This window comes from Gadus morhua, chromosome 23 (genome assembly GCF_902167405.1).
Source record: "Gadus morhua chromosome 23, gadMor3.0, whole genome shotgun sequence".
Taxonomy (NCBI): Eukaryota; Metazoa; Chordata; class Actinopteri; order Gadiformes; family Gadidae; genus Gadus; species Gadus morhua.
Window position 1 is genome coordinate 1,632,129 of NC_044070.1, and position 143,772 is coordinate 1,775,900.

General features: G+C 45.3%; 5 protein-coding genes and 1 pseudogene across 11 annotated transcripts; 3 read left to right on the top strand and 3 right to left on the bottom strand.

The window, feature by feature from the left end:
- Positions 1-8,240: 8,240 nt before the first annotated feature.
- sec22c (SEC22 homolog C, vesicle trafficking protein) lies at positions 8,241-16,973 on the bottom strand. 2 transcript variants are annotated; one of them, XM_030349170.1, is made up of 7 exons: positions 16,555-16,973; positions 16,209-16,466; positions 15,866-16,029; positions 15,582-15,764; positions 14,861-14,979; positions 13,226-13,291; positions 8,241-10,537 (listed from the first exon to the last, which is right to left on the bottom strand). In XM_030349170.1, exons 2-7 carry the CDS (start codon positions 16,388-16,390, stop codon positions 10,337-10,339), a joined length of 915 nt encoding a protein of 304 aa, XP_030205030.1. In that variant the 5' UTR covers positions 16,391-16,466; positions 16,555-16,973; the 3' UTR covers positions 8,241-10,336. The 2 variants fall into 2 exon arrangements, with proteins under 2 accessions (XP_030205030.1, XP_030205031.1); XM_030349171.1 differs by having other exon boundaries at positions 16,209-16,965.
- Positions 16,974-29,383: 12,410 nt separating this feature from the next.
- LOC115537625 (eukaryotic translation initiation factor 4 gamma 1-like) lies at positions 29,384-34,724 on the top strand (annotated as a pseudogene).
- Positions 34,725-37,539: 2,815 nt separating this feature from the next.
- On the top strand, positions 37,540-63,276 carry nktr (natural killer cell triggering receptor). 5 transcript variants are annotated; one of them, XM_030348962.1, is made up of 17 exons: positions 37,540-37,873; positions 45,656-45,734; positions 46,323-46,397; positions 52,206-52,313; positions 52,408-52,452; positions 53,415-53,502; positions 55,412-55,441; positions 55,839-55,984; positions 56,486-56,675; positions 58,067-58,243; positions 58,354-58,441; positions 58,680-58,828; positions 59,065-61,710; positions 61,963-62,043; positions 62,180-62,233; positions 62,612-62,710; positions 62,950-63,276. In XM_030348962.1, the coding sequence occupies exons 2-17, from the start codon at positions 45,677-45,679 to the stop codon at positions 63,017-63,019; spliced, it is 4,104 nt and encodes a 1,367-aa protein (XP_030204822.1). In that variant the 5' UTR covers positions 37,540-37,873; positions 45,656-45,676; the 3' UTR covers positions 63,020-63,276. The 5 variants fall into 5 exon arrangements, with proteins under 5 accessions (XP_030204822.1, XP_030204820.1, XP_030204823.1 ...); XM_030348960.1 differs by having other exon boundaries at positions 37,543-37,873; positions 61,960-62,043; positions 62,950-63,275; XM_030348963.1 differs by lacking the exons at positions 37,540-37,873; positions 45,656-45,734; positions 46,323-46,397 and adding an exon at positions 52,747-52,770 and having other exon boundaries at positions 52,245-52,313; positions 61,960-62,043; positions 62,950-63,275.
- A 1,868-nt stretch (positions 63,277-65,144) lies between these two features.
- zbtb47b (zinc finger and BTB domain containing 47b) lies at positions 65,145-87,277 on the top strand. 2 transcript variants are annotated; one of them, XR_003974791.1, is made up of 7 exons: positions 65,145-65,506; positions 80,746-82,131; positions 82,334-82,481; positions 82,889-83,004; positions 84,531-84,675; positions 84,926-85,009; positions 86,388-86,406. XR_003974791.1 is itself a non-coding variant. In XM_030349121.1 (6 exons), the coding sequence occupies exons 1-6, from the start codon at positions 65,504-65,506 to the stop codon at positions 86,759-86,761; spliced, it is 2,172 nt and encodes a 723-aa protein (XP_030204981.1). In that variant the 5' UTR covers positions 65,145-65,503; the 3' UTR covers positions 86,762-87,277. The 2 variants fall into 2 exon arrangements, 1 of the variants encoding a protein (XP_030204981.1); XM_030349121.1 differs by lacking the exon at positions 84,926-85,009 and having other exon boundaries at positions 86,388-87,277.
- Positions 87,278-91,396: 4,119 nt separating this feature from the next.
- klhl40b (kelch-like family member 40b) lies at positions 91,397-104,777 on the bottom strand. Its single transcript, XM_030349123.1, has 6 exons — positions 103,491-104,777; positions 103,016-103,176; positions 95,696-95,803; positions 95,001-95,186; positions 94,080-94,229; positions 91,397-92,621 (listed from the first exon to the last, which is right to left on the bottom strand). Exons 1-6 carry the CDS (start codon positions 104,619-104,621, stop codon positions 92,510-92,512), a joined length of 1,848 nt encoding a protein of 615 aa, XP_030204983.1. The 5' UTR covers positions 104,622-104,777; the 3' UTR covers positions 91,397-92,509.
- Positions 104,778-109,603: 4,826 nt separating this feature from the next.
- hhatlb (hedgehog acyltransferase like, b) lies at positions 109,604-116,263 on the bottom strand. Its single transcript, XM_030349124.1, has 12 exons — positions 116,034-116,263; positions 114,913-115,067; positions 114,271-114,338; positions 113,771-113,884; positions 112,949-113,143; positions 112,420-112,629; positions 112,021-112,192; positions 111,600-111,744; positions 111,392-111,427; positions 110,905-111,106; positions 110,406-110,547; positions 109,604-110,329 (listed from the first exon to the last, which is right to left on the bottom strand). The coding sequence occupies exons 2-12, from the start codon at positions 115,016-115,018 to the stop codon at positions 110,109-110,111; spliced, it is 1,611 nt and encodes a 536-aa protein (XP_030204984.1). The 5' UTR covers positions 115,019-115,067; positions 116,034-116,263; the 3' UTR covers positions 109,604-110,108.
- Positions 116,264-143,772: the final 27,509 nt, after the last annotated feature.

The following is a 143,772-nucleotide window of genomic DNA, read 5'->3' on the forward strand; positions in this document are numbered from 1 at the left end:
ACAGCTCATCTTGAGCATCTACTGTCTCCTGGTAGCCACTTTACTTCCCATCTTGTGCTGGGTAATTAGCTCTGATGGCCTGGACAACACAGGAAGCCGATACTGTCTAAGAAAGAAAGAGAAGAACATTAGCAATGCAAGATAAAAATTATGCCTTGAGTAGCCTATACAGACTTCAAGCTAACGTATCGTAGCCTATGCTCTGCCAATAAGATACACTACTTTCGGATAACTACATTGTCACGTTCCCCGGGACTCAAATTCAACTCTGAACCAAAGGCGGCATTATTTACAGTGTGCGATATCAGATGAATTGTCATTGCGTTGTGCAGCGGTTAATTAGCAAGCAACATGGACAGGTTTTGGAAAAGAAAAGCTCCACAGTCTGATACATCTGAATCTGAGCCCTCAACATCGTCATCATTAGTCAGTGAAGGAGGTAGACACCTCCAGCAAGATGAAGAAATTATGTATGTATTATGATGACAATTACCTCACGTTTGGATTAATCTTCACTGGAGAGCTGTCATGTCCTCTCGCCCTGTGCCTGTTATGTGGTATGAAATTGTCCAACCATGCTATGGTACCCAGAAAGTTGAAAAGACATCTGACAACAAATCACCCATCACATGCCAACCAATGTAAGGAATACTTTGTTTGTTTGAAAAGCGAACACAGCCGACAGGGTCAGGTGCAAAAAAAAGAAGTGCACTAAAGGCTAGCTACCTAATAATAGCTAAGGCTAAAAAGCCTCACACCATTGCCGAATCAATAATAGAGCCAGCCTGCACTGCTATTGTAAACAAAATGATAGGCCCACATTATCTCTGTGTGGTTAAATCGCAGTTGCGGGGTAATTAGCGATTTTGTCAGCTTACTCTTACATTAAACTGTAATCAGAAAATGTGGTTATATGCTATAGACCCTATAGTATCTGTGGTATAAAGGCTGGGACGAATTTCGAATTATAAATATGTACACTTTATGTTGAAGGTATAGACCGTTGCGATTCCCATTGAAACGAATGGCGTGGTGATTATTCTTCAAAATGAGACCTGATAAATTGTGAAAAATGAATCAAACTGCAATCAGACAACGCGGATATATGCTATAGACCCTAGAGCAGGGGTCTCAAACTCAATTTACCTGGGGGCCGCTGGAGGTAAAGTCTGGGTCAGGCTGGGCCGCATCAAGTATTCCATAGAAAAAAGGAGCACATCTGACCCAATCTAAGTTAATGATCGGGCTATAATTAGATCATGTTGGCTATGTAATCGCTGACAACAGGGTCGTTGGTGGAACGATTCATAGTCGTTGGTGGAAACCAGGACATTTTAGCGTCCTTTGGCTTTTGTCGGGACTCAGGACACGCAACTCAAAATTGGGACTGTCCCGGCAAATGCGAGACATCTGGTCACCCTACCACAAGTGATAAAAAAGCGTGGCAAGCGACTCAGCAGAAATGTGCGTTCGACAACAACGTGCGGGCCGCACTAACACTACATTTTGATGTCAAGTTGAGGGCCACAAAATATCATCCCGCGGGCCTCAATTGGCCCCCGGGCCGCGAGTTTGAGACCCCTGCCCTAGAGTATCTGTGGTATAAAGGCTGAGACGAATTTCGAATTATAAATATGTAGACTTTATGTTGAAAGTATAGACCGCCGCGATTCCCATTGAAACGAATGGCGCGGAGATTATTCTTCAAAACGAGAGCTGGTAAATTGTGAAAAATGAATTAAACTGTAATCAGACAATGCGGTTATATGCTATAGACCCTAGAGTATCTGTAGTATAAAGGCTGGGACGAATTTCGAATTATAAATATGTCCATCAATAACGTTAGCTCTCTAGCTCAACGGACCAGAATACCTCCCGTTGCCAAGTCGTAGCTACGGTCCGTCCTATTTATGTGAAAAACTTTATATTTGGATTTTAAAACGCATGAAAATATAAATGAATGATCTTAATTTATTTTCTTTGGCAAATGACCATGGTATAAGCGGGATAATGCCCTTCGAGGTGTCAAAAACATGTTTGATCGATCGTAATTAAAGGGGACTACTTTTTGAGGGAGATTAACTCAAACAGAGTATACATTTAATAAGCATGCAATATAAATAAGAAAAAGCATAATTATTAAAGTATTTTAATTGTTTTATGTTGGCAACCAAGAAGAAGAATAAATGGGATAATCAGTCTTATTAATAGGGTTTATGCAACCAACCGCACAACAAGACATGATTGTGGCTCTTGTCGCTCTCGTCTCTTTCTTCAAACGACATGCGCGTAGAGCAGGGAGTGACGTAGAGTGACGTAGACTGTTAATCCCTCTATAGTGGTGGATGTGCTGGAGCATAAATCTATAGACTTGTATCACCAGAAAGAATGCCTTGTCTTGAGAAATGTGCTGTTATTGAAGTGAAAATGTATTGCACTGAACTTCAACCCCTGTCCCCTTAGCTGAGAGCGAGGTGTCAGATGCCTCCTTCTGCTCAGAAGAGGGGTCGTTCTCACCATTCCAGCCTGTGAGGTCATCTCAATCAGTCGAGTCTGTGAACTCCACAGTGAGTACAGCTTCAACGGTGAGCCCAAAAGCATGGAAAAAGCGACAACTGACTGAGGACGTGACCATAACATGGCAATAGATGGGTTGGTTTTAAGTTGCTGGTAGGATGTTGATCTATTTTCATAATTTGTAGCGGGCTGGCATGGGATCTCTGTTGCAGATTGTTTCTAATGCTTGTTTCTAAACTTTTCAACATCTTGGTGTCAGATATGATTGAGAGACGGATGGGTTAGTATTTGTCATGTTCTCAACCTTTTACAAATGTTCATATTTCTCTAAACTAAATGAAAAATGTATTGTTATTTATATCTGCTGTGGTGTAGGAGGATTACTATGATCCTCGCAGTGGTCAAGGTTACCTTGCTTATAGATTGAAAACAGTTCAGCACAACAGTACCAGCAAATCTGACCCGAATGCCAGGCCTGCTAATGAAGGTGGCCCAAAGGTTCTGCGAGAGATCTCAGCATCTGAACAGCTATCGGGTGATGAATGCATGGAGGCAATGTCCATCATGAAACATTCGGTGGACCAGCCAGATGTCAAAGAGAAAATGCGTGTCCAACGTTCAAGCATAGACAGAAGATGCTACATGATCCTGACCAGTCCTCGCTTGTCTTAGATCACTTCCCACGATTTCTGGATACACAAGGCCTGGTAAGAAGTAGATGAACTTGACAACAATTGATAGATATATAGTATATATATATATAGTGGACATATAGTGTTGTGTTTTTAATATGCTTTTCTTTGTCTTAGATTGACCAAGACTTCACCAAGCTCTCTCTGGCAAGTTCATTGCAAAATAGCCAACTTTCTACAAGGCTAGGGTCATCACTGTCTGCAAAAGCCTTTGCCCTGGCACTCATCTGGATGACCTTCTGTTTGCGCAGGAAGAAGCAAGTGAATGTGGTAAATGTTTATGGATGTTTGCTATTAACAGTATTCATTATGTATATGCTTATGATCTGTGTGTGTGTGTGTGTGTGTGTGTGTGTGTGTGTGTGTGTGTGTGAGTGTGTGCGTGTGTGTGTGTGTGTGTCCACTAGGATGGGACAGTGACTTGGCTGCTATCCTACTCCTCGTTCATCTCTTGCCTCCAACCGCAAAAGGAAAAAGACACGGAAAAATCAGTACTTCTGAAGCTGCTGACCATGTGCTCAAATTCATGAAGGTATGTTGTTGACAGATGTTTTACTTCTCGTAACATTACATTGATTCTCACTGTTTGCTAGCTGTGTGATCTCCCTCAAAGAGCTAATAAAAGGAACACTGTTTAACAAGACATTGTAAGATTTTTTTTTGTCATTTTGATTATATACATCATTCATCACTTGTGTAAGAGCAAACTTAAATCACTTTTCCTAATATCTTAGCTTGGGACAAGCATGGCAACCTTCCTTCACGGTGTTGAATCCTCACAACCCTTCCTCCTCTGCGTTGGGGGAAAGAAGACCATTCCCTGCATGTCGCCGACTGCGGTAGGGGCCTTTGACAAACTGTTTAAGGTGCACTTTGTGTTTTCTCTGTCCTATGATGAGGCCTTATTCAACTTCTACAATTTCATCCAAACAACCATATACGGCATTGATGTGGCCACCACAAAAGAGAGTCCAAGGGTCAAGGAAAAAAGAGTGAGAATCAATAACGTGTAAACATGTTCAATTGTTACATTTGCAAGGTTGGCCACATAAATTGTTGTCATTTAAAATTCAGCCATGCTTTGTACCCAGGGAGGTCTTTCGTTTGAAAAGTGGGGAATATTGGCGTTCATCTGTTTTTTTAAACATATTGTGGGTTCAAGAAACATTAAAAGAAAATTCATGGACACGCTTCAGATCCTGTCGATTGTCCAAATAATGATGACAAGGTGAACAATGTTTGTGTTAATCAATTGCCAAATGATTCAACTGTCAGAAACCCATCCCCCCCCAAAAAAAAGCAAATGTTGGATATGTGTAGCTCAATTATCGCTCAAGTGCAAGCATCTGGAGTTGCTGAAAGTACTGTTCAGTCTTTGGTTTGTTCACTGGAGCAACTTGTGAATGATGTTCATATTCAAGCACAGGACAGTGTTCTTAAATGTCTTTCAACCGAGGTGACGGAGCAAGCCTTAGATAAAGCCAAAGAGTGTTTTGAGAACCTTGAAAATCCATTTTCACCCCTCAATACAGAAACAAAGAGGCAAAGACATTTTAAAATAAAATGGAAAATTGTTGAACCAATTGAGCATGTTCTTGGTGTGCGTTATGATTCTCGCAGAGATAAAACTACAGGCGTATATTGTCAAGTTCATGTATTGGCCAATTTTAGGAACTCTTGAGTCCATGTTTAGCATAAGGAACTTAGTTCCTGCTTTCAGCAAGTAAAGCCTCATGAAGATGGCATTTTCAAAGACATTAGCGATGGTTCATACTTTAGAAATCATACTTTCTTTCATACGCTCCAGATCCAACTTTATTACGATGATTTTGAAACTGATCCAAAAAAGGAATACATAAACTTCGCTGTGTTTATTTTATTTAAAGAAATTTGCCTCCCAAGCTCAATTTTGTTCTGATGAACATTCGTCTAGTTGCACTTTTTCATTCAGAGGACTTGAAGAAGTATGGTCTTGGTCCAATCCTACAGCCTCTTATTAATGATTTAAAAATTCTGGAGACGCAGGTGCCCTTTTCAGATACATCTTTGATGGGGTCTGTTATTCAGGTCACTGGTGATAATTTGGCGGTACATGGCCTTTTTGGTATGGTTGAATCGTTCAGTATTGTTGCAGATTCTGTTTAACTGACAAAACAAGTTTACAGTCTATATTCAGTGAGGATGACCCAGACCTAATCCATCGCAGAAAAAGAGCTCTATGCAGAACGTTGCGACACCGTGGCACAAACTCCCACACTAATTCACTCATTTGGGGTTAAAAGGGGCTGTCCTTTAAATGCACTTGTTTTTTCATTCCTCAGACAATTATTCAGTTGACATTATGCACGACCTACTTGAAGGTGTTGTACAGTATGAGCTTAAGCTCCTTTTCCAGTTCTTGGTTAGGGATTCAATTAGTTTAACACCATTTGGGTAAGGATCCAGAGCCTTAACTATGGATATAGTGAGCGAAAGAACAGACCTACTGCCCTCAAAGTTGATGAGGGTAGCAATGACCTTTGCCTCAAACGCTATTCAGTCATGGTGCCTCTTACGTAACACTCCTTGATTTTTGGAGATCTAGTTGATCCGGCCAATAGTCACTGGCATGTAATTATTCTTTTGATTCAAATTGTCAACATTGTGTTCTCCCCAATCATAACAGATGGTATGACCCGTTACTTAAAGCATTTCATTTATCACAAACATTTTAAGTTTGTGTTTACAGATAAGAGACTCCAAAGCATCATCTGATGATCCATTAACCCAGATGTATAGGAAAATAGGGCCTCTCCTACATATGTGGTGTATGCGTTTCGAAGGAAAGCACAACTTTTTTAAGATGTCTGTGAAGAATTTTAAGAACATCACCAAAACATTAGTAAAATAACATCAACAAAAATTAGCTTTTCATTGGGAGAATTTTTATTTCCAAAGATTACAGTTTGGTCCTGTTAAGGCGGTCTTAATTAGTAATCTAGAATACAGTGAGGTCTTGAGGTCTTGTGAAAAATGTAATGGGGCTAATGTCGCCACTTCTTCCTGGGTGAAAAAATATGGAACGGAATACCATATTGGAATGTTTGTCTATGTGGGTACTGAAAATGAAATGCCTGATTTCAGGAAAATTGTCAACATCTTTATCAAGGATGACGAAGCACTTTTTTTGACCTCTAATCAAATTCAGATTCAGACTTTATTGTCATAGTGCAAACTTGTACAATGAATTTGGGGTGGTGCTTACTACCCATAGTGCAAAATAAAGCAGTGCAAAAAGCAAAAATACAAACACAAACAACAGCAATAGGCAGAATAAATATAAATATGCATGCAGACATAACATATAAGTGTCTTTTTTTTTAAATAAATAAATATGATAGAGGATTTCACATGTCCATTGGGGGGGGGGGTCAGGCGTTAAGTAGACGAATTGCCCAGGGGTAGAAGGTATTCTGTATCTCCTACTCGAAGGGAGGAGTTGGAAGAAGCCATGGCCGGGGTGTGATGGGTCACTCATAATTCTTATTGGTTTAAGGTTATCACTTTGTGTTTTGAGGATCACCTGAATGCATACATAATTGGGGAAGGGGAGAAAGTGTTAACGATCATATGCGTGTCCAATCTAATTTATTATAAACCCCATGATCGGCAGTTTTCAACTGCAAATGATGACCAAACATATATTGTGCCCTATTGCTGTTATATTTGATCTGTGTGAGGAAATGCTGAAATGAGCTGTGATGAAATGCTAAAATATTGACTGTAAACTGTTTTGAATGAAAAATTGATCGATTCAATTGAGCTTCTTCGTATTGTCTTTTATTTAAGTCATGCCATAGTGTGGCATGAGATATATTTTTTTTTACTTCATAGTGTTAGCATAGACACCAGTAGGGTTAGTTAAACACCCAATAGTGTCATTATCAGATAGACTTTCCACACTACATATTGTTGCATTCACACTACACCGGTGTTGGTGTTGGGAAAATAGATTTAACTTTTAACATTATATTTTAACATTAACACCAGTGTAATGTTAATACAACACTTCCAAGTGTTGTGCCGTCTTAAATTACAACAAGAAATAATGTTAAGATAACTAAAAGTATTAAACATTTAACACTCTCCGAAATGTTACTTTTACACCAGGTAGTGTGGCTGCATATAGAATCTTTGCCGGTGTTAAATTTACACCAGTGTTTTTGCTGTGTACGTGAGCTTCCCCCCCCCCCCCCCCCCCCCCCCCCCCCTCATTCCTTATTGGTGAGCTCAAAAATTTGTGGACCAGTGGTTTGTAGTCCTCGGCCTGAAATGCTTCTAGCAGGCAGGCAAAGTTTTACTGAGATGACGTCAAACGCGTCATTTGACGTCATCTCAGGAGAAATTAGATCAGGAAAGCTGGGCCAAGTGAAGACTGGGTTAGACTGAGGGAAAAAAAAACTTTTTTTTATATTACAATAGCGATTTTATAATGATACAACGCCGGTTCGAAATCGGTGAAGTATCCCTTTAATTTAATCTATTTCAATGTCAAAGAAGCACACGTATCCATGTGTGTGAACTTGATAATGTGGTGTGAAATTGAATGGAATCACAAATGTCAATGGACTGGCAGCACCTAGACCTTTCCTTCTCCAAACCCCGATCCGTTGAAGAATTTCCCTAACTTGACATCTCTGGTAGTGTAAGGGCGCCCCCTAATTTCACAAATCAGAAATGCATTAGTGAATAGATAAGGTTAACGTTGATCAACCCAACAATTTGAGACTACATTATTTCTGTGGTTGGCAAACTCTGTGTAAAGGTTCAATCCAAAACTACTGTAGTTTGGGCTGTACTGACGTAGAAGCGAAACAATGAAAGGTCAATGTCAGTCAATGAAAAATGTAGGCCTACCGCAGAGAGAATTAAGTTAGTACCACAAGTCTTCATATCTTTACATTTTAGGCAAGGGTATAATTGTATGATTATTTTTAATTGGGGTGTGCTAAGATGATGCATTTTTACAGAATCCAATGATAAAACAGCAAATTAAAAAGCTCTATTTATTAATTAAATGTCAGTTTTACCAAAGCGTAAGACATACTTTATCCAGAAATTCCAATGAATAATCAAATGTACGAGTTATTTTTAAAATTGAACAGGAAAGAATGTCCTGCCGTATGGCTTTAAGACAGAAGGCATCAAAATAACAACACAAATCAAATCCTAGCACCTGATATGCGGACAATGTTTTAGACCCAGTACTGTGGCCAGGTATGTACCATCCCAAAAATAAACAAAATTAAACAGTGCAGTCTCCAGTGTTCCCGAACATACAATCTTATAATATTTACTGAACTTTCACTAGGTCATAAAAATCATGTTGGTAGTGAAAGCCACAGTCTACATATTTTGTCAATCTCCCCGCTTTTTGCATTTTTCTTCGAGAAAAAAATCTCTCAGCATCAAAGATGCACTGATCATTATACAAGATCACATATATGAAATTGTTACAAAAGACTTGCTTTTATATAGTTGAAAAACAAATAATTTAGACAAAACAGGGCATTATGTTCAATTCTTCTGATTAAACATCTTGTGTTTAAGAATGTAAGTATTAATATATACAATGACATTTCGATAGAAAAACTTCAAAACAATGACATGACTGAACTATAAGCTAGTAAGCTATGTCTGAAGGCCATCCATTCGTGGGATGGCCTTTTCTCATGATCATGTGTTATTCTTCATTTGTTATGAAAGAGCATTTGAAAAATAAAGTTATGACAGGAAGGACAGCAACAACATGGTGGCTGCTGTGAACACACAACAGCCTCTCTCCGTCATCTGCTTCTCTGCTACACATACACACGCCCTCTTCACACTGCACAGCGTTTAGGCACATTTCTACTAAAACTGAAAATAGACATTCAACCAATTGTTCCACATTCATCAGCAGCCATATTATTACAAATAAAAAACATTTCTGCCTGGTCATGCACCTCTGAGGAACACTATATTTAAAACAGAATGAACATGCCCTCATCATATTCCAATATCTACCCCACTTAAGATCAACTGCAGTAGCAAAACATAAAGCAAATATTCAATCAAAATACAACCAATAACAAAATCGGTAGTGCAGAATTTGGACATTCATTTTGACACTCATCAAAAACTCCACAGTACTTATATTAATAAAATAATAAACATTTGATAATATATATCACAGATGTATAACAGACTGGAAGCAGGCGTTGAATTATTAAACAATCCCCATTTTTGTTTTCAAACAAAGTATTCGAAACAGCCTAATCATTTGGAGTTCATTAAACTCTCAATGTTATGAATGGGCGATGTCAATAATATGGAAAATGATTTGTTGATCAGCAAGTATCCCCTTGTCTCTAATATATTTAAGACTTGAGTGTTTAGAGAGAGCAGCCCAGCTCCCAAATACCAGAGCCTATTGTTCTTCAGCAGGAACTAAAATACCCAAACATAGGGAGAATGCATTACGTCCATAACGAAATGTCAATACAATATTACCTACATTATATATATAGAAAATAATACCCAGAATAAACCCATGAGAATGTCTTCTACAGGTTGAACAATTGTAAGGATTAAGATAGCACAAAGGGTCTCCTTCGAGTCTAAAACTTTGGTTCAGAGTTGAATTTAGAAAAAGTCTATAGATGTAACACCAACCTCTGTATAAAAGTAAAGTCTAAATGTATCCTCAAAGCTGTGGTAATCAACAAGCAATCACAAATTTCCCTACTTCACATATAAAGCTCAGTAGTCATTAACCTGTCTTTACCTTTCTATTTTGAAATGAGATACAGCTAATGATATTGCTAAGAGAAAATAAATAAAAAATCCCTTAAGATGTCTTGCTCTTTAAATGTCTTGGTCTTAGCAAAGAAAATTATATTATAGTATTCAAAGTGCAACAGCTTCGTGTAAGTCCAAAAGAAGTACTGAATTCCACTCCTTTAAGCATTAATCCCTACATCATGACAATTAAAAGTGGTCTACGTAATTGATTTGGCCAGTTTTCCCTTCAGTAACTGACTTAACCTGACCGGGACGGAGAGAGACAGAGACAGAGACAGAGCCAGAGACAGAGAGAGAGACTTCCCTCACACCCCACAGTCGTTGCTCCGGTCCAGGAGCTTGCGGGACAGGATGAGGGCGGTGGAGAGACAGGCCACGACTGTGTGGAACAGCAGCTGCCAGCAGTTCCTCAGGCCAAACAGGGACGCATTGCACAGCACCAGTACGCCCAGCAGAGAGAGCGCCTTTAGCCTCTTGTATGACGAGTGGAAGAGATAGAGCTGGCACTGTGGGGGAGACGTCCACACATGGACTGGGGTTAGAAAGTACTTTTATTTATTGAGGGCAACAAAATGGAAAAGTATGTGTGTGTGTGTGTGTGTGTGTGTGTGTGTATGTGTATGTGTGTGTGTGTGTGTGTGCGCGTGTGATCTGTCCTACTCCAAGCTATCAAAGTACCCCGTCAGCTTGCCAATATACCCTGAATATTCTCTATTTTATCTGTCCAGGCTGCCATTAGCCACAGATGTAAGCTTCACCACCTCAAACACTTCTATTGTTCTATTGTTTTGCACCACTAATGTAATTCTGGTGGTTTGGTTGTTTCCATAGCCTTGTCCGCTGTTTCAGTGCGGTTAGGCACAACATATTGAAGATCTCCCGCTCCTTTAATTTTATCCTATTGTGTATTTTAATACCCAACCAATTTTCACATGTCAGGGATTCCCTAATGTCAAGGAGGTCTTTGATGGCTTTGTTTATTTCTCTGTGGTATCAATGCTTTTTGGCAATAAATCTTATACCGTTGGAAAGCCTGTTTAGTTCCCTTTCAAATGGTGCCCGATTTGTAAGGAACATGCATTTCTGGGATGAGCAGAAGTGCTGAGTATGTGGGTTGCGCCCATGAAAAATATGCCAAATCTATTCTGCCATTGCCAAACAGGTTATTTTGCTGTTGCTATTGACACTTGTTTTGAGCTTCTGCTACCCCTAGTTGCTGCCAATCAGGTGCCTGATTGGCACCTGATTGGCAGCACCTGTGAGCATGGGCCCTACACTGTAAGTACAGCTACAGTCAGTAAGTGTCTGCTCCAAGAATCGGCATGCCGCCTTTGACTGATCTGGATAGGGCCCTCCGTGTCACCTTTCATCCACTTCATTATTGTTACAATTGGAGTTGCATAAAAATAATTTTGTATATTCAGGAGGCCTAGCCCTCCATCTTTCTGTTGGGTTAGTAAATTGAGTTAAACTCTGTTTTCCTTTATTTCAGCAATCATTTGATTCCACGTATTAACCCTAACCCTTTCTGGTATTATAAGAGATAATGCTTAAAATAAGAAAATAAGTTGTGGGAGAATTTCTTTCAAACATGCAGTAGTTATTTTTAAAACTTTTTACTAATGAAAATACCCTGATATTTTATCATCTCTGTATCCCATTTAAACGTATAACATTGTTTGAATACCTGATACTCCGGCGTACCAGTACTTAAAGATTCATATTTATTTTCATTAATTTTATATCCTGATACTGTGCTGTATCCTTCAATCTCCTCCATTATGTCCTGAATTGAACTTTCAGGCGAAGTTAAATAAATAATGACATAATCTAAATATCATCATCATATAATAAATATTTGGTCTGTTAAGCCCTTTGAGACTGTAATGGTGATTAACGGCTATACCAATAAAATTGAATTGAATCTTCATATAGTCCTAATATATGCATTTGTTTTCCTATCTTCATCCCTCTAATATTTAAGTTTTGTCTTATACTTATTGTCATCACTTCAATATATATTGCAAATAGAAGGAGAGAGAGAAGGTCTCGTTTTCTAGTGCCTCTTTGGATTGTAAATTTCCTCGACAAGGTACCATTTGTTTTATCTATAGACAGAGGTTTAATAAATAGTGCTTTTAACCATTGGCAGAATGTCTCATCCATACCAAAGCTCTTAATTGTCTCAAACATAGAAGGCCAGTTAACTAGATCAAAAGCTTTTTCAGCATCTAAAGTCATCAGTATCAGCTCATCATTCTCTTTTTGTGCATGATCAATTATATTGAATGTTCGTTGTTCAATGTTATTATCAGCCAGGATTCTTCCTGGGATAAAACCACATTGGTCGGGAGTAATTATATCTGTAATTGTGTCTTTTAGTCTGATAGCTAATATTGATGATAGTATCTTATGATCTGTGTTAAGTAGTGATATAGGTGTATGTGAAGCACATTTTCTGGCATCATTATTAATTAATGTTACTTGATGATGACCATGTTTGAGCCCACTTTATTGTATCTAATGCATGCCTGTTTGCTCTAACCAGTAGTGGACTTAATTGGTCTTTAAAAACTTTTTAGAAGTTATTGTAAATCCGTCGTTACCTGGAGATTTCCCATTTTTCAAACCCTGCATTTGCTTATATACCGATGTATACAGTATACAGTTTTTCGTAGCAACTAGCAAATTATTCGACAATCTGGTCCAGTAATTATTCTAACTTGATCTGGTTTTAAGTTTGTAATATGTGCTTTGTTTCTTGAGTTTAAAAGCCAGTATTTTTAAGGACTTCTGCCTTCTGACTTCTTCAGAGATGCGTCACCGCAACCAGTTCAGAAACAGGAAGTTACCAGAGAGTGCCAGTTCTCTTCCTATTGGACATTCTCTGGAGAAACTAATCTTTGTTTTCTTCTGATTATATTACTCTGGTGTAGTGCAGCAAGGCACAGGCAGATATATGCATATGCAAGTGTGTGTGCGTACGTATGTGTGCATGAATTTACATATATGGGGATACATGTATGAATGATATATCATTATGCATGCATGTCTGTGCTGTGAATGTGAAGCCGTTGTTGAAGGTTAACAAAAAAAGATAGGAAAAGAAAAACACATACATGTTAGGTTAGAAAGTACTTCTGAAGGATAAAATGCGTTACTTAGAGCTGAACATCAATAAGAATGTGTCTTACCTGAAAAAGACATAGCACAAACGCCAGGAGAAACGCCACCACACTCCATAGTGCGTCATAGTCGTCCTTTTCAATAGGACAACATTATAGATGTAAACAACTATTCCGATTCAGATTCAGCTTTATTGGCCAGGGTTGCTTAACAAACAAGGAATTTGACATTGTTTAACCCTTAGCTCTCCAAGAACAACAATCAACACTTAACCTATTGTTAATATATAAAAAAGAAAACACAAAACAGAAAGAACAGTACAAAATATAAATATACTGTTAAGTATAACAATACAACATAATATACTAATTTGCAAATATACAATAACAATATAAGAGAGGGAAGAAATGGTGCAATATCAGTGCAGTCAATATATGTGCAGTCAATATAAGTAATTTAAGATTTCAATATAAATACAGTGCAAGGCAGTTCAGTGCAATGGCAATATATTAATAACAACAATATTGGAATTGAAAAATTTAAATATACATGCGGTAGATGCAGAACAGTGTTGATAGCCCTTGTTCAGTGAAAGGTTGGGGGCTATTTCTGAGCGTTCAACAGACTGACTGCTTGGGGAAATATGGGCTGTCATTTCAAAAGCAGAGAAGTAAACCGTATATCAGTGTTTCCCCCAGCACTGTATGGTTAAGGCGGCCGCCTAAACAACAATAGGGCCCTACCTTGACTACCAATGTATAAAAATATATATATCTTTTTTAAAAAATATATATACATTATTTATTTTTTCTAAATATTTTTTAATTATTATGAATTAACAATGTAGAAAACTCTCGTAGGGTAAGAAAACATACTTCCATCAGGTATTAAAAATAAAGGTAAATAATGCATCGTAATACTGTTCGCTACTAGCCTGGGTTTACCCATGCTGCCTTGCTCGCGATTTCATTTCGCACTGCTAGGCAGCCTGGATTCCATGGATCCGATTTTCTCCTGAGATAGTGAACCAATCATACAACGGAGAGGGACGGCAAGACGATGACGAAGTCTGCGACACACCCATCGCCTTCCTCCCCATCGAATCGCTCTACATACGTCAGCTGGTATAATTGATACGATTGGCTATGAGCTACGCACAGACTCATATGATAGACATTCGTAGCGCCCAATAAACGTCTCCGGGCAATCGTAAACCACGCCATAAATACGAGAAAATGTATGTGTGGTTCCCAGACCTCATCTCAATGTAGATTGAGATGAGGTCTGGCATTAGCCAGACTAGTTCACAACAATGGTCGTGAATGGAATTGAAAGGAGTCAAACCACCCCCCCCCCCCCCCCCCCCCCTTGACCACCTTGACTAAGACATTTTCTGGGGGAAACACTGTTTTTTAAAGGCTCAAGAATATACAATTACCTTGAAATACTGTTCTATTGTCGATGATAATGACTGAAAAACATGCTTAGCAAGACGTGTTTTTACTAGTCATTTAGCATACACTTTTATTCAAGGAGACCTACAGTGAATTTAAACCCTGACCTTCATGAGCAGGTCTTGGATAGATCCTGGATAGGTCCTACTCAAAGAGGCCTACAGGTAGGTATATTGTAGTCGATTCCAGGCTGGAATCGGTCACACAAAGGACCCTGAAGGGGAACAATGAGGTGATTCAACCCCCTACCTGGAAGGTGTTCTCCATGAGGTGGACGCCCCGGACGAGGTTCAGAGAGGCACACACGATGTTGAGGACCAGGGATAGGATGCCTGCTGGAGCCACTGGTTCAAGTCTCACAGTCTGACCTATGCAGCCACAACACAACTTAGATAACAGGACCAACTACTACTAGTATAGTACTACAAAAGTTTAAACCACCGCCTGCTGCCATGTCAAGCCCACATGGAATTAAAGCACAATGCATCGCTGAAGGAGCCCTCAGGGTAAGGGTCAGTCCCGGTCCCTTTAGGAGGGCCAACCCAGTTCCTTTAGGGGTCGAACCCGGTCACTTTAGGGGGTCAGACCCAGTCCCCTTAGGGGGTCGGACCCAATCCCCTTAGGGGGTCAAACCCTGTCAAAATAGGGGGTCAGACCCAGTCTCCTTAGGGGGTCAAACCCAGTCAACATAGGGGGTCACATCCAGTCAACATAGGGGGTCAGAGTCAGACCCAGTCCCCTTAGGGGGTCGGACCCAGTCCCCTTTGGGGGTCGGACCCAATCCACCTTGGGGGTCGGACCCAGTCCCCTTTGGGGGTCAGACCCAGTCCCTCTTGGCTGGGACCACCAACAGCCAAGGTGTCAGACTATACGTACCCTTTTCACCCTCTAATGTATAATACTGTAGGTAATAGGCTAAAATGGAATCAACAGCATATTTTGTGATGGGAGCTGTTGATGGTTAACCTACCAGACCCAGGGCCGTGCTCCAAATGCCCGTTGGCGAGCTCCTGGGCTAGCTCCAACTCCTCTATGGTTAGCGCTTTTGGAGGCCGTCGTTTTAGGTCATCCTGGACCTCAGCCAACGTGATCTCCAGCGCCGGGCCACCCCCGATCTGGTTGTATTGCTGCTTTAGCTTCTGAATACTGCCGTCTGTATCAGAAAAAGCAGAGTGGCTCTCAGCACACAGGTGCCATCTAGGATTGAATGATGGGTCACACCAAATGTGGGAGCCGCCGCCTCCTCGTACGCACCAAACTCCAAAAAGGGATATGGCCGGGCAGCTAGGCTGATCGCCTTGCCATCGAAACACGCCTTGAATGCCCAGCACAAGTCCTCCAGGAAACAGAAGGCCTTGACTACAGAGAGGCCGCGGTGGCACACGGCCATATAGGACACTCCCTCCGAAGAAACGAAGCTTAGACATTGGGAGGGAGACAGGTGTTTTAGTAAACAAACCATAATGTCATTATTCAACAAACCAGAGGGTCAACCCCCAGGGTCATCTGTCACCAGGGATATATGATACCCGAGATGAGCTTGAATCAAAATACAATGTCTGTATTGCTTCATATGTTTAGTTTGCTTAGTTCCTACTATATATTTAGGTCCTGGCCCTTGACCGTCCCTCTCTCGGGGAACCGGCTCAGTGCCTTGCTCATCTTCCTGAGCTGCTGCTTCCTCTCCTGGAGTTCTCGGTTGTGCGCGAAGTCCGTGGAGGCTGAGAGGGGGAGGCCGTCCCTCAGCCGGACCACGAAGGCGAACAGGATCATTGGCATGGTCCACTTGGCCAATGAATCACAAAACGTCTACATCTGGGGGAGTCAGGCTCGTCGTCCCTCACAGCAGTCATCTCTGTGCGATAAGAGGTGGTTTTCAGTCAGCTGTGAGGATGGTTGAAGAGGCAGCCGATCATGTCTGTATGATAAGAGGTGGTGTTCACCTGTTTGTGGACATCGCTTCGCACCCTTATCTCCGTATCCTTGGATTAATACGGTCAAATAGCTATTTTATCTTGAGAGCTAACAGCATGTTTTGAAAAACCTGTAACCGTATGAAGACTTAAACTAAATGTAGACGTGATTTACAATACCGAGCAAGTTGTATGTTCGAACATCACGCAGCTAACCAGCCTAACTGTGTTCTTCCTGATCAACCACAACACACGGGAGCCCAGGAGAGACAAAAGAGGCGGGCAAACTCGTTCTTGTAGTTCGCCTTCGTTTCGTTCCCGGGCGTTATCATTTCACGACAGAACGCCAGCACCGGGATGCTCCAGTATGGCGACACATTAGTGCCATAATTCACTAATGTGATAAAAGATGCATTCGGGCGTATTATATTATTCCACACGCGTAGATATTAACTGCGAGCGCGCAAATGATCTCTGCGCGCGCAAAACTATGGCAAGCCGAGTGTGCCACAATTCGACTTCAATTAAACGCGTTCTGAAACGCCAGCACGCGTGGCCAGAACGCGTTTTGGTTTTCCAGAACGCGTTCCGGCGTTTCAGCGCGCGCGCCCAGAACGCGTTCTGGCATTTCAGCGCGCGCGCCAAGAACGCGTTCCGGCATTTCTGCGCGCGCGCTCAGAACGCATATTAGCATATTAACAGCACGCGTGCTGTTAATATGCTAATGCGCTCCTCCCCTCAATTTTCTCAGCCAATAGATTTGAGCCGTTTTCACCCAATCATATGCTAGGGCAAACACACAGACAACATCAGTCGAGACCAGGGCCCCGTTTCCCGATAACGATGGATCTTCGCTCGTACGATCATTCTCCCGATGGATCTTGCGATCCATCGATCATTTCTTTGGAGCGTTTCCCGAAACTCCTCTTAACGTGAACGCGCATTCGCTGCACTCACGACGTCGTAGGATTGTAACTGTCTACTGACACGGTGCTGAAATGGGCTCCGTAGGAGGGGGAGACGCAGGAATGTCGCAGGAAAATTGTGTTAAAAAGGGTTAAAATATATCCCCATCAAGGACAACAGCAGAGTAGCCTACGGAAAAAATAGACTGCAATTATATGAATGCTAAAGACATTAAAACACAATTGATTATGCTTAAACCGACATATATCAGTCCTAATCCTGAATGCACTGTGCGTTTCACGGCATTTTCCCCCCTGAAATAATTCCATATGACAAAAAATTAAAAATAGCTTGTGTGACAACTACATTTATCTTAATGGGCTGATTTCTGAAACATGCTTTGCGCAGCAAAGAGAGCCAACTTAATCTGATTCCGCATAAGGGTTTCCTTGATTGATAATTTGATTGGCTATAAAAGCCCCTCCGGAAATAGGGTAAGGTATGTATTGATGAGGAATACAACGAAGCCCACCGTCTGGCCCGGTGCATCGTTGAGCGCACGATCGGGAGGTGGAAGTTGCGCTTTAGATGCCTTCACAAGTCAGGCGGAGGGCTCCAGTTTTCGCCGGCCAAGTCATGCGCCGTGATATGTGTGACGGCTATGTTGCACAACATTGCAGCTAAGGCTGGGGTGGCATTGCTTGAACCGGAGGACGCTGAGGACGATGACGACGAGGAAGATCGGTGTGAGGACGGCCTCCCTCATAACTACGCGGCTGGTTTTCATGCGCGTCGAAGAGTGATTGAGACTTTTTTTTAACCCCCTCCACCCTCCCACATGTCACTAAACATTCCCGTCAACGTGACCAATCCCCACCATATCCCAGCCTTTTGCCTGCTCCTTTGCTTGTTTTTTATAATTTATTTTATTTCTTTATTTTTTCTTTATTTTATTTTTTTTAATTTAATTTATTTTTTACATTATTTTATGCTACGTTTTATGAGTAGCCTATGTCAGTCTGCACAAATCCCCCCACTTTCTCTCACACATTTTGAGTGCCCTGCCTGCGCAAACATTTTCTGGACTGTCCCGTTTTATTTTGGCCATTTTAACATCTTTATTAATAAATTAATTAATAATCTTTATTAATTACCAAACTAAGAACATAAAGGCGCAATGCGTTTTAATAAAACGCATCCAATAGACGGAATGCCCGATGGTGTCGCCACTGAGGCTATAGCTGACGATGCTCTTAGCGTCCTACGAGTACCTACGAGCACCCCTGGAGTACTCGTTAGCTACGAGCGTTTTCAAGACGTTCGTTCCCCACGATGCTTTCGGGAAACGCGGTGAAAACTCTACGATGCCCTTTCGACGCACTTCACGATCCACTTAGGCTAACGACGCTTTCGGGAAACGGGGCCCAGGGCCCCGTTTCCCGAAAGCACTTCACGATCCACTTAGGCTAACGACGCTTTCGGGAAACGGGGCCCAGGGCCCCGTTTCCCGAAAGCGTCGTTAGCCTAAGTGGATCGTGAAGTGCGTCGAAAGGGCATCGTAGAGTTTTCACCGCGTTTCCCGAAAGCATCGTGGGGAACGAACGTCTTGAAAACGCTCGTAGCTAACGAGTACTCCATGGGTGCTCGTAGGTACTCGTAGGACTCTAAGAGAATCGTCAGCTATAGCCTCAGTGGCGACACCATCGGACATTCCGTCTATTGGATGCGTTTTATTAAAACGCATTGCGCCTTTATGTTCTTAGTTTGGTAATTAATAAAGATTATTAATTAATTTATTAATAAAGATGTTAAAATGGCCAAAATAAAACGGGACAGTCCAGAAAATGTTTGCGCAGGCAGGGCACTCAAAATGTGTGAGAGAAAGTGGGGGGATTTGTGCAGACTGACATAGGCTACTCATAAAACGTAGCATAAAATAATGTACAAAATAAAATAAAATTAAAAAAATTAATAAATAAATAAATTATAAAAAACAAGCAAAGGAGCAGGCAAAAGGCTGGGATATGGTGGGGATTGGTCACGTTGACGGGAATGTTTAGTGACATGTGGGAGGGTGGAGGGGGTTAAAAAAAAGTCTCAATCACTCTTCGACGCGCATGAAAACCAGCCGCGTAGTTATGAGGGAGGCCGTCCTCACACCGATCTTCCTCGTCGTCAGCGTCCTCCGGTTCAAGCAATGCCACCCCAGCCTTAGCTGCAATGTTGTGCAACATAGCCGTCACACATATCACGGCGCATGACTTGGCCGGCGAAAACTGGAGCCCTCCGCCTGACTTGTGAAGGCATCTAAAGCGCAACTTCCACCTCCCGATCGTGCGCTCAACGATGCACCGGGCCAGACGGTGGGCTTCGTTGTATTCCTCATCAATACATACCTTACCCTATTTCCGGAGGGGCTTTTATAGCCAATCAAATTATCAATCAAGGAAACCCTTATGCGGAATCAGATTAAGTCGGCTCTCTTTGCTGCGCAAAGCATGTTTCAGAAATCAGCCCATTAAGATAAATGTAGTTGTCACACAAGCTATTTTTAATTTTTTGTCATATGGAATTATTTCAGGGGGGAAAATGCCGTGAAACGCACAGTGCATTCAGGATTAGGACTGATATATGTCGGTTTAAGCCTAATCAATTGTGTTTTAATGTCTTTAGCATTCATATAATTGCAGTCTATTTTTTTCGTAGGCTACTCTGCTGTTGTCCTTGATGGGGATATATTTTAACCCTTTTTAACACAATTTTCCTGCGACATTCCTGCGTCTCCCCCTCCTACAGAGCCCATTTAAGCACCGTGTCAGTAGACAGTTACAATCCTACGACGTCGTGAGTGCAGCGAATGCGCGTTCACGTTAAGAGGAGTTTCGGGAAACGCTCCAAAGAAATTATCGATGGATCGCAAGATCCATCGGGAGAATGATCGTACGAGCGAAGATCCATCGTTATCGGGAAACGGGGCCCAGAGCTCTTCTTTCGCGAATCAGTTTCTCTCACTCCTAATCAGGAGATTGTCGGCAGGTGCTGGTTGGACCGGGACCGCAGTGTATAGAGCCTGCCCAGACAGGCTTCTCCCTCCTCCCGGCATTTGATTTCTGCTGTTTGTTTGTAACACATGGACTGATGTTCACTTAATAACAATATAGTAATAACATACTAACTAACTAATATAAATATATGATTAATATATTCCTCACCATGACCTGACGTGTAGACACTGTGAAAAAGAAATAGGAAAAAGGTGACCAAAACGTTTCACTAAATTAAAGGCTATGAGTGAGTTTGTAGGTGAGTTACAAATGTATCAAGAGTAGAGGCCAGTTTAATGTGAAAAGGGATGGTTAAATGGTAAATGTTGTGAATATTTTGGGGGCAATTTTGGCTGCAATATTTTACACCAACTATTTATGTAATGTGACAGGAGCAGGATGGAAGTCTTCCTAAAGGGCTTGGTCTGTTGGGTACCAATACCTACCAGTTGGTTACCAATAGTATCAGTTGTAGTAGTATCTATCTCCTCACCTCCCTATATTATATATATATATATATATATATATATAGTTTTTTCTATCTGTCTCATTCCAACTGATGAAGTGAATTATACCTCGTCTTATAGGCTACTACCACGTACAGGCTAAAACCTGCAACTGCATGTTAATACTTCAGACGGACTTATTTACTTCTCATGGAATTTTAACTCTAACTTCTGAACTCTTTTATTGTTTTTATTGTACTCAGAAGACGAATAAGCTGACTCATGTAATGCTGTAATAAATAAATGTAATAAACAATACGCTATAAATAAAAGTATTTTTTAATTATGTTATCATAGTTGCCACGGCACTTACCATACACAATGTTCGGTCAAGTAGCTTAGATAGTGTATAGTCAAAGTGTATGTACTTGTAGTGTTCACCACCTCCACATTAACCACCTAATTTGAAACATCTTAACATCTTTCGACTTTAAGAACGACACAACAGAAAAGATTCGCGAAAGAAGAGCTCTGGTCTCGACTGATGTTGTCTGTGTGTTTGCCCTAGCATATGATTAGGTGAAAACGGCTCAAATCTATTGGCTGAGAAAATTGAGGGGAGGAGCGCATTAGCATATTAACAGCACGCGTGCTGTTAATATGCTAATATGCGTTCTGAGCGCGCGCGCAGAAATGCCGGAACGCGTTCTTGGCGCGCGCGCTGAAATGCCAGAACGCGTTCTGGGCGCGCGCGCTGAAACGCCGGAACGCGTTCTGGGCGCGCGCGCTGAAACGCCGGAACGCGTTCTGGAAAACCAAAACGCGTTCTGAGCACGCGTGCTGGCGTTTCAGAACGCGTTTAATTGAAGTCGAATTGTGGCACACTCGGCTTGCCATACAAAACAGCCTCTCGCGCGCGCAAATTACCTCAGCGCGCGCAAAACCTCTCGCGAAAGATGTTTTTACGCTCGCGCTCGAATTTAATTTTGGCACTATGGGGGAGGGAACCAAGGCAGGGCGGGCTTTCCTATGATTGGCCGTTTCTGAAGCGCGATATTTGATTGACAGCCCTCCTCACATTCAATTCTGAATTGTACAGTAAATGGCTGAAACGATAGTTACTTATTGTAACTCTAGATTCTATGAGTATAGGCGCAGCCTTTTAAGGCTATCGCTATTGGGTTATCCCTAGGCGTGAGCCGTAGCACTGAAAAATGTGTAATCCCCGACCACCTCGGCGTGGGCCTCAATTACGTCCGCGTGCGGCGTGCCTCAACGACGTCCGCATTTCGCAGATATAGTCGGGCGCCGGCGGACGTTCTGCTCCCAATAAACAGCTTTTCTTCAGCTATTTAAAGGACAATGAGGCCGACACTTAAAAGGCTGCGCCTATACTCATAGAATCTGGAGTTACAATACGTAACTATCTTTTCAGCCATTTACTGTACAATTCAGTATGGCGTCACATTAGTGCCATAATTCACTAATGTGATAAAAGATGCATTCGGGCGTATTACATTATTCCACACGCGTAGATATTAACTGCGAGCGCGCAAATGATCTCTGCGCGCGCAAAACAGCCTCTCGCCCGCGCAAATTACCTCAGCGCGCGCAAAACCTCTCGCGAAAGATGTTTTTACGCTCTCGCTCAAATTTAATTTTGGAACTATGGGGGAGGGAACCAAGGCAGGGCGGGCTTTCCTATGATTGGCTGTTTCTGAAGCGCGATATTTGATTGACAGCCCTCCTCAGCTCTCCTCTCATTCAATTCTGAATTGTACAGTTAATGGCTGAAACGATAGTTACTTATTGTAACTCTAGATTCTATGAGTATAGCGGCAGCCTTTTAAGGCTATCGATATTGGGTTATCCCTAGGCGTGAGCCGTAGCACTGAAAATTTGTAATCCCCCCACCAACAGCGTGGGCCTCAATAACGTCCGCGTGCGGCGTGCCTCAACGACGTCCGCATTTCGCAGATATAGTCGGGCGCCGGCGGACGTTCTGCTCCCAATAAACAGCTTTTCTTCAGCTATTTAAAGGACAATGAGGCCGACACTTCAAAGGCTGCGCCTATACTCATAGAATCTGGAGTTACAATACGTTCAGCCATTTACTGTACAATTCAGAATTGAATGTGAGGAGGGCTGTCAATCAAATATCGCGCTTCAGAAACGGCCAATCACGTTTGGCCGTTTCACGTATCGCCCTGCCTTGGTTCCCTCCCCCATAGTGCCAAAATTAAATTCGAGCGAGAGCGTAAAAACATCTTTCGCGAGAGGTTTTGCGCGCGCTGAGGTAATTTGCGCGCGCGAGAGGCTGTTTTGCGCGCGCTGAGGTAATTTGCGCGCGCGAGAGGCTGTTTTGCGCGCGCAGAGATCATTTGCGCGCTCGCAGTTAATATCTACGCGTGTGGAATAATGTAATACGCCCGAATGCATCTTTTATCACATTAGTGAATTATGGCACTAATGTGACGCCATAATTCAGAATTGAATGAGAGGAGGGCTGAGGAGGGCTGTCAATCAAATATCGCGCTTCAGAAACAGCCAATCCTAGGAAAGCCCGCCCTGCCTTGGTTCCCTCCCCCATAGTGCCAAAATTAGATTTGAGCGAGAGCGTAAAACATCTTTCGCGAGAGGTTTTGCGCGCGCTGAGGTAATTTGCGCGTGCGAGAGGCTGTTTTGCGCGCGATGAGGTAATTTGCGCGCGCGAGAGGCTTTTTTGCGCGCGCAGAGATCATTTGCGCGCTCGCAGTTAATATCTACGCGTGTGGAATAATATAATACGCCCGAATGCATCTTTTATCACATAAGTGAATTATGGCACTAATGTGTCGCCATAGATAGCCTTTAAAGGCTGCGCCTATACTCATAGAATCTAGAGTTACAATAAGTAACTATCGTTTCAGACATTTACTGTACAATTCAGAATTGAATGTGAGGAGGGCTGTCAATCAAATATCGCGCTTCAGAAACGGCCAATCATAGGAAAGCCCGCCCTGCCTTGGTTCCCTCCCCCATAGTGCCAAAATTAAATTCGAGCGCGAGCGTAAAAACATCTTTCGCGAGAGGTTTTGCGCGCGCTGAGGTAATTTGCGCGCGCGAGAGGCTGTTTTGCGCACGCAGAGATCATTTGCGCGCTCGCGGTTAATATCTACGCGTGTGGAATAATATAATACGCCCGAATGCATCTTTTATCACATTAGTGAATTATGGCACTAATGTGTCGCCATACCCTTGCACTACAGATTACGAGCGTCAGTGTCGTACGCGATGGAGGGTGGGTGACATTCCTATATGGCGACACATTAGTGCCATAATTCACTTATGTGATAAAAGATGCATTCGGGCGTATTATATTATTCCACACGAGTAGATATTAACTGCGAGCGCGCAAATGATCTCTGCGCGCGCAAAAAAGCCTCTCGCGCGCGCAAATTACCTCATCGCGCGCAAAACAGCCTCTCGCACGCGCAAATTACCTCAGTGCGCGCAAAACCTCTCGCGAAAGATGTTTTACGCTCTCGCTCAAATTTAATTTTGGCACTATGGGGGAGGGAACCAAGGCAGGGCGGGCTTTCCTATGATTGGCTGTTTCTGAAGCGCGATATTTGATTGACAGCCCTCCTCAGCCCTCCCCTCATTCAATTCTGAATTGTACAGTAAATGGCGGAAAAGATAGTTACGTATTGTAACTCCAGATTCTATGAGTATAGGCGCAGCCTTTTAAGTGTCGGCCTCATTGTCCTTTAAATAGCTGAAGAAAAGCTGTTTATTGGGAGCAGAACGTCCGCCGGCGCCCGACTATATCTGCGAAATGCGGACGTCGTTGAGGCACGCCGCACGCGGACGTAATTGAGGCCCACGCTGTTGGTGGTCGGGGATTACACATTTTTCAGTGCTACGGCTCACGCCTAGGGATAACCCAATAGCGATAGCCTTTAAAGGCTGCGCCTATACTCATAGAATCTAGAGTTACAATAAGTAACTATCGTTTCAGCCATTTACTGTACAATTCAGAATTGAATGTGAGGAGGGCTGTCAATCAAATATCGCGCTTCAGAAACGGCCAATCATAGGAAAGCCCGCCCTGCCTTGGTTCCCTCCCCCATAGTGCCAAAATTAAATTCGAGCACGAGCGTAAAAACATCTTTCGCGGAGGTTTTGCGCGCGCTGAGGTAATTTGCGCGCGCGAGAGGCTGTTTTGCGCGCGCAGAGATCATTTGCGCGCTCGCAGTTAATATCTACGCGTGTGGAATAATATAATACGCCCGAATGCATCTTTTATCACATTAGTGAATTATGGCACTAATGTGTCGCCATAGCTATCGCTATTGGGTTATCCCTAGGCGTGAGCCGTAGCACTGAAAAATGTGTAATCCCCGACCACCAACAGTGTGGGCGTCAATTACGTCCGCGTGCGGCGTGCCTCAACGACGCCCGCATTTCGCAGATATAGTTGGGCGCCGGCGGACGTTCTGCTCCCAATAAACAGCTTTTCTTCAGCTATTTAAAGGACAATGAGGCCGACACTTAAAAGGCTGCGCCTATACTCATAGAATCTGGAGTTACAATACGTAACTATCTTTTCAGCCATTTACTGTACAATTCAGTATGGCGTCACATTAGTGCCATAATTCACTAATGTGATAAAAGATGCATTCGGGCGTATTACATTATTCCACACGCGTAGATATTAACTGCGAGCGCGCAAATGATCTCTGCGCGCGCAAAACAGCCTCTCGCCCGCGCAAATTACCTCAGCGCGCGCAAAACCTCTCGCGAAAGATGTTTTTACGCTCTCGCTCAAATTTAATTTTGGAACTATGGGGGAGGGAACCAAGGCAGGGCGGGCTTTCCTATGATTGGCTGTTTCTGAAGCGCGATATTTGATTGACAGCCCTCCTCAGCTCTCCTCTCATTCAATTCTGAATTGTACAGTTAATGGCTGAAACGATAGTTACTTATTGTAACTCTAGATTCTATGAGTATAGCGGCAGCCTTTTAAGGCTATCGATATTGGGTTATCCCTAGGCGTGAGCCGTAGCACTGAAAATTTGTAATCCCCCCACCAACAGCGTGGGCCTCAATAACGTCCGCGTGCGGCGTGCCTCAACGACGTCCGCATTTCGCAGATATAGTCGGGCGCCGGCGGACGTTCTGCTCCCAATAAACAGCTTTTCTTCAGCTATTTAAAGGACAATGAGGCCGACACTTCAAAGGCTGCGCCTATACTCATAGAATCTGGAGTTACAATACGTTCAGCCATTTACTGTACAATTCAGAATTGAATGTGAGGAGGGCTGTCAATCAAATATCGCGCTTCAGAAACGGCCAATCACGTTTGGCCGTTTCACGTATCGCCCTGCCTTGGTTCCCTCCCCCATAGTGCCAAAATTAAATTCGAGCGAGAGCGTAAAAACATCTTTCGCGAGAGGTTTTGCGCGCGCTGAGGTAATTTGCGCGCGCGAGAGGCTGTTTTGCGCGCGCTGAGGTAATTTGCGCGCGCGAGAGGCTGTTTTGCGCGCGCAGAGATCATTTGCGCGCTCGCAGTTAATATCTACGCGTGTGGAATAATGTAATACGCCCGAATGCATCTTTTATCACATTAGTGAATTATGGCACTAATGTGACGCCATAATTCAGAATTGAATGAGAGGAGGGCTGAGGAGGGCTGTCAATCAAATATCGCGCTTCAGAAACAGCCAATCATAGGAAAGCCCGCCCTGCCTTGGTTCCCTCCCCCATAGTGCCAAAATTAGATTTGAGCGAGAGCGTAAAACATCTTTCGCGAGAGGTTTTGCGCGCGCTGAGGTAATTTGCGCGTGCGAGAGGCTGTTTTGCGCGCGATGAGGTAATTTGCGCGCGCGAGAGGCTGTTTTGCGCGCGCAGAGATCATTTGCGCGCTCGCAGTTAATATCTACGCGTGTGGAATAATATAATACGCCCGAATGCATCTTTTATCACATAAGTGAATTATGGCACTAATGTGTCGCCATAGATAGCCTTTAAAGGCTGCGCCTATACTCATAGAATCTAGAGTTACAATAAGTAACTATCGTTTCAGACATTTACTGTACAATTCAGAATTGAATGTGAGGAGGGCTGTCAATCAAATATCGCGCTTCAGAAACGGCCAATCATAGGAAAGCCCGCCCTGCCTTGGTTCCCTCCCCCATAGTGCCAAAATTAAATTCGAGCGCGAGCGTAAAAACATCTTTCGCGAGAGGTTTTGCGCGCGCTGAGGTAATTTGCGCGCGCGAGAGGCTGTTTTGCGCACGCAGAGATCATTTGCGCGCTCGCGGTTAATATCTACGCGTGTGGAATAATATAATACGCCCGAATGCATCTTTTATCACATTAGTGAATTATGGCACTAATGTGTCGCCATACCCTTGCACTACAGATTACGAGCGTCAGTGTCGTACGCGATGGAGGGTGGGTGACATTCCTATATGGCGACACATTAGTGCCATAATTCACTTATGTGATAAAAGATGCATTCGGGCGTATTATATTATTCCACACGAGTAGATATTAACTGCGAGCGCGCAAATGATCTCTGCGCGCGCAAAAAAGCCTCTCGCGCGCGCAAATTACCTCATCGCGCGCAAAACAGCCTCTCGCACGCGCAAATTACCTCAGTGCGCGCAAAACCTCTCGCGAAAGATGTTTTACGCTCTCGCTCAAATTTAATTTTGGCACTATGGGGGAGGGAACCAAGGCAGGGCGGGCTTTCCTATGATTGGCTGTTTCTGAAGCGCGATATTTGATTGACAGCCCTCCTCAGCCCTCCCCTCATTCAATTCTGAATTGTACAGTAAATGGCGGAAAAGATAGTTACGTATTGTAACTCCAGATTCTATGAGTATAGGCGCAGCCTTTTAAGTGTCGGCCTCATTGTCCTTTAAATAGCTGAAGAAAAGCTGTTTATTGGGAGCAGAACGTCCGCCGGCGCCCGACTATATCTGCGAAATGCGGACGTCGTTGAGGCACGCCGCACGCGGACGTAATTGAGGCCCACGCTGTTGGTGGTCGGGGATTACACATTTTTCAGTGCTACGGCTCACGCCTAGGGATAACCCAATAGCGATAGCCTTTAAAGGCTGCGCCTATACTCATAGAATCTAGAGTTACAATAAGTAACTATCGTTTCAGCCATTTACTGTACAATTCAGAATTGAATGTGAGGAGGGCTGTCAATCAAATATCGCGCTTCAGAAACGGCCAATCATAGGAAAGCCCGCCCTGCCTTGGTTCCCTCCCCCATAGTGCCAAAATTAAATTCGAGCACGAGCGTAAAAACATCTTTCGCGGAGGTTTTGCGCGCGCTGAGGTAATTTGCGCGCGCGAGAGGCTGTTTTGCGCGCGCAGAGATCATTTGCGCGCTCGCAGTTAATATCTACGCGTGTGGAATAATATAATACGCCCGAATGCATCTTTTATCACATTAGTGAATTATGGCACTAATGTGTCGCCATAGCTATCGCTATTGGGTTATCCCTAGGCGTGAGCCGTAGCACTGAAAAATGTGTAATCCCCGACCACCAACAGTGTGGGCGTCAATTACGTCCGCGTGCGGCGTGCCTCAACGACGCCCGCATTTCGCAGATATAGTTGGGCGCCGGCGGACGTTCTGCTCCCAATAAACAGCTTTTCTTCAGCTATTTAAAGGACAATGAGGCCGACACTTAAAAGGCTGCGCCTATACTCATAGAATCTGGAGTTACAATACGTAACTATCTTTTCAGCCATTTACTGTACAATTCAGAATTGAATGAGAGGAGGGCTGAGGAGGGCTGTCAATCAAATATCGCGCTTCAGAAACGGCCAATCATAGGAAAGCCCGCCCTGCCTTGGTTCCCTCCCCCATAGTGCCAAAATTAAATTCGAGCGAGAGCGTAAAACATCTTTCGCGAGAGGTTTTGCGCGCGCTGAGGTAATTTGCGCGTGCGATAGGCTGTTTTGCGCGCGATGAGGTAATTTGCGCGCGCGAGAGGCTTTTTTGCGCGCGCAGAGATCATTTGCGCGCTCGCAGTTAATATCTACGCATGTGGAATAATATAATACGCCCGAATGCATCTTTTATCACATAAGTGAATTATGGCACTAATGTGTCGCCATATTCCTACAGTCTGTGATGATAGGCTATATTTCTACAAATGACTTACTATTACTAGCGATTAACATGACGAAACAACACGAACTAAGCTAACATTAGACTATGATAGTAACATCAATGTTGAATCCATAATGAGTTAACAACACTGTTAACTCACTATGGATTCAACATTGAAATATCCAAAAATGTTGAGTTGTGTGTCAAATCAACATTTTGTTGAAATAATTCAGTAGAAAAATAACGTTGTTGCAACATCCAAACAATGCTGATCATTGAAATCGGTTGGAAAATGCTCTCCGCTTGCTTGTATTTGTTTACAGGGCAGTCTGGATCTCTCCAATATGGAGGTGACGCTGACGTACGATGTCGTCTATGTAAAACTGTGAACGGAGGTGGTGGTGACGTGATGTTCAAGAAACGAAAGTTTGTTTGAACCGAAACCAAAGTAATGCGACGTCGAGGCACATCTGTCCTTTTGGAGAAAAAGAACAACACTTTTTAATCAAAATAGACCGACAGAAACATTATAAGGTGAGCCCAACATATTTGACCGTAATCCTCAATGAATCTGTCCTGGTAGCAGGGCTTCATGTGAAGATTTCTGCTCGATGCAACATGAAAATGTTATATAAAACACTTGCGTTATTACAACAAAACCTTTATTTTACCATTGTTATGCAAGTTAAAAACGAATGTTATGTGGTTTTATAAACTTGATTTGTTTTCTAGGAATGGCCTCTGCTATTTCCTGGTCTGAAGAGGACTTTTCATGTTCCATCTGTCTGGATGTGTTCAACAGCCCAGTATCCACCCCATGTGGACACAACTTCTGCAGAACCTGTATTACAACGTTCTGGGCTGACCAAGCACAGTACAAATGTCCTGTTTGCAACGCGCTGTTCCACACAAGACCTGATTTACAGGTCAATACCTTCATATCAGGTATGGTTGATCGGTTCAGAAGTTATGTACTAGTGAAAGAGCCGCCTTGTGTTGATGCAGGAGAAGTTCCCTGTGATGTCTGTACTGGCCCCCAGCTGAAGGCCCTGAAGTCCTGCCTGATGTGTTTCATGTCTTACTGCCACACCCATCTGGAGCCCCATCGGAGGGTTGCACGCCTGAAGACACATCGGCTTGTAGACGCTATGGACCGTCTGGAAGACAGGATGTGTAAGAAACACAACCGACTCCTGGAGCTCTTCTGCCAGACTGAACAGGTGTGTGTGTGTGTGTTCTGCACAGAAGGGCTCCACAGGTCCCATCCTGTTGTACCTCTAAAGGAGGAATATGAAGTGAAGACGGCCCAGCTGGGGAAGATAGAGGCTGAAGTTCAGCAGATGATCGAGGAGAGACAACGAAAGATTCAGGGGATCAAAGACACAGTGGACCGCATTAAAGCAGACGCAGACAGAGAGTTAGCTGATGGTGTGCAGGTCCTCACTGCTCTGAAGCACTGTGTTGAAAAGTACCAGGATGATCTCAACCAAACGGTTAAAGAGAAACTGAAATCCACAGAGAAAGAAGCTGAAGGCCTCATCAAAGAGCAGACCTTCAGATCCTTGAAAAATCCTCCACCTACCAGGGACTGGACGATGGTGGAGGTCCTTCCTCCGCCATACGAAGGGACCTTGAGGAGATCCCTGGAACAGCTGGAGGAGACACTGGACATTGAGATGAAGAAGCTGCCTGACCTGAAACCAGATGGAAAGAAGTGTAAGTGCTTGTTTAGTTTGAGAGAGAGAGAGAGAGAGAGAGAGAGAGAGAGAGAGAGAGAGAGAGAGAGAGAGAGATCTCTCCAGTGCGTTTCATGTCGTTTGGGTTCCAGCGTGTTTCATGTCGTTTGGGGGGGTTCCGGTGTGTTTGATGTCGTTCATTGCCTGACCAATGTCCCCCGCCTGTAGCCTCCACGCATGGGCATGGCCGGGCCACGCCGCCTCCAGCAGGGGAAGGGACCACGCAAGATCATCACCAGCATGTCCCTGGGCAAGGACGTGCAGCTGAACAAGGCGGAGCAGGCCTGGAAGCGGACGTGAAGAAGGCCATGCGGGCCGGCAGGGGCGAGCCGGAGGAGCCGGCGGGTGATCTCAAGACCCAGGAGCTGTTCAAGCGTGTGCGCAGCTTGCTCAACAAGCTGACGCCGCAGATGTTCCAGCCTCTGATGAAGCAGGTGACGGAGCTCCAGATCGACACGGAGGAGCGGCTGAAGGGCGTCACGACCTTATCTTCGAGAAGGCCATCTCGGAGCCCAACTTCTCCGTGGCCTACACCAATATGTGCCGCTGCCTAATGGGGGTAGGTGGCTGCTCATGTTGTCACCCCAGGGGCATGCTCTGCCTCTGCTTAGCCTCTGCTTGGGCGAGCCTAAACCTAACTGTAGAAGGCATATCCAACAAGGGGCGACAAAGACACTCATCGAACAGACCTTACATGGGTGTGTTAAATGGGGTGTTAACTGATGTGTAACTGGTGTGTTACCCCCCAGCTCAAAGTCCCCACCACTGACAATCCGTGTCAGACGGTGAACTTCCGGAAAATGCTGCTGAACCGCTGCCAGATGGAGTTTGAGAAGGACAATGACAACGATGAGTTATTTGAGAAGAAGCAGAAGGAGCTGGACACTGCCTCTGAGGTAGGGCGGACCACCACACACCACGCTGGTCACCGGCCCGGGGGACCACCACACATCACTGTTCAACGAGCCGTCGGACCACTACACACACCACTCTTCACCGGCCTGGCAGACCACCATGCACCACTGCTCACCTGATCCCCTCAGACTAGTCGTACCCTGACTCAAAATACAGAAATAAACAGAAACGGTGCAAGGCAATGCAAAATAGAAGCGCACATACGCGGCCGGCTGTCTGGGTTTTATACATTTTAGGAGATTTTGCTGACGCTTTTATCCAAAGCATCTTACAACCATTCATTCAAACAGTGACACACCTGCGATGGAGTCAACCACGCAGGGCGACAGCAAGCTCGGCAGGAGCAGTCAGGGTGCCGCCCAGGTTGGGAAGGTTAAGAACGAGGAACGGAACAGATCCCTCCTGTGAGCTCCGGGGGCGTCCCTAACGCAGCCTCTCTCTCCCTCTCCCTCGGGTCCAGGGCGAGAAACAGAAGCTGAAGGACACGCTGGAGGAGGCGAAGGACAAGGCCCACCGGCGCTTGTTGGGCAACATCGAGTTCATCGGCGGGCTGTTCAAGCTCAAGATGCTGACGGAGCCCATCATGCACCACTGCATCGTAAAGCTGCTGACGAAGCACGACGAGGTGTCCATGGAGTGCCTGTGCCGGCTGATTTCCAACATTGGCAAGGACCTGGACCATGGGAGTGCCAAGGTGGGTGTGTCTGAGTGTTGTTGGGGGTGTGTGTGTTGTTGGGGTGTTATTAGGGGTGTTGTGGGGGAGTCTGGGTGTTAATTGGGGTGTGTGTTGTTGGGGGTGTCTGTTGGTGTTGTTAGGGGTGTTGTTGGGGGGTCTGGGTGTTCATTGGGGTGTGTGTTGTTGGGGGTGTGTGTTGGTGTTGTTGGGGGTGTGTGTGTGTGTTGGTGTTGTTGAGGGTGTGTGTGTTGTTGGGGGTGGGTATTATTAGGGCTGTTGTTGGGTTGTGTGTGTTGGTTGGGGTGTCGTCCGGATGTGTGTGGGTATTGTTGGGTGTCTGGTTATTGTTGGGGATCTGTGTGTGTGTGTGGTGATGTGTTGGGTGGTGTCCCTGCAACGATGTGTTGGTTGGTGTAATGCGTTGGGTACTGTCCCTGTAGTGATGTGTTGGGTGGTGTCCCTGTAGTGATGTGTTGGGTGGTGTCCCTGTAGTGATGTGTTGGGTGGTGTCCCTGTAGTGATGTGTTGGGTGGTGTCCCTGTAGTGATGTGTTGGGTGGTGTCCCTGTAGTGATGTGTTGGGTGGTGTCCCTGTAGTGATGTGTTGGGTGGTGTCCCTGTAGTGATGTGTTGGGTGGTGTCCCTGTAGTGATGTGTTGGGTGGTGTCCCTGTAGTGATGTGTTGGGTGGTGTCCCTGTAGTGATGTGTTGGGTGGTGTCCCTGTAGTGATGTGTTGGGTGCTGTAGTAATGTGTTGGGTGGTGTCCCTGTAGTGATGTGTTGGGTGGTGTAGTAATGTGTTGGGTGGTGTAGTAATGTGTTGGGTGGTGTCCCTGTAGTGATGTGTTGGGTGGTGTCCCTGTAGTGATGTGTTGGGTGGTGTCCCTGTAGTGATGTGTTGGGTGGTGTCCCTGTAGTGATGTGTTGGGTGCTGTAGTAATGTGTTTGGTGGTGTCCCTGTAGTAATGTGTTGGGTGGTGTCCCCGTAGTGATGTGTTGGGTGGTGTCATAATGTGTTGGGTGGTGTCCCTGTAGTGATGCGTTGGGTGGTGTCCCTGTAGTGATGTGTTGGGTGCTGTAGTAATGTGGTGGGTGGTGTCCCTGTAGTGATGTGTTGGGTGGTGTAGTAATGTGTCGGGTGGTGTCCCTGTAGTGATGTGTTGGGTGGTGTAGTAATGTGTTGGGTGGTGTCCCTGTAGTGATGTGTTGGGTGGTGTCCCTGTAGTGATGTGTTGGGTGCTGTAGTAATGTGTTTGGTGGTGTCCCTGTAGTAATGTGTTGGGTGGTGTCCCCGTAGTGATGTGTTGGGTGGTGTCATAATGTGTTGGGTGGTGTCCCTGTAGTGATGCGTTGGGTGGTGTCCCTGTAGTGATGTGTTGGGTGCTGTAGTAATGTGGTGGGTGGTGTCCCTGTAGTGATGTGTTGGGTGGTGTCGTAATGTGTTGGGTGGTGTCCCTGTAGTGATGCGTTGGGTGGTGTCCCTGTAGTGATGTGTTGGGTGCTGTAGTAATGTGGTGGGTGGTGTCCCTGTAGTGATGTGTTGGGTGGTGTCGTAATGTGTTGGGTGGTGTCCCTGTAGTGATGTGTTGGGTGGTGTCCCTGTAGTGATGTGTTGGGTGTAGTAATGTGTTGGGTGCTGTCCCTGTAGTGATGTGTTGGGTGGTGTAGTAATGTGTTGGGTGGTGTCTCTGTAGTAATGTGTTGAGTGGTGTCCCTGTCTCAGCCCCGGATGAATCAGTACTTCAGCAAGTTTGGGGAGATCATCAAGGAGAGGAAGACCGCCTCCAGGATCCACTTCATACTGCAGGACTTGCTTGACCTCCGACGGGTAACACACTCAAACACACACACACACACCAATTGCGCATGCATGCACTCAAACACACACATGCATGCGCAGGCATGGTCCAGGGCCGGGGTCCGAGCAGCTCAGGGCTCATGGCTCTCTCCGTCCCCCCAGAACCTCTGGGTGCCCCGGCGTGAGAAGCAGGGGCCGAAGACCATCGACCAGATCCACAAGGACGTGGAGCTGGAGGAGCACCGCGAGCAGATGAAGGTCCAGCAGGCCATTCTCTCCAAGTCCAGCGGCGGAGACCGCATGGGAGGAAGAGGGCAGGAGGAGGAGGAGGAGGGGGAGGGGGAGGAGGAGGAGGAGGTGGAGGGATATGTCTGGTAGGGGACGTCCCGGGACAGGTCTTTTAGGGGACGCCCCCCTGTGTGTCCCGGGACGTCCAATGGCGTGTCTCTTAGAGGCCGAGCGCATGTTGGTGGTTTGACTTTTTTTGCGGTGACTGATCAATTTGGAGTGCGCTTTCTTTTATTTCTCTTTTTATTAATAAAATCAGAAAAACCCAACAAAGGAATGCGGCTGGTTTAGTTTAGTTTGTTAGGGATGGTGTCTGTCTGCTGCGATGGAGGGTGACAGACGGGGGCTGGAGGGGTGGGCGGTGCTGGGACATGATACCGGTGGACCTTTCTGCTGCTGGAGAGCTGACAAAGCTGTCTTATGACCACGTCGCCATGCTCACCCCCTGCTGTTACTGTATATGGAGGTACATTTGCATTTCCAGTTTTTCCCCCAGGAAATGTATTAGCCTGCCGTTTCAATTCCATTCAAAAAGCTTTGCATGACTATTGTTGTGAACAATATTACCGATGCATTATTTATCTTTATTCTTTGTACCTGATGTTTCCTTACCTTACGAGAGTAGGGTAAGGAAACTGTTGGACCTCTGGCGCCCTCCTAGGTCCTCTGGGGCAGAGTCATTGTGTGGGGTTTGTTTGTCTATGGGTGGGTTAGCGTTGCTGTGTGTGTTGATTTATTGTTCCTGACACCGTCACGAGACATGTATGTTAATTAGTTATATTGAGTGTGTTTTGGTGTGTCGTGTGTGTTCATTAAAGGCAACTCTCGTAGTCGTGCAGTGTAAGGGCGTGAGAGTTGCATATCCGGCTTGCTGAGTGGCACAACGGCTGGGGTGCCGAGGAGACCGTCGTCCACCTTGCGCTGGCCTTGGAGGGGACGTCAGCACGGGTGCTGCTCGACCTGGGGGAGAGAGCCTGGGGGTCTACACTGCTGATATCCAGCTGTTGACCCGGCGCGGCTACCCGGAATTCCCCGCGGCTGCACGGGAGGCCTTGGCATCCACGCCTTCCTACGGGGACTGGTGCCGGAGTGTCTGGGGCAGCATGTCCACCTCACCGAGCCCCAGACCCTCGATGCAGCTCTGGACCAGGCAGAACGGGCTGAGGTGGCTGTGCAGAGTGCTAAACACTCGGGACAACGTTTGCGATTCACTTGTTCACATTTCCGGGAAATCATCTACGTAGAGGCACTCCTGCCGCGCCCCCATATGCCTGGTCAAATCTGCCCGCGCGCGCTTCAAGGAAGGTAACCAATCACCACGGAGTTGGGTTGGCAGGAGGGGGGCGAGGGGGCGGAGAAGGACGAATCCGAGCGTTGACAGAGAATGCTGAAAGCGCCCAGATGAGAGAAAGTGTTTCCCGAAAATCTACATCGTTTTTTGTGTATGGTTAAACATGACTATCAATCATTGTAACAACGTTTATAGGTCATTAAAGTCGAAAAAGCATAATAGGTCCCCTTTAATGCTTGCATCGTTCTCAATCAATTGGATTGGGGGTAGGCCTATTCGTTTTGTGACACCGGGCGCTTCTTAAGTGGCTGGAGCAAAACGGTTGATATGCCTCTGTCTGTGGTGGCATAACCAGAGCGCAACGAGCACGCAGAGCCAACACTATTCCGCACCGAGTGACATGATACAGATATGAGGATGACAAATAAAAGCAGGTTGCTGTCGGGCGCTTCTTCCAGAGGCACGCCGTGCTTCCACTGGAACTACCAGCCGCTGCCGCTTCAGTTGCCCAATACTGTCGGCTCTGCGCTCTCGTTCCACAGTGGGCAACGGGCTTCAGATCGCCCCAGCATCAAATTGGGCTCCTTAACCCACTACAATTACCCTTACGCTACATGTAAATCCCGCCACGTCACTGCAATCACACACACATTTCACATACAGGCATAAGTTCATCGGTTAATTCATACTGCAGCAAAAAAACGAGTTTGCATTATAATTATAAGAAAAACAAATAAAAGATAAGACCCCCCCCCCCCCCCCACCTATTTTGTTTGATTAGCATTTTACAGACCAATACAATGGATAGGGCATTTAGTAAGGTCCACCACCGTTGTTTCTCTCCCCATAAAAAGCTACAGTCAGTTTTTAATGACATCGATTTACCTTTGAGCATGTCCTATTATAGGCTACTGTGTAAAATGCTGTGTACATTTTTTTATGTAAGAGTTATATTCAGAGGCAAAAAATCCAGACACTTTATTTCAATGCATGAATATTCAGCGCTTAGAATTCAATGGCTTTTTATTTTCAAAATCCAATGGCAGAGATTTACTTTGATATAGTTGTCACACAAGCTATTTTTGATTTTTGTAATATGGAATTATTTCAGGGGGGAAAATGCCGTACACACTTGATTACTTCCGGTCACCAATTTAAGCATTGCACAGACAGTCTTGCTGTACGTGCAATTAAATACAATAGCTGTGTTCGAAATCGTTCCCTATACACTCGTACCCTATTCCCTATATAGTGTACATGATTTAGTGCACTATATAGGGAATAGGGAACGAGAATTCGGACACTACGCTGAAATTTCTAAACGTCATTTGCGTCAGTAAATGCGCCGGGTATTTGTGTGACGCAGACAGATGCGCCCACATCATGTAAACATACCAGGCACTCACGAGGAAAGCTGGAGGTTGTATTGATGTTGAATGTTACATTTCCTTGTTCAAGTATTTTTTTTTATTAATTTTGAATGTTAAATATTCTATGTTAAATCCCAAATAAATTGTTGACATTTCTAAACGAAAGCCGGAGACTCCATCATTAAATGTATTCGTTTTCGCGGTTATTCAGCTTCTTCTTCTCCTCCGGAAAAACACGACCGCATTGCATTGTGGTATACGGGAGTAACATGTAGGGAACATCGTATGTACTCTATTTTAAGTCCACTATATAGTGCCCTATATAGTGGACCACTGAGAATTCGAACACCCTACAAAATGGCGTGCACCCTATTTAGTGCACTACATCCATGATAGGGAACGATTTCGAACACAGCTAATGTCAAGTTGAGTTGTTTGTTTTCGAGCTGGTTTGCTAAAGAGGCTAATGGAGATAAATAATTGACTAAATACTGAATAACGTTGACTACCCAATGAGAAACTGGAACGCTTTAGGGTTCTAGGAGCCAGGAAATTGCGTCACGTTCTCGCTAGAGCAGGTCCGCCGTACCGGCGTACCATACAAATGGATAGCACCATTCGTATAAGACCGGAAATGAAGTTGCGCTAGACCGTGATAACGATACAAACCAGGACCCTCTCCATCTAAGTAAAGCAGGCTTCCGGACAGCAGTCAGAGACCAACAGCTCGCCAGCTACCCGACGGCTGCTACTATATACAGGTGTGTATTGATTAATTCGTGGAACAGTAACAATTAACCAGAAGGGATTATGTTTTGATTTTGGACAATGTCTTATAAATTAGGTTGCTTTGTGCTGATCGTTTCTGCTCTTAAGTCCCGTTGAGGACGGAAGTAGTCACAGACGGTTAACTAGCTACCATGCTAACTGATGGGGCTGTCGAATAATAACTTACGTTACGTATTTACTGTAGTCTAGGATAGATATGGCTATAACATATTAAAAGTGTATGATCGGGACTATTTAAGTCATTAGCATCGTTACACAACAACCGGAAGAGGTAAAGTCGAGCCCTCACATCTCTTCATGGGTCTCCACATCTCAGGGGTTAGGTTGGACTGTGAGTTAGTTACACAACATAATTTCATGTGTCTCTACATCTCAGGGATTGGTCTCACTGTGAGTGAGTACCTGGATTTCAGACAACATGAAGTGGTACTTTTTACAAATGACAAAATGAATCAAAGCTCTTTTTTTTGGCATGTTCTTACTGACATCTAGAACTAATTCTGCTGGTGGTTATTAACTTGGTCTAATCCTGACTAGATTACGTGTTGTCTAGTTAACCTGGTTGATTCCTGACTAGATAACGTGTTGTCTATAATTAACCTGGATTTGTCCTGACTAGATAATGTGTTGTCCAACCTGGTTTAGCCCTGACTAGATAACCTTTTGTCTATAATTAACCTGGTTTAGTCTGAAGATAACCGTTGTCTATAATTAACCTGGTCTAGTCCTGACTAGATAACGTCTTGTCTATAGTTAACCTGTTTTAGTCCTGACTAGATAACGTGTTGTCTATAATTAACCTGGTTTAGTCTGAAGGTAGTGTGTTGTCTAATTAACCAGGTTTAGTTCTGATTAGATAACGTTTGGCTATAATTAACCTGGTCCCTCTCTCTCCGCACAACAATACAAGACCTATAACCTTCAACAGGGTCAGGCATCCTGCTTTAACTTGCTATTAATACAACCCTCGTGCCACAACACCCCATCTGTCCCTGATCCCTGAGTATTGAAATGGATGCGGTGTGTAGTTGAAGTCTGCTTCGCTGTTGTATATACGTGTAGCCTATTGTTGTTTGTAAGGGTTGAAGGATTTTCACAAAAGTGCTTATGTCAAAACTTTTGAGCAGACGCTGTCAAAGTATAGGGTTTAGGGTTAGTAATTTAGTGTTCTACCTTTTATAACCTAGAACAGTGGCGTGCACAGGGGGGGTGCAGGTCGCCCCCCCTTGTGGCCCAATTGTTGAAAAACACGTGCTAAAGTGCCCTCTCAGGAGCCAAAACGCGTATTAAAGGGGCCCTGTGACGTTAAAATTGTACCGGGGGTGAAAATTGTACCGGCCTACGTCATCTGTTGTTTACATCTTGACAACCTGCCTGGTAACAGACGACGCGATCGTCTGTTGCTGGGCAGGTTGCAAAAAACATTCGGCTCATGTTTCCAAAAGACGAAATAACATAATGCAGATAACGGATCGCTAGATAACACTTGTTTTTACTTTATATTTGTATTGTATTTAATTGTTTAATCGAATAGCAAAAGACGACGCGATCGTCTGTTGCCGGGAAACGGGAGATTGCATCAAATGACGTAGGAAGGTTGTTGAACATTCATAAATGCGATTAAACAATTAAATACAATACAAATATAAAGTTAGCAACGCCAATAAATGTTAATGGTAAAATAAGTGTTCTGTCTTGTCACGCTCAATGAAGGAGTGCAATGAACGAGCATGAAAGTTTGCGAATGTTCAAGAACCTTCCTATGTCATTTGACGCGATCGCCCGTTTCCCGGCAACAGACGATCGCGTCGTCTGTTGCTATTCGATTAAACAATTAAATACAATAAAAATATAAAGTAAAAACAAGTTTTATCTAGCGATCCGTTATCTGTATTATGTTATTTCGTCTTTTGGAAACATGAGCCGAATGTTTTTTGCAACCTGCCTGGCAACAGACGATCGCGTCGTCTGTTACCAGGCAGGTTGTCAAGATGTAAACAACAGATGACGTAGGCCGGTACAATTTTCGCTCCCGGTACAATTTTAACGTGACAGCCCCTTGGGAGCCAAAACGCGTGCTAAACTGCCCTCAAGTGTCCTTTCGGGAACCAAAACACGTGCTAAGGGGTTCCCTTGGGAACCAAACCGCGTGCTAGAGTGCCCTCAAGTGTTCCTTTGGGAGCCAAAACGCGTGCTAAACTGCCCTCAAGTGCTCTCTCGGGCACCAAAACACGTGCTAAAGGGCCCAAGTCTGTGCACGCCACTGACCTAGAACCTAATCAGCAGGTCCTCAGGGATTCTCAGTCCTAGCCAGGGCCAGCCCAAGCCTTTTGGGGGCCCTATTAGAATTAGGGCCCCCAAGCCTTTGCAAGCCTGTACTTGATGATTATTGACACAAACAGCATACCATGTTTCATTATAAATTGCATTAATACAGGAATGGATCTTTATTGGCCTGGGCAAAGACGCATAAAGACCCCCCTCCTTCAATTGGTGCAAAAGTGGGTGTAAATGGGGGAGTGGGGTGGGACTGGGGGTCCTCCCCAAGTGTGAATTTCGTAGATTTGATTTCCTGTGTTGTGGTGCATCTCTGGGGGATGGCCAGCTGAAGATGGGCAATAACTTAATTCGTTCAGATTCATAGCCTATAACCTGACTTGCACGGCCTGCACATGCTAACAGATATCACACTGGGTTTAGATTTCCCCAAACCATAAGCCTACTTTAAAAGCCTATATTTTGTATTCACAGTATTTTTGAAGTCCATAATTGATAACATAAATTCAGGGTTCCACACAGACTTTGTGGCATAAGCAGAATTTCAGGATTTAGAGGGCTTTTAGATGTATCACATCGCATATCCTGTGATATTTACCTTAGGGGCCCCATTCAGACATCAACCCATAACCCATTTTGTATTGTTAAAGGGACACTGTAATATTTTCAGTCATTTATTACCTCAAATCAACGTATTCATTCCAGTGTTTCCCGCAGGATTTTTTTCAGCAGCGGTGGTGTGGTCCCCGAACCCTCTAGGGGGGTCCGCGGGCATGCCCCCCCGGCCGAAAAATTGTTGTACCCTTTACATTGGAATGCATGAATCTGGTGCACTTTGAGAGGAGAATATGCACTTAAATCCTATTCAAACAGTCCTGTGTATTACTGTAGATGGGATTATTGGTGTTGTAACTTTGCCTTTTGTGTCTTCATTTACAGATTTTTATATTTTTGTATAGTAATATTTAAACAAAAAATGCCACAACTAATTTGCACAATTTATTTACAGATTTTTGCCTAATGCTTAAACACTAAACATGGTTATGCCCAAAGCATAACTGTTTTTTACATAAGACACTTTGTTCAAAAATACACACACACACACACACAATACTAGAGGAAAAACGGCACGGAGGTTGCGGTTTATAGATACAATAAAATGATTGGGCTCAGAGGGTTTTTAACACTACATGGTGGTCATGTAGCGACACATTTTAGCAACTTACTTTCTCTCTCTCTCTCTCTCTGTCTGTCTGTCTGTCTCTCTCTCTCTCTCTCTCTCTCTCTGTCTGTCTCTCTCTTTCCTTCTTTCTTCGATCTTCCGCTTCACTCGCTACTCCTAGAATCAATGTAACTTTGCAACCATGTAGGGTAGCCTACTGCCAACAACTGCCACACTCGCTGTGTATTTTTCTTCTTTGATGTTGGTTACGTGAAGATATGCCGCGTGCTGTGCAATTGACGTTACGCGCTGTACATTTTCTAATAGGAGCTACGTTAAAAAAAAAAAAAAAAAAAAAATTAGGAGAAGGATTTTTATTGCAGCGGCGGAGAAAATTCAGCAGCGGCGGAGAAAATTCAGCAGCGGCGGCGCGCCGCTGCTGTGTGAACGTGGGGGAAACACTGCATTCATAAATAAGTCCTCATTAGTGTAAAATTATCTCTGCCAAAAATCGCACTTATCCTCCTGAGAGAAGAATAATTAATATGTAGTTACATTGGACGGGTAAACTTCATGTAGGCTTCCATGTTCTTCAGGTCCAGGGGTTAATCTAAACCGGGAAAGAGGGGCGCTGCGCCTCCTTGTTTCAACCCAGCGCCTCCTTGTCGAAAATTTTAAATTACTTAAAATCTCCCGGAATGGAGAGCGAGCGAGCAAGACCGCGCACAGGAGACAGACGTGCTCCTAACCGCATTCGCATCTGTGTAGCGAGCGCGCAGCACAACAGAGAGGGATCTAGAAACTGTGCATGAAGCAGTGTGCACGTGAGCCTCAGGCGCCTCCTGATTGGCCTGGATCGGTAAGTCAACCAATCAGTTTACAGTGTAGGCGGGCTTTTATCTCTTCTCCCGAACCAAATGTATCAGTTCAGTGAATCTGAGAGTGTCTGAGAAGAAAGAAAATATAGCGTTTGGTGACTTAGTTTACAGTAGCCGCGTTTACATGGCACATCTGATCCGCATAGATTTCTATGCGGCATAGATCTGTTCCTAAAATGTGTTCCGAATGTACTGTATACATGGCAGTAACAAAAGTGTCCGTTATGTGCACACTTGACACATCTCTGGACCGGCGGCGACATAATGGATATCTTATCACTATCGGGGATTTTAAATTTGATTTTAATGAAAGCACAGCAGGAGAGAGCTTTTCTCTGCCTGCTCCTTCAATTAAGAAGGAGGAGGTCAGCGCAGCAACGTCAATTTCTCGTCAGATCTTTATATTTACCCTAAGCTCCGCCGCAAAAAAGTAGGAATTTGGATGCGAGTCCGCAGCCAAGACTGGTGGGAGAGAGTGGTCTTACGGGAATTAGTGACCAAATCCTTGAAGGTCCAATTGCGCATTACTGCAGCTGCCATCTCTCTAAGTTAAGAAGTATTTTAACGTTCAGCCTGCAAAAGCACTAGTAGTAGCCTACTCATTTACAGTTATCTCGGACGCGCGCGGACACGTCATTAATAAACACCCATGTCCCGTCGCTTAGCAACTGGACACGCTTACCGGACTACTTTTACGGAGTGATAACAAAGACGTGAATCAGGCAATAAATCCACTTTCCTTGACAGCGGTGAGGTTCGGTGTGCTTAAAAGTACCGACGGAGCTCAGTGGACCTGCGAACTACTGCGGCTGCTCTAAGTTAAACCCCAATCTATTCGGAATAAGTGTATACATGGCGATTTAAAACGGACTACACCACCTATTCTATTCGGCATAGAATCTATGCCGAACAGATAATTGTATTCCGAATGAGGCGTATGCGGAACAGATGTGTCCATGTAAACGCGGCTAGTGTTTTTAAAATGTCGTGCCGCGGGGTGAAGAAAAGCAAGGATTGTCCTGCAAATTTTCAAAAGCTCCGCCCCGCGGAAGGGGGGGGGGGAACTCCCCCCCCCCCCCCCCCCCCGCCGTCAACAATCGCTCCATACCCCCCCCCCCCCCCCCCCCTCAACAACAATCCTCTGCCTAGGGCCCCCACACTCCCTAGAATCGCCCCTGCCCTCGCCATTGATGTTTTCCCCCTTGTGAATTTTTTCTAGAAAAACCCCTGAGGTCTATGAACTGCCGAGAGGTACAAAAAGCACTACGTGGTACAGGAAATGCAAACGCGTTTTCACTCTGAGCCAGCGTGAATGATGACTGAAATAATTCACTATCTTGCTCGAGGAATAATTACATACATCATTAGCTTGCACTAATGATTCAATGCAGTTTGACATTTTTTTGAAATAACGAACCTCATCATCACTCGAATGACTCGATGAGGTAGTATTGGATGTCATGTAACAGCTTCTTGGCACATACTGCCCACCGTAGTTTTTGAACAAGCGAGCACTATTAGTTTGAATGCAATATACAATTGTACCACTAGATGGGAGTAATTTTTACACAGTGTCCCTTTTGAGGAGCCCTATTAAGACGTATCACATTCTGTATTTGATCTGGGGCACCATTGAGAGGGTAATCCATCCCTGTAGGGCTGGGCGATATGGGCCAAAATGAATATCTCGATTTTTTTTTACTATATCTCAATACACAATATATATCTCGATATATTTTGAATCTCCTCTAGAGCACATCATAAATGCTTGATTCAACCATGTCTGGCATAATGTTACGTCAGTAATAATTCTAGTATTCCTGAAATATAAGTCTGCATGTAGATTACATGAAACAACATATTGTTTAAACTCATTAGTGCTTTGTATTGGAACAATTTAGAACTTGCACATAAGAAAAGGAAAATCACAGCAAGTTAGATTTACCAACACAGCATTTATTCAAACCGTTAATTATTTATTAACTGTTTGCATAATAATTATTATATATACACTGCCAGACGACGGATCCAATGCTATTCTTTTTCAAAACCTCAGTTTCCATCCTTTTTTCTCTCTCGCTGTTCTCACTCACCGGTCGGAGGTACACACACCTACAGCAGCGCGCCGTCCAGACTACGTCACACACGCGCGTCCATGAGAATCTCGCGGACTCGCAACCGGCGGGGGGAGTGAGTGTGTTTGTGCCATTGCATGTCTTTACCTTTTGTGGAAGAGGGAGAGACGTCGGAGGCGCACAGAGCTTTTGGCCGTGATATTATACAATTATATTATATTATATACTATTATATATAGAGCTCCGGGAGTCTCAAACGGCAACAATCACTTTCTCCTCCATGCTGCAGTTCACCCCGGACTGCACTGCACTGAGTTTGACGGTTGAACGCTGATTGGCTGTTTACGTTACACATGTCACTCAGTGGCCACGCTGTTGAACGCTGATTGGCTGTCATCACGAGAAATTAAAATACATTTCAACTCGAGCGAATTTTTACGCGCCACAAATCCTCGTGAACGCGCTCGCCTGTGCACGGCGAAAGTGTGGCGCGACAAATCAAAACTTGTTGCCGGTTTTCTCTCGCGAAGAATTCGCCCGAAACGCATCTACATTCACTTTATATGGGATTTTGTTGCCCCGTCGCTTTCGGTGTGAACGCACAATGAGTATGCCGGCGGCGGCAAAAATAAACAGATTACGTGCCAATTTGTATTCGATGTTCGCGACGGAGGCATTTTATACATCCCCTGGAGAACATCTCGCGATACATCGCATATATTCGATATATCGCCCAGCCCTACATCCCTGTATTAATATAGTTATTTACCCAAAACCAGTGTCTTTTTAACATCAAGGGTACTGAAATCAAATCACTAATCTATTATAATCGAGTTAAAATAAATAAAATAACCTCAACACACGATTTGGTGCCCTCTGGTGGCCAAGGGGCCCCTAGCAGCTGCTTAGTTTGTTTATGCCTCAGGCCCGCCCTGGTCCTAGCAGCCTCCTGTGGAACATTCTGTTCCTATAGTTGGACTCTTGCTTGGGCTTCTGTGTAACACTTTATCTTATAAGGCTAGCCTTAGGCTTTCCTTCCCCACATGTAGCTGTATGTATAGCCTTTTTCTGGTTGGATATCCAACCCGGTACAACCTGTTCTTTAGCTCTTCTGTCACATTGTCACATTAGACCGGCTGTGAAAACAGGGAGGGGTTGCACTGAATTGTTTTGCATACTGTTGCATATTGACTTCACTGATATGTCCCTCTCTCTCTCCCTCCCTCACTCGAGACGTGCCTCAAATCTTATCTGTGTAACACACACTTTGTTTTGATGTCTTCCCAGTTCCCACGTTGGGTAGTTTCAACGGGAGAGACCCCATCTAGCTGGTTAATTTGTTGGTGCTTTTATACTCTTTAGGTCGGACTGACTTTGACCACGATGGGCATAAAAGACCGGCCTCAGTGCTACTTTGATGTGGAGCTCAACCGGGAACCTGGTAAGAGATTCTGAAGGCTTCATGGTGTTGAAGACGGTGTATGGGTGTCTCATTCATAAATAATCCCATAGAAAACGGTTTGTTGTTACTGTTTGGATTGCAGGCTACTTGTTCATTGTGAGTTTGTTATTTGTATCCCAGATTCAGTTGGTTTGTTCTTTGTTTGTGTGTATTTATGTTAAGATTGAGTCTCTTTTCACCGGTATGTAAGTGGTGTCTGGTCTTGATTGAACAGAACATTATTATTCAGGAATATAATGGCAGATTATTATTTCTGGAAAAAGATAGGTCCAGAACAATCGATATAGTTCTGGACCTATCTTTTGCCAGAAATAATAATCTTTATAGAGTAGGTCCAGAACTATATATATGTATATATATATAGTTCTGGACCTACTCTATAAAGATCCACTTCATTAGATGGTATATCTTCATGAGTGAAGGTGTGGTCTGAGTGCCCTTTGAGTGGGTTCCCATGAAGGCCACCTGTTCAACACCTTTAAATGCTATTTGGATTGTATTGATTACATTACTTTGTGTTGTATGTATTTAATTTTTTACATCTTCTTTCTTTCTTTTTTTCTGCAGTTGGGCGAATCGTTTTCCAACTGTTCTCCGACCTCTGTCCCAAGACAAGTAAAAACTTCCTCTGTCTCTGCACAGGCAAGTACTTTGTGGTCTAATTCACGTACTAAAGTGATTACCTCCACTGCTTATTTATGATGCTTTTAAATACCCCTAAATCTTAATGATGTTCATGTTTACTCAACTGGATATGAAGGAAATTAACTGAAATTAATCATTATGGATGGGAGCCTGATCCTGAGAAGGTGAGGGGGTCCCACCATGCCATGATAACACTGAAGGGCACGTGAGAGACTCCATAAAATGAGATGCTCACACATTAACTAGACAGTGGACTGTCTAGTAAATGTGTGAGCATCTCATCTTATGGGGTCTCTCACGTGCCCTCGACCAGTGTTATCATGGCATGGTGGGACCCCTGGCAGTGACCCCTTTGTGCTCTAGAAGGAGTACGCTAACCCAGACATGATGACAGAGGAATGTGTTCTATGGCCATGTGTCCTGGTAGTAAGGGATGGCCCTGTGCTCCTCTGAGGGTGGTCCCACTGACTGGGCTGCAGCCCTGTATGACATGGTCGTAAATCTGGAGCAAGCAGACAAATCAATCCTGCTTCTCGTTTTATTCACCCTCACTGGCCGCCAGCTACATAATGGCAGAAGGGGGCGGGGTCGGAGAATTGGAGAGAGATAATTGGTTGGAGCCTTGCTTTCCAAACAGGCATCCATACCAAGACTCTCTCTGTGTCTCGGCCTCCATCTCCCTCTTCCAGGCCTGGTTGGCCCTTGCTCTCTCTGAACTTACCAATGTATCCTTTATTTTGACTGGTTGGTCGGAGTGTTTCCTTTCCTAGTTGGTCAGGTATCCACAAAGTACAATATCTTTCTGTCGCTCTCACCCACCCTAGCTTTCTTCCTATTGGCTGGGTTCCCCTTGCTCTCTGAAGGATCTCCAATGTGTCCTTTTTCTTCTTGTAACAACCTGCCCCTTCTTGTCATTCGGAAACCAAATCATTGCCTCAATTGTTGGAATCAAAAAGCAGGCCCCACTATCAAACAGACCAGTTACACAGCCAACTTTCTGTGTACAGGGAGCCCTCTCTCTCTCTCTCCATCTCAGACACCATAAAGCTCTCCCGCCACCCCTCCTGTGTCCTGAGTGGAAACAGGAGTTTGATCTCATGTCTCCAGGCCATGTCTTGAAGGGGCAGGCCTTTTTTAAAACCAACCATATTTTAGCTTGGGGAACCTTAACTGTGCGTTCACATAAGAAGCGAATTGAGCTGCCAAATCACCGGAAGTCATTCACTTTCTATGGGCAAGAGCAACCAAAGCGACACAAGCGTCTAAAGGTGCGGCCACACCAGACGCGTATCTCGCGTACCTCGCGTATAAAATCGCCATTTTTTCCATAGGGAACCATTGGTTAATGCGCGTATGAGACGCGTACACGCGTTACACGAGTAAAAGCAACATTTTACGCGCGTATATTTACGCGCGTATATATACGCGCGTACATTTCAAGAGTTCAAAAAATTTAACTTTTTACGCTCATACGCATGACGATTAGCCGCTTTGCCCAATCAGCGTTGAGCTTGACCCGACGTCACTGGCAGAGAGTAGTGAGCTTGAACAGAAGCATACGGCCGACATCTTTCTTTATTCTGTGTGGAAATAGTAACATAGTTACGCCATTAAATGCTTTTATGGAAACATTTCTAGCGAGAAATGTGCATTTTACTTTTCATAATGTTCGCTCGGTGAATGTGAAGGATGTTTGGTTTGATAGTTATGACGAAGAGGGAACGCTCCGTTCACTTGCATGGACAGAGTCTCTGGTTACTAAGCAACCTCAACGTCTTGGCGGACTATATATCTGCTGATCAACACTACGAATGCTGGAAACACACCAGACACACCATGTGAAGTTATTTAACCCGATTATTGTTATTTATATCCGAGATTATTTAATCTAACCCGATCTAAACTCTATCACCCAAACACGGCGGCGTTTGGGTTTCCTACCTCGGACTCCAGCGCAGCCACGGCCGACAACTTTCTTTAATCTGGGTGGAAATAGTAACATAGTTACGCCATTAAATGCGTTTATGGAAACATTTTTAGCGAGAAATGTGCATTTTACTTTCGTAATGTTCGCTCGGTGAATGTGAAGGATGTTTGGTTTGATAGTTATGACGAAGAGGGAACGCTCCGTTCACTTGCATGGACATGGACTCATCTAGGCGAGTGACATAGGCGCGTTAGGAGCGTATGGCGCGTATGCGACCATTTTTGACACAAAATGGTCAAGCAACATTTTACGCGCGTATCTCGCGTAAAAATTACGCGAGATACGTGTCTGGTGTGGCCGCACCTTAACGGTGCGGCCACACCAAACGCGTTACTCGCGTTGGATAACGCGAGTAACGCGCCTAACCTGACGCTTGATCATTGTGTGTTGGATCAACGCGCCAACGCAGCTAGATGAGTCCATGTCCATGCAAGTGAACGGAGCGTTCCCTCTTCTACTATCAAACCAAACATCCTTCACATTCACCGAGCGAACATTATGAAAGTAAAATGCACATTTCTCGCTAAAAATGTTTCCATAAACGCATTTAATGGCGTAACTATGTTACTATTTCCACCCAGAATAAAGATTGTTGTCGGCCGTGGCTGCGCTGGAGTCCGAGGTAGGAAACCCAAACGCCGCCGTGTTTGGGTGATAGAGTTTAGATCGGGTTTGATTAAATAATCTCTGATATAAATAACAATAATTGGGTTGAATAACTTCACATGGTGTGTCTGGTGTGTTTCCAGCATTCGTAGTGTTGATCAGCAGAGAAATAGTCCGCCAAGACGTTGAGGTTGCTTAGCATCCAGAGACTCTGTCCATGCAAGTGAACGGAGCGTTCCCTCTCCGTCATAACTATCAAACCAAACATCCTTCACATTCACCGAGCGAACATTATGAAAGTAAAATGCAAATTTCTCGCTAAAAATGTTTCCATAAACGCATTTAATGGCGTAACTATGTTACTATTTCCACCCAGAATAAAGATAGTTGTCGGCCGTGGCTGCGCTGGAGTCCGAGGTATGAAACCCAAACGCCGCCGTGTTTGGGTGATATAGTTTAGATCGGGTTAGATTAAATAATCTCTGATATAAATAACAATAATCGGGTTAAATAACTTCACATGGTGTGTCTGGTGTGTTTCCAGCATTCGTAGTGTTGATCAGCAGAGATATAGTCCGCCAAGACGTTGAGGTTGCTTAGCAACCAGAGACTCTGTCCATGCAAGTGAACGGAGCGTTCCCTCTTCGTCATAACTATCAAACCAAACATCCTTCACATTCACCGAGCGAACATTATGAAAGTAAAATGCCCATTTCTCGCTAAAAATGTTTCCATAAACGCATTTAATAGCGTAACTATGTTACTATTTCCAACCAGAATAAAGAAAGATGTCGGCCGTATGCTTCTGTCCAAGCTCACTACTCTCTGCCAGTGACGTCGGGTCAAGCTCCACGCTGATTGGCTATCGCGGCTAAGCGCCACGCGTTGGAGCGTTGAAAGTTCACATTTCTGAACTCCGGGCGTTGGGCGCGTTACTGCGTTTACGTGCGTAATTACGTGCGTCTGACGCGCCTAACGCCCCTAACGCGACGCTTCAACGCATGTAACGCGTCTACGCGCCTATACCAATGGTTCCCTATGCAAAAATGCCAAGTTTGGACGCCCCTAACGCGAGTAACGCGGTTGGTGTGGCCGTACCGTAAAGCGCGCTTCAACGCATGTAACGCGTCTACGCGCCTATACCAATGGTTCCCTATGCAAAAATGCCGAGTTTGGACGCCCCTAACGCGAGTAACGCGGTTGGTGTGGCCGTACCGTAACGCTACCAGTGGCAAAAGGTTAGCGACCAGAGCGACCAAAATTGTTGAAGACGGCTGAACTTTATGCAAATAACTATGACTCGTTTCAGCGCCAAAATACTGACAGCCAATCGGAATGTAGACGCTCTTCGCTTGCGTGGATCCCAGGGAACACCGAACACCGGCACTTTGGTTCCTACCTCCTTTGTTGGTTCCTACTGACTGTACAAAATGTTGACTGCAAAATTAATCGCGGCTGTAACTGGGCACCTGGTGTTGTAGGATCCGAGCCTTTTTTATTTCAGAGATCGCATCAAAAAGGCTCTGGCCTGGGCGGAGGTGTCACGCTTGGTTGGTAGGTCTGGTGTGTGAGTTAATGAAACGTTTGAGATTATTGTAAAATAGGCGCGATGGATGCCTGCTAACCGAGATCCTAGCATAATAATCTTCCTTGCTCTGAATGGGACGATATCGTTTTCAAATATCGAAAACACATGTGTTGTGCAAAGGAATAATACTGTGGCGAGCAGCACGGGAAGGACGAGACGGGAGCCCAGTTTCAACCAATTATGCAGTTCCGTACCCCATAAACCGCACGACTATGGACTGCTTTTATTAACGACCAACGAACATAACAGAAACACGGGATCACACAACAATGGAACTACACACCATTAACCCCACTTAACCTAGTAACAAACAAGTGACTTCAAAAAACCCTTTCATCAACTGAAAACACTTAACTCCCAGGATCCCCTACGCGACCACGGAGGGGTCGCCACAATATGTTGTGCAAAGGAATAATGCATGCATAATAATGCAATAATAATACAAATGAATAATGCACAGAACAAACGTGTCACTTCAATGCAGTTTAATAGAGGATAGAAAGCTGACACATGACCATTTAGCAGACGCTTTTATCTAAAGCGACTTACAAGAAGTACATTTGTCATACGAAGTGAAACAATATATCGCTCTCAGTGACAGTGATAATGACAGCTGTGTTTTCTGTTGTGTATTTATAGAAAATATTTGCGATCTAGAGCATTCATATTTGAGCGGGAATAATTTTCATTTGCTCTCCATGCCACCAATCTAACCAACCAATCGCGTGTAGTCATGCTTTAAACAAACCACCTTTTTGAAATCGTCACATACACAAACTAATCAACAAGACGAGGGATAAATGACAAGGGATATATCTCTTGTCTTTTATCCCTCTATTCCCCACTATTCACGGAGCCTGAGGTGAATCATTTTTAATTAGATAGTCTAGAGATAAATAGATAAATATGTTCCACTATTTGCCTTGCGGAGCCAGCCAGTCCTGTGCACGTACGCAAATTAGCCAATGTGCTCCAATGTCAATTTGTTTGACGAATGAGTGCAGATCATGACTTGCAGATCATCAACAACTTTTTTTTGTTCTCGGTTGTAATTACATTTTAGGAGTTTTTATATAAATGTATATATTGGAGGGGAATCACTGTCCTACTTGCTGTCGAAGCACTTTATCCAACAAGCAAAACCGTCTCTGCAATATGGCCAAAGTATATGGGAGTTCACTCTTTGATATGGCTGTCTGTACTAAAAGCATACGGCTCCTTTTTAAATGCGCCTGCAAAATTGAATTGTACGTCATGAGCGACTTGAGCGACAAAAGCGAACAGAAATATTCGCAGCGGTACTTTATGAGTGACCAAAGCGTCTTTGCAGCTTTTGATGTGAACGTACAGTAACAAGGAAATGGCTTTAAAAGGTAATCGAGTTTGTTAGCACTCTCCCCGCCCCCACAACCATTCATCAAAATGTGCTGGATTTGCCTCATGTGGGGGGGTTAAACAGGGTAGGCAGTGCTCATCAACACTCTTTAATTGGTGCACCCGACCGCTCCAGGTTTCATGTAAATGAAACAAATTGTACAAAGGCACCTTTTTAAATAGGCTCAGACCAGTTGTTCTTTCTGTATAAAACACAATTAACGCTATGTCATGTTTCCTTTGTTTGCAGGAGAAAAAGGAACTGGCAAAACCACAGGGAAAGAGTTGTGCTACAAAGGCTCCACGTTCCACAGGGTGGTGAAGAACTTCATGGTCCAGGGAGGAGACTTCACTGAAGGTGAACCCAGACGTTTGTCATTGCACCACAAAGTAGGTGAAAGAGGCTCCGTAACGAATCCTCATCATACAAGTTTTTCTGTTTCTTTCTATAGGCAATGGAAGAGGGGGGGAGTCGATATACGGGGGCTACTTTGAAGGTGAGCAGGAAGTGGTTTATTGTGTCTCAAGGCTCATTAGGTTGCCAAGTCCTCGATAGTGGCTCTGTTTGAATGTGCATATTAGAGGTAGACCCGGTCTCCTTGGAGTTGATGTGTTTGTATGTATTCTTTTCACCCAACCCTCTGAACTCTGACCTCTGCAGTCGGGTTTGGACTTTGTGTAGGGAAAGTAGTGAGCTCTTTTCAAATCAGCATGGAGGCTAGGCATTCTCTCTTCATTGAAAGCTACGATCTTTCCTGCCTAAAATTTTCAACATATTCTTTTATTTATAGAGTGGTCTTTTGCAAAATGAGAAGGTAAGACACCACGCTCAGTAACACCACCCACAAATGTCCCGCCCAAGTTCACCAGCTCCTTCTAAACCTTGATGTATCAGTCCAAATGTACACTGTATTATGCAAAACCATGCTACTGCTGGACGTTGTAATGTTCATACACACACACACACACACACACACACACACACACACACACACACACACACACACACACACACACACACACACACACACACACACACACACACAGACACACAGGGTCTTTTAGAACCTTGGCAATTTATTTAACGATCCATTACAATTCATAAAGCCTCTAAAACAATCAGCTTTTTTAGTCATAAAATGTCCACAATCTACTTACCCTCACTACTTCCTTATTACACTGGAATACCTAATTTTAGGCCTTTTCTTACATCAGGTATGTTGGATAAATAATACCTTCTTAGGACAATTTCAAAGGTTGTTATTATTAGCTTCACAAAGTACCTACTCTTAACAGGCCACCGAGAGAGGTAAGCTCCTTTTAACCACCATGTCGGATGAGATCTTCCACTCCACATTACTTATTCTACATCAGCCTTTAGTGGTAGTCCTCCAGGAACTAGTCTGGGCCCGTTTGTGAGACCTTCTTCCCTCTGTTTCCCCTCCTTCCCTTCCCTCAGACGAGAACCTCCTTCTCAAACACGACAAGGCCTTCTTGCTGTCCATGGCCAACCGCGGCAAGGACACCAACGGTTCCCAGTTCTTCATGTGAGTACCAGCCCAGTACTCAGTTGGTGTGCGTAGCGTTCCTTCTCCTGTCGGACCTCATCTAGATCTCCGACTGCACACTTTGTGCTCATCTTTTTATTGGACTATCACGCATGGCAGTTGAGAGATAGGAGTTTTGGGGTTTTGTTGACTTGATTCTCGTAGTTTTGATTTGTCAGGTCAAATGTGTCATTTCAAGTCAAGTCCCAATAAGCATAACCCTGCCTCCGACCCTCTATTAGTTAGAATTCACAGAATACAGAGAAACATCGACTCTCACCTACAAATGTGTTACATTTTCTCTCCACACGTTTTCTGTAACATTTGCAGAAACTCTAACATCCTGCCCTTCCAAGGTAATGTGTCTCTCCAAGGCTGTGGTCTCTCTCTGTATTCCTCTCTTTGTCTCTCTTTCTCTTTTTCTGTCTCACTTACTTGATTTATTCACTACTCTGTAGGGTTGCAAAATTCCGGGAATTTTCAAAGTTGGAAACTTTTCATGGGAATTAACGGGAATTTATGGGAATATACGGAATTTACAAAATTGAAGGTTGGCTCTTAACAGGGGACTTAAATATAGTTGGGGAAAATATTAGTGCTGTCAAGCGATTAAGATATTTTATCACGATTAATCGCATTAATGTCATAGTTAATGTCATAGTTAATGTCATAATTAATCGCAAATCTTTTTTCTATGCTAAATATCCCTTGATTTCTTTTTCTCATTAATTGTTCTAATTTTAATGCCCTTATCAACATGGAGAAGTGCATCGGCTTGCCTTGTGCAAATGTTTTTTCTATTGATAACAACATTGGCATATACTGATCAAAACAGGACGATACAAAAAAATGCCTATAGTGCAATTATACGATGAACATACAAACATACTGCCTTGAACATAGCAGTCAGGCTACTGCTTCTTTGTTTTGAGCCAAAAAAAAAAAAGGGTTAGGGTTTTTATTATAAATTGCGTTAATCGCGCGATAAAAAATTAACGCCGTTAAAATTGGTTTGCGTTAACGCCGTTAATAACGCGTTTAACTGACAGCACTAGAAAATATATTTTAGCATTATCTTGACTAACACAACCAGATTTCATGCAAGTAAACTTGAATATCTATGCTATTCCTCAATCACGCTAGCACACTGCTTACTGCAGGGCTATTTAGACCACGCCCCCTACATGCACTTTGCATTCCTCCATCACATGTGCACTGATGACTTCTAGAAACCTGGACCACACTTTTGAGCCCAGAGCATATTTAACTCAAAGTTCATGTTTTTGTTCTTCAATGAAAGATTAAAATAATGAAGACTTGTTAGTTACTTAGAAATAAATCTGCTCAAATTCTTTTTTTCCGGTTTTTGTAGTCTTTAAATGTTTTTTTTTGCTTGCTGTGTCTACTTATAACAATATAACTAATTTATTTATGCTTGGATATGATACAGTTAGATTAAATTACCCCAATTCCCATTAATTCCGATTTTAAATATTTCTAAAATTCCCAACTTTAACTTCCCATGGTCATTTGCCGGAAAGTTTCCGGAAATTTACCGGACATTTTCCACCCCTTTGCAACCCTACTGCTCTGTATTGAGAAAAGTTGTGTTGTGTGCAATTACCTTTTGTAACAACAGCAAGAAACAAACCAATCATTCAATGTGATTGAGAGCATTTCTATGCGTGTCACCCAGCGTCCAGTCGAGATCAGTAGTTATTCACCATACTGGGAGTTAAGGGAGCTCATAGGAAGCATATTTTTCTTACATCCATGTTGATTAAGTCATATATTGTGTGGTTATTCCCAAGGGGAACTTGATGTATACTAATTGGGGCCCTGTCCCTGTCCCCCCACCCCCTTGTTTCATGACCTTCCCCTTGTTGGCTTCTGGATGCTCTTCACACAGTACTACCAAGATGGCGCCTCACCTCGATGGGTAAGCCAAACCGACAAACTTTTTGATAGGTGATTATTGAACACACTGAATCACCAGGAAATATTGTGTCATGCATTCAAGTCCTCTTGTCTAGCCTCAAGTGCTCATGCTTATTAAGTCCCAACACCATATCCCCCCCTCGTCCTCCATATACCAGGCTGGTACTATTTTACCCTACTATGTAGTCCTTTAACTTGGTGAGTTACCGTATGGATACAGCTGATGAATGAGCCGGTAGGTCTTGGAGAAACTCTTCAAGAAGGCCTGCAGTAGTGGACGTTAGGGTTGAACCCAGAGCCCTTCCTGCTAGAAATCAATCACAAACCACTGCCCAGTCCCCACCTGCTGGTGCTGGTAGACAGATGGATCAGGATCCAACCCTCCTTTCCTCTCCCAGGGTGCACGTGGTGTTTGGGCTGGTCATCTCCGGCTTCGAGGTGATCAAGAAGGTGGAGGGTCTGAAGACGGACTCGGCCAGCCGGCCCTACGCTGACGTCAGAGTGGTGGACTGTGGGCAGCTCTTCACCAAGTCCGCCAACGACGGTGAGCGCTCGCAACGCTGTCTACACTGCCTAATGGTCAAACGCTACTACGACACAGGAATCATTGCCCTCGTTGGCTGATTTTGCTTTGATAGTCTTTTCAAATTGGCTTTGTGTAATTAGATTGTTACTGCGTTAAGTTCACCTCCTAGTTAGCCGCTAATGTTTATGCAGAACATTACAAGGCGTTAATTATATTTAATCATTAACCATAAACAGCATCGGCCGTAGTGTAAAATATGGTGCAATACTATTGGGCATGAAATGTTTTTGTAAATAGATCAATCAAATTGGGTTCCATTGGTATTGTTTTATAATAATATATCCAGTACTATCCTTTAGAAAACAGAACGAAAGCCTGCAACAATGTAATGATTGTGTTTTTGAATTAATGTATAGTACCCAGTGGGCCAAAGAACTCTGGTGCCTATCAATGTAACTGGGTCATGTAGTGTAGTATTCCAGGTCTTTCCACCATTTAACACCACCTTTATTTCTTCAGTGCTCGAGGGCAAGAGAAAGCGGGCCTCTCAGTGTGCAGACCTGTCCCAGAGCCGCCAGGGGTCTTCCTCTGGCTCGGACCCCCACGGGGAGGCTGGCACGCGCACGCGCTGCAAGCGCAGGAGGCGCAACGCAAGCAATCGCTCGGAGAACACAACCATAAACAGTGACCCAATCCTCTCCGATCAAGGGTAACCTCACTGTTAGTTCATGACCTTACGTAGCCCATATACTATGACCACGCCCTCTCCGATCCGGGGAAACCTGGGTGTTTGTTCATGACCTTATGTATCCATCCGGAGGGAAACCTCCTACCAGCCTCCATTTATCGTATTTATGATACAATTGTCCATTGTGTTGAAGCTGTATGTGCTATATGTAAGAGTCCAGAGCTCATATTTAAGAAACAGCACCGTCATGAGTAAGTGAAATGCGTAGTGACGATCTCTGTCTGAGGGGATGCAAAATGTATATTTTAGTCGGCTCCCGCCATCGCTTCAGGGTTGGTTTGGGGAATCCGTCTTTCTGGCCAATCAGAGGTTTGTGTGAAATGCATCAAGGGAGGGGGGGAGCAGGGAAGGAGGGGACATGGTTTTTGTTGTTAGGTTAAAAAACATACTCTCTCCTGCTTTTTTCTGCTCTCAACTCTCAGATTTTACCTAAAGAACCTTTTTTAATGCACCCTTCTTTTCTCCAAAGCAAAATACAGTAGAGTTGGGAAGGAAACATGGAATTAATGAGCAGGTAGGGGCTTGGCATCTGGCTCATGGATGCCTGCAAACTCCCTAGCCCCTAGACCAGTCATACTCAAGTAGCGGCCCGCGGGCCTTTTGTGGCCCGCGGGGTGTCTATTAATGGCCCTCGAACTGTTTTGAAAAGTTTTTTTAATTATTAAAAAAAAAAAAAAAAGAAACGTGCTGGGCGCTCTTATTTTGAAACCGCGCGCCGCGATCTCAATACGAGGCTGGGGGTTGCAACGATAAACAGATAGCACTCCAGCCCACAGACCGCTCCAGCCCTCCCAAACTCGAGGCAGACAGTCCATCTCAGCAGCAGTCAAGGCCGATTTAGGGTTTTTAGACGCAGAGACGTAAGCACGTAATTTACACAAGGGACTTGTTTTAGACAAGTTTTGATTTACGGTTCCTTTAAGGTTCCTTAAGGATTGCGCGTGTTGCAAGGGGATTCTCCGCCAGAACAGTAGGGGGAGCAACGAACGAATCTGTGGGCGTGGAAGTGGAAATCGCTGGCTTGTTTATATTTATAATTATCATAATTCGTTCTTGTGTTTTCTTCTTCTCCTTCTTCAAAATTCTTCATTCGCTTTTGTCACAGCCTTTTAAAAATGGCGCTATTATGCTGTAAAACCGCAAAAAAAAAAAAATATCGGCCTCAGTCACACGTATACCAACCGGCCCCTTGAGTCACTAAAAAAAAATGTTGTGGCCCCTCATCATTTCTACTTGAGTACCCCTGCCCTAGACTATCCTCTTCATTCATGAGCAGTCCATAGTGAAGCACACCCATGGTCTTCTAGTTAGAGGATGAGTTGTTCACAGCCTTGTCGTTGGTATTCACACAGTCCCGTGGAGGGGGACCTGGAGGAGGGAGGGTACGATGAAGACGAGGAGGGATGGAAGGAGCATGTTGGGAAGAGGAGCAAAGCTGTGGTGAGGCCGGAGGAGATTCCACCCGTCCCAGAGAACCGCTTCCTGCTGAGGCGGGGCATGGCGTTGCAGGAGGGGATGCCAGATCTGAGGTCAGTCGGTTCTATAGACATGGAGGAACCAAGTCCACTTTTCCATATATGGATTGGAAATTGCCATTATCATTTTAAGTAGAGTGTAACGTGCTCAAGTCTTTCTGTAGAACGGAGCATGACGAGTCGTCTGTGCCATCTGACCTGAAGCCCACGGTCACCAAGTCTGGGCGCAAGATCAAGGGAAGAGGGACAATGGTAGGATCCCTGTCCAGAGTGGATGCTTCTCTGGTTTCACAAGCAGATATGTCAGAGAGTACTCGTGTAGAAGGGTTGTATTCATTGAGAAAAAAATTATTTATTCCTTGGCAATCGATGTAAGATCATATCAATATGTGCAATTAATTGACATTCATTTGTGCAACTCTATTCTTGGACTCTATATTGTGGAAAGCGTCTGTTCTTTTTAAATGGTAATAGTTTATTCTTTCTTCAGAGATACCACACTCCCACTCAGTCCAAGTCTCGCTCGGCCTCGGCAGAGGAGCCAGGCAGCAGCGAGACCCCGCCCCACTGGAAGGAAGAGATGAAGAGGAGCCAGGTGTACCACCCCCCCAGCGCCGAGAGGTGGAGCCGAGGGGACCGGTAGGACCACATCACAGCCTTTACCTAACGTCTTCTGGAGTTCAAAAACCTAAAGAATGAATCAACTTGACATTTGTTCAGAGTAGCTAAAGAAGTAAAGAGAGTAGGTCAGTGCAAGTGCATAGTTGGAACATAACTTATTTAGTTGTGATGTAATGTATATGACTCATTCAACAATATGAGGTGAATGCCCGTCCTACTCTGAGAAACTCTTTAATTCCTCTTTAACTGAACAGGCTGAATGACCATTCTTCAACCAGATGGGGCGACAGGAGTGACTCTGCATGGTCCCGTTCCCAGGACGGCTCACCTGGCCAGGAGTCCAATCGGTCCAGCCTACACCTCCCAGCCAAAAAGGAGAAGAAAAAGTCAAGGCGCAAGAAAAAAAGCAAGAAACGAAGGCATGCCAAAAAGAAGTTCTCCAAGAGCAAGCCTCCGGAGCCGCTCACCTCGGGGAGTGAGCGGTCTCTATCCTCAGCCAGACAGTCCCAGCTAAGGGGACCTCTCTCAGCTCCCTGCCCTGGACGCACACTGTCCAGTAAGAGGTCATCGCCTCCTTCCTCCAGAAAGTTGCGCTCCTACTCCCGGTCCAACACATCCAGCCATTCCAGATCTCAGAAAGGGTCACGGTCCTACTCAAGATCAAGAAGTTTATCGAGATCTAGAAGCCGTTCTAGGTCGCTTTCCAGATCAAGATCTCAGTCCTATTCCCACTCTCGTTCTAGATCCAGGACGAGAGTGCGATCTAGCTACAGATCCAGGTCTGTGTCATGCTCCAGGAGGAGGACTTCCTCTAAATCTCCCAGAAAAAGTAACGAGAGCAAGTTGAGGACACGGAAATTGACTCAAGTGCAAGCAAAGATTCCAGAGCCCAAAGTCCCACCTGTGGCGGGTGTTCCTACAGTTCCAGTTCCCGAAACTGTCCCGGTAATCCCACTCAGTGACAGTCCTCCACCCTCTCGCTGGAAGCCAGGTCAAAAGCCCTGGAAGCCGTCCTATGTCAATATTCAGGAAATAAAAGCAAATCCAGGCTCCACTCCCCCGTTCCCCTCTGGTCAGGAGCCTGTTGTTGGGATGGTTCTGGTCCAAACAGTAGCTACCCCAAAGATTACCCAAGGGGACTCGCAGAGTGGGTACAGTCCCAAGGCCCGCCGACCCCCAACACGGCGCTCCCCCAGCGGTTCCTCAAGTGGCTCCTCCAGGGGTCGGTCGTACAGCCGCTCATTCAGTCGCTCCCGGAGTGGGGGTAGATCTAGGTCGGGGTCTAGGTCTCCCCATAAACACCGCAGCAGATATGCAGTGTGTAGCGGATCAGACTCCAACCACGACTCACACAAGAGGGGTAAAGACAGGAAGAAGTCTATGGAAAAAGAGTGGAAGAAATATTACAGTTCTCTAAAGAGAATCAAGAATTTAGATAAGTACATTTCCCTTTCTTGTAATCAAAGTCCCAATTCAGGTGCCATAACGGGTGGTGAGAACAGCCCGAATGTCAATGGTGCGAAAAGTGAAAGAGTATCATCTATAAAGGGGGAGGAGAACCATTCTGAAGGTCACCAGGTAAAGCGTACCAATTCAATGTCCAACCTGAACAGCAGGTCTGAATGGGACAGCGATGGAGACAAAGAGGGCCAAGCAAACAGTACTGGTGCAACTCAGAAGCCCAACCCAGGAGCCAGTGAAGCCCTTCAGAGAAAGCTGTCTGTCCTGGCTGGGTGGGATTCAGACAGCGATTCTGAACACCTACTAGCCAAGACCTCAGCCTCTGAGAAGGAGGAAGGGGAGGCCAGCTCGGAGTCGGAGCGAGAGGCTGGCTCCAAGCCTGGATCCAAGGCTCTTCCCAGGAGCGCAAAGAAGGTCACCCACTTGGAGAAACGCAAGAGCAAGAAGTCCAAACGCAAACATAAACGCAAAAGGAGAGGAGAGACCAAATCTGGCTCCGGACACCCCAAGGACAAGGCAAAGAGATCCAAAAGGAAACGCCACAAGTTGAAGGAGACCTTTCACTGGCAGCCACCTTTAGAGTTCGGAGAAGAGGATGATGAGGTCGAAAACCAGAAAGAGAAACGGGCAGAGAAGCATAATATATCTGGAGTTGAAAGCACTAAAACACCTGACCATGTGCGTAACAAGGAACACAATATCCCTGCTTCTGGTAACAATGGTTCGACGAAAACTCCATCCAACCGGAGAGAAGAACAGGTGCATCTCAGACCAAGAGGCTCTGTCCATGAGAATCACCCCAAAGAGAAACTGCTTGATCATCCATCCTCCAACAGTATCGCCCAGGCTCAGACTTCATCAGCGGATGATATGGACATCTGTACTCCGGAGCATGATACTGAGTCCATAGTAGAGCCTGTGTTAAACACAACTCCTGATTCAACCCTGACAACTATTATCAACTCAGTGAGTAAGACCACCCAGGACGACACGCTTCATAACCAAGTTCCACCCCCGGCAATCTTTGACATCAGTTCCCACTGCGCAGCAGTGGGAACTATTCTGGACCTGAAATGGAAGCCCTTGAAAGGAACGACGCCGTCAGCGTTAGCAAGTCTTCTGGCGGTCTCCTCTAAGAGCAACCGCCCGGCGGAGCACCTGACGCCCCGGTCCCAGGGGGTCAAGATGGAGATCAAAAGCAAGAGCCGGGTTCGACCAGGCTCCCTCTTCGACGAGGTGCGGAAGACGGCCCGGCTCAACCAGAGGCCCCGGAACCAGGACGGCTCCAGTGAAGAGGACTCCCAGGCTGGGTCCAGGGAGGAGTCCCACACACCCAGGAAGTCCGGTTCCATGTCCAGCCACCGGTCTCACTCCAGAAGCCGCTCCCTTTCCTACAGCAGGTCTAGAAGTAGATCTCGCCGCTCCAGCTACAGCTCCAGGTATGTGATGGCTCATCCTGGAATCCAAAGTGGACCATACGGGCCTGGGGGAGGGATTAGGGTTTTTCATGTCGGAGCTCATTTAATTTTTCATTGAATCAAAATATCCTCCTGATCGAGGTCTGTAGTATGTTTTGTTGAGAAGAAGGGTACTTTGTTGATACGTTTAAACTTTCATCTTGAACCTGGGCCTTTGTTACCTCCAGGGATTTCAGGTGACCCCCTGTTTTGATTGACTTGTCTTCACAGCAGTCGCAGTAGGAGTCGGAGGAGAGGCGGCCGGAGGCGCTCACGCAGCCGCAGCAGCACGTACCGGAGCTACCGCAGTCACAGGTATCCTGGCCAGGGACGAGCAGTGCTGCTCAGGTCCTCACCGCTGCCCTGCAGAGTCTGGGCCTGCCCCTCCTCACATGATAACGGATGTTTTATTCACTTGAGTAGCGTCTAACAGCGGTCGTGTTCCCCGCAGACGGACCTACAGCAGGAGCCACTCCAGGAGTCGGTCCTACACCAGGAGGTCCAGGTGAACTATTGAACTCCTTCAGGGCTTGACGCAGAGGAACAACTCATTCTATTCTGATGAGCAATAGAAGAATACAATGGGTGGTGGTAGCCCCACCACAACATGGACAGCTCCATCTCTCCATCTAGTTAACGCTGTGTCACAGACAATAGGGGTTCTGATTATAATAGTAATTATACTTTGAACAGCAGGGAAACTAATAAGCTACTCATTAATGCATCAATGATCATTGAATAGTCCTGGCTAGTGCATATAGACACATTTATTACATTAGAACATTGAAGTAAGATAAAAACTAGGGGCATGGGGAGGATTATCCAATCAACGTACTGCATTCATATTATCCCACCCAAACTAACGGTGGCCGTGGTGTCGCAGGTCGGACTCTGATGACAGTGCCTCCTCCAGGAGCGCCAGCAGGAGGTGCAGGCGCCGCCGGAGGAGCCACAGTGACCGCAGTTCGGAGCGGCGCTCGTGGTAAGACCCCTCGAACCGTCACCAGGGGACGGCCCACGGAGACCCCAGCCTGGGACTAGGGGGAGGGGCAGGATGTTAATGCATGGAACTCAATCACACTCGTCAACGCAATTTAGAATCAGGGCCTGCTGAAGGGTCACTCGGCCCTGGGGGAGCTAGACTTCAATTGGTCAGTCCATCTGTCTGTGTGCTCCTTCATTGTGGTGAGGTGTGAGTGTAATCCCGTGCTGTGCCTCCAGGTCCTCTCCCTGGTCTAGCCGTAGCTCCTCCAGACACAGGACCCTCAGCAGCGGCAGCCGGTACAGCTGAGGCCCAGAACCAGACACCCTCCTCTCTGGATGTCTGGAGACCACGTGGACCAGCTCTACCAATCGTCAGGGAATGTTCTACGATCCGTTTCTTCCAGAATATTATTTTCGGACTGTCTTTGTTTTTACTACCTTCCCCACAAGTTAAAGGAACGTCCCTCCCTGTAAATGTTTGTAATATTTTTGATTGTAATTTCTTTATTAATTGTTAATAACCAAATCGTCAGGACTCTATCTATATATATATATATATATATATATATATATGTGTATATATATATATGTGTATATATATATGTGTGTATATATATATGTGTATATATATATATGTGTATATATATATATGTGTATATATATATATATGTGTATATATATATATATGTGTATATATATATGTGTATATATGTATATATATATATATATATATATATATATATATATATATATATATATATGTATATGTATATGTATATATATGTATATATATATATATATATATGTATATGTATATGTATATGTATATATATATATATATATATATATATATATATATATATATATATATATATATATATATATGTATATATATATATATATGTATATATATATATATGTATATATGTATATATATGTATATGTATATATGTATATATATATATGTATATATGTATATATGTATATATATATATGTATATATGTATATATATGTATATGTATATATGTATATATATATATGTATATGTACTTTTTTTTTTTTTACCTCTACCACAACATGGTGAACAGGGTTGAAGAGAAGCGCCATACCCTTCCCAGGGTCTATTGCTTTCTCTAAATATTTTTTTACTGATTTCAAAGCATTTTTTTTCCTTCCAAACCTAACTGCAAACCTACGATCAGTTTGTAGGAGCTTTTATTGTTTGTCTTGGTTAAGAATGTAGCCTGCTGTGTTAAATAGAATGACTCTAATTTGAAATAGATTTGTAACATGGAGACCAAATAAATAGTCCCAACCTGAAATGCTTTTCTGTGTGGTTTGTAGGAGAATTGCATAGCCTAGAACCGTGGTACACTCATGACATTTCTTAATTCAACATGTTTACTGTTGACGCGTCATTAACAAGCTGGAATTACAATAAAATAAATGAAGGCATATTTTGTGGATTAGTTAAACACACACCCTCCAAGGCTCAGCTCGTCAGATTGAAGGTTTTAATTGAAGAATCTCTATTCATTGTCTCTGCTATATATAATGGATTTAGGAGAATCCCAATAATGTAGCCGTCTAATTCTCCCCAAAGCCAAGCACTTCATCACAACGAGCGAGAGGCAGACAAACGGGATAAATTATTAATCGCACTCTGAACTAATTGAAATCTTGTTCCTTCCTTGCCAATATTTGCATATCCTAAAAGCTCACTTTCTTCATCTCTCCCATGCTTTCACCATCCCCAAAACATTCAATGCTTTTCATATTTTGGCAGAAGCCTCCATCTCATTGGAAGTTCTGCTGGCTCGCTTCATCTCTGCTGTTGAGACAGTGTGCAGATACTCAACTGATATAAATATGTATTGTAAGTAAGTAGGCTACTGTAAACTGATTTTTGTAGAATTGGCTACCAGTCTATGTTATGATAGTAGGCTAATATGTATTGTCATCAAGTATTATTCATCTGTGTTCACAATTAAAGTATAACGTGCAGGTGGTACATGCATATTACACCAATGCAATGTGATTTGTAATACAATCAATATAAGACCAGAAGAATGTATAGCGTAGTTCTAGTGCTGTCTGTTCAGTAAATGTCACGGAGGAGGACACCCTGTTAATGCTCTCATAGGCCTGTGGACAGACGTTCAGCCGTCCTCATATGCCTTCTCAGCATCACCGTCCAATGAACCTAGTGGGCTGTCGATGGATTATGAACGATGTGTTTGACCGCTTATATCACACAAGGGAACCTGGGTCAATATTTTCAGCCATCGCTAGGCCGGTATGTGCGTACGGTCCTCGGCGACCTCTGCGGTGTACTGATGTGACCCCAACACACACACCGGAGGAGAGGAGACGAGCGTGTGTCCGTCCCCCTGACGTCATAGCCGCCCTAAGCGCCGAGCGACGCGCCCGGTTCACGGTGACTGACGGGTCCGCCGTTTTCCAGACGTTAGTGTCCTGAGCATATCAGATAAATCCGAGTACACTACAAAGAAATCCGTCTGTCTCACAACTCCGTGGTATACAGTACCGTGTCCCTTTAAAATCCTCTGACTAAAAACCCATATGATCCCAGAGCTCCAATCACCAATTCCTTCTGCAAAAGCAGCCTCTGCATTCTGCTCCGTGTGAATGCTACTGGGGGGCAAGGACCGGGGAAGAGGGGAGAGCTGAAGAAATGTGAAATTCAACGATCCTTTTCATGGCGAACGGAAAGCAGATGCAAAGGGAGTTATACTGGGACTCCTGTGAGCCTCGACCCACCGGATCAAAATGGTAGGAGAGGAGCGGTTCATTTTCCTTTCTTTTCTCTGTCCCTTTTTGAACGGTTCCAAATTTGGGCTACTCAGCAGGCCGACTCAAACTTGACATAGTTATGCATTAACACGATGTTGTGCCACTCGTAGTCAGACGTTGTCTTTTTGCAGTTATTTCTCATTGTGAAGTTCACAACTTGCATATATTTCACAAGTTGGCAAATTAACCTGCCAAAATAATGTCATTGGCCACAATAGGCACATTGTTGCAGAGAAAGAGTTAAATTCTTTCATATCAGGCAATAATAAGGTCGTGACGGGAGCATATTTGTAGAGATGAGGAGTAAGCGATTAGCGAAAGTCAACCGCCCTCTCCCTACTACCCCTATCTCTCCTCTACCACCCCTACCCTACTATCCCTAGCCCCCCTACCCTACCACCCCTTCCATACTACCCCACATACTCTACTACCCCTACCCCCGCCCCCCCTCCCACCCCTACTACTCCTAGCTTACTACCCCTAGCCCTGCGACTACCCTAACTACCTCTACTCCCCCAACCTACTACCCCTAGCGCCCCCCTACTAACCCTACCTCTCTACCATACTACCCCGGCCCCACTACAACCCCTATCTCTCCCCTACCCCCCACCCTACTACCCCTACCCTACTATCCCTACCCTACCACCCCTACTACCCTTACCTTATCCTAACACCCCTTCCATACTACCCCAAATACTGAAACTACCACCCCCCCCCCGTCCGCCCGTCTGTCCGTTGCTTGGGTTGCATAAGAAAATGTTTCTAAAGTAAACCTTTTGGAAAATACAAGTTTTGATTCCTATAGTGGAGCTGACACTCCAGATGTTAACATCTCTCCCAGGCCTCCTGAGAACCACTTCAAAATGTGGGACTCATTGTTACATTGTTATACACAGTAGGCTAGTAATGAGTATGTGTGTAATATGTAATAGCTTGTTTTGGGACAGTTTTAAGGCCTACGTTGTTTGCACCATGAATGGTTTTCTGTATTATTTAGTCATTTCACTGCTTTTGGTGTTGCCTTCTATGATTGGCCTTCAAACTGCTTGATGACATTATGAAAGGCTTCCTCTCTCCCTACTGACCTCCAACATATTGATTCATTCCGGGATGTGTATTAGTTTACTCAGAGTACTTTTATACTCTTTCATGTAAATGTATTGTGGCACATATCTGGTTCATGATACCACCCATGAACACGTCAGCACGTCTCCAGGGTCATGTTCAGGATTCGTGGTGAGTGGGGGGGGGGCACGTAGTATGAGCCCTGGGGCACCTCCTAGAAGCCCTTGTGCACCCCCTAGCAGCCCTTGTGCACCCCCTAAGCAGCCCTGGTGAGTTGCTGCAGCCCAGTTTGCAGCATCCCCAGGGGCTTCGTCGTTGAAGCCCTGCTGGAGTAATCCCAGGGAGCGCGCACATCTGGAGGCCTAGCTTAATATGTGGGTCAGGTCGTTGAGGTCATCCTCAGTGCTCTGCTCGCCACTGCTGTTTGGTTGGTTGGTTTTTAGAGAGGAGGATGACATGTTTGTTTCCATGCCGAGTCTGTGGTCCTTTTTGAAAGCTTGAGATTTTGATTGATCACTGATATTGACAGTGGCTCAACGCAAGCCCAGATATGGCTGATCCTGATGGAAAATTTCACCATCATATCCAATCTCTTGGCTGTTGTAGAAAAGCCCCTGAAACATTAACGTTCAGGCACTCTTGTCCCTGTGTCTATAGACCACCACCACGTGTAATGTTCACTCATGTTGCCAAAGAGAAAATATGAGGGATTTGGATGTTGGTGTGATAACTATCCCTGCAAGTCGTAATACCGTCAATGATGAAGGGTCTTTGGTGCGTGTGAATACCCTGATCAACAGAAGATTCCTTAAACATTGTAAAGATGTTTTATGTAACCCACTTATTCAGACCAACACCACCAGACATGCCTCTCTCTCTCTCTCTCTCTCTCTCTCTCTCTCTCTCTCTCTCTCTCTCTCTTTCTCTTTCTCTTTCTCTTTCTCTCTCTCTCTCTCTCTCTGTCTGTGTCTGTGTCTGTGTCCGTAATTCATGTGACAACGATCTCCCCGACCCAGCAACGGGCTCCTAAAACAGTCCGGCCCTGCAGGAGGGGGTCGGCTCTCCTTGGGAACCTGGACCTTAAGTTAAGGTGCTGCTGATTTATCACCTCTGGGATTAAAAAACATTAGGCGAGGCCTTTGAATAAAGCAAGGTCAAGATGACTGCTGGGCTTATGTTATCATTGCTTTAATAAAATAATTGGTGTTGTTGTGCGTTACATTGTATGGCAGAGTTTATGAAACCTATTTGATGTTGCCCTCTTCCGCTGTCTCACTCTTTCTCTCTGTCTCGCTGTTTTTTTCGCTGTCCTCTAATGTCTCTCTCTCTCTCCCTCTCTCTCTCTCTCTGTCTCTCTCCCTCTCTCCCTCTGTCTCTCTCCCTCTGTCTCTCTGTCTCTCTCTCTCTCTCTCTCTGTCTCTCTGTCGCTCTCTGTCTCTCTGTCTCTCTCTCTGTCTCTCTCTCTCTCTCTCTCTCTCTCTCTCTCTCTCTCTCTCTCTCTCTCTCTCTCTCTCTCTCTCTCTCTCTCTCTCTCTCGTTCTCTGAATAAATGCTTGTATAAATGCAGAGCTCCATTGTTTTTGAAAGCCGCTGCAGATCAATGTTTGAGACACAATGGTGCATTTTTATCTGACGAGAACAGTAACTGTGTGTGTTTTTAAAGGCCTGACTGAACTCGGCACCTCTCAGAGAAGTCCATTGCGGTCGAGTGTCGGTCGCACGTTGGGAGATCAACTCTTTTTGCTTGTTGTTCTCTGAGCTTTTGGGGGACTTTGGGCGGCCAGAGGACTTAGGGAGAGAGGTTTAAAAAACAGGGCCATGATGCAGCTTTCAGTGATTAAGAGGAGAGGTGGACGTGAAGGGAGGTACAGACACACACATACACACACACACACACACACACACACAGTATTGAGACCAACATTAGCCCCATAATAATAGTTGAAATGTGACTGAAGATTATAATGTAAATACTGTTCCTTTAGCGGTAATTTATATGATGATGGCAGTATTACGGTACATCTCAAATCCGTTGAAGACCAGGTTCTTCACTTCAAAACCAATCAAAAGCCTTCCCCCAAAGTTCCAAGTCCCGCCCCCTATTCTCAAGCTCCGGACTGCCGCTGTGCCATGATTGGCTGTGACGGAGCAGCTGTGCTCAGCATGCAGTGATGTTGCTAGGTACGCGTCCTGCGTCCCTGACGCATTAAAATCTGAAAGGACGCACTAAACTCACTATCCATGCGTCCCGGGGACGCATCTCATTTTCCCCATGAAAAACGATACATAGTGAACATTAAACAACTCGTGTTTAATCACAGTAACTGGCCAAAGAAACCTTCATGTGAGCAGATCGGACAAGCGCTGTTTCAACCCTCTGCGCTCTACTCGGCGCAGACGTGATCCCCTGTACAAAGTATCGCGACATGCTAATTTAGCCGCTACCAAAACAACTAGCTCGTCACCGCTGATTTCATTTCAACAATTAAAAATACGAACTTCATTGTAAATAAACCCACGTTTCCACTCCTCGATGCTGTGCTCATTCGTGTCGAATGAGCAAATCAAACAGGATTTTTTTGCAATCCTTCTGATTGAATATATGTACATTTATGACAAAATCGTGAGGACTAGGCTTGTGACACACACACACGCACACACAAATGTGGCGCTCGCGCTGTAATAGCTCATTGGCGCCACCAAGTGATCATTATGTGCAAATGCACAGCCTCTCATTAAAATGACTTAGGGGTCATTTGACCCCTCTTGCGGCGCTAGGAGTAAGTAAAAATGGCCCGGCGTTTCTAGTGTTAAACATGAACGGTTGAGTACTCCAGCTCTAACCATATCATACCACCATCAAGGAGTTTAACACTATTAATTTAATTTAAGAAATAGAATAATAATAAAAAAGAAACATTTTTTAAACTGGGGAGTCGGGACCCATTGAATTTCTCAGGGACCCACCCAACTCGCCACCTGTGGGTCCCGGGGACTCACTACATTGAAAACCTATCAACATCACTGAGCATGTGTCCCTTCTTACGCTAGTTCACCACTCTGTCCACAATGACCTTCTAATCAGACTAATTAACACACATGCACACGCACACATGCACATGTACGCTCTGAGGGGGTCCTGAGGGCTGTACAGGTGACAGAATGATGAATATATATCAACCCTTCATCCCCTCTAACATCACCTCCATCCCTCCTCCCTGGAAATGCTATGTTCAGCACCTCCCTAGGCTGGTACACTCATCATCTCCTCTCCTCTCTTTATCTTCTCTCCTCATCTCCTCCCCACTCCTATCCTCTCTTTATCTCCTCTACTCTCCTTTATCTTCTCTCCTCTCCTCTCTTTATCTCCTCTCCTATCTTTATCTCCTCTCCTCTCCATCGCCGGCACTGTCATGTGACACAGTAGGTGTCAGGTAGCTATGTGTCTGTTTGTGTGTTGGTGCGTCATACAAACACAGAGATGCCGCGTCACATTGCGAAACAGAGGGAGCAGTGTTGTGTCGGTGGAGAGCATGTGTCTGTGTGTCTGTGTTTTTTGGTTTTGTTATGTGCACGCAGATGATTGCCAGCTCTCTCTCTCTCTCTCTCTCTCTCTCTCTCTCTCTCTCTCTCTCTCTCTCTCTCTCTCTCTCTCTCTCTTTCCCTTTCCCTGACTCAGCCCTTGGTCTCTCCATTGGCCCAGAATCCAGGCCTTCTGGCGGACCTGTGCTTGGCCAGCCTCCCCTCTGATTGCCGAGGCAGCTCGTTAGCCTGTTTCTCCATCATAAACCTGCCCTGTCTCCCCTCAATCTGCACACTGGCTTCTCTGTCTGCTGGCCACTCTGTCTCCTGGACCATTGTCACTAACTCCATTTGAGTATGACTGGTATCATGAGGTTTTAAAGTTCTATATGTTTTATTATTAATATTTCTCACATTATTATTGTTATTATTAATATGGTCTGCCTTTAGAACAACGCTCCACCAGCCCTTCCTCGTTAGAGGCATGCATCCCAAAAAGTAAAAACAGTGCCAGTCAGTTTGGATCAAAGTGTCCCTGAATAGTAAACATTGCGGTTCAAACTCTGAACAGCATTCTCCGTCTGCTCAACGTCCAGAGAAAGGCCTTGTTTAGCGAGGCAGTGGTCATGGTGATGTTAGACTGATCTCAGAGACGCTGGACACGCTCTTGAGCTCTTTGTCAGGGCATCTCCATTTCACACATCTCTGATTGTCTGGTCACCTGTGGAGCATTAACATATCGATTGGAAGGTTTGATCAAAATGTGTTTTAAAGGATGTAACAACAAGCAGCGCTAAAGGCAAGGTTACATTTTGTACGGTTGAGGTTGCACTAGGATTTAAAACAGGGGGACAATAGAGAGCTGGATTAGTATACAGTGCTGTGATCATATCAGACCTCACTCAATGATAATAATTCATGCAGAATATTTTAAATCAGATTAGGGTTTTGTTGACATGTTGTAATAACTCAACTGAATCATTAAGATCTGACTTGGTTATCGTGATCTCCCTCAAAGCTATAGCTCATAAATTAGTGAATATCCTGATTAAATGTGTGGATGTTATTAACAGCACCAACATAGCATTCCCTCGGTACACTCAGTTCTTCTTAATTAACGGGTTATGAGGGGGATTTCTTAATTTGAATGATAAATTTAACCTGGGTGAGAACTAAAGCATATATGATCCAGCCTCCGTCTTGATGCATTTGACAGACGACCAAGATAGTATACGGTCATCCTTCATAACCAGCTTTAGACCAAGGTAGGATAATCCTTCATAACCAGACCAAGGTAGGGTCATCCTTCATAACCAGCTTTAGACCAAGGCAGGATAATCCTTCATAACCAGACCAAGGTAGGGTCATCCTTCATAACCAGACCAAGACCAAGGTAGGGTCATCCTTCATAACCAGCTTTAGACCAAGGTAGGATAATCCTTCATAACCAGACCAAGGTAAGGTCATCCTTCATAGCCAGTTCAAGGTAGGGTCATCCTTCATAACCTGACCAGGGTAGGATCATCCTTCATAGCCAGTTCAAGGTAGGGTCATCCTTCATAGCCAGACCAAGGTAGGGTCATCCTTCATAGCCAGACCAAGGTAGGGTCATCGTTTATAAGCTCCAGAGCAAGGCTGCTTTATCCTTCAGCTCCAGGACGTGAATGATGTGATACATGGTCCGTTCCAGGGGATTGAGCTGTCCCCTCAGGCCTTCACTCCTCAGCCTGCCCAGACAGGAGCTTGACTAGAGCCCTTGACAAGAGCTTGATTTCTTTCTGATTACATGAGCAGTTCATCTGAAAGCATGCTGTCCTCCAATGAAACGTGTTCATGTTTTTGGGGTTCTGAAACACGCAGTGTTAATGTCGCAGCCGTTTTAACGAGTCTATTGATTTTCTATTCACTCTTATGTCTGACTTGTTTATTGTTTATGGAAATAGAAATTGTGAAATGAAAGCAAAATTTTGAATAGTTTATTTAGCATATTATTAATACTATTTATGGCTGCTTTGTTTTCTGATACCTGCTGTAGGTGTCTGTGGGCGGACTTTAGGCACTGCTCAGGTACTTAGGCCAGGTGTGTGTTTGGTTCGGATGAATAAACTAAGTGTCAAGGGAAAAGAGGCGGTGGGTTAAAAAAGTCTTCGACCGCTTATATAAGTTCACTCGTTGCTTTCAATGATTTATTCGTTTGCCAGTAAGTTTTCCTTTATTTAGAAGAAAGTTTTGTTCTTTTTTGGAGCTGTAAAATAAATACAATCATTTTTTGAAATCGCGAGTGCTTGGAATTGTTTGGAAGCGCGTCGAGCTACCTCGCCTTCTGTACCCACGGCTAAACGAAGAACAGCCGAGACAGTTAGTGGGTGAGTCGTTCAGCAGACATCAGAGCAACTCTCAGGGAACGGGTTAAAGATATTAGCCCCTAATAAGTCGTTAGGGTCGTGCCTGTTGCTCCTGGATGCTGACAGTAAGACAACGTTGGGTTCGAACCCAGACCCTTTCAGCTGGATAGGTAGCTCCCCCTACCCCCTACAACCCCTGTCTCTCCCCTACCCCCACCCTACAACCCCTACCCTACTATCCCTAACCCCCCCTACCCTACCATCCCTACTACCCTTACCTTATCCTATCACCCCATCCATACTAACCCACATACTCTACTACCCCTAGCCCCCCCCCCCCGGGTTGACTATCCTGTCAACCCGTGCGCTTGGTCTTTAGGTTGGTTCATGTGCCTCTCTTCTCTTTATCTCCTCTCCCCCCCTCTCCTCTCAAAAACCCATGCAGTGGGTTTGTTGCGCATGACAACATGCACAAGGGCTGCCAGTGTGTTTACATATCTGAACATGCAGACGCATTCCCACCCACATGTATGCAGAAGACAGAGAAAGCGAAGGTGACAGAGAGAGAGAGATCTCTCTGTGTGTGGTGTGTGTGTGTGTGTGTGTGTGTGGTGTGTGTGTGTGTGGTGTGTGTGTGTGTGTTGTGTGGTGTGTGTGTGTGTGTGTGTGTGGTGTGTGAGTGTGTGTGTGTGGGTGTGTGTGTGTGTGTGTGTGTGTGTGTGTGTGTGTTATACTGTCTCTTCTCTTAGCTCAAGGTCAGCTCTGGGTCTGTGCACTGATTATATTCAGAGGAGAGGGGAGGGATGAGGAGAAGAGGGAAGAGGGGGAAAGAGAGAGGAGGAGAGGGAAGAGGGGGAGAGGGATGAGGAGGAGAGGGGAGGGGGAGAGGGGGAGGAGGAGAGGGAAGGGGGAGGAAAAGGGCGAGAGGGATGAGGAGGAGAGGGAAGGGAAGGAGAGGGATGAGGAGGAGAGGGAAGAGGAGGAGAGGGGGAGAGGGATGAGGAGGAGGAAATAAGAAGGATTTAATTTATATAGCACTTTTCTAGACACACAAAGACGCTTTACAGTAAAGGGGGGACCTCACTAACCACCACCAGTGTGTAGCACCCACTTGGGTGATGCACCGCAGCCAATCTGCGCCAGAACGCTCACCACACACCAGCTTGAGGTGGAGAGTGAGGGAATTAATGAAAAAGCCAAAAGATAGGGAAGAGGGGGAGAGGGATGAGGCGGAGAGGGGGAGAGGAAGAGGGGGAAGAGAGGGTGAGGGATGAGGAGGAGAGGGGGAGAGGAGGAGGGGGAAGAGGGGGAGAGGGATGAGGCAGAGAGGGGGAGAGGAGGAGGGGGAAGAGGGGGAGAGGGATGAGGGGGAGAGGGGGAGAGGAGGAGGGGGAAGAGAGGGTGAGGGATGAGGAGGAGAGGGGGAGAGGAGGAGGGGGAAGAGGGGGAGAGGGATGAGGCGGAGAGGGGGAGAGTAGGAGGGGGAAGTGGGGGAGAGGGATGAGGCGGAGAGGGGGAGAGGAGGAGGGGGAAGAGGGGGAGAGGGATGAGGCGGAGAGGGAAGAGGAGGAGTGGGAAGAGGGGGAGTGGGAAGAGGGGGAGAGGGATGAGGGGGAGAGGGATGAGGAGGACAAGGAGGAGGGGGAAGAGGGGGAGAGGGGGAGAGGAGGAGGGGGAAGAGGGGGAGAGGGATGAGGCGGAGAGGGAAGAGGAGGAGTGGGAAGAGGGGGAGTGGGAAGAGGGGGAGAGGGATGAGGGGGAGAGGGATGAGGAGGACAAGGAGGAGGGGGAAGAGGGGGAGAGGGATGAGGAGGGGGAAGAGGGGGTGAGGGATTAGGAGGAGGGGGACGAGGAGGAGGGGGAGAGGAATGGGGAGGAGGAGGTGAGGGATGAGGAGGAGGGGGACGAGGGATGAGGAGGAGAGGGATGAGATGGAGAGGAATGAGGAGGAAAGGGATGAGAATGAGAGGGATTAGGAGGAGAGGGAAGAGGGGGAGAGGGAGAGGGATGAGGAGGAGAGGGATGAGGAGGGGGAATAGGACAGGAAAGGAAGGGGGAGAGGGGAGCGACTGCACCAGACTTCAGCCAGAGAAGAAATCGTAAACAATAAATACATAAGGGAATCTCTCTCAGTCCAGCTCTCGGTCTCCCTCTTGGTCTCTCTCTTGGTCTCTTTCTCAGTCTCTCTGTGTCTCTCTCGTGCTCTCGCTCTCACTCTTGCTCTCGCTCCAGTTTGACCCTATGTCTCGTGCAGACCTGGCCGCTGAGGTCAGGTCAAGCCTCATCAGCGAGGAGGCTGGAGGCAGACGGAGTGAGGGCCACACTCCTGTCATCACCCTGATGGGGTTTTAATGGTTGTCTGATTGGACGGCCCAGACACAACACACACTCAGAGCACCAGAGAACGCCCCGCGTCCAAGGTGTAGAGAGCACCTTGTTATGCTCCTCATCAGAGAGAGACCAGCTGATGGGTGTGTCTGAGTGTGTAGTGTGTGTGTGTTCAGGGGTGAGCTAGGGTCGACGTGATGCCCTCTCTGCCCCTCCGAGTGTCCAACCCCACACACACACACACACACACACACACACACACACACACACACACACACACACACACACACACACACACACACACACACCCACACACACACCCACCCATAAAGGGTGGATGGGGCCTTTGGTTGTAGTGGCTAAACAATGGTGTGGGACATTGCAGACAGAAACACAATCACACACACACCTGGGCCTTTCACACACACACAACTCTGCCATATTTAGATTACAATCCATTTGATGGCCACAATCAAACAATTTACCTGGCCAAAATACGCTACCCTAAGAGTGATCCGCACTTGATGCTGTCTGTATGTGCATGAGGAGTAGAAAGTTGGTATTTCTCACATTACTTGGCGTGTTGATGACGCTTTGGTCTGCATTTGCATGTCATTGAGTGGCACCCTAAATGTTGCCTTTTGTTTGCTGAATGGTTAAAAAATATTTAAATGTTGGCACTGCTTTTCAGAGGCACTCGTGTTGAACGCTAAAATATAGGTCTTATCATAACCCTTAAAGTACACATCATACAATAAATTACAATACATGAGTTCACAGCTGCATGCATAATTTTTTTTTATTTTTTTTATTATTATTATTTACAACAGTTAGCTGAACATTAAAGGGTCCCGGCCTTACACTCCCTGTTTTCTCAGTTAACCACAGAAATCACCTACATTTGTCCCACTGTTTTTCAGATGTGAAATTAAGCAAAAAAAGACACTCTTTCTCCGTTAACGCAGTCGTTCGCGATGCCTTTCCTCTTCGTCGTTTTTTCTATTTGTCTCTATCTCATGCTCCAATCGTTCATCGATTGATGCTTCAGATGTTGTGGATGTAACGGAAAATATTTAAGATGATCGCGTTGAGTTCTTCCCGTTCTGCCTCTGTGCTGTCTGTGGTCAAACCAAAACAAACTACAGTAACAGCGGCCGCACTTATCCCGCCTCTTGTGAACTTAGACCCTACCATGTTCCGCCCCTTGATGTCGGAACGACATCGATGTCTGCATATAAAGCATCAAATGTGAATCTATGCGAAAAGGCGGAGGACATGTGTGAAAACGGCTATAGACACAGCCATCCTCCCTGCCTACAAAACTGACTGCAGGGTTTCCAGCTATAGACGGAGAGGCAGATTCTCTCCCATTCCTAGAACTCATTCATTCCAAAGTCGCCTCTGAAATCATCCTTGGTGGTTTCAAACTCCATTTCAGGAAACCTCAACCTTCTTCAGGCTGCGCTTGACCTCACAAATTGTATGTTAACGTTTTAATAGTTTTACCCCAAGAGCCAAGAGTTTGAATCAAATCAAAGGTTTGCCAACTAGGCTTTGAGACACAAGTGAACCTGCGGAACACACTAGAGCCTCAGACCACGTTCCCAGACCGTGGTCAACTAAGATCCAGAGGGACGCAGGCCCTCCTAGGGTCTGCGATTGCTTCAGAAGAAGATAAACAAAGAGGCATCACCACTAAAACAACCAGTCTGCTGCCAATACTAGACTGGGAGGGGTGGGGAGGACCGCCTTTTGGGGAGGATTTGTGAAAGTCAAATGACAGAGAGGATTGTATTGTTTCTGTGCCGGGCTCCGGACTGAGACACGGTCAGGTTCTGTGTGGCCCGGGTCCAACGCCAGCCCTGTGCGCACCAGCAGACTTGGCAGGGCAGGGTGACCGCGTATGTTAGTACACAACAGATGCTTCAAGAGAACAAACTGGACTTATTAGAAGCTGTGATGGGCAGGCTGACAGCAGGATCCACTCCAACACGGAAGAGAGCTATTTAAATTCTGGGTCTTGTATTATTTTTAAAAGGCCCAAGAGGCCGAGAGCAGGAGTGCTTCCTGGGTAAAGGTTATGGCTCCCAGGTGCCCGCTGGGGTCTACCTGTCAAGGAGACGGCTGGGAGGCTCCAGGGAAACAGATCTGTGTCCGAGGAAGAAACCTTAAGGGATTAATCAGGTTTTAATTACAACTCAAATATTCAGTAAAATCTTCATAGTAGAAATAGAAAGAGTATTCATTAGAAATATTGGTTTCATATTTGGTTAATGAGCTAATGAACCATATTACAGCAATAAATAGAAGATAGAAACTATAAGGATATCACAATGATGGATAACGGGCTGTTGTTTCATACATTGATGACAAACTAAAATCTAGCGTACAGGGCCTCCGAGACATGAAGATATGTTCTGATATCAATCCTACAGGTGTGTGACCCTACAGCAGCTAGCCTGCCGCCGCAGACGGCTCTGTGATAAAAGACCTGAATGACACGTCTGACCGGGCGTGTCTCCCCCCGGCTGCTGTTTGAATAATGCATGGGGAGACATTCTGATTGAGCGGGTGGGCGAAGGTGGCGCCCCCCTAATGACAGAAAACAAGACCTCTGTCCCTGACATTCAGAGGAGCCACGCTGGGTGAGGGGATAAAGAGTAAAGTAATCGATAAGTGCTTGATTGTCATACTATTCTCTTGTTGTGTCGTTTAGCCCCTAGGATCACAATGGAAAGCCGTCGGCTGCTGCCAAGATGGCGGCCGTCTCTTTGCATTTAGCATTTAGTATAAAGCTGCTCTGGGGTTCATCAGTCCTACTATGTTACAGCAGAATGTCTGATCCAGCAGTCCTACTATGTTATTTTAGAACTTATGATCCAAACAATTAGGAAGCGAAAGAAGAATCTATCAGGAAGCTATGCACCAATCATATTGCGAGTTCAACCGCTTGAAGCTCGATTGGTCAAGCAAGGCAATTGGCTGGAGACCAATGAGTGACATCGCCTGATCAACAACAAACCAGCCTCATTGAGCTGCATCTGGCTGGTGGTCTATCACTTTCAGAAACATGTATTCTAAGTCACACTTCAAATTCCTACTCTGATGCATGCTAGGATGCAAAAACTGCCTCATTGCTATCTGCTTTTCTGTCATATTTAAGGTCTGTACGTTACACTATAAGCTCATAGATTCGTATTCTTTCTCAATCTATTGAACCTAACAATGGTGAGTAGCAAAGCCGTAACAGCTGTCTGTTGTTGTCGTTTTCCTAATGGCTTCCCGAGATTCCTGAGTCCTTGTGTTCACGGGAAGTTGAATCTCTAGAAATCTGGCAGAAAGGTGATTACACTAATCCTTCCATGCATTGTCTAATAAAAGATGCTGAATTTCTTCTGGCCTCAGGTCATTTAGTCAAGCTAAACCAAAACTGGAAGTTCTGTGTTTTAAATCTCAATTAAAGAGGGAAGGTTTCCAGGGTCTGAGGAGTCTTTGTGTTCAGAGTGGTTCAGAGTATTGGAGGTTTCATTCTCATTCTGATGTCTTCACGTCTCCCTCGGTTCCGGTGTGAGGAGGTGTATCATTGTTACAAACTGGCTAACCTCTCTTTGACAGCTTGTGTTGAATGTGATTCGGGGTGCGACACAGTGCCCTTGGGTCTGTTGTCTAGCAGACGTGATAGCCCTATCTACGCTCCTCCGTTCTGGGCTCAGGCAGAGAGAAACAAGAATATATCTAACCCTTCATGATTTTTAACAGTCAAAATTTTCAAGGTTAGACCTGAAGGCAAATCAATTTTTCATTCTGAGTTGGTCATTCATCCTGAAGAGCGTACAAAATCAAGAAGCTGGCAGCAGCCGGAGACGTTGATACATTTTAATATGTAGGGCGTGCAGACAAACGCAGCGATTGATTCATCCACATCTGTTCAGTTTGCGTTTATCGGAAGCCGAGACATTTGTTTTTCTATTGGGTGTCTCTTCTAAGTGTCATCTGGGATTCAGAACACACAGCAGATGCCCTGTAGTTTCATTACTGTGTGTGTGTGTGTGTGTGTGTGTGTGTGTGTGTGTGTGTGTGTGTGTGTGTGTGTGTGTGTGTGTGTGTGTGTGTGTGTGTGTGTGTGTGTGTTTGTGTGTCTCACAGAGAGGCCTGAATCCTAAACTTTATGAATTGTTTGTTAGTTGTAAGAGTTAGTCAATATTTATTTTGCATGGATTTCCTAATTACTTCTCTGGGAGGCTTTTGCCTTCTGCTGCATTATGAGGAGTTATAATGTGTGTGTGTGTGTGTGTGGTGTGTGTGTGTGTGTGTGTGTGTGTGTGTGTGTGTGTGTGTGTGTGTGTGTGTGTGTGTGTGTGTGTGTGTGTGTGTGTGTGTGTGTGTGTGTAGAGGGCCTATGATTGTGTTTGCCTATCTCTGAGTCTGTGCACAGTGTAAATGTCATCCTACATACATACACACTAGATATATGTAGATCGATAAACGCATTATTTGGGACTTTATCTATCTATGTGTATATGTTTAGCCTATCCGTCTGTGTTTCTTTCAATGTGCACCAGAGTGTGTACGTGCACGGTGAGTGTGTATGTGCACGGTGTGTTGCTGCTCTATGTGCAAAAGAGTGTGTACGTGCATGTGCGTGGTGTGGTCACGGTGTGTTGCTGCTCTAGCTGCTTTCTTCCTGTTCGGATCAAGCCCTTCCTTTCGTCAAGTTCCATGGGAAAGCTTGGAAAGTCCAGCTACTCGCACAGAGAGCTGTGTTGGTTGTAACGTGTTGGTTGGTTGTACCGTGTTTGGTTATGTGTTGGTTGGTGTTGATTGTAATGGGTTGGTTGTAATCTGTTGGTTGGTTGTAACGTGTTGGTTGGTTGTAACGTGTTGGTTGTAACGTGTTGTTGTAAGGTGTTGGTTTTAAGGTGTTGGTTGTTGGTTGGTGTTAGTTGTAACATGTTGGTTGGTGTTGGTTGTAACATGTTGGTAGGTGTTGTTTGGTCGTAACGTGTTGGTTGTAACGTGCTGGTTGGTTGTAACGTGTTGGTTGTAATAACGTGTTGTTCGGTGTTGGTTGTAACGTGTTGGTTGGTTGGTGCAGGATACTAAGCGCAATAACATTTCTAAAAAAATAAATAAAAATAAATCGGTTGTAATCGGCGACTTTTCGGCAGATGTTGATTATTTTCAAAAAGGCTATAATCGGCCGATTAAATCGGCAGGCCGATGAATCGGTCGGGCCCCAGTTTGTTGGTGTTGGTTGCAACATGTTGATTGTAACGTGTTGGTCGGGGATGGTTGTAACGTGTTGGTTGGTGTTGGTTGTAACGTGTTGGTTGGTGTTGGTTGTAACTTGTCAGTTGGTGTAGGTTGTAACGTGTTGGTTGGTGTTGGTTGTAACGTGTTGGTTGGTGTTGGTTGTAACTTGTCAGTTGGTGTAGGTTGTAACGTGTTGGTTGGTGTTGGTTGTAACTTGTCAGTTGGTGTAGGTTGTAACGTGTTGGTTGGTGTTGGTTGTAACGTGTTGGTTGGTGTTGGTTGTAACTTGTCAGTTGGTGTAGGTTGTAACGTGTTGGTTGGTGTTGATTGGTGTTGGTTATAGCATGTTGGTTTGTTTGAACGTGTCGGTTGTAACGTGGTGTAACGTGTTGGTCGGTGTTGATTGTAACTCGTTGGTTTGTGTTGGTTGTAACGTATTGGTTGGTGTTGATTAGTGTGGGTTGTAGCATGTTGGTTTGTTTTAACGTGTCGGTTGTAACATGTTGGTTGTAACGTGTTGGTCGGTGTTGATTGTAACTCGTTGGTTGGTGTTGGTTGTAACGGGTTGGTTGGTGTTGGTTGTAACCTGTTTATAAATATTATACCTTGTGATTCTCTGTGAGAACATGCAGCCCTTTGAATCTTTTCTATAATGTTCTAATCAGTTTGAAAGGTTTATCCTCCTTATCCCCTGTCTCCTCCCAGCTCCTAGTGGAGAAGACCTCCGACTTCCCCACAGCCGAGTTCTCTCTGGTGGAGGATGTGGCGCTGCACTTCACTTGCCTGATGGAGCGGCTCAATCAGCAGCGCCTCTTCCAACCCGCCCTGTGTGACGTGGACATTGTCCTGGTGCGCCAGCGCAGCACCTTCCCCGCCCACAAGGGGGTACTGGCGGCCTACAGCCCCTTCTTCCACTCCCTGTTCGCCCAGAGCAAGCAGCTGCGGCGCGTGGATCTGTCGCTGGACGCCCTGACCTCGCAGGGCCTGCAGCAGATCCTCAATTTCATCTACACCTCCCGCCTGCTGGTGAGCAGCCGCTCCGTCAGGGACGTGCTCAACGCCGCCACCCTGCTGCGCATGAGCGACATCGCCGCCTCCTGCCGCGACCTCATCTGCAGCCAATCGCTGAGGACCGTCGCCGGGGCCGACATGACCAAGCAGGGGGGCCTCGGAGACGCGGCCCCGGGGACGAGGCCCGTGCCCGGCCAGCTGTACCGGGAGATCAAGCAAGAGTCGGAGGGGCTGGGGAGGGTGTACACCACCAGGGAGGGCAGCAGCCCCTTCTCCGTCAGGGTGGAGGAAACCCCCCTAGGGAAGAGCCAGCAATACTACCCGGGGGAGGGGGGTCCGGGAGACGGTGTCCTGGGGGCCCTCTGTAAGCTGGAGGTCAAGGGGCCGCTGGAGTCAGGGGTCCCTGAGGGCCACGCCTCCTTCAACCGCGACCAGATCATCGTTGAGGTTAACCTCAACAACCAGACCCTTAACGTGTCCAAGGGGCCGGAGGGGGTGCAGGGCCCCGGGCCCCCCGAGACCCCCGGCCGCTCCACTCATCGCTGCGGCAATGGGGGGGCTTCTGAGGAGGAGCAGGAGGAGGAGAATGAAGAGGAGGACGGAGAAGATGAAGACGGGGCGGCCTTTGAAGAGGGAGATGGAGGGCCCGACGCTCTGGGGCCAAGCAGCGAGGAGGAGGAAGAGGAGGAGGATGAGGAGCAGGAGGAGGAGGAGGAGGAGAACAGCCTGGACATCCCAGGCCTGGAGCTGCCGGGCCAGCTGATTGAGAGGCCCCAGCGGGGGTCCCGGAGGCTGGCCATAGGGCAAACGTTGGCCCACGCCTCACTGGCCAATGTGCGGCAAGGGGGGCGCAAGAGGAGCCTGGACCCCGAGGGCCCGGTCCAAAAGGTGCGGCTGGAGGAGAAGCAGCACTTCCCCTGTAAGAAGTGCCCCCGCATCTTCAACAACCGCTGGTACCTGGAGAAGCACATGAATGTCACACACAACCGCATGCAGGTCTGCTCCCACTGCGGGAAGCGCTTCCTGCTGGAGAGCGAGCTGCTGCTGCACCACCAGACGGACTGTGAGAAGAGCATCCAGGTGGGCTGCTGCTCTCAGATCAGCTGGGGGAGCTGCTCTGAGCATAGCTTAGTATTAAAGCACAAGTATATGTATAATAGAGTTATTAATAATGAATTAATAATGTGCCTAGTTAATGTGAATGATTTGTTGATTCTGAGGTGACAGTCTGATAGCATCCAGAGGGTCCAGAGATAGTTTCAGACTCTGGTTCTCCTTCCAGTGTGTGACGTGCGGCAAGGCCTTCAAGAAGCTGTGGACCCTGCATGAACACAACAAGATCGTCCATGGCTACGCAGAGAAGAAGTTCTCCTGTGAGATCTGTGAGAAGAAGTTCTACACCATGGCTCACGTGAGGAAGCACATGGTCGGTGCGTACCACACTGACGGACTCTGGGATTTGGAGTAGCAATGTCTACTTTGGTTTATTCTGCTTGGTTGGGAGATCATGTTTTTCCCTTTGGGTTGGATCTATTTGAACTCCTATGCTAGTTTTCAACTGATCATACAAATGTGTCTAACATTTAAATCCCTTTGATGAATCCTGTTTTCGCACTATAATAGCTGGTGAATCCTAACACAGACAAGGAAAGGCTTTCCTTAATGTGAATCTATCCCCGTTCGCAGAATAACATTGAGCTACTGATTAATAAATTGGCTGGTCACCAACCAATACTGCAAGTGACGTTTGCCCTTAGAAATGCTGTCTCTGTTTTGAAACTAAAATATTGTGTGTGTATGCATGTTTATCGTTGTGTGTGCGCGTGTGTGTGTGCAGCTCATACTAAGGACATGCCTTTCACCTGTGAGACGTGTGGGAAGTCGTTCAAGCGCAGCATGTCTCTGAAGGTCCACTCGCTGCAGCACTCTGGGGAGAAGCCCTTCAAGTGTGAGGTGAGGCTCACCCACTCTACACGTACACGCACTGTGCACACATACTGTTCACGCAAACACACACACTGTGCACACACAAATACACACACACACACACTGTATACACACACACACTGTACACACACAAACACTGTACAAATACACTAACAGACAGACGACAGTTGTAGGACAGTTTCAAAGATTTATTCTGGTACAGGATCGGGCAGGCGGAGAGCAGACAGTAAGTCACCGACAGGTAAGCAGGGAATCGTCGGTGGGTCAGCAGGCGAGGGGTCGGCAACGGGAGGGCAGAAGAGCAGATCGGGAGTCGGGAACTGGAGAGCAGACAGGCCGACAGGGACTCGATGTCGGGCGGGAGGTCAGGCAGGCGAAGGGTCGATAACAGGAAGTCAGGCATGTGGATCAGGAGACGGGGACAGAGGAGCAGACAGACCGACAGGGACTGGACGGCAGGCAGGAGGTCAGACAGGCGAGGGTTCGTTAATGGAGAGTGGAGTAGACGAAGTCAATCGGGAGTTGTGGGAAAGCTCAGAATGAAACAAGAGACAATCTGGCAAGGACTGAGTGAAAGGAGAGGACTGTTATAGGGGGAGCATAGGTGAAGGTGGTTGGGTAAATTAGGGGAGATCAGGGTGGCAGGCAGGTGAATGGGAAAACCAGGGGCGGACCGAGACACACACGCACTGTACACACACACACACACTGTACATACACACACACACACACACACACACACACACACACACACACCACACACACGCCATGTGAAAGTGATATGCACACATGGACACCCTCATAGAAGGAGAGCTTTTGTCTTAAAGTCCATTGTGTAGAATTCAGGATAATTTACTTACTTTTGGATACCGAAATCCTATGAAAGAGTGATGGCCTACTGACTTATTTGAGGACACAACCTCAAAGACCAAAAGTCTCCAGAACATGGATTTCTGGACGAATGCACAAACCCCTTCTCATAATCCCCTCTTGCAAAAACGGCTATTAGCACAGCTCTATGACACTTGGGTAAAGCGTCTCCACGGTGAGAGGGTTAGAGTGTGAGGCCCGGGATGGCTGGAGGGGGTTTGATGCTGATGTCCGGTCCGAGGGGCGGTAATGCTGGGAGGATGGTGTAATGCCCGGTGTGTGTGGATGTGTGGCGCTTCGTCTTGGCCTTGGTATCTGTTGAGGTCTGTGTCGGAGAAGCTTGTGAGACATTTGGTTAAACGACTGTATACCGGAAAATAATCACACGTGGGTCGTAACCATGGGGATAACACGCCCCCCTCCTTCTGACAACATGTTTTTATAACAACGTTTTTTTTATGGAATTAAATATATACATATTCACATTGGGTTTGTGTGTGCTTGTGTGTGTGCGTGCTTGCGTGCGTGTGTGCATGTGCGTGTGTGCGTGCGTGTGTTTGTGCTTGCGTAAATGCGTGTGTGTGCGTGTGTGTGTGTGTGTGCGTGTGTGTGTGTGTGTGTGTGTGTGTGGGCGTGTGCGTGTGTGTGTGTGTCCGTTACAGAACTGCAGTGAGCGGTTCCAGTACAAGTACCAGCTGCGCTCCCATATGAGCATCCACATCGGACACAAGCAGTTCATGTGCCAGTGGTGCGGCAAGGACTTCAACATGAAGCAGTACTTCGACGAGCACATGAAGACCCACACAGGTACAGCACCCCCCCCCCCCTCTTCACTTCCTGCTGTGGTCCAGACTATGAACGAACACCACATCGTACTCACACATGTTCACCAGTCCAAGTCAGAAGCTGCTGTGGTGATCTGCAGATTTCACCTGGGAATCGTACCCTGAATCTTTTAACTTGGGGCGGATTACTTCAGATTTCCTGCTCCCTAATTAACATAAGATATATGCACAATATGCATTCCTACATTAAATATCCTTTTTTTTTAATCTAGGAGGTGTGTAGGAGTGCTTCCCCAGCCCAGTGTGGCCTTGTGTCCTTTGGCCCTTAGGCTCTTTCATGTGAATAACACTTGGAGGTAATGTTTTTATTTCAGATCGATAATGAGGTGTGGACAAGTGGAGCTTTATCGTGACCTTGGTGATGAGCTGTTAAATAAGTCCCCTTTTGTAATGTCACAAAACTCCAAAAAAATCACAATTTCCAGTGTCACCTGACTCTTTATAGGATCCTTTAAAAGTATCACCAGGACTCCATTAAAATATTCACCAGGACTCAAGGAGCCATTTCCCTGGCCATGACCTTAGGCATGAGGTCACAACCATTAGCATGAAAACATGACCTTAATCGGGAGGCCATGACCTTAGGCATGAGGTCAGGAAGTTAAGCAGAAGATCATGAGGCTATGACCTTAAGTATGAGGCCATGGCCTTAGGCATGAGTTCATGACCTTAAGCATGAGGCTATGACCTTAAGTTTGAGGCCATAAGGTTAAGGCTTTAAGCATGAGGCCACGACCTTAAGCATGAGGTCATGACCTTAATCTGGAGGCCATGACCTTAAGCAGGGGGTCATGACCTTAAGCATGAGGTCATGACCTTAAGCAGGAGGTCATGACCTTGAGCAGGAGTTCATGACCTTAAGCAGGAGTCCATGACTTTCATTACGGGGTCATGGCCTTCAGCAGGAGGTCATGACCTTCAGCATGAGTAAGGGCTTGTGTATGATAGACAAGGACATTGAAGAAAGCCCAGTAAAATTAGCTAGTGTTGTGACCCCGCAAGGGGCCCCTTGTTACATAGAGATGGCCCCGTACACATTCCACCCAGCAGCACTTTGTCCGATGTTTCTTCTTTCCTTCAGGTTGTTTTATGTTCGTCGTTTGTTTTCAGGGTTTACTGAACCTGAAAAGAAAGAGATGTGATGTGAACCCAGCCATGCAGCGCTCAGACCTGCTCTTTATCCACTGACCAGCTGCTATGTACTCCTCTCCCTCTCTCTGTATCTCCTCCTCCCTCTGTCCCCCTTCCATTCTCCCTCTCTCTGTATCTCCTCCTCTCTCTGTATCTCCACCTGCTCCCTCTGTCCTCCTCCTCTACCTCTTTCTGAATCTCCTCCTCCTCTCTCTGTATCCCCGCCTCCCTTTGTCCTACTCCTCTCTCTGTCCTCCTCCTCTCCCTCTGTCCTCATCTCCCACTCTCTGTATCCACGCCTCCCTTTGTCCTCCTCCACTCCCTCTTTGTTCCTCCTCTTCCTCTCTCTGTCCTCTTCCTCTCTCTGTCCTCCTACTCTCCCTCTCTCCTCCTCTCCTTCTCTCAGTATCTCCTCCTTCCTCTGAATGTCCTCCTCCTCTCTCTCTGTATCTCCTCCCCCCTCTGGCCTCCTCCTCCCCCCTCTGGCCTCCTCCTCCTCCCCCCCCCCCCCCCTCCTCCTCCCCCCTCTTGCGCCCCCTGCAGGAGAGAAGCCGTACATCTGTGAGATCTGTGGTAAGAGCTTCACCAGCCGGCCAAACATGAAGCGCCACCGCCGCACGCACACCGGCGAAAAGCCCTATCCCTGCGAGGTGTGCGGCCAGCGCTTCCGCTTCTCCAACATGCTCAAGGCCCACCGCGAGAAGTGCTTCCGGGTCAGCAACCTGTCACTGGTCGCCGACGGCAACGACCCCTCCCTGGAACTCCCCCACGGCCCTTCCAACGCCGTCGTTTCAGAGAGCACGCCCCCCGCCGATGCTGTCTCGGGGGCCCGCCCCCTCCAGCCGCCCCCGGCCGGGTCCCACCTCCCCCCCCCGCCCCCACTGTTCTCCGCCGGCAGGATGAACTCCGGCCGCTGACCCCCCCCGCCCCTTCTCACTCAGACTCTGAGGGGGGACTCCTGAGGGTAAGGGTAAGAGCGATGGACCTCAGTGACGTTTGCACAGAGGGGACAGCCGCCATGTTGGAAAACAAAATGGCTACCACAGTATGCATACAGTGTACGTATATACATCTATAAATACATATATATCTACAGATATAGTCACGCCATGGCTTCCACTGTTTAGTTTTGCAGTAAGTGGAAGCTCCTGGTGACATGTGACAACACTCAACTACTACACAGAGAAATAGTTACTTTTTTTACTCGGTGAATACAATAGATAACCTCACAGTCTGATGACCTCACAGTCTGATGACCTCACAGTCCGATGACCTCACAGTCTGATGACATCACTTTTGGACACCTCAACTAGTTTCACACACACTCTCATCACCCTGTGTATTACACTTCATGTAGGGATGTTCACAGACTCACACACACACACACACACACACACACACACACACACACACACACACACACACACTCACACACACACGTACAAACACATGTACACACATACATACATACATACATACGTACATACATACATGCATACGTATGTACATACATACATACATACATACATACATGCATACATACATGCATACATACATACATGCATGCATGCATACATACCTACATACATACATACATACATACATACATACATACATACATACATACATACATACATACATACATACATACATACATACATGCATACATACATACATACATACATGTACACAAACACGTACAGGTACACACACAAACCTACAGGCCAATTACACACGTCCACACACAAACACCCACGTACAGGCATACACACACCGCACACACCCATACATACGCACACAAACATACACACACACACATACACATACATACACGAATCATCAGTCAACTAAGCGCTGCTTTTGTTTTCTTGTCTCACACTCTGAAGAGAACCCTGGATTTTATATTGGACAATTGTCTCCCAAGATGTAGCGAGAGGTCACGATCAAACCCAGCAATAACCAAACATGGATTTTTTTCTTTGAGAAATATATATGTATGTACGGCATTGCAAATAACCAAATCCTGTACACTCACCTGCTATAGATAGGAAATGTTAAACAGCATTTATAATCAATCATGCACCTTATCTTTAACCCTAGTGATATTTAAGATGTACGTAAACTGTCCTTATTTTTTTTTTATTGTGATACTTACTGTCTTTTTTTTGTTTTGTGATTCTAATATTAATTAATAATAGTGTGTTTGTGTTGAGGCCGTCTGCGACGGTCACCAGGACTCAAGAGTGGCTGTTACCATGGATTCGGTTGTGTGTGTGCTTGTGTGCATGTTTGCGTGTGTGTGTGTGTTGTGTGTGTGTGTGTGTGTGTGTGTGTGTGTGTGTGTTGTGTGTGTGTGTGCGTGTGTGCGTGTGTGTGTGTGTGTGTGTGTGTGTGTGCGTATGCTTGTCCATGCCTGGGTTTGCATGCCAAGAGACCAAGAGAGGGAGATAGAGAGGTAGAGAGGACTGTGTAAAGATAAAGAGAGAGGGAGTGACCCAACTACAATCAGAAAATGACCACTTGAGATTCCCCCCAAGGTGTGGCCACCACGTCCTGCTTATATTAAGCATCTCCCCTCCAGAACATCTGCATTTGACATAATATGGCACTTATCTTATACCATATCCTGGTACGAAAAAGGATCTACCAAATCCTACATTTGGTTTGAAATCATCTTTCAAAGCAGAAGTCTTCATCTTCTTCTATAGTGTTGATAAGATGCAGCTGGTATTTTAATTTTCAATTGGACATTTTGTATTGATCTGTGATATTGATGAGAGTATAGGCAGTGTTCACGTCAGCGGCCCGAGTTTATTCACCATGAGAGGCATCTCCTACAATGCTGAGCAGTGACTTCCTAATGCTAATCAGCATTAGCATTTTGCCTTACATCGAATGCTTATGGAAGGTTCTTGAAAAGAGTGAATAGAGCAAGTTATTGTTAGTGCAAACTAGAGCCTGGAAGGATCTCCACCGTGATTATTTTTGATTATCATTGACAAAAATACATGTATTCATGTATTTTCTGAGGATCTTCCCTATTGTCCTTAACCTCTGACCTTTGTATCCACGCTGAGACACTTTGGACTGATGTTTTCTAACAGACAGAAGGGGAGCTTTTAGAAAGTGAATAGGAACTTTATGACTACTAATGGTTTGAGTCTTCTCCTTGGTGGATACACAGGCCCTCTCGAGGTCTCGGAGATCCTGCAGTGGACAGAGAGCAGCTCCACTGTGGTGTCGATGGCGTGAGTGTTGTGTGATGGGTGGAAGGCCTGGGTCTCTGGATGTGGTCGGACGTTGTGGGTGAGCTTTTGTAAGTTTATAAGCTGTCTATATTATTTTTGTCTTGTTTATTTTAAAAGAAAGATGTAAAAGGAATTGCGTCAGCACCTTAGCCTAGCTTCTAAGTCTTATCCCAACCTAGTTGTTCATAACAGTTGCCATGATGAAACAACAAGGGCCCTCCAACATGTATCTGAAGCTCCACCCTCTCTTCCTCATGGCTTGTGTGTTCCTGTTTCATTTGCTGCTCGTCAACAGGGTTAGGTTAAAATCCCTTATTTAGACCATGTTTAAAGCTGTTTGTGTGCATTAGTCTGAATATCCAAGCTGTGCTTAAACTCTCGCTGTAGAACGATGAGCTCCAGAGTCCCAGTTGCTACTGCCTGACGCCAGGAACCCAGAGGACGAGACGCTGTGGGGTTAGACCTGGTAGAGGACATGTTGTTAGGCCCGTCTAACTAGAGGACTGACATGTTGTTAGGCCTGTCTAACTAGAGAACTCTAGTTTAAGACTGGAGACACTAACATGTTGTTAGGCCTGTCTTGTAGAGGACTCTAGTTAAAGACTGGAGACACTAACCTGTTGTTAGATCTGTTGAACTAGAGGACTCTAGTTTAAAGTGAGACTGTTATGCCTCTGTGGCTCTTTGACAAATTGCACTTTGAAACCCATGTGGGTCTTCCCCTGAAAATAGGCACCAATGTTGTTCAGAACAAAGCATGTAATCGGTGATGTGTGGTAACCAACTCAACACAGCAGGCCTACCTGAGGAAAGACAGGAAACCACATTGCATTGTATGAGAATATGACAAATTGATTCAGATTGAAAGCACTTGAAAAGGGTAAGAATTCCTAAACTGGCAGTTTATATATATATAGATATGTATCTCTCTCTCTCTCTCTCTCTCTCTCTCTCTCTCTCTCTCTCTCTCTCTCTCTCTCTCTCTCTCTCTCTCTCTCTCTCTGAAAAGGGTAAGAATTCCTAAACTGGCAGTTTATATGAGAGAGAGAGAGAGAGAGAGAGAGAGAGAGAGAGAGAGAGAGAGAGAGAGAGAGAGAGAGAGAGAGAGAGAGAGAGAGAGAGAGAGAGAGAGAGAGAGAGAGAGAGAGAGAGAGAGAGAGAGTTGAGTATAGCCTTAGGTATTGGGCAGGAGAGAGGCTGGTGGTAGTCATGACTACTGATTTATGCACTTTGACCTCATTTTCACGCCAGGCTGTCACAGAATCACTGAAAGCTAGCCTTGATTGGCATCACTGATTGGGCCGATAGAGTCTGGAGGTTAGAGAGACATTTGGAAGATTCCAACTTGCTTCAGGTAAAGACACCAAGTCGAAGAAATGTCCCCCTCAGCTAGGGCGATGTGACGATGTGAGCTCATTTATAGGGATTCGGCCACTATCTGATAAGGCTTTGATTGGAGGAGATGATTTCGAGCTTGCTTCCATCCAGGACAAATGTCATAGGTGAGTTTGAGATGCACTTGGTCTCCCAGTATATAACTGCTGGACCATGGCTGTTTGTATTTCCCTTCTTCTTCCTGGGAGCTTGCCCCTCCCTCAACTTCCATGACCCCTATTGAGGAGTTGGTACCCCCTGTTGTGCCTCTGTTCTCTCTTGAACTCACTGCTACATCAGCATCTCAAGGGGTGGTTGGTTGTTGAGGAGGTCAACAACCAACCACCACTTGGTTGATCATCCCTTTTCTTACCAGAAAACTCATGCAACAGAGCGTCAGTTTGTTGCCCAAAAAAGGAATACCATTCAGAATCTGTCCTATTGTTTTTATTGCACTTTACCCAATGTAGCGCCTCCATGTGGCAGCCTCTGCGAACCTGCATTCAGACTGCCCACACTGAGAGGAGTGGCCGTCTTAGATGACCTCCAGAGCAGTAATAATAGTAGTAATTTAATAATAATGTAATTGCTATTTTTGTGTGTGGCTCTTTTTTTTGTAGCCACAGTGTTCATTAGCATTGAGGAAGAGGAGGCAGTAATGTTGAAGACATTGTTGTCACAATGAGTCTTCATAAAGTCCATCCCAGGCTGGTGTTGGGAGGCTGTCGGACCCCTGGTCCACACAGAGGGGTCTGGGATTGGGGTGTTCTACACTGTGGGTCACCTCTCCGTCATGCAGGGGGGCAGATTGAGTCTCAAGGCCCCATCAGGCCCTCCTCACCTGGACACCACGCCTGTGTCAGGGTCGAGCTAGGGAGTCCGATGGGCTTGGCGTAGCTCCAGGAAACATTTGGACGGACGAGATTCAAACCAAATCCAAGGGTGTTTTTTACTATCGTTCTTATATTGATCTTCCAAGAAGATTGTGTGGAGACAGAATGTACATAAGGGTTATGAAAAAAAACAACAAGATGCTTTTAGGAGGGAAGAGACTAAAAGATGAGTGGACTCAGAACTAGTTCTGTTATCTTGACCTTATTCTGAGTGGATGGCAGAATAGGTTTGTTTGGCACGATGAAGATGGTAATTCTCCTGAATATCATGTAGTAACTTTCCTCTGTTGAACAGAAATATGTCTGTTAGCTATAGATGCAAATGCTGAAATAAATAGGAAATAAATAGTGAATTCAAAGACCTATTTGAATTTTACATATACCCTCTACATTTTCCATACTAACTCACACTGCAGCTGTATTTTAAAATGAATCATAACAGCTACTGTCATTTAACAATTCTCCACATTATAATGTAAACAATGTCTTATACAAAGGCCATGTGTAGGTAGTAGTTGTTGACTATATTAACACATACTAAAACGCAGACTTTAGTGTCTAGGGGTGCTATTAACATTAGACTGTGTTTTCTGTCTTTAATTGTATTATTGACTAGTGTTCACCATCTGTAACACAGGAGAGCAACATTTCAATATTAAACAGTAAAGATATATTATTGCAAAACTGGGTGTGTTCTGTTATTTTTATATGCTGTGAATTGTGAATGACCTTTTGATTCAAAGGGTTAGGGTTAGCAGTAACCTTACCAGTTTACAGAAGCAATAACGGGTATACTGCCATCTAGTTGTAGAATAATACTGCAACATCCTGTTGGAATATTGTTTTATTCTACCAAGAGCAACATATGACTTAAAGGGGTAGACCAGTGCAACCAAGGTCAGAAGAGAACTACCAGTATTTATATATTTAACATAAAAGCAAGCAAATATAAAAGTATAATCAAAGCAAATTATTAACTACAGTAAACCAGTACAGCAATGTAAATAGAGTCAGCATTAGAACATCTTGCCTAATTGCCTAATTATGAGATTCATGTCCTGTGGGATCCTGTTAACTATCTGAAAGAGTGACCAGCCCAGATGTGTGATACTGTTTGAGGAGGTTGGGGGTCCAGGGGGTGAGGAGGAGGTCATATCTTGGTCATACGCAGGGTGTTCAGGCGGACCCCCAGGATGGTGGCCCCTGCAGCATACTGCATGTTCCTCAGGACGCCCATCCACTTCCTGTCCTCCTCGTTGAACCTGGAGACGGACAACAGAAACATGAGGAGGATGTGCTGGTATAGATGCTGTCACATGACCCATCATAGGAACAAAGGACGAGCAGGATGGAGCTGACTGTTCAGACGAATGAATGAACAATAGAGTCAATGTACTGCTTAACCACTCTATAACTAATCAGTGTGGTGACCTCCAGACTCTATAACTAATCGGTGTGGTGACCTCCAGACTCTATAACTAACCAGTGTTCTGACCTCCAGACTCTATAACTAACCAGTGTTCTTGTCATGGTCTGTCTGTTTCCTTGTCTTGTTTTGGTGTGTTTCCTTGTGTTTCCTGTTTTACTTATCTATCTAGGTATCTCTGTCTTGTTTCTCCCCATGTCCTGTCAAGTTTGTGTGATTACTGCTCCCTCCCCTAATGTGTTTCAGCTGTTCCTCGTTGCGTGCCCTGTGTTTTGTATTTAAGCCCTTGTCTTCCCTTTGTTACTTGTCGTATTATTGTGGTTTGTGGTTAGGGTTAGGGTTATTCTACCAAGAGCAACATATGCTCTTGGTAGATATGTGTTCTCGGTGTTCCTTGCCTTTTTGCAGCTAATAAATTATCATTTACCTGAACTGTCTGCTATTGGGTCCTACCTGCCTGCTTGCCACCCGCTAACTCTAACAGTTCTGACCTCCAGACTCTATGTCTAACCAGTGTTCTGAACTCCACACTCTATGACTAACCAGTGTTCTGACCTCCAGACTCTATAACTAACCAGTGTTCTCACTTCCACACTATTTAACTAACCAGTGTTCTGACTTCCAGACTCTATAACAAACCAGTGTTTTCACCTCCAGACTATTTAACTAACCAGTGTTCTGACTTCCAGACTCTATAACTAACCAGTGTTCTCACCTCCAGACTATATAGCTAACCAGTGTTCTGATCTCCAGTCTCTATAACTAACCAGTGTTCTGACTTCCAGACTCTGAACCCACAGCGCTCTGACCTCCTGACCTCCAGACTCTGAACCCACAGCGCTCTGACCTCCTGACCTCCAGACTGTGAACCCACAGCGCTCTGACCTCCTGACCTCCAGACTCTGAACCCACAGCGCTCTGACCTCCTGACCTCCAGACTCTGACCCACAGCGCTCTGACCTCCTGACCTCCAGACTCTGAACCCACAGCGCTCTGACCTCCAGACTCTGAACCCACAGCGCTCTGACCTCCTGACCTCCAGACTCTGAACCCACAGCGCTCTGACCTCCTGACCTCCAGACTCTGAACCCACAGCGCTCTGACCTCCTGACCTCCAGACTCTGAACCCACAGCGCTCTGACCTCCTGACCTCCAGACTCTGAACCCACAGCGCTCTGACCTCCTGACCTCCAGACTCTGAACCCACAGCGCTCTGACCTCCTGACCTCCAGACTCTGAACACACAGCGCTCTGACCTCCTGACCTCCAGACTCTGAACCCACAGCGCTCTGACCTCCAGATGTCGTTCATCTCCTTTGGGACTAGCTCTTCGCTGTCCTCCACGGGCATCATGCCGAAGCCCCCCACGGCGTACAGCGACCCCGCCATGGACACCAGGCTCAGGGAGCTGCGCTCCTGAGGGAACGCCACCATGTCCGACCACCTGCAAGAGGACCGCACAACACACAGCCTTGGTGGGTGAAGTTTCAGCCATTGGTTAGGGAAGGTTCGGTCATTGGTTGGTGACAGTTCAGCCCTTGGTTGGGGACGGTTTAGCCATTGGTGGGTGAAAGTTCAGCCATTGGTTGGTGAAGGTTCTGCCATTGGTTAGTGAAGGTTCATCCATTGGTTGATGACAATTCAGCCATTGGTTAGTGAAGGTTCAGCCGTTGGTTAGTGAAGATTCAGCCATTAGTTAGTGAAGGTTCAGCCATTGGTTGATTAAGGTTCAGTCATTGGTTGGTGAAGGTTCAGCCATTGGTGGGTTAAGGTTCAGCCATTGGTTGGTTAAGGTTCAGCCATTGGTTGGTTAAGGTTCAGCCATTGGTTGGTTAAGGTTCAGCCATTGGTTGGTTATGGTTCAGCCATTGGTTGGTTCAGGTTCAGCCATTGGTTGGTTAAGGTTCAGCCATTAGTTGGTTAAGGTTCAGCCATTGGTTCGTTAAGGTTCAGCCATTTGTTGTTTAAGGTTCAGCCTTTGGTTGGTTAAGGTTCAGCCATTGGTTGGTTAAGGTTCAGTCTTTGGTTAGTGAAGGTTCAGCCATTGGTTTGTGAAAGTTCAGCCATTGTTTAGTGCAAGGAACCCTTTGGCAAAGCATATACCGATTATGCTTAACTCAACAACGACCTTGAAAATAGTACTTTCATTAATTAACTAATTGTAAGTGTCTTGGATGCCAACGCCTGCTGATCACTGAGCGCTGATGGGACTCACTGGTTGTTGGAGATGTTGTACACTTCCACGCTGCTGGTCAGCCCCGTGTCCGTCACCCCCGCAACCACATAGATCTGGTCCTGGTGCACCGTGGCTCCGCACAGCGACCGGGGACAGCTCATAGGCGCCAGGTCCCTCCACTGCAGGGCCCGGGCGTCGTACGCACTCATGGCGCTCAGGCACTTCCTGTTACCACAGCATTTATATGAGGGCTCCGTGTTCTGCTATAATAATAATAACAATAATAATAATAATAATAATAATAAATGAAATTTATATAGCGCTTAATATGGTACTCTAAGACGCTTTACATATTGCCCTATCAAAACTATGTAAGACAGACTAGGAATAAAAGAAAAACAGAGGTTAAACATGAAGAATAAGGTGGGAGTTAGGTGCTATAAGGTGCTATGGGGTTAACACGCTGTTGTAAATATAAGATTGAAGAAGAATGGGATCAGGGGTCGAGGTGATCCACTTTCCTAAAGATAGAAACCTAGTAGCCATGTTGTAAGATCCAAAGCTGAAAAAGACTGGGCCCGATCCCATAATGTCCACAGCCTACTGTTTAGTTCTCCAATGACACCTGGCCCATAACATACCTGCTCCATACTGAAAGTAGCACTTCAGCTATAACCTTAATAACCCCCACCGACCCCAGAGTCTATTGCCTTTTGTTGATCAGAAGGACCTACTTGCTGTCTTCCTTGCCTCCGATCACATAGATGATGTCGTTGTGGGACACGGTGGCATGGCCGTAGACGGGGTAGGGGGTGGGATCATATTCACTCCACTTCAGAGATCTGTCAACGACAAACATACAAACTCACATACATGTGAGTACAGATACAAAGGTGTAGAGTGCCCTTCTGTTCGGGGTGGGATTTAGAAGCATTCCTTTTGATTATGAACATGTTAGCCTATCAAGGGTTGATCTTCAGTGAGATGTCTCAGCCAGCCATTTGTCCTCATAGTGTATCTTAATGTGAACATAATCAGTGTTAGTCATTTGCAAACCTCAAAAGAGGTTTGTCACATCTTACATTCAGTTTTAATAACACAAATATCAACAGAATTTGTGTGAAGTTTGTAAAACAAGATGTGTCTCTTTAAAGTGGAAAGGAAGCAATCAAATAAACAGATGTCTATAGCACTAGTTAAATATTTCAATATACCATAAATACAAATAAAGTCGGAAATATGAACCATTATTCAGAATAAAGCACAAACAAGTTGCATAAATTATAATGTTTTCAGCCTGTGCGCCGCCATCTCTGTTTTCAGAATACGATGACGTCACGGGAATGGTTGGTAACATTCTATGTTGTTTACATAATAACAATAATAATTCATTGAATTTATTTAGCGCTTTTCTATACACTCAAAGACGCCTACAGTGAAGGGGGGGGGGGGGGGGGAAGACCTCACTAACCACCACCAGTATGTAGCACCCATTTGGGTGATGCACGGCAGCCAATCGGCGCCAGAACGCTCACCACACACCAGCTTGAGGTGGAGAGTGAGGGATGAGGTGGAGAGAGGGAAAGGAACTTTTAAACACTATCGACCATAATTAAACACTAACGATCACATTTAAACACTATCGACCACAGTCCACATGCAAACACTATCGACCATATTTAAACACTATGGACCACATGTAAAACCTGTCGACCACATGTAAACACTATCGCCCCATTTAAACACTATGGACCACATGTAAACCCTATCGACCACATTTAAACACTATCGCCCACATTTAAACACTATCGACCACATGTAAACCCTATCGACCACATGTAAACCCTATAGACCACATTTAAACCCAATCGACCACATTTAAACCCTATTTAAACATAGCGGCTCATAGCCTCACTAGCCGCGTTTACATGGCACATCTGATCCGCATAGATTTCTATGCGGCATAGATCTGTTCCTAAAATGTGTTCCGAATGTACTGTATACATGGCAGTAACAAAAGTGTCCGTTATGTCTCTCGCGCACAACTGACATAATGGATGTCTTATCACTATCGGGGATTTTAAATTTGATTTTAATGAAAGCACAGCAGGAGAGAGCTTTTCTCTGCCTGCTCCTTCAATTAAGAAGTAGGAGGACAGCGCAGCAACGTATTATTATATATTAACCCTAAGCTCCGCCGCAAACAAGAGGAATTTGGATGCGAGTCCGCAGCCAAGACTGGTGGGAGAGAGTGGTCTTACGGGAATTTAGTGACCAGGAATCCTCGAAGGTCCAATTGCGAACTACTGCAGCTGCCATCTCTCTAAGTTAAGAAGTATTTTAACGTTCAGCCTGCAAAAGTACAAGTAGTAGCCTACTCATTTACAGTTATCTCGGACGCACGCGGACACTACGATACGCGAACACGTCATTAATAAACACCCATGTCCCGTCGCTTAGCAACCGGACACGCTTACCGGACTACTTTTACGGAGTGATAACAAAGACGTGAATCAGGCAATTAATCCACTTTCCTTGACAGCGGTGAAGTTCGGTCTGCTTAAAAGTACCGACGGAGCTCAGTGGACCAATTGCGAACTACTGCGGCTGCTCTAAATTAAACCCCAATCTATTCGGAATAAGTGTATACATGGCGATTAAACGGACTACACCACCTCTTCTATTCGGCATAGAATCTATGCCGAACAGATAATTGTATTCCGAATGAGGCGTATACATGATCATTTTCTGTTCCGCATAGAAATCTATGCGGAACAGATGTGTCCATGTAAACGCAGCTACTGGAGGTGATAATAACGACGACATCTCCCGGCTCTGCCCGTCCACAGGATGTTGTTTACAGCTATGAAAAGTAGTACACGGGTGCAGCAGCTGGGCTACCACGCTGTCTTACCCTGCGTTCACACCAAAAGATGCAAAAAGTTGACGCGCGTCATGATCCCATTCAAAGTGAATGTAGAGACGCGTTGCTGCCGCAGCATTTGCTGCCGAGGAAAACGGGCACCAAAAACTTGATTTGCGGCGCGTCAAAATCTGATTTGCGGCGCGGCATGCCCGTGCCCGCTGCCGGGCACGGGCGAAGGGCGCGTTCACGTATTTTGCGGCGCGTCAAATGCTGCTCGAGTTGAAATATTTCAACTTTTGACGCGCCGCAAAACCTTTGCCGCGCCGCAAAACTTTTGACGCGCCGCAAAACTTGATTTGACGCGCCGCAAAACTCAAGGTGCGGCCACACCAGACGCGTATCTCGCGTAACTTTTACGCGAGATACGCGCGTAAAATGTTGCTTGACCATTTTGTGTCAAAAATGGTCGCATACGCGCCATACGCGCCTACGTCACTCGCCTAGATGAGTCCATGTCCATGCAAGTGAACGGAGCGTTCCCTCTTCGTCATAACTATCAAACCAAACATCCTTCACATTCACCGAGCGAACATTACGAAAGTAAAATGCACATTTCTCGCTAAAAATGTTTCCATAAACGCATTTAATGGCGTAACTATGTTACTATTTCCACCCAGAATAAAGAAAGTTGTCGGCCGTGGCTGCGCTGGAGTCCGAGGTAGGAAACCCAAACGCCGCCGTGTTTGGGTGATAGAGTTTAGATCGGGTTAGATTAAATAATCTCGGATATAAATAACAATAATCGGGTTAAATAACTTCACATGGTGTGTCTGGTGTGTTTCCAGCATTCGTAGTGTTGATCAGCAGATATATAGTCCGCCAAGACGTTGAGGTTGCTTAGTAACCAGAGACTCTGTCCATGCAAGTGAACGGAGCGTTCCCTCTTCGTCATAACTATCAAACCAAACATCCTTCACATTCACCGAGCGAACATTATGAAAGTAAAATGCACATTTCTCGCTAGAAATGTTTCCATAAAAGCATTTAATGGCGTAACTATGTTAGTATTTCCACACAGAATAAAGAAAGATGTCGGCCGTATGCTTCTGTCCAAGCTCACTACTCACTGCCAGTGACGTCGGGTCAAGCTCAACGCTGATTGGGCAACGCGGCTAATCGTCATGCGTATGAGCGTAAGGGCCGTTACATATGCGGCTTTTCCACTGCATGGTACCAGCGCGACTCGACTCGACTCGACTCAGCTCGCATTTTTGGCGTTTCCACCGCGATACCATGGTATCTGGTACCTGAAGTGGCTGCTTTTTCTAGTACCGCCTCGCTCTAGGTTCCAAGTGAGCTGAGCCGATGCTAAAAGGTGACGTCGGCAGACGGCCGGCCACTGATTGGCCAGAAAGTGTGACGAAGTCACGAGAGCGACATGGCAACCATGCTGGTAACAGCCATAGCAGCGCCGCAGCCAACATATTCCACTTCTTCAACTTCCTCAACATGCCAGCTAATAATACGAACACGAATACCATCGCATCGATGTCCTCCATTGTTGTTATTTGGGTTCTGTCCATGTGTGGGTTGTGTAGGTGTTGTTTGCGTCCCGTACAAAAATACGTCACGGCCCTTTCGCGCAGCCGACCCCGCCCACGTCCAGGAGGTACTATTTGCGGTGGAAAACGACCCGTGCTGCTACCGTGTCGAGTCGTGTCGAGTCGAGTCGAGTCGAGTCGAGCTACATGTGCGGTGGAAAAGCGGCAATAGTCGACGCGAGCAATGTGCATAAACGACGCGAGTGACGCGAGCGACGCGCTTCCTTTCATAGTCTACACAGCATACGCGAACGTCGCGGGCAATGCATGACATGCAATACACCACTCACGCCATGGGTGGCAGCAGAGTCACAAGTGTTTTCGCGGGTGACGTTCCAGGTGACGTTCCGATCAAAGTGGCTACGGAAGAAGAGTGATGAAGCGCAGAGATAGGCGGTGGTAATGGTATGTGCGCCCTTTAAATACCACACGAGATCAGGATGGGGAATTTGTTTCTCTGGTGCTTCCGATGCGAAGCATTGACGAGGAGAGTCATTTCCAGTATTTTCGGATGTCGGCGCCAAAGTTTGATGATCTCCTTTCGCGAGTCATCCGATATCTTCCCGACTCTCACCAAAACCGGCCCTTGTGAGGGAGCAGCTGGCAAATTATTATTGTCAGATGCTGGCGTGTTTCCCCACCAGTACAATGTGCTACGATTGGGTATGCGCACTGACCAATAAATGTATATACATTGGACACTTGGAAACATAACTTTTGATTCATTAGTTATCATGTTACACAAGTTACCTAATTTGGTTTACGTCCAACTCATTAATTCATATCCATATAAAATGTTTATACAACGAGCTATTGCCTTGACAGATGAATTAATTATTTAAGTGTAGGCCTATAGCCAAAGCTATAGCGCATAATGTCCACAGAAATTATATGGTAGGCAACATTATTAGAGAAAAGGGGTTTATTTATCAAATACAGAAAATAGTCCCGCCATACACGCACACATTTTTCATTCACTACACACTCACGCTTTCAAATTTCATTCACTCAAAGAGGCTACTGAACTTATGTTTCACACAGAACATGAACACTTATGTTTCACATAGAACGTGATGACAAAACATTACGTAATTAATTAAAATAGGCTAACACTAAAACAAATAAGCCCAGTAATAGAACGAATATCGGGTGTCAAGAAGATCATTAAAATGGCTCACAATCCCGCATCAGCTGTTTGATGTCACGCATCAAAATAGCACTTTGCCCCTGTGGAAGGGTTCGCATAAATTGGCACAGATAATTAGTAAAAGAGACGTCAAGTAATTCTTATCACGTTCCCGCATCCTCTCATATGTTCTTCTGTAAATATAACCTATAGTGGAAATAATGTAAGATATTTGCAGTATCGCCCCCACCGACAACGCATGGTATTGCATGGATCCGCGCGTCGCGTATCAAAAATTTGGAGGACGCGTTTTACTACGCGTCGACGCATAATGGCGGCCGAAGCGTCGCGTCGCGTAGCCTTTTGGACGCGTATGCGTAGCGATGCGTCGACTATGTAAGGGCCCTTAAGGTGCGGCCACACCAGACGCGTATCTCGCGTAATTTTTACGCGAGATACGCGCGTAAAATGTTGCTTGACCATTTTGTGTCAAAAATGGTCGCATACGCGCCATACACGCCATACGCGCCTACGTCACTCGCCTAGATGAGTCCATGTCCATGCAAGTGAACGGAGCGTTCCCTCTTCGTCATAACTATCAAACCAAACATCCTTCACATTCACCGAGCGAACATTACGAAAGTAAAATGCACATTTCTCGCTAAAAATGTTTCCATAAACGCATTTAATGGCGTAACTATGTTACTATTTCCACCCAGAATAAAGAAAGTTGTCGGCCGTGGCTGCGCTGGAGTCCGAGGTAGGAAACCAAAACGCCGCCGTGTTTGGGTGATAGAGTTTAGATCGGGTTAGATTAAATAATCTCGGATATAAATAACAATAATCGGGTTAAATAACTTCACATGGTGTGTCTGGTGTGTTTCCAGCATTCGTAGTGTTGATCAGCAGATATATAGTCCGCCAAGACGTTGAGGTTGCTTAGTAACCAGAGACTCTGTCCATGCAAGTGAACGGAGCGTTCCCTCTTCGTCATAACTATCAAACCAAACATCCTTCACATTCACAGAGCGAACATTATGAAAGTAAAATGCACATTTCTCGCTAGAAATGTTTCCATAAAAGCATTTAATAGCGTAACTATGTTACTATTTCCACACAGAATAAAGAAAGATGTCGGCCGTATGCTTCTGTCCAAGCTCACTACTCACTGCCAGTGACGTCGGGTCAAGCTCAACGCTGATTGGGCAACGCGGCTAATCGTCATGCGTATGAGCGTAAAAAGTTCAATTTTTTGAACTCTTGAAATGTACGCGATATACGCGCGTTACGCGCGTAAATATACGCGCCTCATAAGCGCGTTACGCGCGTAAAATGTTGCTTTTACGCGTGTAACGCGTGTACGCGTCTCATACGCGCGTAAACCAATGGTTCCCTATGGAAAAAATGGCGATTTTATACGCGAGGTATGCGAGATACGCGTCTGGTGTGGCCGCACCTTCAGGCGTCAACGCGTTCGGGCAGCAAATGCATCTTTTGGTGTGAACGCAGGGTTACAGTTCGTTCATTTCATGATACATGTAATTGTTGTGCCATTTGGGTGTGCACATGAATATGCGAAAATAGTGCAACCGACGGTGTTTGCAAATGGATTATTTCCGAAATCAATGGATTATTTTGGCGATGGATTAGAAATGATCAAGAGCATGGAGCGAGTCTGCAAACAAGACAATCTTCGAACAGTGAGTGTACTAATTTCTCTGTTTCTCTAGTACTAGAAGCTAAGTTTACCTCTCGTTCCTCTGCCTGGCAAGCGCGTTTCTGCACTCTTTCTCTGCGCATAAGAGCAGTGCCCGGGTCCGATTTGAAAAAAAAAAAAATTGTTGGCACAGCATCTGGCTTCAGCCGATTGGTGGGACAGCAAAAGCTCCCTCTTCAATGTAATCAGCCTCTATAAAGTGGTCGCTACATACTCTCTGCCCTCATCCCATTCGGAGGCTGAGGCGTTTCAATGCAGCTAACCATCTTTGGAGCAGTTTAGGCTTCTTGACAGGAATGACATGGAAATGAACTATTTTACCACTCTCTTTTACCCGATAATATTTGTTTGAACATCCAGGGGCAATACAAAATGACCCCCCTGTTCTTCTTCCAAGATTTGACATGTTTATTTGAAAGCGCTAACCATTCTGATGACGTAGCGCCTGCATTTTTAAAACATGGCCGCGCCCTAGTTGCGAAAGTCGTTATCAACATTTCATTTTCCAGTGAAACTACTTGAATTTCAGGTTTAATGAAAATCCATGTATTTTCAAAAATGAAAAAGCAACCAAAAAATGGTCACAGTTCTCATTGCTTCATTTCCACTTTAAGCAAAGCTATTAACAAATAAACATGAGGTCCCTTCTTCCTGATATATATCAGTCCTCCATTAATAACCAGACCAATATTGTTTGATGTGCATCCAACTGAACTCCTCCCCCCACATCTCCCCGGTGCTCACTGTCTGTCGTAGACAAGGACCGAGTCCAGCGTGTGCTCCTGGTCCTTCAGCTCCTTCCCTCCCAGGACGAAGATGCAGCTGACGGCCTCGGCGAGCCCAAACAGGAAGCGAGGGGAGGGGATCGGCGGCATGCCGATCCAATCAGCATTTGCAGGGTCATACTAGGAAGTGTAAACGACCAATCGAATCCAAGTGTAAAAAAATCATAGTCAACATATATAAAAGCAGCAGATACAAGAGTAATACAATGAATGATTTTTTGATATGAAGATGATAATGATATTATAAGATACCTTGTATCTATAAGGGCATAGCTTGCTTGCCTTCTTCTTTTCATTACCCAACACTTACAGTTCCTGCATATCAACTAATACCTGCCCTGTGTTTCTCACAAATGATTTGTCATGTTCAGCCTTCCCATGATAAAGTCTTGAGTAGCAGGAGGCAGGGGTGATGCTTTATGTTGGCTCCTTACCTGTAAGAAGTAGGATGACATGGGGTCCTCCTTGTTCTGCTCGTCTATGAACAGACCACCAGCCACGAAGATCTGGTTCTCCTTGGTGACCAGGCTGGTGTGGTTTTTGGGGATCTGCGTGGAGAGCGATGCGACGTAGCAGTCGTTCCCAGCGGGGTCGTAGGCCACCGCACCCGTGTCACTGACCAGGAACATCAGGTCTCGGAGGAACATACCGTACCGCAGGTTGTCGTTCAGGATGCCTGGGAGGAGGGCTTCCTCTTCCTGCTCCTCCTCCTCTCCGTTTTGTCCATCTTCGTGTGCCTCTCCCTTCTTGCCTTTGATTAGTTTAAGCTCTGGAAGCTTTCCGGAGTGGGCGTCCCTCACTAACTGAAGCATCTCCTCTATTTCCTGATTAGAAGAGCAGATGAGTTTGTGTTTCTCCACCTTCTCCCTAAGGTACTCCTCGCTGACCAGACGCAGGCGGACGCAGTCCAGCAGCCTGGGAAGCTCCTTCTCTCTGTTCTCCACGTCCTCAGCCACCCACTTCATCAGAGACTCGAACACCGTCTCCTCCGTCTCCACGTTCAGCGTGTCGCAGGCCAGTATGGCTGCCAGCTCGCTGGGCCCCAGCTGGAGGAAGTCCTGGTCCTTGCTGATGAACTGGAAGCGCTCGCAGGCGTAGTTCCTCGCAGAGACGGCCAGCCGGGGGCAGTCCAGCATCAAGCCAAGCCTGAAAACAGCCAGGCAGTTGCTGAAGCTCAGCCTTTTCTGCAGGAAGGACACGCACACGGTGAACACGGATGGGATCTGAAACATGTTGGCCACGGCAAAGATGTCCTGGACGTTCTGCTCCGTCACGTTGATGTTGGAGGTGTAGAGGTACTTGAGCACCAGCCCCATCACGCCGGGCTCAACGTCCTCCAGCACAATCTCCTTCTTCTTGCTCTCGTCCAGGTCGGACAGGAAGATCCCGCGGAAGTAGGCGCTGCAGGCGCACAGCACCAGCCGGTGGCAGGGGAACGCCTTCCCTTTGATCTTCAGCACGCAGTCCACCAGCTTGGCGTTCTCGAGCAGGTCAGACAAGCCATCCTGGAGCAGGGTCTGCTGGTAGAGACGGGGCTCGTCTGTGGGGTTGATGGGGAGAGCCATGGTTCCTGTTGGGAGAGAGGGGAACCCTTCGCGTGGTGGCTGATCTACACCTGGTTCCTTTGGACCTAGCTCCAGACAGAAAGGGAGAAAGAGAGAGGCGTCCCCAGGCAGAGTCCGTCTCTTATGAGCCAACCAACAGACCAGCTGAGGCTGTGGTTGGCTCAGCAGTCAGCTGTCCTTACCCATCAACCCAGCCTCGCACTGGAAGGCTATTAATAGATCCTCGGTGTGGAGTCGTGGAATCCATTCCAGAATATGCAAAATACTAGATCTACTTTTGTGCCTATGCCCACCCCAACACGCCCTCCACACCCCAACTACGTACGTCTTGCCCTCTACCTCCCCCTCAGCAGCCCCAGCTCAGACAGCTGGTGCAGTGCATCATGGGAGGTGTGTCCTTCAGCGTTCTGCTGGAGCCGACTAGCTTGGCTTCCCGTGGACAGTGAATGGGTACTGCTGCATACCAAACTGGGCCTTAACTAAACCTATCTCTGCCTCTTTCCATCAAATGCCAGAGAACTTTTTACTATTTGATTGTGCATGTTTCAGCATGCACAGTACTCAAAATTAAATTTTATCTTTCCCTAACCCATTTCAAACGTGCCAGTCAAGTAAATTATATTATCATAATTTATAAAATTTGTCTTATCTAGCAGCAAATAACAGATCTTTCTTAGGTTTGAAATTCAATGTTCAATTCAAGTCCAGATTTATTTCACCTGTCTCTCTAATGGCAGCATCAGAAACACGTCGTCAAAGATTGTTTCCAGTATATCTGCCAGGTGGTCCCTGCGAACGCTCCAGCAATACCACAGCTGCGAACACACCATATTTATATCAGTGATGTCAGTCAAAAAGCCCTGTCTGCTGTAAGCGACGAGCCATCTTGAGAAGGGGGTTATTGGTCATACTACTTATTAATTCAGCCATTAAGTAATTTAGTTTCACCTGGTTAAGGTACCAGCGTTCCTGGTTAGGGTACCAGGGTTCACCTGGTTAGGGTACCAACTGAAGAGGGTACACATGAGCAACCTTGCACAGGGCGTCATGTACATGTGTCAGTCATGGGATGTGGTGAAACTTTTTGCCTGCATCATGGCATAGGGGAGGAGTCTAGTATGGGGTCAGAACAGTCTCATTAATAATGAATGCACAGAGAAGGATTCACAAATGTATTTTGTGATTTGTATATAAATTACTCTCTTCTCACAAATACATTTCAATGCACACACAAATGGATATCGGTATGTATAAATGTAAAATAAATCCATAAACAAAAATAAGTTTCACAAACACATTTCTGATCCACACACAAATGTGTCTTGTTTTAAATAAATGTAATATAAATCTATAAATATATTAATTATTTTCAACAAGGAACTCTCTGTAGCCAATCAGATGCCTCCCTCGTTTTCAGCCAAACACATGACTGCAGTTCCGACCTCTGAGTCCAGCATCCGAGCCTCCCGGTTCCCTAGCTCAAATGTCTATGGGAAATAACATGGGTTTTTTGAATGGTCGCACATAACAATCTCTAGGTGGCGAAGAAGTAAAAGCTGAGTCACGTTTTGAGCTACACACTTTTTCCATCTAGTTTCGACTGGGTTTTGGGATTGTCGGTGCAAACGGCACCAACATTGTAAAAACCCAGTCACTGCAGTCATGTGATTGGCTGAAAACGAGGGAGGCATCTGATTGGCTACAGAGAGTTCCTTGTTGAAAAAAAATGCATTTGTGAATCCAGCCGCGTCAGGAGAGTCTCAAAAATCCACAGATAAATGCAGACAAATTATCACACAAATGCAGCCAAGTTCACAAATGAAAAGCGTCTGGTAAATTAAAGTTTAACAGTTTGTATATAAATGTAGCAACATCCAAATATATTTTGATGAAAGTGGCAAATATTTTTTTAATTCATATATATATGGATTTAAATTAAATTTATTTAAAACAAGGTACATTTGTGTGTGGATCAGAAATGTATTTGTGAAGCTTATTTTTGTTCATGGATAAATTTTACATTTATACATACCGATATCCATTTGTGTGTGCATTGAAATGTATTTGTGTGAAGAGAGTAATTTATATATAAATCACAAAATACATTTGTGAATCCTTCTCTTTGCATTCATTATTAATGAGACTGTTCTGACCCCATAGTATGTTACTAAACTGTGTAAACTTGCACAGTTTAGTATGTTTTCAGGGTTTACCCTTTTTTCTCATCTAATGGATGGAAAGTTATGGAAAGTTAAAGCCCAAGATGCATCAATTTCTAATTTTTCGCAAGTGTTGTACACTTTGTTATTTGGATAACCATTCTGCTGTTGGTATTATTGCGCATAACACGTAACACATTAACGCAAAGTTGCGTAAAGCTCCCATTTGGTGAAAAGACGAGACTGCGTCGGGTTCTCCTGACGCCTCTGGTAGCCTACTTCCACAACGAGACTTGTGGTGGCGGTTGTCTCGGCAATGGTTGAGAAGGAATTGGGGAATAGGAACTTTGGCTTTGCCTCCCTGAAGTCCAGATTGAACTGTGACATGGGGGAGAAAGGGATTGCTGCCCGCGATTGTTGGGACTCCGCCACCGGGGCACTGCCGCCGGGTCACCGCCGCCGGGGCACTGATGCCAAGGAGCCAAGGAGCCAAGGAGGAGACAATCCTGGGTAACAATCACGGCAGGCACGGAGCTGTGGGCAGGCCTGGATGGGCCTGGGGCCGCCCTGATTGACAGCTGTCCCGCCCAATCAGAAAATCACAAAAAACAACAACTGTATACTACCCTGTAGAGTTAAACATGGAAATTAGTACTGTTACTGTATGTGTTGTATTTTATCTCTAACATGTTCTAAAGGTTAAACTTTTTTAGTAATCCTGATAACTATTTAAAAAGTAAGGTGTGTTGGTCTGTTTTCTTTGGTCAATGCAACTTCAAGGTAGCATTATTGCAATCTGGTGTGAACAATGGTAATGTTCATTAGCAGTGTCATGGTATCTTCATTTTGCTTTTGTATGGCAAAAAAAGTTATTATTAAAACCTTGAATTGAGAACAATAATGATGCTAACCGGCAAGTCGATCTGGCTATGAACGCTTCAACAATTTGACCCTGTTGTCTTTCGAAAGAGAACTGACAGAAACACTGGATTATGACGAGGTCATCAGCATCTTTAATTCAAAACCAAGGGGACCCCACCTTGTGTGACTGGGTTAGGTAGGCCATGGTTGTCTTTACATGTCGGCCTGCCGTGGCCGTGGACAGCAGGATGAGAACCTTGAGCCTCTGAGCGAGATCTTTAAATTGGGACTTCTCCCAAGCTTGTGAGGCAGGCCAATTTAGTAGGATTAATATGCACTATAGACTATGCAATGTTGCTTTCTAATGAAGCTAAACGTTATGTTATGTACGTGGGGGTTGACCAAAGCCACTTGTTCATGGACTGAACATTCGTTCAGTTAACATATCATTCCTTAAATTGTGCACCGAATAGAGTGTCATGTTGTTTTTTGTTGTTTTGTTCTACATGCTGCTCTCCTATGCATAAGGCCTATAGGCTACAATGTTGCCTTTTTGTGAATGATATGTTCCTGGCTCGGTAGCCATTTAGAGTGGCTCGGTAGCCATTTAGAGTCAAAGACAAAGTTCCTTTCCCACAATTCCTTCTCAACGATGGCCGAGATAACCCCCACTACGAGTTTCGTTGTGGAAGTACCGAGAGTCCGTAAACTGCAACAATCCCTTTCTCCTCCATGCGCGGTTCTGTCTGTACTTCAGATTGATGTGGAAGTGGAAGAACCAGATGCAGTCGTTTGAGATTCATAATATCATCCGGAGCCGCACACAGCTTTTGGGCGTCATAATATATATTATATTATAAAGATATCTATATATAATACGATATTATTTAGATATATAGCTCCAGGACTCCCACTGGAACACCCAGAGTGTTCTACGTAGAATATTTACAGAACACGGTTAAAGCTGTGTGCGCCTCCGGATGATATTATGAAACCGAGCCATTGTTAGACATCCAATGTAAACAATTGCGCATGGTACCTTGGCCACAAGCTGCTCAGGGCCAAACTCTACCCTCCACCTTGACCCCCCTCTAAAAAAAACGTGTGGAAAGCTCATTGTGAGACTGATTCGTAGTGGCTGTAATTCTGCACCAAATGCAGAAGTGCTTCAAATAATGTGTAAGGGGCCCACTAGCACCTATTTAGAAGCCAAGGAGCATGCCATGGGACCTTTAAATAGCATACTGGCTTTGGTTAGTTTTATTACTTTTGTTGGATCCCCAAGAGCAACATTTTCTTTGTTGAACCTTAGGTGAACGTCGTACAACTGTGTATCCAGTGTATGTGTAACTACTGTTTAGTCATATCGGAATGGCTCAATGTGGCCCCGTTGATGTCACGTCAACAAAGGCAGTGAGGCTTGTCCCCCTTGGCCCACCCATTAAAGACGGGATGGTTTGACTCATATATTATTATATATATATTATACATATGTTAGTTTTCACACTGACACAGCGGAGAAATTTTACTTTTTAGTACTTTATTTTTTAATCAACAGTTAAAGAGATATTTCACCGGTGGGAATATGAAGGTTTTATGAATTAAATAATTCATTGTATTATAAATGTGAAAAAAAAATTGAAATCGGTTCATCCTAGCCTGAAAAAAGGCAGAAAGAGTGTTTTCATGGTCTCTCTGGTTCAAAGTAAGAAAACCTACAACTACCACAGTGCATTGCGCTCGCTGCCCCGCCCACCTGTCGGTCTCCCGTCCCCCTCATTCCCCCTCAGTACCCGAGCTCCCGCCCCCTCTCATTCCTTATTGGTTGAAAATGTTTCCACCAAAAGTGTGTTGTAGTCCTCGGCCCTTCTAGCGGGACAAGAGGTTTCTCCCGAAATGACGTCAAACGCATTTGACGTCATTTCGGGAGAAAATTAGATGAGAAAAAATGGGCCAAGGGGAGACTGGTTTAGACTGATATTTATTTATATATTTATTTATATTACAATAGCGATTTCAAAATGATAGAACGCCGGTTCTAAATGGGTGAAGTATCCCTTTAAATTAAACATGATGTGAAGCTGCAACAACAGAACTCCATGGTTCATCTTAAAATGTAGAATGATGAAATGAATATCCTAACTGAAATATAAGACTGACCATGTTGGAAACAGCTGTAACATGCATTTCTTGAAAGCCCTTTTACCCTCGGGCTTAAAATCCTTCATGGGGTTTAACTACATGTTGAGGTGTAATCTTTAAAACACTTTGACGGTATCCATCCATTTTACTAGTAGTACCCGATGTAAACAGCAGATATTGCTGATGCAATAAACCATAAACTGAAGCTTTTTTCCTATTGCGTTTGTCCCTCCCATCAGTGCAATATAGACAAAACCAGGACTCAGCCATGAGAGACCATTGGATGGAACGGCCTTCTGACAGACTCTAGCTCTGATCCAATCCCCTACTCTGCTTTCTTCTTGCCGGACTCTGCGATTGGCAGAGCAGCAGTGGGCGTGTCTTGGGCGGGGCTGGCGGTGGTTACAAAGAGAGTAGCAGGAGAAGGAGGAGCAGGAGGAAGGGGGTCAGGGTCATCCAGCAGGGCCTGTCTCCTCTCCCACTCCTTGATTGTCTGAATCAGGCAGTAGGTGACGAACATGACGGCCACGGTGGTGAAGGGGAAGCCTGGGGAGGACAACACCAACATTCAGGACGTCCTGGACTCTGACAGTGTAGCACAAGGAGAAACTGACCAGCGTACCTTTCAGAAGGAGACGCTTGGCTACCAATTTGGCAAAATCTGCGCTGTTCAGTGCCACGATGTTGTACAGAACAATGGTCCAGAAGTTGAAGGTGTTGAAGATGGCTCTGATGCGACGCGACATGGCCGCAGACATAGCCATCTGGGTGACCGATAACAACACATACACAAGAAGTTCATGTCCACCATTAATAGAGTCGAAGGGAGGAGTTGAGCATTATTTGACAGCATGGCCCATCAGACATACGAAAAAGCTAATCCAATCTCCTGCTTCATGTGAGCCGTATACGCAGCTAACCTTTAGGCAAGAAAATATTTATAGATATACATACATTTTCAGAAGAAAAAAAATGATATACATATATAAACATAATTCTGGTTGGACATATAAATCCGAACATAAATGCTTGTCCGTCCGTCTCCTTGCCACTAACTGCCAAATCAAAGAGAAACAAGGATACCATTCAAACGTATGACCTCCATTGGATGAGCGACCAACCTCAAAGGAGGCCAGGGGTTCCATGGAGAAGAGCTTGGCGGTCCACAGCTCCAGGTTGAGGCCCAGACAGTTGAGGGACGCCCAGAGCAGCACCACCGGGCAGGGTCCCAGCCACAGGACGGTGAGGCTATAGGTGCACAGCGTGGCCACCAGCTCCTTCAGGACATCGCAGTGGTTTCCCCCCAGGTGGTTGTACACGTACCTGAGTCAGAGCAGAGGAAGAGGGGGCCCAGGTCTCCAAGGTCAGGTGGACTAGAGATCTAGGGGATAACATGGGGTTCTCATGCCTCGGCACACCCCTGGAGGAACCTTTGGACCTCCCGGTACTTTGTGCAGTAAAATAAAGCATACATTTTCATTAGCATGTCAAACCAATGGTTTTTAATCATACCATGAATCCTATGAAACAGGAATGCATGTATGTTTAGAATAATGACGATGATAATGAAGATGAAGAACGGTTTAGTGGTCCCTCTGAGATACTCACTTGCACAGCCAATCGTTTATGCCTCTGTCAAAGTGGCTGAAAAAGGAAGGATCCAAGAAAACACTTTAGTATGACTGAAGTATATTTAACTCTACATATAGACCTCTAGTCACCTCATTACAATCATCGAACCTTGCCAAGCAATCCTATCTAACCACATAGAAGCCAGAGCAGCGATGAACGATGGATGGTTGAGCTGTTGACTCACGTCTCAGAGAAGACGTAGAGCGTGGTGATGCATTTGGGCGGTTTTGGCGGGTCGAGGTGATCCAGTCTGGAGACTGTGTTGATGACCCCGAACATGATGGCAGCTTTCACCCAATCATACACCAGGTTGGTGTACGCCAGCCCCACTAGAACACATCAATCAAGACAAAGGAAAGGGCCATATCATCATAGAGAAGTTGACCTTCACAGAATTATGGTGCAGTATCAATACAAGCACAGTGTTGTGCTTGTATTGATTTTTTTGAAATAAATACACTTTCTGCTTAATTTCAATAGTGGGTACAAATATTATAAGAGGAACACAGAAAAATATCAATGGTGATTTCAGAAGTAACATTAGGTATGTAATATTAAAAGAAAGAATATTCCATGTCCATCTTCTTGAGTTGGGGTTGACAGACCTATGGCCCAGTCGGAGAGGTGCCTCAGCAGTTTCATGTCCGTTGGGATGGACAGGATGTATAGGAAGTGGAAGAGGACGTCCACCAGCACTATGCCCCCCAGGTGGAACAGGGCGTGGCGCCCGATGCTCCACATCTCCCCCTCCTTCCTGCTCCCCACGGGCCTGTTCACCTGAGAGGGGGGGGGGGGTCACATTATACTCCTTTGACGTAGATATTCTCCATGCTCCACCCCCACTGATCAAATCTCTCCCAAAGACGTGGGCAGCTCAAGCACATTTTGGATTCTGTGAGTCTTTCACACATTCCATGTGTCATTTAAATTTAGAAAATATAGACATAAAGAAATTATTATTGACCTGAATTATTATTATTATTATCACCAACGAAACAATTCACCTGAACATGAAACTTGTCGAAAGTGAGGACGGGGCCAAAGAAGAAGTGAGGCAGGTAGAAGTTGTACTGGAGCAGCTCCAGGAGGCTATAGCTGCCCTCCCTCCTCACACAGTTTTCCAGGGAGAAGCTCACACAGCGCATGATGGTGAAGCCACAGCCACCGTAGAACAGGATGTGGCGCAGGTCAAAGTCCCCCTCCACCAAGCCCGCCTGGAAGCAGAGACCGTCAAATGAAAGAATAAATGTTTTTGTGTTCCTCCACCAACTTTCTCTGAAAGTGTCACCTAGCTTTGCACGTTGTAAGGGTGTTAAGATAAGGTAGGAAGACAAGAAATAAGGGCAAGATTATTGTTGACTCCCAGCCGGAAGTTCAGGGTTTGAACCCTAAAGTCCTTTGCCAGTCTAGCAGGCATCCTTGAGCCAAATCATGCTCCTTAATGAAACGTCTCTATAATTGATTGATGACGACATAATGTAGATAGCTTAGCAGGCCTCTCCGTCGTCACGACTATGATGGGCTGGTCATTACCTGCCACGTCACAAAGGGTTCACACTTGAAGGTGGCCAGTGTGCTCAGGCCGGTGACCCAGCAGAGCCAGGGCAGCTTGACCAGGGAGACGCTGTAGAGAAGCACGCAGTGGGACAGCAGCAGGCCCACGTAGGCCCAGCCCATACTGGTCCACACGGCCAGGACCCCGTAGACCATGTACACCAGGGAGCGGTGCTGAGGACACACACACAGACAGGTGACTGGTGCTGAGGACCCACACACAGATGGACGTTGGGAGGCTGTTGTTACATTAGAGATTAGAGTTTATTCAAACGATTCTGCTAGGTTGTTTCTGTTTTATTGTCTGATTTTATAATGCTAATGTTTTTACTATACATATTTGTAGTATCCTAATATATGTGTTATTTTTTTTATATCCTGTACAGTGGTTTATTGTATTTTTGTATCCTATATTTCTAAATTAATGCACCATAACAAATTCCACTTAAATAAACAATAATAGCAACTCCCGAATTCTTTAGGCGTGATTCCAAGCAGACTAACAAAAGACAGCTGTACATATCGAGCTATTCTTAGAGCTAACGGATAGCATCTGACGCCGCCCACCGTGACACCTGGTTAAAGACAGAGACGCTTTCTGCCATCTTCTCTTCTCTGTCTTTCCCACTCTCTCCCTTCCTTCTTCAATCTGTCCCTCAAAAAAAAGTTGGTGCAGCAGACGACCACGTTATACTGGTTTAGTTGGTGCAGCAGACGACCACGACTACCATTGTTATACTGGTTTGGCTGGTCCAGCAGACAACCACGTCTACCAATGTTGAGGTCAGTATGGAGACCCACCTGTGGAGCCAGCATTGAGCAGATCTTTGCAAACAGCACGTGACCCGACAATGCAAACAGGATGTGCTCCCGGAACGTAGAGAACCACATCACCCACTCCAGGTCGGCAGTATCCTGCAGCACAGGAACCAACACAAAGAACTGTGAACTAGACTTTAGACAGAACTCTGGACAGAACTCTGGCAATATCTCTGGAGAGAACCCTGAACATAACAGAACTCTTAACAGAACTCTGAACAGAACAGAACTCCATGAACATAGCTCAGATAAGAACTCAATGAACAGAACTCAATGAACATAACTCCATGGAAAGAACTCCATGGACAGAACTCTGGAAATATCTCTGAACAGAACAAAACTCTTAACAGAACTCTGAACAGAACAGAACTCCATGAACATAATTCCATGGACAGAAATCTGGACAGAACTCTGAACAGAAATCGGAGTGCCTTAATGTACATTTACAGTGGATTCATCATTCAAATGTTTTTAAACCTCACCTTCTTTCTCCCAAAGTAGTACCATCCCGGCCGCACGCTGGACTTCAATGTCTTTCTGTTTGCGTTGGCTTAATAAGAACATAGTTATTATCTTATTGGTATAGACTGATACAAACTTATAGGTTATTTGTTGACTGTTTGGTCCATTAGCCTTTAATCAACAGCCGCTGTCCACAATCTCCATGGAGAATATTAGTTAGATTTGTTATCACCACACAGTGTGCTTGCTTGGTTTATATTTTTAATTGTATACATCTTGTATGCATCATTCAATGCCCCTCCTCCATTTTATTTTTAAATGGATGTTTCTTCTTGCCATGAGAGGGGATAAATACAGAACCAAACACACCTTCCCCTCGGTGATATTCATCAGACATCTGATCCCTCCTGCAGGGTTCGCATTGCTACAACTGTTGGCCTTCAAACACACTGAAACATAACCCTGTGTATGTGTATCTCCCCTCTTTAGACAATACTGCTCTCTGTTGCAGAGCTAACAGCCAGCCCATACTGCAGGAATCAGAATCCACACTCTCAACAACATTTGAAACTTTTGGTTTTCTTCAATCCAACCCCAAACCACTGGGAATCTGCGTGGGTACATCCTGGTTCTGTTTTAAATGGAAGTATGTAGTAACTCACCGCTGGACACCTCACAGATCCAGCTGGCGGACCAGAGCATGGCCAGACCCAGCACAGCGTAGTACAGGTACAGCTCGTACCTGGGGAGCCCCGCTTTGATCCCCATGGCAACGGACAGACTCTCAGCCCAGGTGAAGAGAAGAGACAACAACAATCTACATAGCAAACAGGAGACTGGGTTGATTAATAAAGACAGTGACAGCATCATGGGCCACTCACCCTTATCATGTTTTAACGGATCCCAGATGATACTGTGAGGACAGGGGGGTGCACTTTGTGTCAGTGACACATGTCCATTGACGTTGCCTGTGAATGGGCTCCAGGCAAAAGGGCTAGCTGTCCTTCTGTAGGTAAGCCTTCTAGAAGTTGGCTAACACTGTGTGTGTGTGTCTGCTCGTGCTTGTGTGTGCGCGCACACATAGGCATGCTTCTGTGTGTGCGTGTCTGTGTGTGTGTGTGTGTGTGTGTGTGTGTGTGTGTGTGTGTGTGTGTGTGTGTGTGTGTGTGTGTGTGTGTGTGTGTGTGTGTGTGTGTGTGTGTGTGGTGTAATGTTGCACAGTCAATATATTCAATTCCAGTCATTGTGGCTTCAACAGTAACTAAATATAAACACGCCTATATCTCCATCATTCAAACCATCTGTTTCGGTCAGATGTAAACTTGGTCTTTGCAGTAATGTAACTTTAACAATATAATATTTTTTTCTTAACCGGGTAGAGCGTGTATAATAGGACGTGAGTGCATGCAGTCGTCTTTAATACTAGTTTTGGAATGAAATCTTTTTAATAATAGATCAATCATGTACCATCATTTACATTTCATTAGTATCATTGTGTTTGTTAAGCACATTGTGGGGAAATATAAATGTTCCATTATTTAGAAATCTAAATAATAAAACAATTAGTGTCATCATGGATGCGCTAGACTGAACTAACAAATGACTCCATGTCTATATTCTAATATTTATTTATGGTAAAAAAATAAACCGAATTGACATTATCTGCTTAACAGTAGCCTATTCACACTTCCGAGCGGAATGTTTTGAGTCTTTACTTTCTATTTCAGGCTGAAAAGCTCGTGCAATTAAAGTCGCCCTATGACCACCTGCTGGAGCCACTGACCTTGACGGCAGAAGCACAACTGAGTCCTGGAGTCGTTGGGGAGTTGCTATGTAGATGCCTCTCAAATCCCTCCAGTAGAGACAAACATTACTATAAAATGACTAAAGGTTCAGAGTAAGAGAGGATACGGTGAGGCTGATAGTCCACACAGCGCTGGAGTGGCAGGCTCCAGTGACTCCCACTGCTCCTCTGTCCGGGGGGTCCTCTTGTGTGGGAGCCTCCTAGAGGCGCTGAAGGTGAGCGCAGCGTGTATTTATACTGTGACAGTCGCTACGGAGGAGGCGTGTTGACACGAGCCACGCTATTGTTATCTTGTATCTTATTATTAGTGCGGTTGCAAAGCAAGCCACACTATTGTCCTCATGCATCTTATTATTATCTTATTTTTCATCCGCCTCATTTTGCCTTATTATATAGGCTACACATTTGTTTTTGGAGTTGCACCAAACCCCTATCAAAAGTTAGAGCACATTAGATTCAGATTCAGATTCAACTTTCTACTTCATTGTCACTGTGCAGAGTACAACCGAATGTGGTTGGATCTAAACCAGGCATATCCAAGGTCCGAACAGCGGGCCAATCTTGGCACGGGGTTATATTTTATATGGCCCGCGGCTCCCTTACGAAAATGTATTATTTATGGCCCGCCAGCCCGCCACCGTTGCAATTTCTCTTTTCATCACATGGTGGCAGCACCATTCTGGCGCTAGCCAGATCCGCGACCTCCATGAACCTGACCCCTCCCCACAGGTAGGCTAATAAGGGTTAGCAATTGCATGGACGTATTACCAGAGAATGTCTAATATGAGGAGAATAGGCACTCGCTGGTTAGTTCCAGTTTTCTGGACTGGTTGCAGTAATAATCTCTGTCCACGCGTGGCGCTCGCAGGCGAGTCCAGAATGAATGGGAGCCTATGGGGTTTTACCCTCAGAATCCACTTTTCTCACGATGTAATTTTTTGTCAAGTAATTTGAAAGTTGCGTTCAAAAGGTGGGGCTAAGATAATAAACTCAGCTGAATATTGCATTTTTTGAGGTCACGTATCTGTTCTAAAAAGGCGTTAAAAAAGTATCTAGTGCTAGCTGCTATCAGCTGGCTGGCTGCTGGCTGTCGGCTGATTATCAATCTTTCTCCTGAAATAGAAACCTGGATTTGAATCATAATTGTAAGACTGCATCCTTAGTTTACATCATTAAACAATCTCCTAGAGAGCACAGTGTTCTGTTGTACTCCTCCTCATGCCTCTTCCTTTCTTGATCTCTACAGTTGGACCTTGATGCTGTGAAAACGGACAAGTCTTCTTCCTCTGTCCTTTTTCCCTGCCTCTGTTCAGTATGTTCAGTGTTGTTAAATCATTTCTTATTTTTTTGTTTACTATTAGTTATTGTTCTTATATTGTTCTTGTTAGTGTGATGTTTGAATAAACTTGCCTGTTGCAATGTTGGTATAATGTTTGTATAATTACTGTTTCAATGTGACCTAGACCATATTTCTCATTTAACAAACATATGTAGCTTATAATGTGTTGCAGGCAGATCAATTAAATTCAATGGCTTAAAACAAACCCATCTGTAAAGATCAGTGAATGCATGATAGAAATCAATGACAAGTGATGTAGATCGTTTTCCCTCTGTGCAAGGTCATTAGCCCATGACCTAGTAAGTCCTTCAAAAAAAAACTACAGTAATAGCAGATGTTGAAGTTGTTAAATCGTTAACAAACAATTTGTATGGAACAATTGGTTAAGGTAAGTTAAGTGCTTGAGTCTCGACAGTTTAGACTGCGAATGTCTAGCGTGCAACTTGAATAAGCCATGTGCGATTTTACCCGGGCTCCAGCGCAACTTTCCCTACCAGGTGCAGCCTCAGGTAGCCTGGACCATTCATACAGGAGCAAACAAGAACGTTACCTTATTCTGTCCTTGGGAAACGAAAAAAAGGTCAATCCGTTTCCACTGTTGGAGCAGTTTATCATTGCACATTTACGAGGTTTTTTTTTTTTTAACTATCTTTATTTTCGAAAAATAGACAATGACAGATGAAATGATTGAGCGGGACATTGACTGTATTATTTAAGGTTGTCATACCGTACCATGTATATAACACATTGAACATTGAACACAAGCAATGGAAGAAATTCCATTCATACCCATGTACTTTCACCATACATAACTAGGCTATATAAAAAATAAAAGTGCCTGCAGGAAAATATAAATATAGTACGCAAAAATTAACTTTGACGGAAAGTCCTCCGATTGTGCTTCAGCTTTAGCCTGGCTCCGCCCGCCTAAGTAATTCCGCTCAATTTGGATTTCCCTTCAGTAGCCTACTAGGTCTGGACCTGCTGTATGTAATTTGGTTTTCTGGGGCCGCCACAGCGGCGCCCAATCAGCGAACAGAGGGCGTGTCTGAGAACAATGACGAAGGCGTGTTGTCAACGATTAGACCCAGCTTCGAAAGTTGACTGCATACATCATCTCTGGCCTTACTATAAAATATTGATTTACAATGTGCAATTTTTCCCTGATAAATTAAATTCGACGAACAAAACCTGCAGCTGTCGTTGACGGACATTTTCGTGCAGACCCGCAAGGGAATCTCTAAATCCACGCCACTTCGACCTGGGCGGGACTTTACGTCCTACGTCACTAGCTATGGGTTTGCATGTGTGCGCGTAGCCGTTTGTCTCAGGGATCTGTGCACGAACTCCCTTGCACTACAGATTAAGAGCGTCAGTGTCGTACGCGATGGAGGGTGGGTGACATTCCTACAGTCTGTGATGATAGCCTATATTTCTACAAATGACTTACTATTACTAGCGATTAACATGAAGAAACAACACGAACTAAGCTAACATTAGACTATAGCCATTATACCAGATAACGCCATACCAGCGAACCCTAACTATTTCTATTAAACTCTGAACCATTTTGCAACAGGCAACTGTGTGTTGGTGCGTCTTATTGCTTCCCACGTCTGCGTCTGCATCTTTCCCACTCCTGGCTAATAGTTTCAGCTTTTGTACTGTATATCAGAAATGATCACCCTGTACCACACTGCTGACTTGTTGATGTTTTGTGAGCACTCACGCATTTCTCTAGGTATCTTAAGTTTCCTACTGGAGTCATCAAAACTTTGGACTTTGTTATTGTAAGAAATATTGAGTTGCAAAAACACTTTGTGTCTTACCCTTAGCGTTACCCTAACCTTCACCCCAGTATCATTTCTTCATCATAAACTACAAGTTACGCAAAATGGCATGCAAACATCCAGTCCAATATGAAAGAAAAAAGCTAGCTTCATTAAGGAATCGAACCCCTTATCCCCGCGTTAATGAGTTGTTCTCTGACCACTAACCCATCAGGTCTTAGTACATGCGATTCAAGAGTTAACCACTTGACAATCTTTAAACTTCGGTTGCCTAGAAATTGTAAAGACAGTGATGTGTGTACATTGTGCGAGTATCCGTCACTCGCGATGTGTGTGCAGTCCAAAATGAAAGAAAAAACCTTGCATCACTAGTCTGCGTTCACACCAAAAGATGCATTTGCTGCCCGAACGCGTTGACGCCTGAGTTTTGCGGCGCGGCAAATCAAGTTTTGCGGCGCGTCAAAAGTTTTGCGGCGCGGCAAATCAAGTTTTGCGGCGCGTCAAAAGTTTTGACGCGCAGCAAAAGTTTTTACGCGCAGCAAAACTTCTGCTGCGCCGCAGTTTTGCAGCGCATGAAGTTTCGCGGCACGGCAAGTTTTTCCCGCGGTGCTTCTGAATTCATTCACAACCATGGCCGACATTACGAGCATCATATCTCTTTACCTGTTGTGGAAAAGGGAGAGACGTCGGAATGCTCGTCGTCGTTTATGGGTTCATGAGACCATTCGGAGCCGTACAGAGCTCGGTGAATTTCACCGTCTTCTGCAGGAGCTCCGTCTAGATGGCGAACGCTTCCAGCGCTATTTGAGGCTGACTCCGGCCCAGTTTGATGACCTGCTAGCTAGGATCGGTGCTAGGATCTCTCGGTTGGACACCAACTACAGGCGCTCCATCTCAGCCTCGGAGCGCCTGTCCGTCTGTCTCCGGTGAGTGGTTTCATAATTTGTGTCTCAAAAATCGAAACATAAACATTTTACTTCAGGTTCACCAAGCAGGCGTTTCCATGGTAGACACTACCATTATTATTATCCTCTGCCGGCAATAGTATAGTATGTAGTCAAATACAATAAATAGATCCATTATGTTGATCAAATATGACTCCTGCCTTTGTAAAAAAAATATATTACAAATAAATGGGGAAAAAATATTGTAAATATAAAAAAAACAGTCACCACACATCTTAAAGGGTTAGACGCTTGGATGGGACCATGTGCCTCCTTCCTCCATTACTGGCCGTTCTTCACATTAAGAACTTTCTCCTGTAGGACAAGCAAGGAAAAAAAGGTACAAGTCATTATATTTGGCCAGGAGATACAACCAAGTTATGTGTTGAAGTCGTTGGATCAGCAGCAGAGAGAGAGGTCATGTTTCCCGAAGCTCCGCTAGGCATTGGAAAAAACTACTTAATTCATCGTTCAGATCTACTTCATCTTATTTTATTTCATGATCATAATACCTAACAGTATATAGTTTGTTTTCGTCGTCCTCCATCGCTCGATTCAACAATACATTTTGGCACTTTTTACTCCCGGATCAGACCGCAGAAAAAGCCTTGGACTTTCCTATCGCCAACATGCCTCTGTACTCGGATATCTCAGGCACGGAGACTGGGAAATGCACAGACTGCACCAAACTGCAACAGACGGTGGCTTTAATTGAAACGAGACTAGCAGCATTAGAAAAATGCAAAGGACTCCTACAGGATACAGTGCCGATGGGTGAGTTTGCTGAGCTCACTCAGATACAGCAAGATGATCAAAGCTACACTGTATCCTTCCCGAAGCTGGACAAGAGAGAGACAGTTCCAGCTGCGTTTCACTGGCACAGAGTCGGCGCTAAGCCAAAACAACGTACCAAAGTGAATCAACAAGATCACTCAACGCCAAATGCTAAACTACCCAAAGCTAAAGTTATCAGCCGGATTAGCCCGTCACTGAAATTAACCCTGCCACTGAAGAACCGGTTCCTGCCACTTCAAGAGTCCACGAACGAGCCTGCCACCCATGCACCCCTGAGCCCCGAGATGCGTCCGGACGGACAGTGCGGACAGAGACGGAACATGAACCAGTCGCCATGGAGGCGAGCTGCGCATGCCTCGGCCACCTGTGCACCCCTGACCCCTGAAATGTGTCCGGACAGACGGTACGGACAGACATGGAACAACCAGTCGCCACGGAGGCGGGCTGCGCATGTGTCTGCCACCGTCCAACAAGGGCCCATCTCAGAGGAAGCAGATGAACCAGACACTCTGATTATAGGAGACTCAACCATCAAGGATATAACCGGTAAGAAGATCAAAACATGCAACTTCCCATATGGAATGGTTAGTGATATCAACCATAAACTAGCCAAAATCATATTGGAAAACCCAAAAATCTCACAGATTATTGTGCATGCAGGATTTAATGATATTCAAAGAGAACAGTCAGAACTTCTGAAGCAACACAGTCTCACTCCGAGAACGTCAAATACCGACTGTTGGCAAAGGCCCTTTAGCGTCGGTGACTGACGGGAAAGGTACCCTTTTTATTCGGTCGGTGACGGTAAAGGTACCCTTCGGCGTCTTCTGCATACGGAATGGGGGGTGCCTCACTACGTCTCTAATAGACGATGTGAGCATCTTTCCTATTGGATAGTTTTTTAGGATATTCTTCTGTGAAAATGGCGGACATACTTTTTATCCTGGGTGGAAAATATGATATTTTAGAATAGTTACACCATTAAAAGTGTTTATGTAAACATTTTTAGCGAGAAATGTGCATTTTACTTTCATAATCGTCGTTCGGCGAATGTGAAGGATGTTTGGTTTGATAGATATGACGAAGAATATTTCATCGGGCGATAATGGCCGGCGTACAGGCATCCCGGGCTCACGAAAATAGGTGACACTGTCACGTTATTTAATCTATTGAAACGTGATCAGGTACACGTATTTTCTAAATGTTCGTGTCAAAAAGCAAAATTTTCAAACTCATACATATCAATTGGAAGTATTTGTCGTGATTTGTCACTAAGCACGACTTCCATCTAAGGTTCTGTCCGGGAGCTTTCTCCCTATTGTCCCTTAAGGAGCTCCGTACAGAACATTTATTGTTAAAAATTGTCTGTGATAACTAAGAATATGACAGCTTTTCCAGTCTCACCAATATGCGCACAGATCGCACGGTTTGACACTTTCAAGATGCGTGCAGTAGCCTACATACGCCAAATGACCATTTCGTGTGCATACGATACGCAAAACCCAGCATTAACTACTGCGGAGGGCGGATACGTCCATTTCGCGTGCATATGATACGAAAAACCCAGCATTAACTGAATGGGAGATGCAATATTTTAGGACAGATTCACCATTTAACGTGTTTCTAATGACATTTCTAGCGAGAAATGTACTTTTCCCTTGAATAATCCTCAGTCAGTGAATGTGTATGATCTTTATTAATCTTTATTATCTGAATGGGAAATGCAGCTCACGTGTTTCCTGCTTTTGTGTTATTAAACCGTTACTTTATGTAACTTTTAATGATATCATCTTGTTAGAAACACGTACGTTTTCGTGAACACTGGATTACGTCGCATTTCAACATAAAATAGCGTGTTATACACACACACGCACACACACACACACACACACACACACACACACACACACACACACACACACACACACACACACACACACACACACACACACACACACACACACACACACACACACACACACACACTGCATTTCGCTGCCAAATATATAAATACTAAGGCAGAATAAAGAATAAATTAATTCATTATCATTCAACTTCAACATGCGTTATTACAGTATAGTGGTGGAGGGATGACGTGTGTTGGCCAACCCGGAAGTGAGCGTCGCCCTGGGTTCCCTTGACAAAAAGCCAACGGGTTTTTCCATTTGATTTTGGATTATTGCAGAAAAATTAGCATCTTTGAAGCACCTCCTCAAAAACTGAAAATAAATAAAAATAACTGTGCTCCAAAGAAAGAAATGTAAACCAATGCATTCCGAATGGGAGTGTTTCTCCGATTTTTCCATGCTACACAGAACGAAATGTAAACCCATGCAAATAAAGACTTCATGGTCATAATCATTTAAATATCATTAATCTCCTGAGGGTGGTATTCTATTTTTTTCAACGGGGCTGAATCCAGTCACTTGACCGTCATGGTTGCTATGGTGGTTGCTATCCACCAGCCCCTCTAATCCTTACATGGCTCTAAAAACCACGCGGCAAATGAGCTGCCGTGATTTGTGTTGTTTTTGTCGTAAACTAGTGTCCGATGGTTAAAAAATAGACGGATATTCCAAGGTATCCTTAAAAGGCAGCTTGGATGTTTTTATTTTCTGCAGTTTAGACTTCTTCTATAACCTATTTTTAACGAGGCAGGGTTATTTGTTTTATTTATTAAATAAATATTTATGAGAGGTCATTCCTTCTCCTGAGTTTTCTTCCTATTTATGTCTAGTGTACAACCCTACTGTCCACAAGCATCACCCCCCCCTCCCCATATGGATTTGGAGAATTGTTGCCACGTCCCAGTGGTGGAGGTATCATATATATGAAAGAGGGCATTCAATTATACTACAATGATCAATTAGGAGGCCGAAGCCCTAAAGGAAGTGATGCAATAGATGACTGGGTCGACGACATTTAAGTAAGCTTTACTTTGAGGTCTCTTATATATCAAAGGGGGTCTCAAAGGACGCATACGCTTCAACCTGTGGCTCCGGTCCTACAGGAAATGACTCAGCAAGTGCTCCATCTCGTTGCACCTGCACCCAGCGGCTCGCTTGCAAGATTTTGGCCTGAAGTTATTCCCAGACCTACACCGTAGCCATCCAACCTGCATATCTGAGAATCAGGCCTCTCTTTAATAATGACAAAATGTATGAGAGAAATACACATTAACTTTTGACTCATAAGCGGCGTGGTGCCGGCTCCTTTTGACCTTTTGACCCCAGACTTCTGGGGGAATAGCTGAATCAATTCATTAGTCAATCAAAAGCATGTAAATATCTTCCCGGTGACGTAAGAGGGAGAACAAGGTGTCCTTCAACATCTACGCTTCCAGGCGATTGCAACGGTGCCACACATGAGCATATTCGAACATGTTTAATGGTAGTAATTAGCTGTCGAAATTGGAGGCCTTAATCAATAATGAGCAGCTATTGATTTGCTTCCCGATAGAAATTTGTGACAAATTACATGTTATTTAGCCTCTACACGTTGAGTTGAGTCCAATGACACCAAGCATGACACTCTAGAAAATGGTAACATGTATTTTACATGGTACACCTAGGTCTAGGACATTATCTCGGTGTAGCAAGAGGGCGAGCTTGATCTCATTGGACTCAGCTTAACGTGTAGATGCTAAATAACATGTAATTTGTCAAAAATCTCCATCGGGAAGCAAATCTATAGCTGGTCATTATTGATAAAGGCCTCCAAAATCGACAGCTAATTACTACCCCGAAACATATTCAAATATGATCATGTGTGGCACTGTTGCAATCGCCTCGAAACGTAGATGTCAAAGGACACCTTGTTTGCCCCGTTACGTAACCGGGAAGATATTTTCATACTTCTAATGAATTGATTCATATTTTAAGGTTCTCGGAGTGATACTTTAAGCGGCTGCAGCAGAAGTGTTGAGACGAAAGATGATATCAAGACATTTATAGAATATTCACATTCACATTATGATTCTTCGTCATAACATCCGACCAAACATCCTTTACAGTCACCAAGCGAGGATTATGAAAGTCCAGGCCCCCCCTTCCGGCACTCAAGGTCCGACTGGGCCAAGTTTAGGGCAGGAAGGGCCCCCCATTCCGGCCCTCGGGGTCCGACCGGGCCAAGTTTCGGTGCGGGGGTCCCAGTTAGGCCTTAGAATAAGGTATTCAAATTTCAGGGCGGTAGGACCTTCCTATCTCAAAAACTGTTTTTCCACCACATTCTGAACCATTAGGTCTTGCAGGTAACACTTCTGAGGGGCTTTGTCCAAATGACAGTCCATTTGGGAAAACTTTTTTTCTCTAAGGGCTAGAACTCCAAATCTCGGATATGTCGTTCTCGGGGCCCCGGGAAATGTGTGTAAACATTTTAGCATCCCTAGCTATCTCGAAAAGGCCGGAAAAGGGGCGTGACCTCCCACAGTACGGTAAATGTACATAAGACAGAGGTTAGTTTCTAGTCCCCATTTTTTGTGGGATGGAGGTGTACATTTGTGGCTTAAGGTGTGTAGTCACAGCTGGCCTGTGGCCACGTTTTTGAAGTCTGGGGTCAAAAGGTCAAAAGGAGCCGGCACCACGCCGCTTATGAGATAACAAAAAGTGAATGTGTATTTCTCTAATAGCTTTTTGTCATTATTAAAGAGAAGCCTGATTCTAAGATATGCGTGTTGGATGGCTAGGGTGTAGGTCTGGGAAGAACTTCAGGCCAAAATCTTGCAAGTGAGCCGCTGGGTGCAGGTGCAACGAGATGGAGCACTTGCTGAGTCATTTCCTGTAGGGCTGGAGCCACAGGTTGAAGCGTATGCGTCCTTTGAGACCCCCTTTGATATATATGAGACCTCAAAGTAAAGCATACTTAAATGTTGTCGACCCAGTCACCTATTGCATCACTTCCTTTAGGGCTTCGGCCTAAAGGACAAAGCCCCTCAGATGTGTTACCTGCAAGACCTAATGGTTCAGAATGTGGTGGAAAAACAGTTTTTGAGATAGGAAGGTCCTACCGCCCTGAAATTTGAATACCTTTCTGCCCCTTCCTGCCCTAAACTTGGCCCAGTCGGATCTTGAGTGCCGGAAGGGGGGGCCTGGACTTTCATAATCCTCGCTTGGTGACTGTAAAGGATGTTTGGTCGGATGTTATGACGAAGAATCATAATGTGAATGTGAATATTCTATAAATGTCTTGATATCATCTTTCGTCTCAACACTTCTGCTGCAGCCGCTTAAAGTCTCACTCCGAGAACCTTAAAATATGAATCAATTCATTAGAAGTATGAAAATATCTTCCCGGTTACGTAACGGGGCAAACAAGGTGTCCTTTGACATCTACGTTTCGAGGCGATTGCAACAGTGCCACACATGATCATATTTGAATATGTTTCGGGGTAGTAATTAGCTGTCGATTTTGGAGGCCTTTATCAATAATGACCAGCTATAGATTTGCTTCCCGATGGAGATTTTTGACAAATTACATGTTATTTAGCATCTACACGTTAAGCTGAGTCCAATGAGATCAAGCTCGCCCTCTTGCTACACCGAGATCATGTCCTAGACCTAGGTGTACCATGTAAAATACATGTTACCATTTTCTAGAGTGTCATGCTTGGTGTCATTGGACTCAACTCAACGTGTAGAGGCTAAATAACATGTAATTTGTCACAAATTTCTATCGGGAAGCAAATCAATAGCTGCTCATTATTGATTAAGGCCTCCAATTTCGACAGCTAATTACTACCATTAAACATGTTCGAATATGCTCATGTGTGGCACCGTTGCAATCGCCTGGAAGCGTAGATGTTGAAGGACACCTTGTTCTCCCTCTTACGTCACCGGGAAGATATTTACATGCTTTTGATTGACTAATGAATTGATTCAGCTATTCCCCCAGAAGTCTGGGGTCAAAAGGTCAAAAGGAGCCGGCACCACGCCGCTTATGAGTCAAAAGTTAATGTGTATTTCTCTCATACATTTTGTCATTATTAAAGAGAGGCCTGATTCTCAGATATGCAGGTTGGATGGCTACGGTGTAGGTCTGGGAATAACTTCAGGCCAAAATCTTGCAAGCGAGCCGCTGGGTGCAGGTGCAACGAGATGGAGCACTTGCTGAGTCATTTCCTGTAGGACCGGAGCCACAGGTTGAAGCGTATGCGTCCTTTGAGACCCCCTTTGATATATAAGAGACCTCAAAGAAAAGCTTACTTAAATGTCGTCGACCCAGTCACCTATTGCATCACTTCCTTTAGGGCTTCGGCCTCCTAATTGATCATTGTAGTATAATTGAATGCCCTCTTTCATATATATGATACCTCCACCACTGGGACGTGGCAACAATTCTCCAAATCCATATGGGGAGGGGGGGGTGATGCTTGTGGACAGTAGGGTTGTACACTAGACATAAATAGGAAGAAAACTCAGGAGAAGGAATGACCTCTCATAAATATTTATTTAATAAATAAAACAAATAACCCTGCCTCGTTAAAAATAGGTTATAGAAGAAGTCTAAACTGCAGAAAATAAAAACATCCAAGCTGCCTTTTAAGGATACCTTGGAATATCCGTCTATTTTTTAACCATCGGACACTAGTTTACGACAAAAACAACACAAATCACGGCAGCTCATTTGCCGCGTGGTTTTTAGAGCCATGTAAGGATTAGAGGGGCTGGTGGATAGCAACCACCATAGCAACCATGACGGTCAAGTGACTGGATTCAGCCCCGTTGAAAAAAATAGAATACCACCCTCAGGAGATTAATGATATTTAAATGATTATGACCATGAAGTCTTTATTTGCATGGGTTTACATTTCGTTCTGTGTAGCATGGAAAAATCGGAGAAACACTCCCATTCGGAATGCATTGGTTTACATTTCTTTCTTTGGAGCACAGTTATTTTTATTTATTTTCAGTTTTTGAGGAGGTGCTTCAAAGATGCTAATTTTTCTGCAATAATCCAAAATCAAATGGAAAAACCCGTTGGCTTTTTGTCAAGGGAACCCAGGGCGACGCTCACTTCCGGGTTGGCCAACACACGTCATCCCTCCACCACTATACTGTAATAACGCATGTTGAAGTTGAATGATAATGAATTAATTTATTCTTTATTCTGCCTTAGTATTTATATATTTGGCAGCGAAATGCAGTGTGTGTGTGTGTGTGTGTGTGTGTGTGTGTGTGTGTGTGTGTGTGTGTGTGTGTGTGTGTGTGTGTGTGTGTGTGTGTGTGTGTGTGTGTGTGTGTGTGTGTGCGTGTGTGTGTATAACACGCTATTTTATGTTGAAATGCGACGTAATCCAGTGTTCACGAAAACGTACGTGTTTCTAACAAGATGATATCATTAAAAGTTACATAAAGTAACGGTTTAATAACACAAAAGCAGGAAACACGTGAGCTGCATTTCCCATTCAGATAATAAAGATTAATAAAGATCATACACATTCACTGACTGAGGATTATTCAAGGGAAAAGTACATTTCTCGCTAGAAATGTCATTAGAAACACGTTAAATGGTGAATCTGTCCTAAAATATTGCATCTCCCATTCAGTTAATGCTGGGTTTTTCGTATCATATGCACGCGAAATGGACGTATCCGCCCTCCGCAGTAGTTAATGCTGGGTTTTGCGTATCGTATGCACACGAAATGGTCATTTGGCGTATGTAGGCTACTGCACGCATCTTGAAAGTGTCAAACCGTGCGATCTGTGCGCATATTGGTGAGACTGGAAAAGCTGTCATATTCTTAGTTATCACAGACAATTTTTAACAATAAATGTTCTGTACGGAGCTCCTTAAGGGACAATAGGGAGAAAGCTCCCGGACAGAACCTTAGATGGAAGTCGTGCTTAGTGACAAATCACGACAAATACTTCCAATTGATATGTATGAGTTTGAAAATTTTGCTTTTTGACACGAACATTTAGAAAATACGTGTACCTGATCACGTTTCAATAGATTAAATAACGTGACAGTGTCACCTATTTTCGTGAGCCCGGGATGCCTGTACGCCGGCCATTATCGCCCGATGAAATATTCTTCGTCATATCTATCAAACCAAACATCCTTCACATTCGCCGAACGACGATTATGAAAGTAAAATGCACATTTCTCGCTAAAAATGTTTACATAAACACTTTTAATGGTGTAACTATTCTAAAATATCATATTTTCCACCCAGGATAAAAAGTATGTCCGCCATTTTCACAGAAGAATATCCTAAAAAACTATCCAATAGGAAAGATGCTCACATCGTCTATTAGAGACGTAGTGAGGCACCCCCCATTCCGTATGCAGAAGACGCCGAAGGGTACCTTTACCGTCACCGACCGAATAAAAAGGGTACCTTTCCCGTCAGTCACCGACGCTAAAGGGCCTTTGCCAACAGTCGGTATTTGACGTTCTCGGAGTGAGACTGTGTTGTCTGAAGAGGGATTACACTGATCTATTGGATACACTGGACAAAATACACATCAACTCATTCATCAGTGGACCCATACCAGCAATTGACAGGGGAATAAACAGATTCAGTCGTCTACTTGCACTGAATACATGGCTTTCCAGAGTCTGCAATGAAAGAGGAAGGGGCTTTATTGACAATTTCTTATTCTGGGGGCGCAAATATCTTTTCAGAGCAGATGGCCTACACCCAAACAGGTTAGGCTCAAAACTGTTGAGGGACAATCTTCTCTTCTCGCTTTACGCACAGGCCACAATCTTGCCATGGTCTGACGCACAGGCCACAATCAGAGCACAGGTTGAGAAGAAGCGAGACTACAGCCTCCCCCACACATCTACTCTGCCACTATCTGACACACAGATAGCAGACAGCCCACAGACCTTGAAGAGAGACAACAGCCCGCCCGACGCCATCAACACTGTGCCTTCCCCAATCGCTGATGCTGGCTTGACGAGGAACGGCCACCCCCCTCCTCTGCATTACAGACCAAAGACCTTGAAGAGGGACAACAGCCTGCCCGACACCATGCACACCGTGCCCTCCCCCATCGCTGATGCTGGCTTGGCGAGGAACGGCCACCCCCCTCCTCATCTCTCCCATAGCCACAACAACTCCAGCTCCACTGTCTCCTCCCTTTGCGATTTTCCAGCTGAATTTAAGAAACAGGAATATGTAGGCATCAAACTTGCATCTGTGTCAATGATAGCATCGCCAGGTCATTCCCACAGGCTGATAACACCAAAGCGGAGGGCACCCCAGCCCCCCGCCCCCTGTACTGATAGTAGTCCTGAGTATTACTGAGACAAAAAAGGGTTCAGCCGTAGACAAAGTATAAAGGACGTTTCGCATTATCTGCTGAACCCAAGGTTGCCTATGTCAAAACATGGCAACTTTTGCATTCCTGCTGTAACCACTAAGAGAGTAAACAAAGGGAAACTTAGACACACTGCTAACCTCACAAATCTCATACATATTTCCTCCAAACCAAAAACACCTTAAAGCCTATCAACAACACCATCAGGATGGGTCTACTTAATGTTAGGTCTCTTAATAACAAATCATTTTTAGTTAATGATTTTATTATCACCTCTAAACTGGATTTTATGTTTTTAACTGAAACATGGCTGGAACAAAATAACAGTGCAACCGTTCTGATAGAGACAGCTCCTCCCAACTATAACTTTTTTGATGCATGTAGATCTGGAAAAAGAGGTGGAGGGGTTGCTGTTATATTTAAAAATGATTTTCAGGGGAAACAGATGTTATTTGGTGATTTTCCATCATTCGAATACCTTTGTGCTGTATTGAAATGCTCCCCCAAAGTTCTCCTATTAATTATTTACAGGCCACCCACATACTCTGCAAATTTTTTCGATGAATTCACAGAATTATTGTCTAGCATCTCCACAGACTTTGACTGTCTAGTTATAACTGGTGACTTAAATTTTCATACTGATGATTTGAATGACAAGTATGCAAAAAAACTTTTTACCATTTTGGACACATTTGAACCGTCCCAACATGTGAAAGAGACTACTCATTGTAAGGGCCACACTCTAGACCTGGTTATCACAAAGGGCCTCAATGTTTCTGATCTCTCTGTGACTGATCCTTCCTTGTCTGACCACTTTTGTGTTTTCTTTAATATATATTTTATTCCCGACATACAGACAAAATCAAATACTGTCAAAAGACGGTATATCAATGAAGAATCGTATGTACTTTTTAGAAAGGCCATCTCCTTACTACCACCTCTCAACCCATGTTCTGCTGATGATCTTGTAGAAAACTTTAATTTGACAATTTTGAAAGTCATGGATGTCATTGCACCTTATAAGGTTAAAACGATTTCTGGAAAGCAAAAGGCACCCTGGAGAAAAGCTGCTTCTGTAACAGCACAGAAAAAAGAATGCAGGAAGGTTGAACGCATCTGGCGTAAAACAAAACTTCATATTCACCATGATATCTACAAAGAGAGCCTCCGTGCCTACAATTCAGACTTAAAAAGTGCTAGAGAAACATTTTTCTCCAATATCATTAAATCAAATAATAATAATGCAAAAACCCTATTTGCAACTGTTGACAGACTGACCAAACCCCCAACACAAATTCCACCTGATCTCCATTCCACACAGAAATGCAATGAGTTTGCAGCTTTTTATACTGATAAAATTGAAGGCATCAGACGCGCCATCAATATCTCCACTTCAAACAAAAATGTTGGACTACCACCCTGTTCAGGCAAAAGTAACGTGGCAGGGATGGCATGCTTTAATGTTATTGACTCTAAAACTCTTGTGGAAACTGTTACACAACTAAAGCCATCCACCTGTTGCCTTGATTCTTTACCTACCAACCTCTTTAAGAATGTTTTTGACTGCCTAGCAATAGACATATTGCAGATAGTTAACAACTCTCTCCAGTCAGGCAACTTCCCAAAAGCCCTGAAAACTGCAGTGATTAAACCCCTTTTAAAAAAGCGGAGCCTCGATACCTCTATTATTAACAACTACAGACCAATATCAAATCTGCCCTTCATAAGTAAAATCATTGAGAAAGTTGTCCTCCAGCAACTTAATCACTTCCTGGCATCAACTGGTTGTTATGACACCTTCCAATCAGGATTTCGACCCCTGCACAGCACTGAGACCGCCCTCATTAAAGTTGTAAACGACATCCGTCTTAACACAGACTCTGGCAAAACCTCAATACTAATGCTACTAGACCTCAGTGCTGCATTCGACACTGTAGACCATACAATACTTTTGGACAGGTTAGAAAACTGGGTGGGGCTTTCAGGCACAGTCTTAAATTGGTTCAGATCCTACCTACAAAATAGGAACTACTTTGTTTCCATCGGCGACTTTGTATCAGAATCAACCAACGTGATGTGTGGAGTCCCACAAGGTTCGATCTTCGGACCCTCTTTATTCAACATCTACAGGCTCCCACTAGGGCAAATCATGCATGATAACAATATTGACCATCATTGCTATGCTGATGACACGCAAATCTATGTATCGCTATCACCAAATGACTATCGGCCCATAGATCTGCTCTGCCAGTGCATTGAGCAAGTGAAAGACTGGATGTGCCGAAATTTCCTTCAGCTAAATGAGGATAAAACAGAGATAATTGTATTTGGTGCTGTGACGGCCTCCTGCCTGTGGATGTGTGTATGCGTGTATGGTGGCCTCTGCTTTGTCAAGCTGCAGGTGATGAGCTGGTGGGTGTGGCCAATTCCCAAACCTGTGTTAAGCTGGTCCTTCCTCCTGCCTCAGTCTCTTCCTGACATCGCCTGGCTCCGGAGGGAGAGCGGTGTGCCGCTCCGCCGCAGCCCCTCGTTTTCTATTGTGTTCTCTTTGTTTGCTTTGCCGTCATTTTGGTCCCTTGTGTTAGGGAAATAAATTATCCTTTTGTTACTTTTACCTACGCAGTTCCTTTTATTTGTCCGACCATGAGCCGGGTCGTGACAAATGTGGGGGCTCGTCCGGGATCCGTGTGCGCTAGTAAGCCAGAGTTGTGAATGAACTCACGGGAGTTTGTGAATGGAACCGTTTTGGCGGCGTTACTATTGAGTGGCGTGGGAACCCGGAAGTCGCGAGGGCTTGTGTGTGTGGTTTGTACGCCACGGTTTAGCTGTGAACTGCGAAGGTAAATTTTGGGCCATGGTTGTGTTGTTTCTCTGGGTCACTTGGCTTTTGTTGCTGCTTGAAGATAATTGTTTTGTCCGGGCATCCTGATCAGTTAGCCGCCGGGTGAGCAGATCTCGCCACTTTATTATTTTGCCTTTTTTGTTTTTGTCGGTAACCCTGAGGAGGGAGTGCGCTGGCTTTGGGTTGTTGCAGCTGGCCAGTCTCGGTCAGATGTAATTTCCTGCGGTTGGTGTCACTTCGAGCTCGGCAAGCCGACGAAGACTAGGTGAGGTTTTGTAAGTATTGTGGTAGGTAGTTAGGGGTTGGGGTGTCTCGGCTTGTGTTTTTTCGTAGCTCCTTGTTTGGGAGTTACCTGGTAAGTAGCAGCAAAAGTAAGTGTCCTGGAGTTTTGTATTACTGTGTGTAGAGTATGGCGGATGTGGCGTTTTTTGTTCAGGCTCCGTCGGAGGAGTTGCTGGATAAGTGCACGCGGGAACAATTGTTTAAAATAGCGGAGCATTATCGTATCGATATCCCAGATAGAAGAGTGAAAGACGCGACAATTCAGAATGTTTTGTTTGCTGCATTATGCGAGTTGGGTATATTGTCGGGTGCTGCGCGTCCTCCTCAGGCCAGGGTGGAGAGTTTGGCTCCACTGGCTGCGAGCGCGAGTGACCTCACGTTTGAGCAGCAGAAAGAGTTACTGTTGTTGCAGTTGGAGCATGCTAAGACGTTGAAGTCAGTTGAAATAGAGAAGCAGATTGCAGTGGAAAAACTCCGCTACCAGACGGAGCAAGCGAAGCTGTCGGTAGAGCAGTCTCGGCTGGAGTTGCTGAGGGCTGGATTTTCGGGTGGAGCCGCCTCGGGAGCGCAGGAGAGTTCCTCCGTTCGTCCCGGGGGCGGAGGTGAGTGTTTTGATGTGCTTGGCAATCTGCGGTTACTTCCGAAGTTTAATGAGCGGGATCCAGAGTCGTTTTTTTCTTTGTTTGAACGTGTGGCTGAGTCACGGAAGTGGCCTGAGTCAGCCCGCACGGTGATGCTCCAGTGTGCACTGACTGGCCGTGCGCAGGAGGCGTATTCTGCTCTGTCGGTGGCTGATGGCCAAGATTATGAGTGTGTAAAGTCTGCGGTATTGAAAGTGTACGAGCTCGTGCCGGAGGCTTATCGTCAGCGCTTTCGTTCATGGAAGAGAGTGGAGAAGCAGACGCACCTCGAGTTTGCTCGTGACCTGACGGGTCATTTTGCGCGTTGGTGTGCCGCGTTAAAAGTGGAGACGTTTGAGGATTTGTCCGAGTTAATTGTGTTGGAGCAGTTCAAAAATTCCATACCTGAAAACATTGCACAACACATTAACGATCTCAAGGTAAGACGTGTGTCTGAAGCTGCTTCAGTGGCAGATGACTATGTGTTGACGCATAAACGCTCTTTTGGTGAGTGGCGCGCGCATAGTGGCAGCCGTGGTGGACCGTTTGCAGAGCGTGCTGAGGCAGCTCTGGGGAGTTATGTTGGTCGTTCAGGTAAATCCGACGCCAGGGAACGTAACTCGAGGGGTTTTGAAAAAACCTGCAGTTATTGTCTTAAAAGAGGTCATTTCAGAGCTGATTGTTACGCACTTAAACCCAGGGTTCCCCAGGGGGGTCCCGTGGCGCAGCCAAAAGGTGCTTGCTGCGCTGTCTCGTTGCCTCGCGCACCAGCGGTGAGTGAGGTGGGTGTGCCAGCTCGGGGTGAATCCGTGTCTGTGGGGTTGGCGTCTTTTCTGCCGTTCATTTCTGGTGGCCATGTTTCTCTGGTGGGGGGCAGGTTGAAGGTGCCAGTTAATATACTGCGCGACACAGCGGCCTTTGATTCCTTCATTCAGGCTTCTGTGTTGCCTTTTTCCGCTGAGACTCACACAGGTTGTTGGGTGCCTGTTGTAGGTATGGAAATGAATGTTTTGCAAGTCCCTCTGCACAAAATCACATTACACTCTGATCTCTTCCAAGGCGAGATAGCTGTGGGTGTGAGGCCGGCGCTGCCTGTTGAGGGGGTCACTCTGATCCTAGGTAACGGTGCTGCAGGTGAGCGTGTGTGGGGTGATGTGGCCCCGTCTCCAGTGGTTTCCTCAGTTCCCCTGGTGAGGAAGCAGCCTGATGAGGATGAAATAAGTTTCCCCGAAGTGTTCACAGCGTGTGCGGTGACGCGGTCTATGTCCCAACATTCTCCACCAGAGCCGCCTGAGTGTGGCGTGGGTGATGGTGAGGCAGTAGATGGGTTGTGTTTCTCCCTGTCTGATGTTTCCCTTTCAGTTACGCAGGAAGAGTTGGAGAGTGAGCAGCGAGCCGACGCGTCCCTGAAGGGACTGTTTGACATGGTGTTGCCTGCGTCGGAGGTAAAGAACGACTCTCACTGTTACTTTCTGTTGAAGGGGTTGCTCATGAGAAAATGGGTGCCTCACGGGGACGATTTTGTAGGGGATCCCGTCCTCCAGATTGTCCTGCCTTCGAAGCTCCGGGAGACGGTGCTTCGCCGGGCCCATGATGACTCGGGTCACTGGGGGGTGAGAAAAACATACAACCGAGTGCTGAAACACTTTTTTTGGCCTAAATTAAAGAGGGATGTGTCTGAGTATGTGAAAACCTGTCATACCTGTCAACTTGCGGGGAAGCCAAATCAGGTGATTAAACCAGCTCCTCTGTTTCCGATTCCGGCTGTGGGTCAGCCATTTGAACACCTTATTATAGACTGTGTGGGTCCGTTGCCACGTTCCAAGTCGGGTGCTGTTTATTTGCTTACTGTCATGTGTCAAACCACCCGTTATCCGGCAGCGTATCCTTTACGCACGATCACAGCGCGTTCTGTGGTGCGCGCCCTGACACAGTTCATTGCTATATTCGGTATCCCGAAGGTGATTCAAACTGACCGCGGATCAAACTTCACCTCTCACCTGTTTTCACAAGTTTTGAAACAGTTGGGGGTTAAACACAATAAAGCATCGGCATATCACGCTCAGAGTCAGGGGGCCCTGGAGCGTTTTCACCAGTCTCTGAAGTCGTTGTTACGTACATATTGTGTGAAACTGGACGGAGACTGGGAGGAGGGGTTGCCCTGGTTACTGTTAGCGGCGAGGGAGGTGTCCCAAGAGAGCACAGGGTTCAGTCCCAACGATTTGGTGTTTGGGCACAATGTGCGCGGCCCTCTGGATCTTTTGTGCGAGCAATGGAAGGATGCTGCTCCACCAGAAAATGTACTTGATTATGTAAATGGGTTCCGTCATAGGTTGTATGCTGCAGGGGTATTGGCAAAGAAAAACTTGGGTACTGCACAGAGTAAGATGAAGACACTGTATGACCGGAGGGCTGAGAAGCGTGTGTTCAGTGAGGGGGACCGGGTCTTGGCGTTACTTCCCATCATTACTTCTCCATTTCAGGCGAAGTATGGAGGTCCCTATGAAATAAAGAAAAAAACGTCTGAACATAACTACATCATTGCTACGCCTGATCGTAGACGGAGTGTCCAGATGTGTCATGTCAACTTATTGAAACCTTACTATGAACGTGTCCCTCCAGGTGAAGTTGTCTCCGCCTCCTCTCTGCCTGCGCGGCCTGTGTGTTCTGTGAGTAGAGTGTCTGTGGTTTACCCTCCACAGTCGGTGCCTGCCGGGGTGGAGGATGGTCTGCCCGACGCTGATGCTGGGGTGCAGCAAGGTCGTTTAAAAAACTCTGAGTCCTTGAACAAATTACATCTTCTGTTGGGCCATCTGTCTGAGTCACAACAAGCCGACCTAGTTGAAGTGATAAGTTCCTTCCCATCTCTGTTTGGTGACACTCCTACTCAAACAAATGTAATTGAACATGATATAGATGTAGGTGATGCACTCCCAATTCGCCAAAGGTTTTACCGCGTTAGTCCTGAAAAACGTGTGTCCCTTGATGCGGAAGTGAAGTATATGTTGGATAATTGTATTGCTGTTCCCTCCTTTTCCAGTTGGGCATCTCCCTGCATTTTAGTGCCGAAGCCAGACAAAACATTCAGGTTCTGCACTGATTTTCGCAAGCTAAATGCTGTAACGAAACCAGATTCTTTCCCGCTGCCTCGTATGGAGGATTGCGTTGACCAAGTGGGCCACGCCGCATTTGTGAGTAAATTTGACCTGTTGAAAGGATATTGGCAGGTTCCGCTGTCCGAGCGTGCACGTGACCTGTCTGCATTTATTACACCAAATGGTCTCTTCTCGTATAATGTTATGCCTTTTGGTTTAAGAAACGCTCCTGCCACGTTCCAGAGGCTCATGACCAGAGTCTTGGGGGACTTGGAGGGGTGCACTGTGTATTTGGACGACGTGGTGGTGGTTTCAGACTCGTGGCCGTCTCATGTGGAGCGTGTCCGTGCGTTGTTCCTGCGCTTGGCTGAGGCGCGCCTGACCATCAACCTCGCCAAGTGCGAAATTTGCACGGGCCACGGTGACGTACCTGGGCCGGGTTGTGGGTCAGGGTAAAGTCCGTCCCGTTGCAGAGAAAATAAGAGCTGTCCAGTTCTATCCTCTGCCCACTACTAAGAAGGAACTGATGAGGTTCCTGGGTTTGGTGGGGTATTACAGGGGGTTTTGCCGTAATTTCTCAGAAGTCGTTGCACCATTAACTGATCTACTTAAAATGCGTGTCCCATTTGTGTGGTCTCCTCTCTGTCAGCAGGCGTTTGAGAGGATAAAGTCTCTGCTGTGTGAAGCACCGGTCCTGGCCGCTCCGAGGTTTGACCGACCTTTTGTGCTTCAAGTCGACGCTAGTCACATCGGAGTAGGTGGCGTTTTGTTGCAAGCCAATGAGTTGGGTTTGGAAAAACCAGTCTGTTTCTTTTCCAAGAAATTTAACTCATATCAATTGAACTATTCAACGATTGAAAAGGAGGCACTGGCCTTAGTTTGGGCTCTGAGAAACTTTGAAGTGTACTTGGGCTCTGGAGCGGTACCCGTAGTGGTGTACACTGACCACAACCCACTTCTGTTTTTGAACTCGCTGCAATGTCCTAACCAGCGTCTGATACGTTGGTCGTTATTTCTACAGTCACATTGGCTTGATATTAGACACATAAAGGGTGCGGAAAACGTCGTAGCCGACGCACTGTCTCGCGTTCCTCAAGATTGAGGTTTGAGCTAAGACTTTATTGCTGTTATGATGTTGTCCTGTTGCGCTCCTGTTCCCTCTTCTGTCATCCTTCCCTCTTAAATTGCTTCCCACTGGTACCAGGTTGCTGAGGTGGGGGTGTGGAAGATGCGCGTAGTGAGCTGTGTGGTTCTCAACAGCAGCTGGTGTTCCTGTCCTCGGATGTGTGTGCCCTTGTGTGTGTGCCTTAAACATCGTAAACTCTATACGTGTAAAAAAAAAAAAAAAAGTAAAACTTCAAAGTAAGTAAAAGGTATATATTTGTGAAAAAAAAAAAAATCTTTAAAGAAAGTAGAATGTATATATTTGTGAAGAAAACAAACTTTATAGTAGGTAGAATGTGTAGCCTATATATTTGCAAAGAAAAAAATAAATAATGAGGTTTAATAATGAGGGAGCCATTGTCGAGTTCGGGGTTGGGCCCCGTTTTTCAGGGAGGGGGGTGTGACGGCCTCCTGCCTGTGGATGTGTGTATGCGTGTATGGTGGCCTCTGCTTTGTCAAGCTGCAGGTGATGAGCTGGTGGGTGTGGCCAATTCCCAAACCTGTGTTAAGCTGGTCCTTCCTCCTGCCTCAGTCTCTTCCTGACATCGCCTGGCTCCGGAGGGAGAGCGGTGTGCCGCTCCGCCGCAGCCCCTCGTTTTCTATTGTGTTCTCTTTGTTTGCTTTGCCGTCATTTTGGTCCCTTGTGTTAGGGAAATAAATTATCCTTTTGTTACTTTTACCTACGCAGTTCCTTTTATTTGTCCGACCATGAGCCGGGTCGTGACAGTGCTAAAACGGAAAGGCTTAAAGTAACCCAACACCTTCACTCTCTGTCCCTGAAAACCTCAATCAAAGCCAGAAATCTAGGGGTTATCATGGATTCTGATTTACATTTCGAAAGTCACATCAAATCAGTTACAAAATCTGCATATTATCACCTTAAAAATGTAGCAAGACTTAGAGGGCTCATGTCCACCGAAGACTTACAAAAACTTGTACATGCCTTTATCACTAGTAAGCTTGATTACTGCAATGGTCTCCTTACAGGTCTCCCAAAACAAACTCTAAGGAAGCTTCAGCTTGTTCAGAATGCTGCTGCTAGAGTTTTAACAAAGACCAAAAAATTTGAACTTATTACACCAATTCTTAAATCGTTACATTGGCTTCCTGTAGGTCAGAGAATTGATTTTAAAATCATGTTGCAAACCTATAAATCCCTACATGGTTTAGGCCCAAAATATTTAACTGATATGCTTCCACTACATAAGCCTTCTAGAACACTAAGATCTTCTGAGACCAATCTGTTAATTATCCCCAGAGTAAACACGAAACATGGGAAAGCAGGATTTAGTTACTATGCAACAAATAGCTGGAATAAACTCCCTGAGGATTTAAAACATGCCCCAACTCTGAGCACCTTCAAAACAAGATTGAAGACTTTTATGTTTGCTTTAGCTTTCTGCTAAATCTTAAATACTTTACCTTTATTTTACTAAAATGCCTTTTTAACTTTCAATTTAATTTTCTCACTTTCTTAAATACATTGCACTTTCAATTTTACTTACTAAAAAGCCTTTTTAACTTTCAATTAAATTTTCTATTTTTACCAGAAAGATACATGATCTGATACCAGAGAGAAAGGATAAGGGTTACTAGAATCCGGGTTGGAGTCCCAGAGAATGTACCAAGTTCCTTTTAGGTCGGGTTTGAGTCCCGACGCGGATACCAGAGAGACTGTTGATCTGATCTTAAATACATTGCACTTTCTATTTTACTCATTTCTTTGCATATGTTTTCTTTTACTTATCTATTATTTTATTTTATTGTATAACAATGTTTATATGTGAAGCACTTTGAGTCTGCCTTGTGTATGAAAAGTGCTATATAAATAAAGTTGCCTTGCCTTCCTATACTATCTTCACTACAACACTTTTTATTTTTTTATTCTGCAGATACCTAGCCACTGGGGACTCCTACAGGACCATCGCAAATAGTTTCCGTGTTGGGATCTCCACTGTCTCCAGCATTGTCCCTGATGTTGCCACTGCAATCTGGGACTCTCTGGTGGAGGAGTTCATGGCTGTGCCCAGCACAGATGAGTGGAGGTCCATTGCAGGGAGGTTTGAGGAGCGGTGGAATTTTCCTCTTTGCTGTGGAGCATTGGATGGGAAGCATGTGGTCATTAAAGCCCCTGTTCACTCAGGATCCCAGTTCTACAATTACAAGGGAACTTTCTCTCTTGTTCTCTTGGCGGTTGTAGACGCGGAATATTGTTTCCGGGTGATTGATGTCGGGGGGTACGGAAGAACCAGCGATGGTGGGATTCTGGCCAACTCTGCTTTTGGTGCAGCTCTTCAGTCTGGCACCCTCCAACTGCCTGCCGACCTGCCACTACCAGGAGCTGACCACCGAGGACCACAGCCGCATGTCTTTGTGGCTGATGAGGCCTTTCCACTTTGGAAAAACCTCATGAGGCCATTCCCTGGTCGCAACCTGGCAAGAGAGCGCCGGGTTTTCAATTACCGTCTGTCCCGAGCTCGGATGGTTGTGGAGAATGCCTTTGGGATCCTTTCTTCCCAGTGGAGGGTCTACAGGCGTGCCTTCGAGATCAACGTTGAAGTTGCGGAGAAGTGTGTGAAGGCTACCTGTGTTCTCCACAACTTCATGCGGAGGACAACCCTCCCAAGTGCATTGAGGGGGAACATCCCAGTTGGCGAGGTGGACCCACTGCCAGGTCTACGGAGAGTTGCTGCCAACAACTCAGCGAGGGAAGCCATCAGGATTCGGGAGGCCTTCAAGTCCTACTTCTCTGCTGAGGGAACCGTCCCATGGCAAGACAACGTGTAGCGCACCAGCACACCCAAAACGGCTCTTTTAAGAGCCACCCACACATTACTATTGAAATGAAAATTACTGTATTGACAGTGATCTTCTGACTTAATGAAGAATGTCTCCTTAACATACAACAGTAATATGCCATTATTAACTAAGTTTGTTAATGTTAAAGTTAGTTTATATTTTGTAATCAGGTAACTGACAGTCCTGAGCCGTCTTGCTTCCCTTCTGCTGGCCTCTGTTCTTCTTCCAGGGAAGCTGATTGGCTGGCCACCTCATTGAGGGATTGAACTCACCTGCAGGAAGCCGAAGAAGCAGAAGATGGGGGGAATCCAACATGGCGCTCTCGCTCTCCCACCTGGAAGGCTGGTGCTGCCTGGCACCCAACTGGGTTTTGTTTGGGGTTGTTATTCTAGCCCTTTAGCATACTCATAGTTAACTGTAAACACAACTCTACACTACAGAATGCTGATTTGTGGGTTTTTTCGAGTTACTAAATAAATGTAACGTTCATTTAACTGTTGCTGTGTGGACCTCCCGTTCTTGGTTGTGCTCTTCAACGAGCAGGGCACAACATAACTGACAAAAATACCTTGAACCAAGTTGCTTGGACCCCAAAATTTGTGGCACAAAATAATTTGCAACATTTCCCTCAAGCAACATAAATGGCCATTCAATAAAGAATATGAAGACACATTTTTGGTATATATATTTTTTTATTGGTGTGTGTGCGTGTGTGCGTGTGCGTGTGTGTGTGTGTAAACAAAAAAAAAAAAAATAATGGGCATGGATCATTCCCTTCAACGATTGTCACCCCAGAACTTAGTCATCGACTGGTCCAAATTGATTGATCAAATTAAACTCCACAGGATTATACACACAGTTTGCCTCGTGCAATAATGTATACATTTGGAATTTAATTTGTTCCTTTGCATTGGGTGGCAATCGTTGCAGGGAAGGAAGTATTGCTTTTAAAAAGTGCTCATCCTCTGAGAGGACAGGTGGAGGCACAGGTGCGTTCTGCTTCCTCAGCACCTCCAGCAGTAAGGTCTCTATCTCAGTCTCCCTTTTTCTGTTTTGTGTCCTCACTGTTTCAAATGGAAAGAACATGTTTTGGTCAGGTAACAGACAAAAATACATTCAACATGAAAGGCTATGAGTACATAACTAGTACATAACTATTCATACTCATAACATACCATTCATGCATAGGGACCCTTATGACCACATAAAACGAAGTGTAGCATAAAATAAATGTAATTTCTCTCATGTTAAATGACATACCTGGGGCAATAGGAGGAGTGGTGACAGCAGCAGTCGGTGGTGGTGGTGGAATCGGTTCAGAGGCAGCAGCAGCCTCCGGCTCCTCATCATCTTGAGGAGACAAGAGGTAGTTATCAATCTATAGAACAAATCATGCTGTGTATGGGCGTGCATGTGTCTTTGCTTATCGACCAACCTCCTAGGTCACACGCTGTCCCTGCTGCTGCCTCTGAACCGTGGTCCTCGACTGGGTACTCTGCAATCCTGTCTACCTCGACCCCCAGCACCATATTGCTACTGGTCTCCCTCGAAGTAACAAATGGGCCGAGGAAAGACAGGATTGCAGAGTACTTCCAATTCTTCAATGGGCCTGCTGCTGACCCACTCCTCTTTCCTGCCTCCTCCCTGCGTTTCACCATGAGGTACGTGTCCCTCAGGACCTTCCACCTTCGTCGGCATTCCTCCTCTTGACAAGAAAAAAGCCTGCGCTGTGTGTGTAATTCGAACTGAGCTGTTGAATGCTAACTGCTAGCTTGGTCCAATTGATAGCTGGAATAAAGTAACTTTTAAAGTAAAGTAAATTCAAAAAGACTTACCAGTTAGCCCGACCTCCTCGCTCACCTTCAGCCATGCCTTGGCCTTGACCGTCCGGTCCTTGTAAATAGCCAAGGTCGTGTTAAAGATTGCCGGGTGTGCGGAGACTGCAATTATAATTTTCTCCTCCATTTTAGCGCTTTGTTTGCTTTGTTCTGGATCAGGTAGTGAACTCTAGGTCACTCCAAGGGAGTAACCCGGATTGGCTGTTACGGCATGTCACTCAGTGGCAACGCCTCAGTGGCAACGCTGTTGAACGCTGATTGGCTGTCATCACGCGTTTGCTGCCGAAAAGTTGAAATATTTCAACTCGAGCAGCATTTGACGCGCCGCAAAATACGTGAACGCGTCCTGCCGCGCGTCAAAATCTGATTTGCAGCGCGGCATGCCCGTGCCGCCGCGCTGCAAATCAGATTTTGACGCGCCGCAAATCAAATTTTGCTGCCGGTTTTCTCGGCAGAAAATGCGGCGGCAGCAAAGCAGCAACGCGTCTCTACATTCACTTTGAATGGGATCGTGACGCGCGTCAACTTTTTGCATCTTTTGGTGTGAACGCAGGGTAGGGAATCGAACCCCCAATCATCAGTTGGTCGTTGGTAACTGTAAACAAAGAGATCGCATTTTGTTTAACTGCTAACTAACAAATGGGTTTATGCGTTCACTGAACAAAGATTATGGAAATAAAAGACCACTTTTCCATCAGAAAAATCATCAGAACCGTTATTACCAACCCATAGACACTAAAGCCAAAACCTTTCTCACATGCACACCCATCGCGAGTGACGGCTATGCGCACACATGCACACCCATAGCGAGTGACGTAGGACTTAAAGTCCCGCCCAGGTCGAAGTGGCGTCGATTTAGAGAGTCCCAGACGTGCAAGGTGTTTGGTTTGTGTACAACCAGAGAATGTCTAATATGAGGAGAACTGGCACTCGCGGGTTAGTTC

What these genes read in the sequence shown, in the direction of transcription:
- hhatlb (XM_030349124.1), bottom strand. Translation starts at nt 115,018, where the DNA reads ATGGGGATCAAAGCGGGGCTCCCCAGGTACGAGCTGTACCTGTACTAC. An exon ending in GATCTGTGAGGTGTCCAGCG is followed by an intron (nt 114,339 to 114,912) that starts GTGAGTTACTAC and finishes GTTCTTATTAAG; the next exon opens with CCAACGCAAACAGAAAGACA. An exon ending in CTCTACGTCTTCTCTGAGAC is followed by an intron (nt 111,428 to 111,599) that starts GTGAGTCAACAG and finishes TTCCTTTTTCAG; the next exon opens with CCACTTTGACAGAGGCATAA.
- nktr (XM_030348960.1), top strand. Translation starts at nt 45,677, where the DNA reads ATGGGCATAAAAGACCGGCCTCAGTGCTACTTTGATGTGGAGCTCAAC. An exon ending in CTTCCTCTGTCTCTGCACAG is followed by an intron (nt 46,398 to 52,205) that starts GCAAGTACTTTG and finishes CTTTGTTTGCAG; the next exon opens with GAGAAAAAGGAACTGGCAAA. An exon ending in CGCTCCAGCTACAGCTCCAG is followed by an intron (nt 61,711 to 61,959) that starts GTATGTGATGGC and finishes TTGTCTTCACAG; the next exon opens with CAGTCGCAGTAGGAGTCGGA.
- zbtb47b (XM_030349121.1), top strand. An exon ending in ACTGTGAGAAGAGCATCCAG is followed by an intron (nt 82,132 to 82,333) that starts GTGGGCTGCTGC and finishes TTCTCCTTCCAG; the next exon opens with TGTGTGACGTGCGGCAAGGC. An exon ending in CGTGAGGAAGCACATGGTCG is followed by an intron (nt 82,482 to 82,888) that starts GTGCGTACCACA and finishes GTGTGTGTGCAG; the next exon opens with CTCATACTAAGGACATGCCT.
- sec22c (XM_030349170.1), bottom strand. Translation starts at nt 16,390, where the DNA reads ATGCCAATGATCCTGTTCGCCTTCGTGGTCCGGCTGAGGGACGGCCTC. An exon ending in GGCCAGGACCTAAATATATA is followed by an intron (nt 16,030 to 16,208) that starts GTAGGAACTAAG and finishes CCAATGTCTAAG; the next exon opens with CTTCGTTTCTTCGGAGGGAG. An exon ending in TCATGGAGAACACCTTCCAG is followed by an intron (nt 13,292 to 14,860) that starts GTAGGGGGTTGA and finishes CCTATTGAAAAG; the next exon opens with GACGACTATGACGCACTATG.
- klhl40b (XM_030349123.1), bottom strand. Translation starts at nt 104,621, where the DNA reads ATGGCTCTCCCCATCAACCCCACAGACGAGCCCCGTCTCTACCAGCAG. An exon ending in GTCCTTGTCTACGACAGACA is followed by an intron (nt 95,804 to 103,015) that starts GTGAGCACCGGG and finishes TGTCGTTGACAG; the next exon opens with ATCTCTGAAGTGGAGTGAAT. An exon ending in GAGATGAACGACATCTGGAG is followed by an intron (nt 92,622 to 94,079) that starts GTCAGAGCGCTG and finishes GTCCGTCTCCAG; the next exon opens with GTTCAACGAGGAGGACAGGA.